Source organism: Saccopteryx bilineata, chromosome X, assembly GCF_036850765.1.
Source record: "Saccopteryx bilineata isolate mSacBil1 chromosome X, mSacBil1_pri_phased_curated, whole genome shotgun sequence".
NCBI classification, from domain to species: Eukaryota; Metazoa; Chordata; class Mammalia; order Chiroptera; family Emballonuridae; genus Saccopteryx; species Saccopteryx bilineata.
The window spans coordinates 93699684-93843862 of record NC_089502.1 but is presented as its reverse complement, the minus strand read 5'-3'; the positions used below and the strand labels follow the sequence as shown (position 1 = coordinate 93843862).

At 37.5% G+C, this 144179-nt stretch overlaps 1 pseudogene; it reads right to left on the bottom strand.

The window, feature by feature from the left end:
- Positions 1-59349: 59349 nt before the first annotated feature.
- On the bottom strand, positions 59350-143917 carry LOC136317730 (maternal embryonic leucine zipper kinase-like; annotated as a pseudogene).
- Positions 143918-144179: the final 262 nt, after the last annotated feature.

Sequence of the window (144179 nt, the reverse complement as noted above, 5' to 3'; positions counted from 1 at the left end):
ATAAATAGACACTTCTCCCAGGAAGAAATACAAATGGCCAACAGATATATGAAAAGATGCTCATCTTCTTTAGCTATTAGAGAAATGCAAATCAAAACAGCAATGAGATACCACCTCACACCTGTTCGATTAGCTGTTATTAGCAAGACAGGTAATAGCAAATGTTGGAGAGGCTGTGGAGAAAAAGGAACCCTCATACACTGTTGGTGGGAATGTAAAGTAGTACAACCATTATGGAAGAAAGTATGGTGGTTCCTCAAAAAACTGAAAATAAAACTACCTTATGACCCAGCAATCCCTCTACTGGGTATATATCCCCAAAACTCAGAAACATTGATACGTAAAGACACATGCAGCCCCATGTTTATTGCAGCATTGTTCACAGTGGCCAGGACATGGAAACAACCAAAAAGCCCATCAATAGATGACTGGATAAAGAAGATGTGGCACATATACACTATGGAATACTACTCAGCCATAAGAAATGATGACATCGGAACATTTACAGCAAAATGGTGGGATCTTGATAATATGATACGAAGCGAAATAAGTAAATCAGAAAAAACCAGGAACTGTATTATTCCATACGTAGGTGGGACATAAAAGTGAAACTAAGAGACATTGATAAGAGTGTGGTGGTTACGGGGGGGAGGGGGGAATGGGAGAGGGAAAGGGGGTGGGGAGGGGCAAAAAGAAAACAAGATAGAAGGTGACAGAGGACAATCTGACTTTGGGTGGTGGGTATGTAACATAATTGAATGACAAGATAACCTGGACTTGTTATCTTTGAATATATGTATCCTGATTTATTGATGTCACCCCATTAAAACAATAAAATTATATAAAAAAAAGTCCATTGTTTCCCTTCCCAACTGAAGGCAAATTGCTCTTGACTCTCTGCAGCTATATCAGTAGAGAAAAAAGCATTGGCCAAGTCTGCCACAAAGTGGTATGTCCCCAACTCATGGCTTAGCCGATCCATCATGTTAGCTATTGAGGGAACAGCAGCCTGCAAAGGGGGAACAACTTTATTAAATTCTCTGTAATCTACTGTCATTCTCCAGGTTCTGTCTGGTTTGTGCACCGGCCATTCTGGGGAGTTGTAAGGACTGTGTGCTGGCCAGATGGTCACCACCTTTTCTAGTTCGAGGACTGTCTCTGTGATTTCTTCATAACCACCTGGCAGGCGGTACTGCTTAGTGTTAGTCACATGCCGAGGGATGGGTAATTGCAAAGCAGAATATGATGCATGTCCACACAACACTGCCTTCACAACCCTGATCCACAGTGGAAACTCCCCAGCTGTACTTTCCAACCACAGTCCTTGCAAGACATCTATCTCCAAAATATATTCAGGAATAGGAGATACATACACCTTATATGGCTTAGGAGGCAGTCTTCCTATGCTCAGTGGAATAGTTATTGGCTTCACTGAAACAGGTTGGCCCCCATAACTGTCAATGGCCACTAGGGTCCCAGCAAACTGCTCTGGGTTCCCATAGAGGAGGGAACATTCTGCACCTGTTTCCACCAAGGCCAACACCCGTTGTATCTTGGAAGGGGACCAGTGGATAGCCAGTTCCACGTGTGGGCTCCTGTCCCCACCCATTCTCATTAGACGGGTCCCTCGGCCCTTTTCCTATTCAAACTGGTACAATGGGTCTTGGAAGTTCTCCTCTCCCTCAACCATCTCTATCATATAATTTGTAACCGAGCTGCCTGCACACCAAAGTTTTTCTTGGTAGCTGCTGGGGCCATTCATCTCAGTGGCTGGAACTTCTGTTCTGTTTTAAGCTGCCACCAAAGCTCCAAAAGAATTTTATTAGACTGGCCATCCAATTTCCCCTTATCTGCTCCAGCCACCATCAAATCTAGGCACATCTTCGGGTAACCTTTATAGGCCTGTTTCCATTGTTAGTTGAGGGGCAACATAGGCAGGAGCCCTCACTGCTTTATGATCTCGAGTGGCCTCCAGCTCTCACAAATCTGCTCCCATCTGTGTAACTGCATTGATGGGCTGCCCCACATAGGGGCCCAAGATAGCCACAGGTGACCCATAAAATGCTGATGGGGTGCTAGCAAGGACAAATTCCCTCATTTTTGCTGTAAACACTTCCTTGTCTGGCCCACGACACCCAGGGTTGAATACAGCATTCTTCATACCTAGTTCCCAAAGGACCTTTACTAACTCACCTTAGCACTGCCACTGACTCATTGCCTGTTGCAATTCTCCAGCATTCTGCCAGACCATACTGTTGGAATCTATGGGAGTCCAAAAAGACCAGAGTAACAGGCTTTATTGAAAGAAAGAAAGGAACCCTGCTGGGCACTTCCCCCGGGGGAGAAGGGCACTGATTACAGACTGTGAGGCAAATTTTATAGGGCTTGGGAGATCCTGAGGGGTACTTATTCAAAAGTTCTGGTATGTTTCCTTTTATGGTTTTAGGATTTCAGCTTTCTGAATTGCTCCTCTTTGGGCGTTTGATCAGCTTTCTGGAATTCTTCTGCCTCAGGGGCAATTGTCCAGTAAGTAAGGGTGAGGTCAGGCAGCCAGGTGGGACAACAAAAGGGCAGTTGGAAGTTCTGGTAAATTCATATATCTATTACATACAAATAGCAGCCATCACCCATTCTAATAGTGTATGGTCTCCTGGGTTGCCATGGCAGTTCTGAAAACGCTGCCTCAAGGAAGAGTGTGTGGAAATGGCGGCCAATTTCTCCATCTCTGTTACGGAGAGCATGATGCCATCCACTCCTATGTCCCATAATCATAGTAACCAGGCTACCAGGGATTCAGTAGCTTTCTGCCTAAGTTGTGCCCTCAACTCCATCAGCTCTGCCTGGGTATAGGGCTGGGCCACAGAGTGTTCCATCACCTGTGCAGGAGGCTGTGGCTGCCCCTGAGGGCTCTTTGTTGCTGGGTTTTTACCTTCTTGGCTACCACTGGTCAGGCTTTCAGTGTGCATATGGCAGCTTCAGCCTGAGCCTTCTCATTATCAGAAGAGGAGTTGCAAGTGCCTGCTCCCACTGATGCAAAGCTAGTTTATTGGCATGGATGTTTCTGCTCCTTTGTTGACCATTTAGGCTCCTGTGACTGCTGGCTTTTGGCCAGAAGCTGAGACTGCTCTTGAATTCGCAGTTGTTTCTCCAACAACTGCCAGGGCAAACATTCAGATTCCAGGGCAAACTGCAACTCGCAAACCCGTAATTCCTTCTCCAGTGCTCGCTCCAATTCCAGCATTTTCTGCCATTTTATTTGCAATTCATACTGAAGCTTTTGACCTCAGGCAGCTTCTCGCATAGAACTCCTGGTTTCCTCTTGAGTAAAAATCCTGTTGTAGCCCATGATTCCTAAAAGGACAGCCATGGGGAGCCAGAGCAGCAACCAGTCCTCTACCCCACCAGTCATTAGTGGCGGCCCCATACCGATCTCCAAATCTTGTCACAAACTATGCCAGTTTTAAGGCCAGGAACTGCCATTGTGACCATTCACATGCAGTTTTCCATTGGATTCAGGCAGACAGTAACAAAATGGCAGAGTCGGAAGATGGTAGGCCATTCTGTTTATTGATGTCTAACCAAGACAGGCAAGCCAGAAGATAAGACAAGGGCTTTTATGCTCAAAGTATGTGAGCAAACATATATATCATATTTACAAACGTATTTGACCAACACTCGCTTATAGTGTGCATTGGGTGTGGAAGATAAGCTAAGCAGGCAGGGTCCTTATAGCCTAAGGCTTAGTTTTAAGACTAAGGTTTTCCACACACCCTTGACTGTTGTATAATAGGGGGTGGTGCACTCTTATGAGGAATCCCATTTATGCCTCAGATAAGTGACTTTGTATCTGAGACTTCCTTATTTGTATATTGGACTAAAGGTTTTTATTTCTAGACTATAAAATGGGGTAGAGGAACCAATGCAGGAGAGAGCAGAGAAAGGCCACATGGAGGAGAGAAGAAGCAGCCAAGATGGTAGAGTGCTGAAGGATAAGCCAGTTAGTGCAGAGTTTGTGCAGAGAGGAGATGGGGAAGAAGGGAGAATGAGGCTGGTGAGGTAGACACCTTTGATTCTAGGAAACTCGGATAAGTCAGTAGCTTTGTGAGCACTGAATGAGTGGGTTTTGGAGCCCAGTGTATATTTTTACTTGCCCGCCGGGTGCAAGCTAGAATTAAAGATGATGGCCCACCAGTTTTTGTCTCCGTTGTTTTTTTACCAACTGTCTGAATCCAATGCAAATGTACATGGGCCAGAGGGCTGTGATGGTGGCTTTGTCTACTGGCTTTACAGTCTCTAAACCAGGAGGCAGGCCTTCACCAGACACCGGTTCTGCCAGTTTCATGATTGTACTTCCAAATTCTAAAACTGTGAGAAATAAAATTCTATTGTTAGTAAGTCAGTCAGTTTTTGGTATTTTGTTATAGCAGCCCAAACTGATGGACCACTTTGTGATCCTAATGACTTTGAATCAATAGACAGATTGATCCTGACTCTCAAGGGAAATTGGACTATTACTTCACAGTGGAGATAAGAAAGAGCATGTCTGGAGTACACAAAATCATTTAGGGCAGTGGTTTTTAACTACTGGTCTGCAGAAATTTCCTGCCCATCCACGAAAGAGTTAACCATAAAATTTCTGATGGACTGGCACTGGTCCAGAGGCCATTGTTAAAAACAACTGCCTTAGGGCATGTTTTAGCATTTTGGTGCCTTGTGGTTGAGTCAACTGAAAACTACAACCCAATCCAGTCAGGACTACTAATGGCCAAGACCCTTCATTGAATAAAGGTTTGGGTCACCCTATCAGGTAGAGAATCACAACCAGCTGGGGTGCTTGATGAAGGCAAAGGGAATATGTAATGGGTAATGGAAGAAGATAGTTATAAGTATCAGCTGTAACCATGTGATCAGTTACAGAAACAGGGACTATAATTTTCATGATTATTTCCTCTTTATTTTGTTATGAATGTTTGTGAATATATAAACATAAATTAAGCAAATACCTTAGTTTTTCTTTACTTTCTTATTCCCTTGTCATGTGACATAAGATGTATTGACTTTATATCACTTTGAAATACTGTTAATTTTACATCATAACATTTAAATTACAGGATATCAGAAGAATAAACTTTATTCAAGAACTTGACTTCCACTGCTGAGGAAGGGATTAGTGTATTTTTTAGTGTATTTTTTGTTATAAACAGGATTGTTGTATCACATTAGGCAGAATTATAACCCCACTATTGTATTTATTTTGAGATTAAATATGGTTTAAGGAGATGCATAGAGATGTTAAGGGGACAAGAAACAGGCTTGGGGTGGTTAAATTTATGTGTCAACTTGACTGGGTAAAGAGAAGCCCAGGCAGCTGGTAAAGGATGTTTTGTAGGTATGTCTTTAAGGTTGTTTCTGGAAGAGATTAGCAATTGAAATGATAAACTAAACAAAACAGATGAAACTCTCCAATGTGAGTGAGCATTGTTAAATCCACTGAAGGACTGAGTATAAACAAAAAGTAAAGAAAAGGTAAATTCTCTTTCTCTTTCTCTGCTTAGCTGACACATATATTTTCCCATGTTCTTATACATAAGCACTCTTGCTTCTCAGTCTTTTCATACTCCTATGGGGACTTAGATGATCAGGCCTTTGGATTTGGACAGAATCAAGCCACTGACTGTTCTGGTTCTCCAGCTTTCAGATGGCAGATTGTGAGACCTCTCAGCTTCCATGACCATGTGAACCAATTTCTATGTATCTACTTTGTTCTATTTCTTTTCTGGAGTATCCTGACTAATACAATACCCTTGTTTTACTTTATACATGTATATAGTTCAGGCTTCTATAACAAAATGCCATAAACTGTTTGATTTATAAGCAATAGAGATTTGTTTCTTACAGTCTTGGAGGTTCAAGTCAGAGATCAGGGGTCCAATATGGTTGAATGCTGGTAAGAGCGCTCTTCTGGCTTGTAGACTGCTGACTTTTTATTTTATTGTTACATGGTAGAGAACAGAAAAAACAAGCTCCCTTGTGACTCTTAGGAGGGCATAAATCCCGTTTATGAGTGTTTCACTCTTATGACTTCATCTAATCCTAATCACCTCCCAAAGGCTGCACTTCTTAAAGTACTGTTTCAACATATGATTTCATGTTATTAACAAATATATATTCAGTTTATAGCACCACTTATATGTATATACTTAAACATTAGTCTGTTTTGAAGATCTTTGAACTTTACATCAATGGATTCCACTGGACTTTCTTCTATAATTCCTTTCAGATGCATTTTTTATTTATACTACAGTATAGACTATATTGCATGAATATGCAATTTATCCATTCTAAAATGAAAGGCATCTTGTTTCTCCTAGTTTTTGGATATAATGAACATTCCTGTTGTAAAAATTCGTATACATGCTTTCTATTGTATATTTTCAAAAATCTCTCTAATTTTTTTTTTTTTTGTAATTTTCTTAAGTGAAAAGCAGGAAGGCAGAGAGATAGACTCTGCATATGGCTGACAGGAATCCACCCAGCAAGCCCACTAGGGGGCAATGCTCTGCCCATCTGGGGCCTTGCTCTGTTGCACCAGAGTCAATCTAGTGCTTCAGGCGAGGCAATGGTGCCATTCTCAGTGCCCAGGCCAACTTGCTCCAGTGGAGCCTTGGCTGGCTACAGGAGGGGAAGAGAGAGAGAAAGAAGGGAGAGGGGGAGGGGTGGAGAAGCAGATAGTCACTTCTCTTGTGTGCCTTGATCAGGAATTGAACCTGGGACATCCACATACCAGGCAATGCTCTACCACTGAGCCTACAGGCCAGGGCTAAGCTTTTATATAGTAGTAAAACTTCAGGGTCATGGGATTTGTGTACAGTCAATTTTACACAAGGTGCCTTTTATTTCTAGGCCCATTTTAATTTTTTTTTTTTTACTCAGTGACAGAGGCTTTGATGGAGGCCTATTGCTTTTTTTTTACAGAGACAGAAAGAGAGTCAGAGAGAGGGATAGGTAGGGACAGACAGACAGACAGGAACGAAGAAAGATGAGAAGCATCAATCATCAGTTTTTTTATTGTGACACCTTAGTTGTTCACTGAATGTTTTCTCATATGTGCCTTGACTGTGGGCCTTCAGCAGATGGAGTAACCCCTTGCTTGAGCCAGCAACCTTGGGTCCAAGCTGGTGAGCTTTTGATCAAACCAGAGGAGCCCATGCTCAAGCTGGCGACCTTGGGGTCTCGAACCTGGGTCCTCTGCATCCCAGTCTGATGCTCTATCCACTGCGCCACCACCTGGTCAGGCTCCTATTGCTCTCTAATAGACATTTTTCCCTATTCCTTTATTAGAACTCTGATTTTCACCTGGGCATATGACCATTTAGAACAGAGACTTTATTTTCAGTTCCCTTGGTAAAATGAAAGCATAAATGTTGATTAAAACTTTATGGAAGTCTACTTAAAGAAAGCCAGTTGAAGAGTAGTTGCCCTTTGTACTTTCTGCTAATTAAAATGCAAGTTAGAGAGTAGAAATCTAGCAGCCATCTTTACCATTAAGGATGAAAACCAAATGCTAGTGTATTGGAGAAAAAGAAAGGACTTCAGATTTTCTGAGAACACTGTGGATTTCCAAACCAGCTCTGGACTTCCAAATTTCAGACTTATTTATTTTCAGAAAATAAACTTTTCTGTGTAAGCCAGTATTTTTCACTCTGTGAAACTGCAGCTAAATGCAGTCTCTTGCTGAATACACTTTCAAGTTAAATTTGGTGTTCTGTTTCTGATATTTGAACATTCAAAAATTATTTTGAATTTTCAGTGTGTTGTCTTTCAAGTTTGATGTTTCATTGATACCTCTTAAATAATTTTTTTATTTCAAAATGTCAATTATTCTCCCAAGGAATAAGATATTTTTGATAGTAATATTTATAGTCCCTAAGAAACCATGCAGTGATTTTACATTGAACAGGAAGCTTCTACCTTTAACAAGTGTTTCCATGCAAAGAAGGATTGCAGAAGACAATGTGATTATTACCTGAGAAGTTGTGATTAATCTTACTGCACACTTTTTTACATCACTGTTAAGCAATATATTATTAGATATACTTGTTTTGGGGTCTATAAAATCATAGCTCATTGTATTTTTTCTTCTGGAATATGCTTTTCTTTCTCAAAATTACACATGTAAGATTCAGCTGTGATTTAACAATTCACTAAAGTCATGATTTCGGGTACAATTAGGTGTCATAATAGACAAACCCTCAAATCTCAGTATTGCAACACAACATAAGTTTATTTCTCTCATGTGTAAAGTCTGAAGTGTACATGTTTTAATAGTGGATGGCACTGATCTAAGTGTTAAATTAGGAATTTAGAATTTCTTTATCTTATTTTTACTCTGGTTTTAATATATGACTTCTTAAGTTGCCATACTTATCTTCCCCCAAGTTGCAGAGGGAGGAAAACATGGAGGATTTATGTAAGATATTTTTATGGGTCAAGTATATAAGTGGTACACATCATTTTCTTTTGTGTTCTATTTGTGAAAACTTAGACACCCGGTATGGCAGCCAAAGAAGTGTGCTTTATATTTATTTATTTTTTTTAATTTTATTTTTTTTAATGGGGTGACATCAATAAATCAGGATACATATATTCAAAGATAACAAGTCCAGGTTATCTTGTCGTTCAATTATGTTGCATACCCATCACCCAAAGTCAGATTGTCCTCTGTCACCTTCTATCTTGTTTTCTTTGTGCCCCTCCCCCTCCCCCTCCCCCTTTCCCTCTCCCATTCCCCCCTCCCCCCCGTAACCACCACACTCTTATCAATGTCTCTTAGTTTCACTTTTATGTCCCACCTACGTATGGAATAATGCAGTTCCTGGTTTTTTCTGATTTACTTATTTCGCTTCGTATCATGTTATCAAGATCCCACCATTTTGCTGTAAATGTTCCGATGTCATCATTTCTTATGGCTGAGTAGTATTCCATAGTGTATATGTGCCACATCTTCTTTATCCAGTCATCTATTGATGGGCTTTTTGGTTGTTTCCATGTCCTGGCCACTGTGAACAATGCTGCAATAAACATGGGGCTACATGTGTCTTTACGTATCAATGTTTCTGAGCTTTTGGGGTATATACCCAGTAGAGGGATTGCTGGGTCATAAGGTAGTTTTATTTTCAGTTTTTTGAGGAACCACCATACTTTCTTCCATAATGGTTGTACTACTTTACATTCCCACCAACAGTGTATGAGGGTTCCTTTTTCTCCACAGCCTCTCCAACATTTGCTATTACCTGTCTTGCTAATAATAGCTAATTGAACAGGTGTGAGGTGGTATCTCATTGCCGTTTTGATTTGCATTTCTCTAATAGCTAAAGAAGATGAGCATCTTTTTATATATCTGTTGGCTATTTGTATTTCTTCCTGGGAGAAGTGTATGTTCATATCCTCTTCCCATTTTTTTATTGGATTGTTTGTTTGTTTGTTGTTGAGTTTTATGAGTTCTTTGTATATTTTGGATATTAGACCCTTATCTGAGCTATTGTTTGAAAATATCACTTCCCATTTAGTTGGCTTTCTGTTTATTTTGCTATCAGTTTCTCTTGCTGAGCAAAAACTTCTTAGTCTGATATAGTCCCATTCATTATTTTTTGCCTTCACTTCTCTTGCCTGTGGAGTCAAATTCATAAAATGCTCTTTAAAACCCAGGTCCATGAGTTGAGTACCTATGTCTTCTTCTATGTACTTAATTGTTTCAGGTCTTATGTTTAGATCTTTGATCCATTTTGAGTTAATTTTTGTACAGGGGGAGAGATTGTAGTCCAGTTTCATTCTTTTGCATGTGGCTTTCCAGTTTTCCCAGCACCATTTATTGAAGAGGCTTTTTAGATTGACTCCAACACAGGAGCTGCTATAAGAAATGCATTGAGCTGACATCTTACTGCTGCAGCACCTTTAGAATCTATCACATCATCAGAGTTGAAGCCAAATGTTTCCCAGGCAGTACCCAGCCAATGACTGAGCTCAGCAAGTAGGCCTGGACATTTCTGTACAGTGCAGAATTTATTCATGAGTAATCTTTGTGCTGGAAGTTAACAGTGAGCTAAACAGAAATTTCTCAGAGTTGCACTGTAGTCTAAAGTTTCCTCACTTGCTCATTTTCCCATTCCATTTCTTTCACGTGGAGTAAAGCTCTCTCTACCAACTCTTACTCTCTCTGCCCTTTGTTTTTCATAGAGCTCATTCTCAATGAATCTCTTGTACTCCTAATTCCATTACTGTGTTGGCTTCTCAGAGGATCTCAACTGACACATATTATCACACATGAATATAAGAAAGGCTGATAAATGAAGTCTAGCTATATGGCTAGGAAGAAGAGGAAATAAGTGCATTGACCAACTAATCAGCCTCTGCCATAATTTAGTTCATGTATTTTTATTGATGAATTATAGACTGCTGGTTAATATGCCACAATCTATAATATTATTTTTCCTGTCAGTGGAGAATTAGGTTGTTCTGAGTTTAGATTTTTTTTTTTTTTTGGTATTTCTTACCTTCACAAACATGGTTTCTATAAAGAGTCTTACACATTTTATGGAATATAATTGTGAGTTTCTCTTAGTTGTATGTACTTACAAGTGAGATTGCTTAACCATAAGATGTGCACATGTTTAACTTTGTGAGAGTATGCCCCACTATATTGTAAAGAAGTTGTACCAATTTATACCTATGCCATCAACATATAAAAGTCTCCTTTGGTCCAAATCCTCTCTTTCACTGTTAATTTATGTCACTATTGTGAGACAGAAGATAATATTGGAATTCAGTAGTAATTTTCCTTTTTCCTCCACAAGTTGCAGGATGTGGCACAGAAGCTTTACCATCATGTGTCCTAGTGTAACCAGTTTCTCTATGAGCTCATTCATACCATTTATTTCAATCAGGTCTAACTCTGCTTATTTTCATTTAATTGCTACCATTTATTATGTTTTGCTTCCTAATCAAAAGTTTTTAGCTTTATCTTTCATTTTTAATACTATATAATTCTATTCTTAATAAAAATAAGGTTTTATCTGGCCTTTCCCCAGGCAGACACTCCACAGATGTTCTGAAGGGCCACACTCACCAAGTCCAAGTGCCACCAGTGTTACTCCATGCTTGGCAGGTTGGCCAATAACAGGTATAAAACAACTGAAAATTGAAGTTTAAGAAACAGTTACTTAAAATAAAAAAGAAACAGGCAAGATTTCAACATGGTGATGGACTAAGAAGATGTTCTAAACAACTGTGATCTCACAGGACCAACTTGAAGTTACAACTAAATTTAAGAACAGTCACCTTGAAAAGCCAACATTAGACTAAATGAATAGGAATCCATAATGAAGGAGTCACAGAAGCCATATGGAGACTGGTAGAAATGGCAGAGATATAAAAAGGGCTTCTCTCCCCCACTTCTAGGAGCAAGTGGCAGCTGAGGATACAGAGGGACTCTTAGTTTTGGGGAGGTTTTCCCTGAGAGGTATGGGCCATAATCTTTAGGCTAGAGACCCCAGTCTGGAGCAGCAGAGACTAGAAATGATGCCTACATAGCATTTGGCATGAAAAGGAGTGAGATTTCTGTCTGTGAGAAAGAGACAAGAGTTCTCAGAGACACAGGTTCCATCTTAAAAGGCCAACGCAGAAAATCTCATTCACAGATACTTACCTGGGGATTCTGTGGAGGAAGGGCTGAGAGGACTAGAGTTGCATGAAGAGAGTGTGAAGTTGGTGGCCCAGGGAGAGACACTGTGGGGGACAACCACCAGAACCCCTGTGCTGAGTCATTCTCCAATACTGCAGTTGCCATCTTTTTTTCAGTGAAGCAGTCCCCTCTGTGGGGCATCAGCTTGGGGGAAAGCAACTGTCCTACCCTCAGGAATCTCTCTTGAGCCACCCTATCAAGATTGGGCCATTCTGAAAGGTAAGGCAGAAAGGTGTGTCAGTGACTGTTTTCTGGCATTGAAGTTAGAACTATTCCCCAACCTCTCCTGAGAATATAAGTGGTGCTTCCACCTCATGAGAGATTCAGTTGAAACTACATGGACTATAGACAGAAAAAATTTCTGGTTTCAGAGGCCACACCCACTGGACTTCAAGCAGTCACAACTGACTGAGGTTTGTAAAAGAAGTCTGGACAGACTGACACTTGGGGTTGTGGGATGAGAGCCAAACATATCACCTTTTCTTTTTTTTTTTTTTTGTATTTTTCTGAAGCTGGAAATGGGGAGAGACAGTCAGACAGACTCCCGCATGCGCCCAACCGGGATCCACCCAGCACGCCCACCAGGGGCGACGCTCTGCCCACCAGGGGGCGATGCTCTGCCCCTCCGGGGCGTCGCTCTGCCGAGACCAGAGCCACTCTAGCGCCTGGGGCAGAGGCCAAGGAGCCATCCCCAGCGCCCGGGCCATCTTTGCTCCAATGGAGCCTTGGCTGCAGGAGGGGAAGAGAGAGACAGAGAGGAAGGAGGGGGGGGTGGAGAAGCAAATGGGCGCTTCTCCCATGTGCCCTGGCCGGAAATCGAACCCGGGTCCCCCGCACGCCAGGCTGACACTCTACAGCTGAGCCAACCGGCCAGGGCAATATCACCTTTTCTAATCCCTAAATTTCCCCAGGCTCTAGACTCTACCAGAGGTTTTTTAATTAGCCAAGCCCATCAAGAAGCCAGCAGACAGAGGGAGCAGGAGGCAGCTTGCAGGGAACCTTGGACCTTTTGCTCACTTGACCCCAGGCCCAATGTGGATAAAAGCCAGCGTAGGTTGTGGCTTGGTATTCCATGTGCACCTGGGGCCAGCAGAGGCAACCACAACCTCTGATATACTTGTAGATGCAAGAACATTGCTAAGGGCCAGTCACAAAAAGTGTCCTGCACTGGTCTGCACTGGGTTTTCTTCTAGGAGGCCCAGGGTTAGCTCATCCAGTGGCCAGCTGTGCAGATTATTAAAGCAGGACCCAACAACCCTTCCTGGCTGTGTGTCTGGAGAAAGGGCTTGTCAGACACTGGACCCAGCTGAGGCAAGTTTTACATTTTTTTTTTATTAAGTGAGAGGTGGGGAGGCAGAGAGATATATTCTCACATGTGTCTCAACCAGGATCCACCTGGGAAGACCCCTATGGAACAATGCTCTGCCTATCTGAGGACATTGTTTCATTTCTCAGCAACCAAGCTATTTTATTGCCTGAGGTAAGTCCATGGTAACAACTTCAGTGCCTGGGGCTAACTTGTTAGAATGAGCCATGGCTGAAGGAGGAAGAAAGCAAAAGAGAGAGAGAAAGGGAAGTAGTGGAGAAGCAGATGGTTGGTTGCTTCTTCTGTGTGCCCTGACTAAGAATTGTACCCGGGACTTACCCATATTGGGCTGACACTCTACCACTGAGCCAACTGGCTAGGTCTAACAAGTTTTGCTTTCTGTGATCAACAACTGCACAGTGGCTTGTGCACACATTGGGCAAGATAGAGCCTTACAGTTAGCTGGCCCAGGTCCTGGATATTCGGAGCCCCAATGGACTAGGTTCCACAGGAGGTAAAACAGAGGCTTGGGTCATGGATATTCAAGGCATGGGTACCCTGAGACTATTGTTGGGACCAATTGAGAAAGGTTTCACCACTTTCTGGGGGGTCACAGTCAGCCCCAGTAGATGATTTTTTCAGTCTTCATCTCTGAGACCAGGGGCTACCCAGGTTGAAGAACTTCTGAAGAGAGAACTATCTACCTCACCCAATCTGAACATGCTGCTTACTTTACTGGGGAGAAATATATTTGGAGTATCCAGCAGTGTCTGAGGAATTAGGCTTTGGAATAGGGCCTGCTTTTTTTGTACTGAGCTCCCATCCAAGTGACCTCTGAAGTAGGATGTCCCACTAATTTCATCCCAACCTCAGCTGCCCTAACCCACCAAGCTTGTAACCTGTAGAGGGGTTAGTGGGTGAAGGTTGGTCTGAACCCACACTATAGTCTTTCCACAGAAGATCAAGCAGCTGCAAGAGGAGGTGGAGCAGTGGGAAAGTACAGTCAAATTTATAGAGCGTGAGACCTTTTATGGAGCTACTGTCAGCTTGAACCAGGAGGAAGCATATTCTTATACATAGCTGAGCCCCTGCCACACACACTCAAGTACAGAAATCACAGATTCAAATAACAAAGAGAGGAGTAGCTCCAGACAGGTAATCCACGGTGGTTTACAAACAACAGCTGATAAAAACCAATATTAGAACCCTTCCCAAGAGGACCTAGAACCAACACAACAAGTAGTGTGTGGCAGACCTCACTAATGCTGGACTCAGCTAGATATACAAGTGGCATGCTCAAAGGAGAAGTTCAGCAGGTAACACATATTGCATAGAATAAATATATTTGATAAGATACACACTGCACAGTGTCTAATACATGTGATCAAGGATGACCATTTGAGCCAGCCAGCCTAAAGGGATAACTCCACTCACGAAAGGGTCAACTGTATTCAAGACTCAGATACAATAGTAGGTATAAATACAACTCTCAAAAAGCCTTCCTAGAGCAAGGAACTCAGGTAACCTGAAGGTTAGTACCACTGAAAATATCTTCCTCATAAAGATGCCACAATGAATTTGGGAATCAGAAAAGAGCAACCTAATACACAAACAAAATGGGCAGACAAAGAAATATATCCCAAATGAATAAAAAAATAGAAATCTCCAGAAGAAAAAATTAAATGAACCATAATCAAATTACCAGAAGCAGAAATTATAATAATAATTGTTAGGATGCTCAAGGATCTCGAGGAAGAATGGATGATCAGAGTGAAAACTTATTAAACATTAAAAAAGACACTTAAATTATAAAAAAGAAACAGTCAGAAGTGGCAAATACAATATCTAAAATGAAGAATGCACTAGAAGGAATCAACAGCAGACTAGATGAAACAGATGATCAAAACATTTATTTAGAGGACAAGAGAAATGTAAGCAAAGGAGCAGAGCAGCATAAAAAAGAGGCTCAAAAAAACTGAGGAAACTCTAAGAGATTTCTGTGACAACACAAAGAGAAACAATATTTGCATCATAATGATTCTTGGAAGAGAATAGAATAATAAACAAGGTATAGAGAATTTGTTTGAAGAATTCATAGCTGAAAACTTGCTTAACTTGATGAAGAAAATAGTCACACAAGATCAAGAAGCACAGAGAGTTCTATTAAAGAAGAACCCCAGTAGTCCCACACCAAGGCACATCATAATAAAAATGCCAAAGTAAAGAAACAAAGAAAGACCTGACCAGGCAGTGGCACAGTGGATAGAGCATCAGACTGGGATGTGGAGGTTCCAGGTCCTAAGGTCCTCCTTGAGCAAAGGCTCATTTGGCTTGAGTGCAGGCTTACCAGTTTGAATACAAAGGTCACTAGCTTGAAGTCCAAAGTTGTTGCCTTGAGGCCACAGTCACTGGTTTGAGCAAGGAGTCACTCACTCTGTTGTAGCCCCCCAGTCAAGGCACATATGAGAAAGCAATCAATGAACAATTAATGTACCACAATGAAGAATTGAGGCTTCTTATCTCTCTCCCTTCCTGTCTGTCTGTCCATATCTGTCCCTATCTGTCCCTCTCTCTAACTCTTTGTCTCTGTCAAAAACAAACAAACAAAAAAACAAAGAAAGAATACTAAAAGATACAAGAGAAAAAACAATTAATTATCATAAAGGAGCCACCATAAGGTTGACATCTCACTTCTCAATAGAAACACCTCTGGCCAGAAAGGATTACCAAGAAATATTCGAACTGATGCAAAAGAAGAACCAAACCTACAGCCAAGACTGTTCTATCTAGCAAAACTATTATTTAAAATTGAAGGAAAATCAAGAGGTTCCCAGATCAAAAAAAACAACAACAAAAAAACAAAAAACGCTCTAAGAGTTTATTACCACCAAACCAATACTGCAAGAAATATTAAAAAGCCTGCTACAAAAAAGAGAAAAGAAAAAAAAAGAAAGAAAATAAGAGAAAGAAGATTATAGGTTTAAAAAATAAAATGCCAATATATAAGTACATATCAATAATAACCTTAAATGTAAATGGATTAAATACTCCAATGAAAAGACATAGAGTAGCTGTACATATAAGAAAACAAAACCTGTGTACATGCTATCTATAAAAAACCCACCTAAAACAAAAAATACCCATAGACTGAAAGTGAAGGGTTGGAAAAACTCTTCAGGCAAATGGAAATGAAAAAAAAAAAAGTTGGAGTAGCAATATTTATATCTGCTAAAATAGTCTTTGAAACAAAGGCTACAGTAAGGTACAATGAAGGTCTCTACATAATGATAAAGGGAAGATATAACTGTTGTGTATATTTATGCACCAAATATAAGACCACCTATATATGTGAAGAAGATTTTGATAGACATAGAGTAAGATCTAATGGTGAGATTTAAATGATTTAACAACTGGATCTCTGCCCTAATGACCATTTTAAGTATAAGAAAAAAAGATATATCAAAAGCTAGTTTATTATTCCATGCATTTAATACTTAAATAAGAACAATAAAAAAGCCTGATCATGCAGTAGTACAGAAGATAGAGCATTAGATTGGGACACAGAAGGCCCAGGTTCAAAATCATGAGGTCACTGGCATAAGCAAAGGTTTACACAGCTTGAGCATGGGCTCACCAGCTTGAGTGCGGGGTCACTGGCTTGAGTGTGGGCCCATAATAGCTGGCTTGAACCCAAGGTCACTGGCTTGAACAAGGGGTCACTTGCTTTGTTCTAGCCCCCCCAGTCAAGGCACATATGAAAAAGCAATCCATGGACAACTAAGGTGCCACAACAAACAATTGATACTTCTCATCTTTCTCCCTTCAGTTCTATCTGTCCCTATCGATCCCTTTCTCTGTCTCTTTCTGTGTCTGTCACATACACACACACACACACACACACACACACAGAGAGAGAGAGAGAGAGAGAGAGAACAAAACTAGATTACACTATAAAGAGAAGTTTTAAAATATTAATAAAAATATTAAATACCTGATAAAAAATAATAAAACTGTTATTTAAAATATTTTCATATTCCTTCTTGGTTGGCATCCTACTTGAAAGGTTCTTTGTTTTGATTCAAGCATCATTGGCTGTGTAGTTTATCATTAACCATTTTTTCACTGTAAGAATAGGATCCAATTTCTTTAAAGGTAGGCAAATTAGACTAATAGTCATTGTGTTTGATATATTAGAAGCAGGTAACTTCTCTTCTCTGAACATAATATGTTCATCTTTGAAAAACCCTTTCCTACTTCTGCTGAATTATAGCAATTTTTCTGACAACATTATTAGCTCTTTGAACATTTTCAGGTATTACATAGTTCTGGGAGTATATAAAATATTTTTTCATGAAATCTCAATAATTATTGATATCAATTTGTTAATTAAAAATTTCATTAAATATGAGTTATTGTTCTTTAGCTGCTTTTTGTGGAACTAGTACTTTTTCAATGTTCCAGCAATCTGGATGCAAAAAATTTTGAAGTTCTAATTTATTCCTATTTTGAAATTGGCTACAACTTGCTTTTAAATGTTCACAATCCATTAGTCTATGTGTGCTTAGTATATGCTGTTGTGCAAATGAATGACAAAAAATAGTAAAGAATGTAAATTTGTGATTTTCACATAGGGAAGCTTCCCAGGCACCCACCTTAGAAAGAAGCTTGATTACAAGTGCCATTTTGTTGGGTTTGCCAAACTCAACCAAAAATTAGGTATCGATTCTGCCAAACAAGTGTGAACTGGCTGAATTTTACCACTGATAAGACTGACAGCAACACAATAATGATAGTGGATTTTAACACTCCAGTGACAGCAATGGATAGATCTTCCAAGCAGAAAATCAACAAAAACAGCAGTCTTAAATGACAAACTAGGTCAACCGGATTTAATTGATATCTTCAGAACATTTCATGCCGAAGTAGCAAAATATACATTCTTTTCAAGTGCTCACGATAGATTTTCTAGGCTACACCATATGTAGGACACAAAACAAGTCTCAATAAATATAAGAAGGTTGAAATCATATCAAGCATCTTCTCTAACCATAATGGCATAAAACTAGAAATCAACTACAATAGAAAAATAGAGAAGGGAGTCAGCAGGGGCCAATGGGAAGGACCTGCAGACTGAGCTCCCACCCTGCCTCACTGCCACCAGGACTTCTGGCCACTGCCCCCTGTGCAGATGCCTCCCGGGGTGAAGGGAGGGAGAAACGGACTGCTACGCAAACTGGACTATTTTAAACCAGAAGAAACCATCTTTTTTAAGTCGGTAGTTTCTCTCCTGGCTGCAACCCTGCTACAGACAGAACATGCTGTTGCACACCTGAGCCACGGTGACGACACGCTGTCGTACACCTGAGCCACGGCTCCAGGAAGACAAAAACTGCCTGTAGCAAACTACGTGCATGCTGTGCCTGGTGACTTCACCCCTTTTGTATTGGCCATATCATCGCGTTCATTGTGGAATATTCCCTACTTTTCATCACAGCAAACAGCAGTGTCACCCACAGGGACCCCTTTTCCTCGGGCTCCCAGTAGCATTTTCCTCACTTTTCTTTAAGGGTTACCCTCAAGGTTCACATACATGCTCTTGGAGGCCCTTCTGCCTTCTGTCTGCTGGTCAGACTGGAAGATCGTGAGATGGTGATTTTTAGGAATATAAATGTGGTCTTTGGACATTGGAATAGGGAGCAGAATTGTAATGATGCCACACATTTGGGTTTCTGTTATAGCAGCTACCCTCTTTCAATACCAAACTCTATGCCAGTTATCTATTGCCATGCATTGGTAAGAAAAGAAACAACAGGCCAAAATGGAGTCACTCTTGCTAAGCCACCTCACCAAATCAAAACTTCGCTAACCTAATTTGTAGTGTGGGCCTCTTCCAGGAGTGGGATTTTAGACCAATTAGTCTGGCATTTCCTGATCCATGTTAGTGAGATAATTAGTGTGACAAAACCCCTGCTATTCCCTTCCCCTTAGAACAGGGGTCTCAAACTCAACTCAGCATGTGGGCCGCAGAGCAAGATCACAGCCGTTAGGCGGGCCGCACTAGGTCTATAAAAGGCAACTGTTATGCAACACTTTTCTCACTGCAGTTGAAAACAAAAAAAAAAAATCAGTACAACAAGCACAATCGTACATGCAGTTTATTCAGTGTCACAAAATGACCAGAAACTGAAGTTCGCATCACAACTGCTGTTAACTAAGCTAATATCTAGCTAGGATGCTAGAGAAATGAAAAATACAAGTAGGCCCCTAGGTTTACTCAATTTTATCTAAAATATTTTGAACTTTGTGGATTAGTCTGCGGGCTGCACAAAATTGTTTGGCGGGCCGCGAGTTTGAGACCCCTGCCCTAGAAGGAAGACCTAGCCTAAAAATAGTTGTCTTTTTATTTATTCATTTATTTTTTTGCTAATGACTCCCCTGCTGCAGCCTTCTGCCTGTAGAAACCTTCCATTTCATATAACCCCTCGGAACACCCTTCCAGTTGCGAGATGGGATCCTGTCCAAGTCATGAATCACTGAGTAGAGTCACTTAGATCTTCAAATTTACTTGGGTTGAATTCTGTTCTTTAACAGTAGTAAATCACCCAAAACACATTGCTTAAAACAAGAATAATTTTATTTTGTTGCGCGTGGTCTTTGGGCTTGACAAAGCTCATTTAAGCCTGTTCTCGTTCAGAGTGTCTCGTGGAGTCGCACTTGTTTGGGCTGGGGCCAGAGTCATTTTCGAAGGTTAGTTTCAGCCACACCGCTGTAGTCCCTCCTCTGGGAATGTATACCTAGGGCACAGACAGACTAAGCTAGTCACTGAAGAGCCCAGCTGAGAGGCCAAGGGGACTTGCAGAGTCAAAATGGAGCTGAGGCTGTGATGTTGGGCCATATGCAAGGTGGTTAAACAAAGCCAGTCTTCTTATTTTTTAAGTTGATTTTATAGAGAGAGGAGGGGGGAGAGAGAGAGAGAGAGAGAGAGAGACAGGGGTACCAAGCTGCTCCTGTATGTGCCCTGACAGGGGCTCAAACAGGCAACCTCTGTGCTTTGGGATGACGCTCCAACCAACCGAGCCTCTCTGGCCAGGGCGGAAAGCAAGTCATCCTTCAGGAGAGAAAACCAAGATGTAGAGACGACAGAAAGCATAGGCACTCTGATTCCTGGTGTCTTTCTAAGCTGTACATCCTGACTGTGCTTCATGTCCAGAACACCTCTTGCATTCTCACCATAAGCTTCTATTTTTAACTGGAATTGTCCTGAAGAGATTTCTATTCTTGGCATCTGCAAGATGTCGCCCTCGCCAGAACCCTGGCAGGATCTTTGCTATTCTCAAAGAGTGGTGGGAAGAAATGAGCATGTCCTTGGGGGCCATCGACTCGGGCGTCCATTTATTTATATCCATTATTAATCCAACTAAGTCTCTGTCGAACTTCTGTTGGGAACCACTTCCTGCTGGGCACGGGGTACAAGGTTGACTGGGCACCAGATCTAGTGAGAATCACCCAGAGCCAAGTTTAACTTCCTCCTTGGCCAGTTCCTAGCTGGGTGAAGTCCCTACTTAATTGGTGCTTCCATTTTCTCGTCTGGGAAATGGGCATCACTCTGCGAAGCCGGTGCGAAGATGGAAGGGTAGATGTGGATGTGGGTAGACCACAGGACACGTGAAAAGTCCTTTAGTATTTGCATTGCTTTTTCCTCTTCTTGTCCCCTTAAATCAGAGTTGACATGGGGGCTGGATTAGTCTTTGTGTGGGGCTGTCATGTGCACTGCAGGATGTTGAGCAATATCCCTGGCCTCTACCCATAAGATGGTAGGAGCATCTTGTGTTACTTGACCCCAAGTTGTGACAACCAAAAATATTTCCACATATTGCCAATGGGCCCCACAGTGGAGACAGGGTGGCAAACATTGCTCCCTGCTGCAAACCACCGCTGGAGATATGAGGCAAAGGCATTTATACCTAAAGCTACAGATCCCAACATCTACTTCTGCATTCAACACCCCAATCTATCTGACCCCCACTTTGGCCCCCAGAGTCAATGGCATCAGGAGGAAGGCAGATACGGATACCAAGATACCGACTTCATAGTGCTGGCACTGCAGAGGGGACAATCTGTGGAGCCCCTCTCTCCTTCCTTGTCTGGGGCCGAGCCCCAGGCTGCCTGTGGAGTTGTCCCACGGATCTCCACATGAAGCGGGTCTGTGGCCACCTAGCACTGGTGTGAGAAACAGGCCTGGCCAGACCTGATGGCACAGAGAAGTTGGGGAGCCTTTCCTTGCTGCTGTTCACCCAGGCCCCAGCGGGAGGTTGAGTTACAAAATTTATTAAAAAAAAAAAAAGAAAAATAGAAACACATTCAAATACTTAGAGGCTAAATAGCATGTTATTAAATAATGAATGGGTTAACAATAAGACTAAGGAAGAAATACAAATTTTCTGAAAAAAATGAAAATGAACATACAAAACCAAAAATCTGTGGGACAAAATGAAAGCAGATCTGAGAGGAAAGTTTATAACATTACAGGCAATCCTTAAGAAGCAAGAAAACCTCAAATAAAGAATTTAAAACTGCACCAAAAAATCTTAAAATAGAACAATAAATATAGCCCAGAGAAGGTAGAAGGAAGAAAATAATAAAGATCAGAATGAAAATAAGTTATGTAGTAGTAAAAAACAATAAAGAAAGAAAGAAAGAAATAATATAGAAGACCCACAAAACTAAGAGCTGGTTCTTTGAAAGGGCAAAGAAGACTGATGAGCCTTTAACCAGACTCATCAAGAAAACAAGGGAGAAGACACAACTAAAATTAGACATGAAAGAAAAGAAGTAACAACAGACATCACAGAAATACAAAGAATTGTAAGAAAATACTTAGATCTACATGCCAAAAATTTGAACAACTTGAGCAAAATTAATAAATTTCTAAAAACATACAATTTTCTGAAATGAAATCTGGAAGAATCAGAAAACCTGGGCAGACATATAACAGCAAATGAAATTAAAACAATTATCAAAAAATTCCAGCAAACAGAAGTCCTGGACCTAATGGTTTCAAGGTCCAATTTCACTAAACATTCATGAATAATACCTATTTTTTCAAGCTATTTCAAAAATTTCAAGAGGCAGGGAGAATTCCAAAATCATTTCACAAGACAAGCATTATTCTAATTCCAAAACCAGATAAAGAAACTATAAAAAAAGAAAACTATAAGCCAATATTCTTGATGAACATGAATGCTGAAATTCTCACCATATTATTAGCAAACCATACACCAATATATAAAGAAATAAAATGCCATAATCAAGTGTGATTTATTTCAAGTATGCAAGGCTCATAAAATATTCATCAATCAAGAAACATGATTCATCAGATGAAAAAATAAAGAATAAAAATTTCATAATCATACCAATAGATGCAGGAAAGAAAAATATTCAATAAAATCCAACAGCCATTTATGATCAAAACTCTCAGCAAAATAGGAACACAGGAAACATACCTCAACATAATAAAGGCCATATATGACAAACTGACAGCCAATTTCATACTCAAAAGGGCAAAAATTTAAAGCAACCTCTTTAAGATCAGGAACAAGGCAGGGGTGTCTGCTTTCACTACTCTTATTCAACATAGTTCTGGAAGTCCTAATCACAGCAATTGGACAAACAGAAGCAATAAAAGGCACCCAAAGTGGAAAAATAAAGAAGTCAAGCTGTCATTATTTGATGATTACATACTACTATACATAAAGAACTCTAAATTTTCTGCCAAAAAACTAATAGACCAGATAAGTGAATTCAGTAAGGTGGTAGGATATAAGGTTAATATTTAGAAATCAGTGATGCCTAACCAGGTGGTGCTATAGTTGATAGAATGTCAAACTGTGACACAGAAGACCCAGGTTCAAAACCCCAAGTTCACTGGCTTGAGCGTGGGCTCATCTGGCTTGAGCATGGACTTGCCGAGCTTGAATGCGGGTTTATCAGCTTAAGCATAGGGTCACTGGATTGATTGTGGAATCATAGACATGACTCCATGGTTGCTGGATTGACCCCAAAAGTGACTGACTTGAACGTCAAAGTTGCTTGCTACCTTTAGCCCAATGTTACTGGTTTAAGCAAGAATTCACTCACTGTGCTGTAGCCCCCAGTTCAACGCATATATGAGAAAGCAATCAATGAACAACTAAGGAGCTGCAATGAAGAATTGTTGCTTCTCAATTCTCTCCCTTCCTGCCTGTACTTATCTGTCTCTGTCTCTGTCTCTCTATTTCTCTTTCTCTCTTGCACACACACACACACACACACACACACACACACAGAAATCAATGGCATTTTTATATTCTAATAATAAACTTTCAGAAAGAGAAATTAAGAAAACAATTCCCTTCACTATTGTAACAACAGAAAAATAAAGTAACTAAGGATAAATTTAATCAAGGAGGTAAAGAAACTTGTACTCAGAAAGTTATAACACATTGAAAAAAGAAATCGAGGAAAATACAAATAATAAAAGAATATAGCGTGTTCATGGATAGGAAGAATAAACATCACTTAAAACGTTCATTCTACCTAAAGCAATATATAGATTCAATGTGTTTCCTAGTAAAATACCAATGGCATAGTTTACAAATCTAGAACAAATATTCCAAAAATTTATATGAAACCAAAAAAGAATCTGAATAGCCTCAGTAATCTTGAAAATGAAGAACAAAGTGGGAGGCATCATATTTCCTGTTATAAAGTTATACCACAAGACCATTGTAATCAATAAAGTTTGGTACTGGCATAATAACAGGCAGACACATCAAAGTAACAGATCAGAGAACCCAGAAATAAACCAAGACTTCACAGTGAATTAATATTTGACAAAGAAAGCAAGAGTATACAATGGAATAAAGACAGTCTCTTTATTTTTTTTTTAGAGAGGAGAGAGAGACAGAGAGAGACAGAGAGGAGAGAGAGACAGGGGGGAGGAGCTGGAAGCATCAACTCCCATATGTGCCTTGACCAGGCAAGCCCAGGGTTTCGAACCGGCGACCTCAGCATTTCCAGGTCGACGCTTTATCCACTGTGCCACCACAGGTCATAAGACAGTCTCTTTAATAAATGGTGATGAAAAAATTGAACAGGTACATGCAAAAACTAAAACTAGACTACTAACTTACACCATTCACAAAAATAAGCTTAAAATGGATAAAAGACTTAAGTGTGAGGTATGAAATATAAAAATCCTACAAGGAAACATATGCAGTAGACTCAATATTTCTCGTAGCAATATTTTTGCAGATATTTCTCTGTGGGCAAGTGAAATACAGGACAAAATTTAAAAATGGTACTATATCAAACTAAAAAGGTTTTGCACAGAAAAATACATCATTAACAAAATAAAAAGACAACCTAGTGAGTGGGAGAACATATTTGCTGATACATCTAATAACAGGTACAACCAAAATTTATAAAGAACTTCTAAAACTCAATATCATGAAGGTAAATAATTAAATTAAAAAGTGGACAAAGTTTCTGAATAGTCACTTCTGCAAAGAAGATATAGCAGATGACAAATAGGCATATATATCTGTATAAAAAGTTCTGTCATTAATCATTAGAGAAACGCAAATTAAAGCTACAATGAGATATCACTTCACAGCTGCCAAAATGGCTCTCATTAACAAATCAACAAAATGTTGTGGAGAAAAACTTGTGGAGAAAAGGGAACTGTCTTTCACTGCTGGTGGAAATGCAAACTTGTGCAGCCACTGTGGGAAATTTTATGGTGCCTCCTTAAAAAAATTAAAAATGAAACTGCCTTATGGCTTAGCTACCCTACTTTTAGGAATATATCCTAAAAATTCCAAAACACTAATTCAAAAAAAGATGTGCAGCTTCATGTTTATTGAAGCACTGTTTACAATGGCTAATATCTGAAAACAGCCCAAGTGTTCATCTGTGGGAGAGTAGATAAAAAAGCTTGAGTACATTTACAGAAAGAAATACTGCATGACCATGAAAAAAAGAAACGTTTACATTTTACGATGGCAGGATGAACCTGGAGATTATTACGCTAAGTAAAATTAGCCAGGGAGAGAAAGACAAATATATAATCTCAGTTTTATGTGGAATCTGATGAATGCAATAAATTGAGTAACAAAATAGAAACAGAGGCAGGGTGAAAGGCAACAAATGTACAGCTGTCAGAGAAAAGGGGGATAAAGTGATGGGATCATAGAAGGTGAAGGTTTTAGCCAAATTATATATACATAATACACAGATATAGACAACATAGTAACAATTCCCAGAGAGAAAGGGGGGATGAAAGTAGGGGAGGGAGCAAAAGGGGTAAAATGGGCTTGGAAAAAGACTTTACATGTGGCATAGGGAACACAATGTGGGTGGTTGAAGGTGTCATATTGAGTGGGACACTTGAAACCATGTCAACAAAAAAAATTTCAAAAAAGTATTTCATCTGACATTTTCTAGTGATTAAGATTCATCTAAGAATACTCTTACTGAATGAAAATTAAAACCACACTAAGTAAATAGAGGAAACTGAAGAAAGGAGAGTCAAATAATGCACACCACCCAGCAAAATTTTCTGGTTTTCTGGTTCCCCCAACCAATAAAATAAATACACACATACATAAATACACATACCAGTGGATATGACATGTGTGTATGTATATATAACTAAATATATGCATATATATATACACATACATATTATATACCCAATACTACAATGTTAATAAACATATAAACATATATGAATTATTATGTGTGCATTACATATATAAACACATTATATATATTATATACATAGATAAATAGATTCATTCAAGTTACTTAACACAGCATTGACAATTTTTAAGAATACATTAGGTTAGTGTAAGTGAACAGTATTGAAATTTCTGACAGGTAAAGTTAGGTGCTAAATACCTCTTGTTCCAACTTTAGAATCTACATCTTCACTAGCTGTTGGAGGCTGTTGCCTCCCTAATGACTTGCTGAGATTTGCTATTGACTAGAATTACATACCTATACTCTTTTCTCTTTTAAGTAAAAAAAAAGACTTAAAGAAAGGGAAAGTCTCTTTTGGGCAGATTGTTATATTTATAATCATATGTATATCCTCTTCTCTATGGCTCCAAATTTTGGAGCCACTGGGGAGATTAAAGAATACAACATTGTTGAACTTCAACAGAATGTCAAGGAATCAGTTGATCATTTCTTAGGGCAGTAATATAAAGGAGATCCTTTATCAGTGTGGCCTATCAGAACTACTTTTTCTTCAAAAAGTCCAGGGCACCAGTTAAAACTAAGCTATAAAAAAAGAGTAACTCCACATGAACCACAGTATAATGACACAATGGGCATTTTCAATTCTTTTCAGTATATCATATTGTAAAGAAGATGGAATGAAAGTGGTTAAAGAAGCAAACCTTATGCTCCAAATCAATGCTCAACCCTACTATGCCCTCTCTGTAAGCTACTAGAGACACAAATTTAGCTTTCCCTCTCAGGAGAAGAGAAAGGCTTTGGATTTTATATGACATTGAGTTTGTAAAATAAAGAAAAAATGACCCATAAAACCTTGAATAAAACTGCTTTCATAATTGAAAGTGGTTGAAAAATCATGGAATTAATATATAAAACTCCTTACAAAGAAAGGCAGGACTGATAGCTCAGTTATAAACAGTAATTGAAAACCTAAGACATTGGGCAAAGATGGCAACATAAGAGGCTACTGAATTGTCCTTCTCTTATGGATACACCAAATATACAGCTACAAATAAATTCCTCTTGAAATAAACTCAGAAACTATTTGAGTGACTACTACACATCAGATGACAGAAAATACTCACATTGTAATGGCATGTATCTATTGTTAATAGTAAACTTCTCTTTTGAGATACAGTTGGATCTTGACACATATTCAATCATTGAGAACCACTAAGTACAAAGACAATGGCCTGAGCACTTCTGAAGGTTTGAAAGGCAACCAGAAACTTTTGTTAGACTGATTGACATGGTGAATAGCCCACATGAGACCAATCTGTCAATACTAGAAGAGGTGGTAGCTTTATCTTTTTCACAAAAATCACAGAGAAATAAGAAAAATGAAAAAAGAAGAAAAAACATTTCAAACAAAATAACAAAATAATTTTTAAGAACCAATTTTAATGAAACAAAGATAATTGAATTAACCAGGAAAGAGTTAAAATAAGATGACTTCAGAATAATGGCAGTGTGAGAGATACTCCTGATCTCTCCCCTTGAAATTTCAACAAATTGAACAACTATAATGCAGCAAAGAAGTCCCAACTGGGCTCACAGGTATATCTGAAAGATTCATGCATCGATTGGACTAAAGGTAAAATGGAGTGAAAAGGGGGTGGAAGATATAATGCATTCACAGTGGACTTTGGAGAGGAGAGGAGACAAACCAGGAGTGGCTGAGGTTTTTTTTTCTCTGTCAAACTACAGGAAGAAGGGAAGTTCAGGTTACCTGAATTTTGTCTAAGAGGTACTGAGAAGGAAACTCGGAGTGACTGGTTCTCCTTCTGTTGGGAGGAGCAGTGAGACAGAGGGGCAATGGGTAAGATAAACCAAAGTGGCAGAGCACAGGGTCATGGCCACTGTTTCTGTGGTAAGCCTGCAGCCTGCACTTAGCAGAGACAGAGAAAGTTAAAGTGCAGTTCTCAGCCTCCCAGATCCCACCTCCCTCACTTCATGGTATTGAGAGGGCCAGAGACAAACCACACAGCTGGCTGTTCAGAGCCATTCTCCCCTGAAGAGCAAAGGTGCTCCAAGTCTGGTCCCCAGGTAAGTTGAGACCTGGGGAGAAGTGCCTGGAAGCCTGAGATAATCATCCTAGAGCCATAAAGCCAGAAAGCCCTCTAAACAGGCGATACCCACCAGCATGATTGAAGCTCCACCTACATCATTGTGATTACAAAATTTCAGCAGACAGCCCAGGAATTTTACAGGGCTAAAAATTGTAATACAATCACACCTACTAGTAATGTAAATCACACCTACTGAAAATGAAATTTTTTTTAATTTTCCCACCTTTTTTGCTTTTTACCTTATTTATCATTATTCTTTCTCTTTGTCATTTTTTGTTTAATTTTTTAATTTTTATATTTTTATTCTTATATTTTATTTATAATTTCTCATTTTCTTTTAATGTCTTTTCAGATGGTTTTTCTTCTTGTAATAATTTTCTTGTATTTTTTTAATTTTTAATTTTTTTAATTGTTTCTGTATTAGAGTTCTTAACAATACCACTCTGAAATGCCACCAAAGAAGAAAAAGTAGAATACCATGGCTACAAAAGACAGAGATGTATTTCAAAAAGAAAATTAAAAAATCTCCAGAAAAAAACTAAATCACTAAGAAACACTGGAGTTAAATGATAGAAAATTCAAAACTGAAGTACTAAAAATACCAAATGAGATGTGAGAAGACACCAATATGCAACTTAATGAGCTCAGAAAACAATTTAATGAACAAAATGAAATCTCACCAAGGAGATTGAAACTTTAAAAACAGAGATGAAGAACTCAATATGTGAATTCAAAACTGAGTTAGTAAGTTGAGCTAATAGAACAAGCCAGATAGAGGAAAGAATAAGTGACATCAAAGACAAGCAACTAAAGATGTTACATAGAAAATAGGAGAGATATTTATAAATTTATAAAACGAACAGAGCTCTACAAGAATTTTTTTTTTGTATTTTTCTGAAGCTGGAAACGGGGAGAGACAGTCAGACAGACTCCCACATGTGCCCGACCGGGATTCACCCAGCACGCCCACCAGGGGGCGACGCTCTGCCCACCAGGGGACGATGCTCTGCCCCTCTGGGGCATCGCTCTGTTGTGACCAGAGCCACTCCAGCGCCTGGGGCAGAGGCCAAGGAGCCATCCCCAGCGCCCGGGCCATCTTTGCTCCAATGGAACCTCGCTGCGGGAGGGGAAGAGAGAGACAGAGAGGAAGGAGAGGGGGAGGGGTGGAGAAGCAGATGGGCGCTTCTTCTGTGTGCCCTGGCCGGGAATCGAAACTGGGACTTCTGCATGCCAGGCCGACGTTCTACCACTGAGCCAACCAGCCAGGGCCAAGAATTTTTTAACTGAATCAAAAAGAGTAAAATAACTATAATGGGTATATCAAAAGAAAAAGAGAGGGAGAAGGGAATGGAAATTCTATTCAAAAAAAATAACTGATGAGAATTTCTCAAACCTATGGAAAGAGTTAGAGACTTGAATCCAAGAAGCAAAAAGAATACCAAGTTACAGTAAACCAATCAGACCTACTACAAAATGCATCATAATAAAATTGTCAAATATCAGTGACTCTGCAATCCCTCTACTGGGTATATACTCCAAAAACTCAGAAATATTGATTCGTAAAGACACATGCAGCCCCATGTTCATTGCAGCATTGTTCACAGTGGCCAGGACATGGAAACAACCAAAAAGCCCGTCAATAGATGACTGGATAAAGAAGATGTGGCACATATATACTATGGAATACTACTCAGCCATAAGAAATGATGACATCAGATCATTTACAGCAAAATGGTGGGATCTTGATAACATGATATGAACCGAAATAAGTAAATCAGAAAAAAACAGGAACTGCATTATTCCATACATAGGTGGGACATAAAAGTGAAACTAAGAGACATTGATAAGAGTGTGGTGGTTATAGGGGGAAGGGGGAGAGAGAGAGGGAAAGGAGGAGGGGGAGGGGCACAAAGAAAACTAGATAGAAGGTGACAGAGGTCAATCTGACTTTGGGTGATGGGTATGCAACATAAGTGAACGACAAGATAACCTGGAGTTGTTATCTTTGAATATATGTATCCTGATTTATTAATGTCACCCCATTAAAAAAAATCAGTGACAAGAAAAAATACTTAAGGCAGTTAAGGAAAAGAAGACTATAACATATAAAAGAAAGCCTGTTAAGATATCATCAGCCTTCTCAGCAGAAATCTAAAAGCCAGAACACAGTGGACCCAAACATTCAAAGTACTGAAAGAGAGGAATTACCAGCCAAGAATATTATATCCTTTAAAGTTATCCTTCAAATATGAAGGAGAAAAAAAAAACTTTTACAGACATACAGAGGCTGTTTTAATTTATCACTAGAAAAACCCCATTGAAACATTCAAAGGGGTTATTCGACCAGACACAAAGAACAAAACAAATCAAAACTACAAGTAAAAGCTCCAACAAGGTCACAATAAAAACAAATAATCTGTGACAGCAATAACATAAAAGAGGAGAGGATAAAGATCTGCAGTAGCAAAGGAGGACGGAGTACAGAAGCACTCATATGGCAAAGGACTCTTGTATATAAAAACATTTTTTAACCTAATGGTAACCACCCACGAAAAAGTCACTACTGAAACACATAGCTTAAAAAAAAAAAAAGAAAAAAAAGGAAAGAAGTATAGAATAACACCAAACAAACACAATTAAGAGAAACAAAAAAACAGAACCAAACAAGACACAGAACTACCGGAAAACAAAACATAAAATAGCTATAAAACATCCTGAAATGTCAATAATTACCCTAAATATAAATAGACTAAACTCACCAATAAAGAAGCACAGAGTAGCAGACTGGATCAAAAAGCAAAACTCAACCATATCCTGCCTTTTAGAGACACATCTAAGCTTCAAGGACAAAAGTAGATTCAAAGTGAGAGGCTGAAAGCAATCTCCAATAAATAATATCCAAAGAAAATCAGGTTTAGCTATACTCATATCTGATAACACTGACTGCAAGACAAAAAAGGTAACCGGAGACAAAGATTGATATTTTATAATGATAAAGAGGACATTGTTTCAGTAAGACTTCTTAATATATATGCACCGAACCAGGGAGCACCAAAGTATATAAGACATCTACTTACTGATCTAAAAATAGAAGCAGACAAAACCAAAATCATACTTGTTGATTTTAACACACCATTGATGGCTTTAGATAGATCATCCGAACAAAAAATCAATAAATAAATATTGGCCTTAAATGACACTCTGGACCAAGTGGACATAACAGACATTTTTAGGACATTTTGCCTCTACAAAGCTAACATCAATAAATTCAGAAAGATTAAAGTTATACTAAGCATATTTTCTAATCATAAGTCTTGAAATTAGAATTCAACTGTAAAAATGAAGCAATGATATCCACAAAAATGTGGAAATTAAATGACATACTTCTAAAAAATGACTGGGTCAAAGAAGAAATAAAAGCAGAGATCAAGAAATATATAGAGAAATAAAAATGACAACATGACATCAAAATTTCTTGGATGCAGCAAAAGCAGTAATAAGAAGAAAGTTAATATCATCACAGATTTATATCAAGAAATAAGAAAGATCTTAAATAAATAATGTAACATTTCACCTTAAGGAACTAGAAAAAGAAGAACAAAGGCAATGCAAAGTCAGCAGAAGAAAGAAAATACTAAAAATTAGAGCAGAACTAAATGAAATAGAGAATAAATAAGTATTAAAAAATAATATAACAAAGAGCTGGTTCTTTGAAATGATCAATAAAATTACCAAAGCACTGGTTAGACTCACTAAAGAAAAAAAAAGGAAGTATTCACATAAACAAAGTCTAAAATAAAATAGGAGAAATTATCACAGACAACATAAATATACAAGGGATTATAGTAAAATATTATAAAAGATTATATACCACCAAATTCAACAACCTAAAGGAAATGAATAGGTTCTTAGAACTATGCAATCTTCTTAGACTGAATCATGAACAAGTAGAAAACCTAAATAGACACATAAGCAGGGAGAAAATAGGAGCAACTATTGAAAACTTCTCCCAAAACAAGACTACAAGACCAGATGGCTGCTCTAGTGAATTCCACCAAACATTCCAATAACATTTGGTACCAGTCCTCTTAAACATTTCCAAAAACTTGAAGAATCAATATTCCTCAACACATTTTATGAGGCCAAACTAACCCTCCTACCAAAAACTGGCAATGATAACACAAAAAAAGAAAACTACAGAACAGTGTCTCTAGTGAATACAGATGCAAACATCTTAAACAAAATCAAAAAGAACTCATTAAGAAATAATGTATCACAATCAATTGGTATTTATTCCAGGATCACAGGGATGTTTCAAAATAGGGAAATCAATCAATGTAATACACCACATCAACAAAACAAAGAACAAAACCCATATGATCCTATCAATAGATGCAGAAAAGGCATTCAATAAGATACAGCATTCTTTAATGTTTAAAACACTCAATAAAATCAGAAAAAGAAGGAAAGTACCTCAACATAATAAAGGCCATAGATGACAAATCATGAGCCAATATTATATTAAATGGTGAAAAAATGAAGAATTTTCTTCTAAAATCAGGAAAAAGACAAAGGTGCCCACTCTCTCCACTCTATTTTAACATAGTTCTGAAATATTTAGCCAGAGTTATCAGGCAAGAGAAAGAAATAAAGGCATCTGTATCAGGAAAGAAGTAAAGAAACTACTATATTTTCTTCCATAAATGTTTTACTAATTTACATTTCTACTAACAGTGAATGAGAGTTTCTTTTTCTCTGCAGCCTCTCCAACACTTATTATTACCTCTCTTGTTGATAGTAGCTAATCTAACAGGTGTGAGGTGGTATCTCATTGTACTTTTGATTTGCATTTCTATCCAATATATATCCAATATATATATATATATATATATATATATATATATATATATATATATATATATATCTCCAATATATATATATATATATATATATTGGATAAGAACTCACAAACCTCAGCAACAAAGAACCCAATAAAAAATGAGTAGAGGTCATGAACAGACACTTCTCCCAAGAAGAAATACAAATAGCCAATAGATATATGGATCGTTTTCTGTAGTTTTATTGTTGGTATGCAGAAAATCAGTACATCTTAGTATATTGATTTTGTATCCTGTGACATGATGGCATTGTTATATTGTTTCTAACAGTTTTGGTGGAGTCTTTGGTGTTTTCTATGTAGAGGATCATGTGATTTACAATTGTAACAGAAAAAATAAAGTATGTAGGAAGAAATTTAACCTGGGATGTGAAACACTTATATGCTGAAAACTACAAAACATTATTGAAAGAAATTGAAAAAAACTAATGAAATGGCAAAAAATTCCATGTTCATGGATTCAAGCATTACCATAGTTAAAATGACCATATTACTGAAAGCAATATACAGATTAAGTGCAATCCCCATCAAAACCCTCATGTCATTTTTAAAAGAAATAAAACAAAAAGTTACTCGGTTTGTATGGAACCATAAAAAACTCTAAATAGGCAAAGGAATCCTGAGGAAAAAGAATGAAGCCAAAGGTATTACACTACTTGACTTCAAATTATACTATAGAGCCATAATAATCAAAACAACATAGTATTGTCAGAAAAACAGACATGCAGACCAATGGAACAGAAATGACAGCACAGAAATAAAGCCCCATTTTTATGGTAAAATCATCTTTGACAAAGGAGCCAAAAGCACACAATGGAAAAAAGAAAGCCTCTTCAATAAAATGGTGCTAGAAAAATTGGAAAGCCTCAAGCAAAAGAATAAAACATGACTACAGTTTGTCACCCTGCATAAATATTAATTCAAAATGAATCAAAGACCTAAGTATAAGACCTGAAAATATAAATTACATAGAAGAAAACATCGTTACTAAATTTAGGGATCTTGCCTCTAGAGAACAATTTATGAATTTGACCCCAAAAACAAGGGAAATAAAGGCAAAAATAAATCAATGTGACTATGTGAAACAAAAAATCTGCAAAGCAAAAAAAAAAATAAACAAAAAAACCCCCAAAAAACAAAACTGACACAAAAAAATAAGCAGCCAACTAAATGGAAGATATTATTTTCAAATAACAGCTCCAATAAAGGGTTAATATCCAAAATATATAAAGATCTAACAAAGTTCAGCAACAAACAAGCAAACAATTCAATGAAAAATGGGGAGAGGACTTGAACAGACAATTCTCTCAAGAGGACATACAAATGGCCATCCTGGTATATAAAAAAATGCTCATCTTTAACTAGCTATTCAAGAAATGCAAACCAAAGTACATAGGCCTGGCCGGTTGGCTCAGTGGTAGAGCATCGGCCTGGCGTGCAGGAGTCCCGGGTTTGATTCCCAGCCAGGGCACACAGGAGAAGTGCCCATCTGCTTCTCCACTCCTCTCCCTCTCCTTTCTCTCTGTTTCTCTCTTCCCCTCCCGCAGCCAAGGCTCCACTGGAGCAAAGTTGGCCCGGGCGCTGAGGATGGCTCTGTGGCCTCTGCCTCAGGTGCTAGAATGGCTCTGACTGCGGCAGAGCAACACCCCAGATGGGCAGAGCATTGCCCCCTGGTGGGCATGCCGGTTGGATCCCAGTTGGGCACATGCGGGAGTCTGTCTGACTGCTTCCCCGTTTCCAGCTTTGGAAAAATACAAAAAAAAAAAAAAAAAAAAAGGAAAAAAAAGTACAATGAGATACCACTTCACACCTGTTAATTGGCTATTATCAACAAGACAGATAAAAAGAACTGTCAGAGAGGTTGTGGAGAAAAAAGAACCCTCATTCACTGCTGGGGGAATACAAATTAATACAACCATTATGAAAGAAATATGGTGTTTCCTCAAAAAATTAAAAATAGTATTATATGATGCAACAACAGCTCTCCTTGGAATCTACTCCCAAAATTTGAAAACATTGGTACATAAAGACACACGCAACCCCATGTTCATTGCAGCATTATTTACAGTGGCCAAAACATGGGAACAACTAAAGCGTCCTTCCATAGAGGATTGGATAAAGAAGATGTGGTACATATATACAATGGAATAGTACTCAGCTATAAGAAACAATGACATAATGACATTTAAGAAAATATGGATGGACCTTCAGAACAGTATGCTGAGTGATATAAGTAAATCAGAACAAGCTAAGAACTGTATAATTTCACACATAGGTGGGATATAAAGCTGAGACTTAAGGACAAAGATAAAACTGAAATTATTACCATGGTTAAGGAAACATGGGAAAAGAAAAGGGACTTGAGAGAAGGGGGAGGGGGCTGTAAGGTTATAAAGAGTGACTAATATAAGATGATGGAAAATGTTTTGACTTTGGGTGATTTGTATACAACATAGTCAACTGTTAAAATGCTACAGAAATATTTACCTGAAACCTATGTCCTTTATTGATTAATGTCATCCTGTTAAAGCTAATTTTGTAAATTAAATAAAATTTTTAAAAAAAGAGTTTAAAATAATAACCATACTGATGTTCTCTGAAGTTAGGAAAGAAATGTATGAACAATATGAGAGGTTTAACAAAAATATAGAAAACATATTTAGTATCAAATAAATCATACAGCTGAACAATATAATAACTGATCTGAAGAAAATATTAAAGAGGTTCAACCGCAAACTACAACTAAGCTGAAGACAAGACTGGGGAACTTAAAAACAGAGAAATAGATCCCATTCAATAGGAAGAGAAAAATAAATAAAAGAAGAAAGATATCTTAGAGACAACATCGAACATCCCAATATATGCATTATAAGTGTCCAAGAAGGTAAAGAAAGAAAGAAAGAGGCAGAAAGTTATACACAGAAATAATAGCTGAAAACTTTCCTATACTGGGGAAACAGACAGTCAGTTTTAAAGAGTCCCCCCCCCAAAAAAAAAAAGAATTCAAAGACTCATGTCCAGACTGATTATAATTAAACTGTCAAAAGTTAAAGACAAATAAAGAGTCATAAAAGTAGCAAGAAGAAAGCAACTTATTACATACAAGGGAACTCACATACATCTATCAGTAGGTTTTTCATCAGGAACCTTGAAGGTCAGAAGGGAATTGGATCATATATTCTAAGTGCTGAAAAAACAACTACTACCTAATATTACTACTCTACCTGGTAAAGCTGTTTCAGAGTTTTACAGACAAACAAAACCTGAAGGAACTTATCACAACACCAGCCTTACAGAAAATGTTAGAAGAAGTTTTTAGTTCTTATAGCTGAAACTCAAGGACACTAATTAGTAACATAAAAACATTAAATTCACTGGTAAAGGTAAATACATAAGTAACTTCAGAATATTCTAAAATAGAAATGGTGGTGTGTAAATCACTTATAATGCTAGTATAAATGTTGTTAAAATAACTACAATGATCTATTAATGCATTTCTTAATTACAAGGTATGTTCTGTGAAATGTATTTTTAATCAATTTTTTCATGGTGCAAACATCATAGAATATACTTAACCTAGATAATATAGCCTACAACACATCTATACTACTTGGTGTAGCCTATTACTTCTAGGCTATAAACTTGTACAGCATATTACTATACTGGACACTATAAGCAATTGTAACACAATGATAAGTATTTTTGTATCTAAACATATCTACACATAGAAAAGGTACAGTAAAAATATGGTGCAAGATATAAAAAATGGCACACCTGTATAGGGTGCTTACCATGAATGGACCCTGCAGGACTGGGAGTTGCTCTGGGTTAATGAGTGAGGGATGAGTGAATGTTAAGGCATTAAACATACTTATACATTACTGTAGACTTCATCAATGCTGTACACTTAGGATACACTAAGTTTAATATTTTAAATAATAAAATAACTTTAGCTTCCTAGGATGCTTTTACTTTATAAACTTGTTTTTTTTTTACTTTTTGACTTTTTTTATAATAAGTTAGCTTAATACACAAACATATCGTGAGCTGTACAATATACTTTATTTATATTCTTTAAATTTTTTACTATTTTTAATTTTCTTTAACTTTAAAATTTTTTATTAAAAATTAAGACATGAACACACATATTATCCTAAGCTTACACAATGTTAGGTTAGTCAATATCCCTGTCTTTCATTTCCAAATGTTTTCCAACTGGAAGGTCTTCAGGAGAAGAACAAACAATAAAGTTGTCATCTTCTATGACAACAATGACTTATCTGGAAGACCTCTTGAAGGATCTGCCCAAGACATTTTGAGGAGGTTCATTCTTTTCAGAAATATGTTCATGATGGTTTGCTTAGTTTGTTTCTTATTTTTATCATAGACTTATTTTTAAGTAGATAAAGCATCATTAATATGATATTTCTACCAATGTAAATCTTTTGGTGTTGGGGGTCTGTTTTGAATCTTGTTAAGGAGTTGTTGAGTTTTGCCAAAGCTTCTGCTAAAACATTTATAGTAATAATTTTCTTGTGAATTATTTTATGTCTCTTGTAGTTCAGTTCATCTTTTTCCTCTCCTTCAGCCATACATCCCTATTACAGTTACTACAAACTCTCACTAATCAATTTTTAGGAAGTGCCTTTAGAGCAAGTCAATATTATACTCATCTATGCACAGATTAAAGGTTTATGCCATCTCCATCACAACCTTGGTGATTTCTGCAACTTTTCCATTATGAGATTACAATAGCTACATTGTCATTAGGTATAAGAATTTTTCAGTTTAGTTATAAACTTGAGGAAGCACCATTATATACGCAATGCATTATTAACTAAATCATCATTACGAAGCACATGTGTGGTTAAAAATGTCTACACTATCTAAATAAATCTATAGTTTTAATGCAATCTTTATCGAATTCCAATGGCTTTTTCTCACAGAAATAAAAAAAATCCTAAAATTTGTATGGAACCACAAAAGAGACCAAGGAACCAGAGCAATTTTGAGAAAGAAGAATAAAACTAGAAACATCACAATATTTGATTTTAAATTACATAAAAAAGCTACAGTAATCAAAATTATATGATATTGATATAGACACACACAGATTAATGTAACAAAATTGAAAACCCTGAAATAAACCCATGCATATATAGTTAATTAATTTTCAACAAAAATGCCAAGAATATACAATGAGTAAAAATAGCCTTTTCAATAAATGATGTTAGAAAAACTAAATATTCACATTAAAAAATGAAATGGAACCCCTATTTATACCATACACAAACATCAACTCAATGTGGATTAAAGATTTGGAAGTTAAGACTTGAATCTATAGCCAACTTGTACAAGAAAACATAGTCAACTCTTCAACATTAGTCTTGGCAATTATTTTGTTGTGTTGTTTGACATCAAAAGCAAAAATAAACAAATAAAACTACATAAAATTAAAAGGCTTCTGCACATCAGGAAATCATTAACAAAATTAAAAGGTGATATACAGTATGTTTGAAAATATATGCAATATACATATCCAATAGTATGTTAGTATCCAAAATATACAAAGAACTTATACAATTCAATAGCAAAAAATAGTAAAAATAGCAACAAGTAGCACAATAATAAAAGATAAGCCAAAGGACATAAAAAATTAATTTTCCAAAGAAGACAAACAAACGAATACCTACAAATGGCCATCAGGTACATGAAAATATGTACAATTTACTAATCGTGAGAAATATGCAAATCAAAACCACAATGAGATATAATCTCATATGTGTTAGGATGTCTGTTATCAAAAAGATAAATTATAACAAGTATTTGTGAGCATGTAAAGAAAAGAGAATCCTTGTACAGTGTTGGTGAAAATATAAACTGGTACAACCACTGTGAAAAACAGTATAAAGGTTCCTCCAGTAATTAAAATAAAACTACCATATGATCCAGCAATCTATTTCTGAGCATATATCCAAAGTAAATAAAATTATTATCCCAAAGAGATATCTGTACTTTCATGTTCATCACAGCATCATTTACAATAGTCAAGATATGGAATCAACCTAAGTGTTCATTAATGAGATGAATGGATAAAAAAAAACATGCCAGATACACTCACAGTAAAATATTCTTTACCCTTAAAAAGAAATAAATTCCATCATTTGTAACAACATGGATAAACCTGGAAGGCATTATGCTATGTGAAATAAGCCAGACAGAAAAAAAGACAAATATTGCTTGTTATTACTTACATGGGGAATTGAGGGAAACAAGACATACTCTTATAGAATAGATTATAGGGGTGGTTGCCAAGAGGAGTTGAGAGATGGGATTTGGGAAATATGAAGAGACTGGTAAAAAGTTACAAATGTTCAATTATAAGATAAATAATGTTTGAGGATCTAATGTATACTTCAATGCTATAGTTAAAAATACTGTATTTTATAATTAAAACTTGTTAAGAGAGAACTTGAGTTCTCTCTAAAAAAAGAGATATGTGAGGAGATGGATGCATTAAATAATTTGATGGTGGGGATCCTTTTACAATATATATATATATATATATATATATATATATATATACACATACATATATATATAATCTTCACATTGCATACTTTAAATATTATAGTTTTGTTAATTATGCCTAAATAAATCTGAAAACATGCATAAAGAAACATGTTTTGTGTTTCTCTCTCAATGGTTTCAAGCTCTTCAGTAAGCACTGCAAATATTTGAGTGACTTTAAGATACTGGTTGCATGCTAACTTGCCAGATTAAGAAATGTAATATAGGAGGAAGACAAGATGGCAATGGAGTAGGCTGACATACCAACTTCCACCTCATAGAACCAAAGTGGATTACAAACTAATTTTAAGAACCATTATCTGGAAAAACCAACTTTGGACTAAACTAAGAGGACTCTTCAACCAAGGAACACTGAAGAAGGCACACTGAGACTGGTAGGAAAAGTGGAAATGTGGAGAGGGCTGCTCAGCTCCCCAGAGCGAACGGCAGTTAGGAGAGACTCTTGTGGTGGGAAGTGAGTTTAGCAGAAAGAGGAGAGTCCTGAGTTCCAAGAACAAAGCCCCAGCCTGCAGCCTCAGAGCCTAGAAGAGGCATATGGAGAGTATTTAGCTAGAAATAAGTCAGGATACTGTTTTTGAGAAAGAGACTGATTTCTCAGACCCAGGATTCTTCTTTAAGGGACCTCACAGAAAACCTCTCTCAAAACCACTCACCTGGCCCTGGCCGGTTGCCTCAGCGGTAGAGCGTTGGCCTGGCGTGCGGGGGACCTGGGTTCGATTCCCGGCCAGGGCACACAGGAGAAGCGCCCATCTGCTTCTCCACCCCTCCCCCTCTCCTTCCTCTCTGTCTCTCTCTTCCCCTCCCGCAGTGAGGCTCCATTGGAGCAAAGATGGCCCGGGCGCTGGGGATGGCTCCTTGGCCTCTGCCCCAGGCGCTAGAGTGGCTCTGGTCACAACAGAGCGACGCCCCGGAGAGAGGGGCAGAGCGTCGCCCCTGGTGGGCGTGCCGGGTGGATCCCGGTCGGGCGCATGCGGGAGTCTGTCTGACTGTCTCTCCCTGTTTCCAGCTTCAGGGAAAAAAACAAAAAAACAAACAAACACTCACCTGGGACCCTAGGGGATGGGGAGAGAGGAGAGGATCAGAGTAGCAGAAAGAGAGTGTAATCTAGGAGGCACAGGGAGAAACATTTTGAGAAACAGCCACCCTAACTTCTGGGATGAGTCCCTCCTGAAATCTGAAGTAAATACTTCCCCTGGAAACAGCAATACCAGCAAAGGGAAGCAGGACACTAGCCAAACAAGCTCTCCCATAGCAATCAGAGCAGAGTCGTTTAGAAGGAGGAAACTTTTGGGACTACAGTAGTGAGTATTATGGTCTGAGCTGCAGCACCCCCACCCATATGGCTGAGGGCTGCAGAAGTGTGGTTCTTTTGGCAAGGGTTGAAGCTGGTTGGCCACCACTGAGGCCCAAGTGTGAGCTCAGTCTTGCCCAGCTGGGGAGGAGGGAACATGCAAAAGTGGTCAAGCCCAGCTACGGACTGCCTGCAATCCAGCTTGCAGGGGAAGGGCAGGAGCCCCAGAAGGGGTGAAGAACTGCCCTTGAGCAAAGGAGCAGTAGCACAGCCCTTCCCTGCCTGCAGAACTGAGGCTTCTGATCTGACTTGGAAGCCTGCTTCTCCCATGGGACTGGAGCCAAAAGCCCAGAACAGGCGAAGTCCCACTATTGAGCTTGGGCACGCAGTCTTGCCCGGCCTGTGGAGCCAAGGATTGCAGTCATCCCACAAGCAGGCTCCTCCTGCAAGGGCAGGACGAAATCCCAGAATCAGGGAAAGACCCACAGCTGAGCAAAGGTGCTCAATCCTGCCCTCAAGGCCGAGCATAACGCCAACCGCGGGGGCGGGCAAAGGCCAAGGACATCGAGGCTTGTACACCTGAGCACATGATCACAGCCACTACCGTGAAGGAGAGGTGGAAACCAGGGCTACAGACCCAGTGGGCAGGTACCAGCAATGCCCATACCCAAACACCCTAGGCAGCAATAGCAGAGGGGGTGGCAGGCCTCTAGACAGAACACACCTAGGATACACAGAGGCCACACCCAGTGAACTCCAGTGGCCAAAACCTTCTTTTACATGGACAAAATGAGAATGCAGAGAAATGCAACACAAATGAATCAAGAGAAATCCCCAGAAAAGGACCTGAATGAGTCAGATATAACCAAATTACCAGATGCAGAGTTTAAAATAACGATTGTTAGAATGCTCAAAGATATTAGAATAATAGATTGTCATTATGAACACCTAAATAAAGAGATAGCAAATATAAAAAAGGACATTGAAATAATAAAAAAGAATCAGTCAGAAATGACAAATACAATATCAGAAATGAAGAACACAGTGGAAGAAATTAAAAGCAGGATGGATGAAGCTGAGAATTGAATCAGTGAGTAAGAGGACAAGATAAATAATGGCATGGAAGCAGAGCAGAAAAAAGAAAAGAGACTCAAAAAGTCTGAGGAAACTGTAAGAGAGTTCTGTGACAACATGAAGAAAAATAACATCCGCATCATAGGGGTTCCTGAAGAAGAAGAGAAAGAACAAGGGATAGAGACTTTGTTCAAACATATTATAGCTGAAAACTTCTCTGAATTAATGCAGGAAAACATCTCACAAGTTCAAGAAGCATAGACAACTCCATTAAACAGAAACCCAAAGAAATCTACACCAAGACACATCATAATTAAAATACAAAGCTAAGTGATAAAGAGAAAATATTAAAAGCTGCTAGAGAAAAAAAAAGACTATCACCTATAAAGGAGCCCCCATAAGGATGACTTCCAACTTCTCAACAGAAACACTTAAGGCCAGAAGGGAATAGCAAGTAATATTCAAAGTAATGCAAAACAAGAGCATACAACCAAGACTACTTTATTCCTCAAGGCTATCATTTAATATTGAAGGAGAAATAAAAAGCTTTCCAGCAAAAAAAACCAAAAACACCTCAAGGAATTCACTACAACCAAACCAAGGCTGCAAGAAATGTTAAGGGTCCTGTTGTAAACAGATCAAAGGAGAAAAAGAATATAGCAAAAGAGAAATACGGTTTTAAAGAATAAAATGGCAATAAACAACTACATATCAATTATAAATTTAAATCAAAATGGTTTAAATGATCCAATCAAAAGACATAGGGTAGCTGCATGGATAAGAAAACAGGACTCATACATATGCTGTCTACAAGAGACACACCTTAAAACAAAAGATGCACGTAGACTGACAATAAAAAAATGGAAAAAATAGTTCACACAAATGAAATTTTAAAAAAGCTGGGGTAGCAATACTTATATCAGACAAAATGGACTTTAAAACAAAGACTTAAGTAAGAGATAAAGAAGGTCACTACATAATGATTAAGAGAGTAATCCAACAGAAAAATATAACGGTTATAAATATCTACACACCTAATTTATGAGCACCTAAATATATAAAGCAGATTTTGATGGATTTAAAGGGTGAGATAAACAGCAATACTATAATAGTAGGGGATTTCAATACCCCACTAACATCACTAGATAAATCCTCAAAAAAGAAAATTAACAAAGAAACAGGAGACTTAAAGGACACACTAGATCAACTCAATTTAATAGATATCTTCAGAACCTTTCACCCTAAAGCAGCAGAAAATACATTCTTTTCAAGTGTTCATCGTACATGCTCTAGGATAGACCACATGTTAGGGCACAAAAGTGATCTCAGCAAATTTAAGAAGATTGAAATCATATCGAGCACTTTTTCTGTTGTGGCATGAAACTAGAAATCAACCACAACAGAAAAACTAAAAAATACTGAAACACTTGGAAACTAAATAGCATGTTATTAAATAATGAATGGGTTAACAATGAGATCAAAGGAGAAATTTAAAAATTCCTAAAAACGAACGATAATGAGTATACATCAACTCAAAATTTATGGGACACAGCAAAAGCAGTCCTGAGAGGAAAGTTCATAACATTACAGGCATACATCAAGAAGCTAGAAAAAGCTCAAATAAACAACTTGACCCTGCATGTAAAAGAACTAGAAAAAGAAAAGGAAATAAAGCCCAGAGCTAGTAGAAGGAAGAAAATAATAAAGATCATAGCAGAAATAAATGACGTAGAGGTTAAAGAAAAACTACAGAAGATCAATGAAACCAGGAGCTGGTTCTTTGAAAAGGTAAACAAGATCAATGAACCCTTAACCAGACTCAGCATGAAAAAAAGAGAAAGAACTCAAATTAATAAAATTAGAAATGAGAATGGAGAAATAACAACTGACAGAACAGAAATACAAAATATTATAAGAAAATACTATGAAGAACTGTACGCCAAAAAACTAGACAACCTAGATGAAATGGACAAATTCCTTGAAACATAATCTTCCAAAAATTAATCTAGAAGAATCAGAAAACCTAAACAGACTGATTACAACAAATGAGACAGAAACAGTTATCAAAAAACTCCCAAAAAAGAAAAGTCCTGGGCCTGATGGCTTCACAAGTGAATTCTACTAAATATTCAAAGAAGAACTAACTCCTATCCTTCTCAAGCCATTTAAAAAAATTAAAGAGGAAGGAAGACTTCCAAGCTCCTTTTAGGAGTTTAGTACAATTCTGATTCCAAAACCAGGCAAAGACAATACAAAGAAAGAAAATTATAGGCCAATATCCCTGATGAATTTAGATGCTAAATCCTCAACAAAGTATTAGCAGACTGGATTCAGAAACATATGAAAAAAATCATACACCATGATCAAGTGGGATTTATTCTTGGGAGGCAAGGCTGGTACAATATTTGCAAATCAATCAATATGATTCATCACATAAACAAAAGGAAGGAGAAAAATCACATGATAATTTCAATAGATGCAGACAAAGCATTTGATAAAAATCTAGCACCCATTTATGATCAAAACTCTCAGTAAAGTTGGAATACAGGGAAGATACCTCAACGTGATAAAGGCCATCTATGACAAACTCACATCCAACATCATACTCAATGGGCAAAAATTAAAAGCAATTCCCTTAAAGTTAGGAACAATACATGTGTGCCCCCTTTCACCACTCTTATTCAACATAGTTCTGTAAGTTCTAGCCACAGCAATCAGACAAGAAAAAGAAATAAAAGGCATCCAAATGGAAAAGAAGAAGTAAAACTATCGTTATTTGCAGATGATATGATATTTATATAGAAAATCCTAAAGTCTCGTTCAAAAAACTAGTGGATCTGATATGTGAATTCAGCAAGGTGGCAGGATATAGAATTAATACTCAGAAATCAGAGGCATTTTGATACACTAACAATGAACTGTCAGAAAGAGAAATTAAGGAAGCAATCCACTTTATCATTCCAACCAAAAAAATAAAGTACCTAGGAAAAAATTTAACCAGAGATTAAAGACTTGTACTCAGAAAATTATAAAACATTGATAAAAGAAATCAGGGAAGATACAAACAAGTGGAAACATATACCGTGCTCATGTTTAAGGAGAATAAACATCATTAAAATGTCTATATTACCTAAAGTAATTTGAAAATTCAATGCAATACCAATTAAAATATCAATGACTTACTTCAAAGATATAGAACACATATTTCAAAATTTTATATAGAATCAAAAAGAACACGAATAGCCTCAGCAATCTTGAAAAGGAAGAATAAAGTGGGAAGTATCACACTCCCAGATATCAAGTTATACTACAATACCATTGTACTCAAAATAGCCTGGTACTGGCATAATAACAGGCATATAGATCAATGGAACAGAACTGAGAACCCAGAAATAAATCCACACTTTTATGGATGACTAATATTTGACAAAAGAGGTAAGAGCATATATTGGAGTAAAGACAGCCTCTTCATAAAATGGTGTTGGGAAAATGGACAACTACCTGCAAAAAAAAATGAAACTAAACCACCAACTTATACCATTTACAAAAATAAACTCAAAATGGATAAAAGACTTAAATGTAAGCCATAAAACCATAAGCATCTTAGAGAAAACATAGGCAGTAAGCTCTTTGACATCTCTCACAGCAATATATTGGCCGATTTATCTCCATGGGCAAGTGAAATAAAAGACAGGATAAACAAATGGGACTATATCAAACTAAAAAGCTTCTGCACAGCTAAAGGCAATAAAAACAGAATAAAAAGACAAACTACACCATGGGAGAATATATTTGAAAATACGTCTGATAAGGGGTTAATAACCAAAATTTATATAGAATTTATAAAACTCAATACCAGGAAGACAAACAATCCAATCCAAAAATGGGCCATAGAAATGAATAGACACTTCTCCAAAGAGGACATACAGATGGCCAATAGGCATATGAAAAAATGCTCAACATCACTAATCATTAGAGAAATGCAAATTAAAACCACAATGAGATATCATGTCACACTGGTCAGAATGGCGCTCATCAACAAAACAACACAGAAGAAGTGCTGGCGAGTATGTGGAGAAAAGGGAACCCTCCTGCACCGCTGGTGGGAATGCACAGTGGTGCAGCCACTGTGGAAAACAGTATGGAGATTTCTCAAGAAATTAGAAATCAAACTGCCTTTTGACCCAGATATCCCACTGTTAGGAATGTACCCCAAGAACACCACAGCACTGTTTGAAAAGAAGAAATGCACCCCCTTGTTTATGGCAGCATTGTTCACAATAGTGAAGATCTGGAAACAGCCCAAGTGTCCATCAGTGGACGAGTGGATTAAAAACTTTGGTACAGGCCTGACCTGTGGTGGTGCAGTGGATAAAGCGTTGACCTGGAAATGCTGAGGTCGCCAGTTCGAAACCCTGGGCTTGCCTGGTCAAGGTACATATGGGAGTTGATGCTTCCAGCTCCTCCTCTCTCCTCTCTCTCTCCCTCTCTCTCCTCTCTAAAAATGAATAAATAAAAAAATAAACTTAAAAAAAAAAAACAAAAAACAAAAAAAAAACTTTGGTACATATATACTATGGAATACTACTCACCAATAAGAAATGATGACATCGGACTATTTACAACAGCATGGATGGACCTTGATAACATTATACTGAGCGAAATAAGTAAGTAAATCAGAAAAACCTAAGAACTATATGATTCCATACATAGGTGGGACATAAAAATGAGACTCAGAGATATGGACAAGAGTGTGGAGGTTTTGGGGTGGAGGGGAGGAGAGGGAGGGTGCTAGGGAAAGGGAGGGGCACAAAGAATACCAGTTAGAAGGTGACAGAAGACAATTGGACTTTGGATGATGGGAATGCAGCATAACCAAATGGCAAAATAACCTAGAGATGTTTTCTCTAAAGGTATGTGCCCTGATTTATCAATGTCATCCCATTAAAATAAAGAAAGACCCATCAGGATGAACCAGATAAACATTTTGATCAGCTAAATGCAGTTTGCATATCTAGTGAATAAAGATCATCTTGAGTCAAATTAAAAAAAATGTAATATATCGGTGGATTTCTTTTCTTCAACTACAAAATCAGGGTTCATTCATTTATTCAATACTTATTAACACCTTCAATATGCCAACCACTTTTATAGGCAATAGAGGTACACTATCATTGTTAGAAAATTTTAAGTAGCCTATAATTCTATTACATTTATTTATGACACATAGGTAATTTAAAAACAAGCAATTATATAAATATAATTTTGACAACTCATGAGCTTTCTTGACTGTGGAAAGGAGAGCTGAAGGTGAAGAACTGGAGATGTTTTAAAACTGATTATAACAAAGGAGCCAAGTTCTTATTTGCTAAATCTAGAGGACATTTTCTTACTAATTTTGTGAGTATTGCTCTGTGTGGCATGTGTGTTGAGACAAGATGGATAGATTGTGGATATTCAGGTGCAATTGGTAAGGTGTCACATGGTAAGCTCAAAAAAAGGATGATAAGATTTGAGGCAGTTGAGATGGAAGGGATCCGGAAAGAAGCTATGAAACTGAAATACAGTTAAAATGAGAAATGGTAATCAAACCACAACTACAATACCTAGTTCTAGAAGACTTGGAGTTTGTAAAGATTAAGAGTTAAAGATATCCACTGAAGTCCTTCCTTTCAGGTAGTCAGTGCCCTGCATTCATTTTTTCTATCCTTAAATTAGTAGATATCTGTGCATAGCACTGCCAGTTAATATAGTCAGGAAACCCAAAGGACTTACTTTGCCTGAAGAACTAAGAAATGAACAGATTTTGTTTTGTTTTAAAGCAGAATGAACTGCTTTAAATACAGTCATTTGAAGTCAATTTTTTGGTTGTTTGTTTGTTTAAAGGAAATGCGAGATGAATGTGGGCAGAGAAAATTACTCTCCTGGTGTCAGGAAATCCTAATAGAAAAATAGTGTTCTGCAGGCACCCAGCTCATATAAGGTACTTTTGTAAAACCTAGCAAAACACTGGGCTTGTTGCAGCTCAATATTAGCTCTGTTTCTGGAACCATAAAGGGGGCAGATAGTCTCAAGAGCATTTTTTAAAAAAGTTAAGCTTGACTAAGCAGTGGCACAGCGAATAGAGTTTCGGCCTGGGATGCTGAGGACTCAGCCTTGAAACCCTGAGGTTGCTGGCTTGAACATGGGTTCACCAGCTTGAGTTTGGGGTCCCTGACTTGAATGTGGGATTATAGACATGACCTCATGGTCACTAGCTTGAGCCCGAAGGTCACTTGCTTGAAGTACAAGGTCACTGACTTAAGCTTAAAGTTTCTGGCTTAAGCAAGGGTCATTCACTTTGCTGTAGCCCCCCATTCAAGGTACATATGAGAAAGCAATCAATGAACAACTAAGGTGATGCAACAAAAAACTGATGCTTCTCATCTCTCTCCCTTTTTGTCTGTCTGTCTCTCTTTCTCTCTTTCTCACTAAAACAAACGAACAAACAAACAAAAAAAAGAAACCCCAACTTTGGCTTACAATTTAACACTGAATATCATTTCATCACCTAACCTCTTCTGTTATGATGAGTTAAAGCTATAAAATCCACCACTTGAGGCTGGTGGCTCACTCAACAGGGACAATACAGAGTTCCTTCTTGTAATAAATGACACAATATTTGTGGACATGACTTAGTCTGCTCAAGCTGCCATAACAAAATACCATAGAATGGATGATTAAACTACAGAAATTTATTTTCTCACAGTTCTGGAGCAGGGGTCCCCAAACTATGGCCCATGGGCTGCATGTGGCCCCCTGAGACCATTTATGTGACCCCTGCCGCACTTCCGGAAGGGGCACCTCTTTCATTGGTGGTCAGTGAGAGGAGCACTGTGTGTGGTGTCACTCACGTACAGTACTACTTCCAGTGATGAGGGGCACACGTGTCACAGCTCCGGAAGCGTGTCATATCACTTGTTACGGCTAGCAGTGACAAATATGGAACCGGACATTGACCATCTCATTATCTAAAAGCAGACCCATAGTTCCCATTGAAATACTGGTCAGTTTGTTGATTTAAATTAACTTGTTCTTTATTTTAAATATTGCATTTGTTCCCATTTTGTTTTTTTACTTTAAAATAAGATATGTGCAGTATGCATAGGGATTTGTTCATAGTTTTTTTATAGTCCGGCCCTCCAATGGTCTGAGGGACAGTGAACTGGCCCGCTGTGTAAAAAGTTTGAGGACCCCTGTTCTGGAGGCTGGAAATCCAAGATCAGGGTACCACTATTGTCAATTTCTGGTGAGAATGCTCTTTCTAGCCTACAGATAGTGTGTGCTCACCTGGCCTTTTCTTTGCTTGTGCATATAGAGAGTTTACAAGTTCTGTTCTTGTAAGGGCCCCTATCCTATCATTCAGGCTCTGCCATTCACCTCATATGACCCTATTTATCACTGACAAGCCCCCATCTTCAAATACCATGCCATTGCAGAGGTAGGACTTTCACATATGAATTTTGGGGTAAGGGAGACATAATTCAGTTTATAGCAGGATGCTTCTTGCTTCTTGACAGCCTTACCTACATGTAAACTGACAAGGATGAGGTCCTTTTTTTGGCTGCTGCCATGGTTTTTATTAAAGGATAAAGATTACCACAAACTCCAGAAACACCTAAAAATATGCACAAGCTCTTTTTGTTTAGGGATTAGTTTCAAGAATTACCTCTTCCTCTTTCTCTTATATCTTAAAGAAGTTACAAACACCAACTTGACACCAATTTATTTTTAGGACTACTACCATAATTTGTGAGAAAGAAAAAGCAGCCTCTGACATCCAAAGCTGATTTGACATCCACAGCTAGAACTCAATATTTACAAGCTGGTCTGATGCTAGATTATTTTGCTTTTCTGATGGGCACAAATAATCTAATTTACTGCTCACAAAAATTAGGGGATGTTTCAAAATAAATATGAAGTGATAAAATATCCCCTAATTTTTGTGAGCAATGTAGAATATCATTTATCGAAAAAGTTATTCTGAAACCATATGATATAAAATAAGACAAGGTCATTTCATAATTTTGTCTAAACACAGACAAAATCAAGGTCATTGTCCCATTTACAAAACATCTAATCATGTAATTCCTCCACCATATTTCACTATCCAACCTAAAATAAACCCTTACTTTCTTAGATCCTTCTACAAATCATCCATCCAAGACCCAAATTCTGTATAAGTTCTTTTGACCACTCTCTTACATATGGTTCCCCATGGTATAGGTTCTCTCTTACTGCAAGGAGTAATCAATCCAAATTTTTCAACTATAGATGTCTTCCTGGTGGTCTTTGACTAAAGGGCTTTGGTATAAGGGTATTTCTGGCCTCAGATAAAAAGCAGAACAGAAGTCAAACGTCCATCTGACAGCAGGTTATGTATTAAGAATTGTAGTTCTTCCAATCTTTTTTCCCAGATACACTATCCACTGGCTAAATCACTGTTGGTGTGTTCAAGTACTAAGCCCTGGCTCTGTCTATACATAATAGTCTCTATTCCCTGCTTCCTACCAGCCTTAGGGTGTTTTCTCTCAACCTTGTAGAGTTATTTGACTAATATCTATGACCTGGGATTGGCACTTGAGAAGTAAGAATCTAACCTACTTCCCTGAAGTCTAGGCAATATACATGTTCCATTGGGTTCTAAAATATTTATGGTTATTCATCATCATTCTTAATAATTAAACTATTTTGTTCATTAAGAGACTACTCAGTTCTATATCATTCTTTCTGACTTGTGCCTGACCCACATCAAAAGAAACTGAAATTTATTTGTTTAGTTAGTCAAATTTGAGTTGAATGTCTAGGCTGGGTAGAGTACTATATAAGATACATTTAGAGCCAGAGTCAAAATGATGAAACAATTTTTTACCCAAGTATCTGTTTAGTAGGAAAGATACAATCATATTGTGAGGCAAAATAAAATGTTGCAATATAGGAAAATGGAAAGTGCAGATACTTTTAGTATAATTTAAAGGAAAATTGGTCCACATATTTATTTATTCCATTGTTATTTTATCTTCCTATATAAATGGAAAATTATAGTTAGTTCTAGTTGTTTTACTTACTGTTGCAATAAACTGAATATTATAGAAATTTAGAGTTAAATTGATTTCTATCATGTGTGTTAAATTTAGAGTTAAATTGATTTCCATTCATATTTTGAAGAAGCTAGGAGCTTTAAAATAAGCTTTTTAGTTTGATATATTCCTATTTGTTCATCCTGTCCTTTATTTCACTTGCCCGTGGAGATAAATCAGCAAAAATATTGCTACAAGAGGTATCAGAAAATTTACTGCCTATGTTTTCTTCATGATGTTTATGGTTTAAAGACTTACATTTAAGTCTTTTATCCATTTTGAGTTTATTTTTCTGAATGGTGGAAGTTGGTGGCCTATTTTCATTTTTTTTTGCATGTACCTGTCCAATTTTCCAAACACCATTTATTAAAGAAACAATTTTCACTTTATTGTATGCTCTTACCTCCTTTGTCAAATATCATTTGACCATAAAGGCATGGGTTTATTTATGGGTTCTCTGTTCTCTTCCATTGATCTGTATGCCTGTTTTTATGCCAGTATCAAGCTGTTTTGAGTACAATGGCCTTGTAGTATAACTTGATATCAGGCAGTGTAATACCTCTCACTTTATTTTTCATTTTCAAAATTGCTGAGGCTATTCATGGTTTTTTTTTGTTCCATATAAATTTTTGGAATATTTGTTCTGTATCTTTGAAGTATGCCTTTGATATTTTAGTAGGAATTGCATTGAATTTATAGATTGCTTTGTGTAGTGTGGATGTTTTGCTTATGTTTATTCTTCCTGTCCATAAACACCATACATGCTTCCACATGTTTGTGTCTTCCTTGATTACTTTTATCAATGTTTTATAATTTTCAGAGTTCAAGTCCTTTACCTCCTTGGTTAAATTTACTCCTAGGTACTTTATTATTTTGGTTGCAATACTGAAAGGGATTGTTTCCTTAATTTCTCTTTTAGACAGTTTATTGTTGTATAAAAATACCACTAATTTCTGAATTTTAATTTTATATCTTGCCACCTTGCTGAATTCATTTACCAGGTATAGGTGTTTTTTGATGGAGACTTTAGGGTTTTCTATGTACAGTGTCCTGTCATCAGCAAATGATGATAATTTTACTTCTTTTTTTCCAATCTGGATGCCTTTTTTTTTCTTCTTCTTGTCTGACTGTTGTGGCTAGTACTTCCAGAACTCTGTTGACTAAGAGTGGTGAAAGGGGGCACTCCTGCCTTCTTCCTGACCTTAAGGGGACTTCTTTTAATTTTTCCCCATTAAATATGATGTTGACAGTGGATTTGTCACAGATGGCCTTTATCATGTTGAATTATGTTGCCTGTATTCTCACTTTGCTGAGAGTTTTGATTATAAATAGGTGCTCAATTTTATCAAATGCTTGTTGTGCATCTATTGATGCTATCATGTAATTTTTATCTTTTCTTTTGTTTATGTAATGAATCACATTTATTGGTTTGCTAATATTGTACCAGTCTTGTCTCCCCAGAATTAAATTCACTTAATCATGATGTATAATTTTTTTCATTTATTCCTGGATTCAGTTTGGTAATATTTTGTTGAGAATTTTAACATTTAATTTCATCAGGGATATTGCCTGTAGTTTTTTTTTTTCTTGTAGTGTCTTTGCCTGGTTTTGGAATAAGAATTATGCTTGTGTCATAAAAGGAGTTTGAAAGTCTCTCCTTCACTTGAATTGTTTGAAATAGTTTGAGAAGGATAAGTGTTAGCACTTCTTTGAATATTTGGTGAAATTCTTCTGTGAAACCATCTAGTCCAGGACTTTTGTTTTCTGGGAATTTTTTGATAACTGTTTCAATTTCATTTGTGTAATCCATCTGTTTAGGTTTTCTGATACTTCCAGATTGAGTTTTGGAACACTATATATTTAAAAGAATTTATCCATTTTGCTTAGACTGTCCAATTTTTTGGCATACGGACCTTCATAGTATTTTCTTACAATCCTTTGTATTTCTGTAGTGTTCAGTTGTTACTCCTCCACCTTCATTTCTAATTTTGTTTATTTGAGTCTTATCTCCTTTTCTTTTGATGAGTCTGGTAAAAGGTTTATCAATTTTGTTTATCTTTTCAAACAACCAGCTCTTAGTTTCATTGATCTTCTGTATTTTTTTAAACCTCTACATCATTTACTTCCACTCTGACCTTTATTATTCCCTTCTTTCTTTTTCCTCTGGGCTTTATTTATTGTTCTTTTTCTAGTGCTTTAGGATGGAGGATTATGCTGTTTATTTGAGCTTTTCTTGCTTCTTTGTGTGTGTGTGTGTGTGTGTGTGTGTGCGTGTGTTTGTATTTTTCTGTAGCTGGAAATGGGGAGAGACAGTCAGACAGACTCCCGCATGTGCCCAACCGGGATCCACCTGGCACACCCACCAGGGGGCGATGCGCTGCCCCTCTGGGGCATCGCTCTGTTGCGACCAGAGCCACTCTAGTGCCTGGGGCAGAGGCCAAGGAGCCATCCCCAGCGCCTGGGCCATCTTTGCTCCAATGGAGCCTCGGCTGCCGGAGGGGAAGAGAGAGACAGAGAGGAAGGAGAGGGGGAGGGGTGGAGAAGCAGATGGGCGCTTCTCCTGTGTTCCCTGGCCAGGAATCGAACCCAGGACTTCTGCATGCCAGGCCGACGCTCTACCACTGAGCCAACTGACCAGGGCCACAGGTTTTTCCTTGCTTCTTAAGGTATGCCTGTAATGATATGAACTTCCCTCTCAGGACTACTTTTTCTGTGTCCCATAAATTTTGAGTTGTTGTATGTTATTTTCATTTGTTTCAAAGAAACTTTTTATTTCTCCCTTGATCTTTAAATCAATGATCCTCTTTTTTCTCGATTTCTTTTTCTTTTGCTCTTTTAATAGCAAGCCCCTTAACATTTCTTGAAGTACTGATTTGGTTGTAATGAATTCTTAGAGTTGTTTTTGTTTTGTTTTGTTTTTTGTCTTGGAAACCTTTTATTTCTCTTTCAATTTTAAATAATAGCCTTGTTGGATAATGTAGTCTTGGTTTTAGGTTCTTGCTTTGTCCATCACTTTGAATATTTTTTTCAATTTTTTCTGGCCTCAAGTGTTTCTGCTGAGAAGGTCACCTTCTGGGGGTTCCTCTGTAGGTAAATAACTGCTTTTTTCTTTTTTTAAAATTTATTTATTAAATTTAATGTAGTGACATTGATAGATCAGGGTACATATGTTGAGAGAAAACATCTCTAGATTATTTTGACATTTGATTGTGCTGTGTACCCCTCCCCCAACGTTAAATTGTCTTCTGTCACCTTCTATCTGGTTTTCTTTGTGCCCCTCCCCTCCCCCAACCCCTCTCTCCTTCTTCACCCCATCCCCCCTCCCCCCACCCCCACCCCCCACCCCTGTTGCCATCACATTCTTGTTCATGTCTCTGAGTCTCATTTTTATGTCCCTTCTATGTATGGATTCATATAGTTCTTAGTTTTTTTCTGATTTACTTATTTCACTCCGTATATATAATGTTATCAAGGTCCATCCATGTTATTGTAAATGATCCAATGTCATCATTTCTTATGGCTGAGTAGTACTCTATAGTATATATGTACCAAAACTTTTTAATCCACTTGTCCTCTGACGGACACTTGGGCTGTTTCCAGATCTTCGCTATTGTGAATAATGCTGCCACAAACATGGGGGTGCATTTCTCCTTTTTTTCTTGCAGTTTTTAGTATTCTTTCTTTGTCTCTTAACTTTTGCATTTTAATTATTATGTCTTTTGTTGTGGGCCTCCTTGGGTTCACCTTTAATGGGACTCTCCATGCTTTTTCAACTTATGTGACTTTTTCCTTTATCAATTTAGGGAAATTTTTAGCTATGATTTCTTCAGATAGTTTCTCTATTCCTTATTTGTTCTCTTCTCCTTCAGGAACCCTTATGATGCAAATGTTGTTTCTCTTCATGTTGTCACAGAGCTCTCTTAAAGTTTCCTCTGACTTTTTGAGCCTCTTTTCTTTTTGCTACTCTGCTTTCATGCTTTCTTTAATCTTGTTCTTTAAATTGTTGATTTGATCCTCAGCTTCATCCAGCCTACTGTTAATTCCTTCTAGTGTAGTCTTCATTTCTGATATTGTGTTTGTCATTTCTGACTAGTTCTTTTAAATGATTTCAATGTCCTTTTTAATGCTTGCTATCTCTTTATTTAAGTGTTCATTATGTCCATCCATTTGTGCTCTAAGATTTTTGAACATCCTAAAAAAATTGTTTTAAACTCTGCATCTGGTACTTTGGTTACTTCAATCTCATTTAGTTCTTTTTCTGGAGATTTCTCTTGTTGATTCATTTGGGTTGCATTTCTCTGTCTGCACATTTTGTCTGTGTATTAGGTATCATTGTCTGACTTTGATATTTTTGTGTGGTCTTTATGAAGAAGATGGACTCAGTGGTACTTTCCTCCAAGCCACTTGTTGTTTTTTGTTTTTTGTATTTTTGTTGTTGTTCTAAGTATGCTTCTTGAGGGTATTATTTTTCCTCTTAGTGTATGTGAGTATTAGATGCAGTTGGTCCTTTTGTGGGTATTGTTATCCCTTCAGGCTCACTGGCTCTAATGGTCACCCTTGATTATGTTTATTACACACTGTAGATTTTTGTCCTGTTGGTCATATTTATTCTCCAGAGTGTATAATGCCTGCTAGACTCCACCTTTGGATGTGCTGCTTGTGTAGGTAGTTGAGTCTAGGGTTGGTGCTGTCTGCCAGCCACTACTAGTAGAGTTGGCTTTCATCCTTCTTGGGTTTATGTCAGCTCTGGTTTGTAACCTGCTATAGGCTACCAGTCTGCAGCTACTGCAATTTTTGCTGTTTGTGTCTGCGTTTTCTGGGTCTGGGTTCTGTAGGAGAGGCCAACCTTTGTATAAGAATCAGCTTTCTTCTGTTTAGAGATGACAACTGCTTCATAAAAGATTCAAGTTCTGTAAAATTTGCCTCCATTTTTTAGCTGCTACTCTTCCTGTTGCAGTTGCTTGGTCTTTCCACAGAGTCTTCTGTAGTAAGACTGTAGTGTTGGCTCAGGTTGGCCTCACCCATCCAACCTCTTTATATGTTGCACACTTGGTGAGTTAGGGCAGCTTAGGTTGTGAATCCAACATTTGTGAGATCCCCTAATTCAGGAGTTTCTTTGTCAGGAGCTCAGTACAGTGAATGTGGTCCTTACTCCAGAGCTTGATCCCTCAGCCACTCCTGGATACTCAAAATTTATTTCTCTCCAACAAGATAAGCAGTAGGTTTAGACTGAGTGTGGCCATCAGTCCCCTCTGTGTATGTTCTTTCAGCCATTGAGACCCCATTCTCAGGGAGGAAGACTGAGAGAGTCTTCTTCTGGGGATGACTGTGCCCCTCCTAAAGGTGGCTAAGCCCCTTGATCAGATCCAACAGTAAACTCACAGGGACCCAAAGTTTAAATGTTCATGCTCCAAGACTCTCTCCTGTCCTCCTGTGGACTCAAACCTAGCAGAAAAGAATATCCATCACCCAGGCCAGCTGACTGTAAAGCTCCACCCTATCCAATGCACATGAGTCACTGTACTGGTGCTAATCACAGAGAGTGGAACTCACATCAGCTGAGCCCAGTGTGATGAATTTTCCTTAGGGATCCACTCTAGCAAGGGTTATTACTTCTAAAACTGATGTTTTCTGCAGCTGGCTCCTGGATGTGCCAGCCATGGGCCTCCCAAACAGGAAGTCAGCACAGATCAGTGAGAGATACTGCCAGTGACTGGCCCTCAGCAACCTTTTTGGAGCTACAAGCAATTCAGAGTTTGTGGTGGCCTCTGCTGGACCAGGTGTACATAGAAATACCAAGCTACACTCCTAGGCTGGCTTTTACCCACCTGTTCCTGGGGGAAAGTCCATGCAAATGGCCAAGTTTCCCTGAGCCTTGCCTCCTACACCCTGTCTGTTGGCTGCTTGTTGGCTCAGCCACTGGGGGGAAAAAAAACAACCTCTGCTAGAGTCTAGAGCCTATGGCACTTCAGTGATTAGGAAGTGTGGTGGGTGTGGTTCTGCCCCTTGGCTCCAGGTGTCAGTCTGTCTAGACTTTTTTCATGGACCTCAGTAGTGTGTGGCCCCAGGATTCTGGTGGGTGTGACCTCTGAGACCCAGATTTGTGGTATGCCCATTCTCCAAACCATTTCAGCTGAGTCACTTGTGAGATGGAAACACCAGTCATAGACTTGGGAGAATGTATGGGAAAGCTCCAGTCTCAACACCAGAAAACTGAGTCACTAATGTGCCCCCTGCTTCCTGGCCCCTCAGAACAACCCATCGCCATGCCAGGTAGGAGAGACTCCTGAGTGCGGAGCAGCTGCTTTTCCCCAAACTGATGCCACTCAGAGGGGATTGCTCCACCCAAGAAATATGGCACTTGCAGTACTGGAGAATGACTCAGCACAAAGGTTCTGGGGCTGTACCCCACAGTGTCTCTCCCCGGGCCTCCAACTTTAAACTTTCCTTCTGCAACTCTAGTCCTCTCAGCTCTCCCCTGCCAGAGCCCTGAGTAAGTATATGAATGAGATTTTCTGCAAGAGCCCTTTAAAATGGAGTATGCATCTGAGAGCTATGTCTCTTTTTTTGCAGACAGAAACCTGGCTCTTTTCACAGCTAAATACTGTCTGGGCCCCTCTTCTAGGCTCTGGGGCTCTAGACTGAGGCTCTGGGCCTGAGGCTGAGGACCCACCCTCTCAGGACAACCTACCCCAATGTGAGAGTCCCTCTGGACCCACAGCCACTGCTTGCTCATGGGAGCTGGGCAGCCATTTCAGTGTCTTTGCTCTTGCTATAAATCTCGGTGTGGATTCTTTGGTGATCCTTGGTTATAGACTTCTTTTAGTTTAATCAAAACTTGTTTTTTCAAGATAATTGTTCTTAAGTTATAATTAAGTTATAATCCAGTTTGGTCTTGGGAAGTGGCAGTTGGAAAGTCTGCCTACTTCATCACCATCTTTCTCCTAAGAAACCAAACTTCTTAATTCCTAGTCAGTGCTGTTGATATTAACTTTCCATATTAGCCAATGCAACACAAATTTTGATCATCATTATTTCTTTTACAAAATATTTCCAGTTCCCTGGGGCATATTGCAGAATCAATTTTTTTGAACCTTTGAAGTTAAGGTTTCTCTTTGAAGTTTGGGCTTCCTAACTATTTGAAGTTAGACTTGCTATTATGAACTGTGAGCAGAAGGAATGTGTGTCACTTCTGGGTAGAAACTTTAAGTGACAATATATGATTCTCTAAATTTTCTACTTTTACCTTCCACATGGGCAGGTATAGAGGTGGAGCTTCTCTCAGTATGAATTACTGAGTAAGAACAGCATAGAACAGAACCTCCTGCTGACCTATAGTGAACACATAATGAAAATAAAAACCTTTGTTGTTCTAAGCCATTGAGATTTGGGAACTGTTTGTTATACTGGCATAACCTAGCTTATCCTCTTTGATATATATATGCATCTGTGCTTATAGTCACATAATATACAATCTCCCCACCCACAGATATACACACACATTCAAGACTAAGAAAGTTGACTTTCACATAAATGATATCTACTCCAAATGAAATAGTGTTGTCTGAATGACACATTTTTCCTTCACACTTCTATTCCCCTTGCATAAAAAAGTTATAAGCTGCTCTAATTCAAGCATAAATTTTTTTGACAAGTGATGTTCATCCTGGAGTGGTTTCCAACATCTTAACTACTCACAAGTGCATTGTATAGCTTCCTCGGTGCCCTGGAAAATGCAATAATAGTCTTTTTGTCTACTGTGGAATAATATTCTTTCTAGTTAAAAACAAAGCTTAGAAACACCAGGCTCTTTTTTTAATAGTCATAGATAATTTTATTGCAGAAAGAAATTATACATTAAAAGAAAACATAGCCTGATCAGGCAGTGGCACAGTGGATAGAGCGTCAGACTATGATGCAGAGGACCCAGGTTCAAGACCCTAAGGTCACCAGCTTGAGCATGGGCTCATCCCGTTTGAGCAAAGCTCACCAGCTTGGGCCCAAGGTCATTGGCTTGAGCAAGGGATTACTCAGTCTGCTGAAGGCCCATGGTCAAGGCACATATGAGAAAGTAATCAATGAACAACTGAGGTGTCACAACAAAAAACTGATGATTGATGCTTCTCATCTCTCTCTGTTCCTGTCTGTCCCTATCTATCCCTCTCTCTGACTCTCTCTTTATCTCTGAAATAAAACCATACTTAAGAGCTTACATTCACATATAGAAGTAAATCTAGGAAAGTCATTAGTTATTAATATACAAAGCCACATAATTAAAAAAGAAAAAACAGATAATGACATATGAGCTGGCCTTAGATTCACCATAAAATGATATATTTTATTTAAAAACAAAATTATATGAGCCTTTAAGGAAGCTCTTTAAGAACAAGTTTGTCATTCCAATGGACTTTGAAATAAACTGATTATACCAGTCTCTGTATCACACCCATAGTCATCCAGCAGCATAAAATCCACTCATTAATTACACCTTGAAGTTAAATAGGATGTCTTCCACTGAGCTCTTGTAAACCCAGACATCACCCTTAAGTTGTTGCCTCCTGATACCCACTCCATCACGTTTTTGAAGCTGGCATACTTCTAGTTCAAAATGCATAGTCACTTTGCCAAAATCTCATGTTGTTAAACACTTCATTGTGTAGCCATTTTGTACAAAGTCCACATTAAATAATAATTCAAGAGTTCATTTGAATTCACTAATCTGGCTATAGTCACACTGTAGTGTTCTTAGCCCATCTTTGGCAGAGTACCTCCTTTTGCTCCAAGTAAGCACAGTGATAACCTTATGCAACCTCCTTTCAAGGCTGCCAAACACTTTAATTCCTTTTCTTTTTGGAGTATCATTTACATTTACTTAGTTGACATCCAGTTCCACTGAGCAACACTGCCTCTCAAGGCTAATGATACCTGTGATTAACTTCTCTGTTGATGCCAAATTTACTGGCATTTTAATTGAGGTTTCTTCAGGCTCTGGTTTCTTTTGAGGATGTAGTGTAATAATTTGGTGTAGTGAGTATTTCTTTTTTATGCTGGTTCTTATTAACTGAATGGCTCTGGAAGTATCAAGCACTCTTCATTCTTTACAGTGGACTTAGGAGTATATGTACATCCTCTTTGTTCTTTAGTTTATTAGTAAATGTTTTGCATAAAACTGGAGTTACTGATTTAGATTCCAGCCCATTTATCCAATGCTTGGCAAACTGTGGTGTTTCAGGAGTAACTGTACCTGTTGATTAATCATCTTCACACTATTCATAGTCAATTAATCAAGCGATATAATTTTCATTACTTGTGGTCACATCTTTTAGACTCAGGTTCATCAACTTGATGATTGTAAATGGAGAACCACTGACTTGTCCACAAAAAAGGAAAGAAGCCTTTAAAAAACTTGTTTTCCTTGAGCCTTCTTGGCTAGAAGCAGAATATAGGTAGCTATGAGATGGTTATATTGCCACAATGAAATTAAATCCTCCAATATTTGCCTGTTTTTTTCTATGATGTCTGAAAGTTCTGTTACAAAACTTCATCAAGATGAATAAGATAATTCTTGCTTTGTCACTCAATAGGACAATTGTAATCTTGCATTATCCAGGATGTTACAGATGGATGTTTGTGCTCTTATGATGACACTGAGATGGAAATTATGTAGTCACTGAATCAGTTTTATGTGCACTCACAAGAAGTGCTAACCCAAATTAAATGTAGAGGTTACACAGTAGAAAAAGCCTTCTATACATATATTTTCTTCAAGCAGAGCTTTATACCCTCATTCCTCTTATTAAAACTATGTGTTTAGAATAAATAACTTTTTTTCTATTTATTTGGAGTTGATCAAGAAAATCAATAGAGACATTTATTGCTTATGCAGGTATCACACAGTGGTGGTTCCCAATCCTCATTGCACATTAAAGTCACCTTAGAAATATCAAAATTGTAGATGCCTGGGCTTAATCCACAGACATTCTGATTTAATTGATCTGATGTGGGTCATTGACCTGAGAATTTTTGTTGAAGTTTTTTAGATAATGCTAATGTATAGATCCTTTGAGAAGATTGTGTGAGTTTCTCCAGAAAAGAAACTTTGACATGAAAATGTACATGCTGACAATTTACTGGGGAGTACTCTGGAGCTCAAAATTAGTTGGGCAATGAAGACATAGAATTGATCATTAATGTTCCACTAATCTCCCTGGATATCTTACCAGCATCTCCATGTATCTTTTTGCTTTGAGAACTACTCTCATTTACTTCCCCTCTTTTTGGTGGTTTCCTGCCAGGGAAGAAGTCTGTGTGTGTGTGTGTGTGTGTGTGTGTGTGTGTATGTACCACTACATACAGTATAACTAATGTATAACTACATACAGTATCTACATAACTTTATAATTACATACAGTAAAGTTCATAATTTTTTGTGATGGAGACTGAGAGAGACACAGTGAGAGGGACAGATAGAAATGGAGAAAGATGAGAAGCATCAATTCTTTGTTGCGGCTCCTTAGTTGTTCATTGATTGCTTTCTCATATGTGTCTTGACCCTAGGGCTACAGGAGAGCGAGTAACCCCTTGCTCAAGCAAGTGACTTTGGGCTCAAGTCTGCGTCCATGGGGTTATGTCTATGATCCCACACTCAAGCCAGTGACCCTGCGCTCAAGCTGGTGAACCTGCACTCAAGCCAGATAAGTCCCTCTCAAGCCAGCGAGCTTAGGGTTTCAAACCTGGGTACTCTGCATCCCAGTTTAACTATCTATCCACTGCACCACCACCTGGTCAGGCCATTAATCTTAAATGTATACACCTCAACAAAACTTTACATGTCTAGGCACCTGTATAAGCACATAACATATGAAAATATATAGCATTTTCAGATGTCCAGATAACTCTCTCATATCCTTTCCAAGTTAATATCTATTAATTTTCCTATTTTTGAATTTTTTAAAAGTGGAATTATACAGTATGTACTATTTTGTGGCTTTTTTTGTTTAATAACTTGACAGCAAGGTTTATGTTGGTACTTGTGACAGAGACTGATCTTTTTCATCATTGTGTAAATTATTGTATGAATACATAATAATTTATGTATCAGTTCTATTGTGTTGACAATTCTTTTTTCCCAGTGTTTACCTGTTTTAAATAACCCTGCAATAAACATGTGCTTTATGAACATAAGCTCTCATTTCTCTTGGATATATACTCAGTTGTAGAATGGTTCATTTAAAAAATGAAGGTTTTTTTTTAGCTTTGGTAGAAAATGCCAACCAGCTCTGTTTTTGTTTTAAACTAAATTTATATTACAATTGTCATACAATATTATATTGCTTTTTGCTGTATAAAAATAGTGATTAGACACTTTTGTCAGTTATGAAGTGATCACCCAAAAAAGTATAGTACCCATCTGATACCACACATAGTTATTATAATATTATTGACTATATTTCTTATGCTGTACTTTACATACTCATGAACTGTTTTTATAAAGTGGCAATTTGTACACTTTAAGCCATTTGCCTTTTATACTCATTACCCCAACTTTACTGCCAAATTTATTCTCTGTATCTATGGTTAGTTTCTATTTTGTTTTTTTGGATTCCATAAGACTGTGTGGTATTTGTATTTCTCTGCCAAACTGCTTTATTTTCTCATTGAATTTATGAGGTGACATATGTTTACAAAACCATACAGGTTTAAAGTGTACAACTCAACAAAACATCATCTGCACATTGTATTATGTACCCATTACTCCAAAAAAATCTCTTTCCATTCCCATTTATCCTCCTTTTGCCCATGTCCACTTACTGTAGCCCCTTTTCCTCTGGCTATCACAACACTGCCATATATGTTTTATATATATATTTGCCTAATTCCTTCACCTTCTTTCATCCAACTCCTTAACTCCCTTCCCATTTGATTGCTGTCAGTCTGTTCCATGTATTCTGCTTTCAAAGTGGCTGTACAATTTTACACTCCCAATAAAAATATATAAGATTTCTCATTACTCTACATTCTCAACAAACTTGGTATTTCCAGTCTTTTTTAAGTTTGAACATTTTAGTATGAGCATCTGGGAACGAGTTTATAATCTGTACTCTTACCTTCTCTTTGAAGTTAAAATTTACCAACCCATATTTTGATAAAATAGAAATAGCACAGTAATATATGAGTAGAGTAGCAACAGAAAACAGTAATATAGGACAAACCCACTACATATATGCAATAAGTAATAGTCATTGAACATCATTTCAAACCTGACAAAACAAATAGTAGAAACTTAAGTCAGGAAAAATGGGGCTAACAACAATATTTAATGAAATAGTATAATAAAAACCAATAGAATAAAAATACAAATACCGGCCCTGGCCAGTTGGCTCAGTGGTAGAGCGTCGGCCTGGCGTGCGGAAGTTCCAGGTTTGATTCCCAGCCAGGGCATACAGGAGAAGCGCCCATCTACTTCTCTACCCCTCCCCCTCTCCTTCCTCTCTGTCTCTCTCTTCCCCTCCCGCAGCCAAGGCTCCATTGGAGCAGAGTTGGTCCCGGGTGCTGGGGACGGCTCCATGGCCTCTGCCTCAGGTGCTAGAATGGCTCTGGTTGCAACAGAGCAATGCCCCAGATGGGCAGAGCATCGCCCCCTGGTGGGCATGCCAGGTGGATCCTGGTCAGGCGCATGCGGGAGTCTGTCTGACTGCCTCCCCATTTCCAGCTTCAGAAAAATACAAAAAAAAATACAAATAGCCAACAAAATAATTTTAAAAATAAAAAATAGACCACATAGAAAATTATGACAAATGTGGGATAATACCACAAGAAATATAAAAGAGTTGAGATCATATAAACTAGTTATATCAATGAATGTAAATGAGTTTGTCACTTTTTAATAGAAATTAATTTTCAAATTTGTTCTCAAATATTGTTTGCCTTATGCTACATATATACAAACAATAAAACAAAGTGATTCATAAAGATTAAAATAAATCTAAAAAATAGAGTATATATCTTATTTAGATATGTGGAGATGTGTGAAAGTATCAAAATCTTAAAAAGGGGAAAGCAGTTGTGTCTATGGAGGGGTCTGTGACAAAGTTCTCAACCTTGGTGCTCTTTGAAATTTGCTATTTGCTGTGGCAGATTCTCCTGCCAATATCTATCCCGGCCTCCAAATAGTGATAACTAGAAATATCTCTGGGCATTGCCTATGGTCTCCTAGGTGGCAAAATTATCAGTGGTTAAGAATCACTGGATGAGATAAAAGAACAGAATTCATATTTGTCATAAACACTTACAACTTAACTTTAAAAACTATGTACTTATATATAATATAACAAATACTAACTTTATTTTTTAAAGTATACCAAAAATAATACAAACCAGAAGAGCAAGGGTTGCATTCTTTGTATCAATGTGTTCAAGGAAAAATAAACAAAAACACAATATTTACTGATGAATTTAACACATGAATCTCAACCAAAGACAAGTGGACCAAAAGAAAAAAATTATATATATATATATATATATATATATATATATATATATATAAAATAGACCACATAGAAAATTATGACAAATGTGGGATAATACCACAAGAAATATAAAATAGTTGAGATCATATAAACTAGTTATATCAATGAATGTATCAATGAATATATATATATGTCATGAAGATATATGTCAGTAAAGATATAGAAGACCCAGGAAATATTAATAAGGTAAGTCACAGTAAGTCATGTGGACTTATTTTTAGCTTTATACCCAAATGTTATAAAATATACCTCTTTTTCAAACACATACAAAAATTCATAAAAATGAAGCATAAAATATGTTACAAAAAACCCTCAATATGTTTTCTACAGTTTCCCCCCTTTCCCCCCCTTTTCTTAACCCCCTCCATTTTCCTCTGGCTATTGCTGCCTTGCTGTCTGTATATATGTGTTATGTATATATGATTGGCTAATACCTACAACTTTTTTTATCCTGTTCCCTTTTCTTGCTTCCCTCTGACAGCTGTCCATCTGTTCCCTTTCACCCTGCTTCTGTTTCTATTTTGTTCCTCAGCTTATTATGTTCATTAGATTCCGCATCTAATGATAAGATAAGATAATAAGATAGTTGTCTTTCTCTGCCTGGTTTATTTCACTTAGTATAATAACCTTCAGGTTCATCTGATTTAAAAAGTAAGATTTCCTTCCTTTTTATAGCCACATAGTATTCCATTCTGTAAATGTACCACAACTTCTCTATCTACTCATTCACAAATGGACACTTGAGCTGACCTTCAATTTGTTTTATAAAGTAGAAATATTATCACAAAATTTTAACAGTGCAGTAATAAAATCAGACAACAAAAATAATTCTTTGAGAATTTTACAACTTTATAACTCATTCTTCTGTAGAAGGAGAAATATAAATCACAACTGTACAAAGACTTGACTTGAGGGTGTGAAAACACAATACTTTGTACAGAGATGTGTTGCAGAATTGGGCACCTGAAACCCATATACTTATGTTAGATAGTGTGACTCCAATAAGTGTAGTGAAACTAAAAAACATCAAAACTGTTGAATTTCTCAAAAATAATAGCAGACCTGTGGCAGTATCTGCAAAGGTGCCCTTCATAATGCTGTCCCCCTGAGCACTCAAGGGATAATATACTTATACCTTAGGTGGCCAGGTGTGGGTTGCCGAAGGAGTTAACTGGAGGTTCACCTCTGGCCCCTTCCTCATGGTGTATGGTCCAGGGCTAAGTCAAGGTCTCTCATTCACGCAGGATAGAAAACTATGTGGGCTATGGTTAAGGCGTGGAACTTGCCTGTGTCCTATGCAGAGGTACTTGCCTGTGAGCAATGTGCAGTATGTTCCAAGGAGCACCCTCAGAGACTACTGGTGTCACCTGGACAGATCCAGAGGGGTCATGTTCCACTGAAACGATGGCAGATAAAATCATTGGACCCTTACCAAAGTCAGAAGGGTACCAGTATGCAGCCACTTGTGTAGATACTGCCACTGGGCTGCTTGCTGCTTACCCTGCCCATAACCCTGACCAGAGGGCAGTCATACAGGCTCTGGACTGCCTGAATGCTGCATATGGGCGACTGCTGGTCCTTGGAAATAAAAATGGTACCCATTTTACTGGTTCAATGGTGAGGCAATGGGCTCAAGAGCTAGGGGTGGACTGGAAGTACCATGTTTCCTACCACCCACAGGCTGCTGGTATCATTGAGCAGTATAATGGACACTTAAAGCAGGGACTGTGACAGGAGGGGGGCACCAGCTCCCTTACTGGATGGACACGTCACTTGTGGACAATAATCCTGATTTTGAATGAGAAACCTTGCGAGGGAGCCAGCTCCAGTGGAAGCCCTCCTGCATTGTGCAGCTGCCTCCATTTAGTTAAAGATATGCACCAAGGACATTTTACTCAACCCAAGTTTTGGACAGCAGGGAAACATGCTCTTCCCTGCCCCAACAGCCCTCCTTAAAGGTCAATAAATTCAATGGACTTGGTCCTGGACCATACAGCATGGGGAAGGGGCTAGAGGTGGACCTCCAGTTAACTCCTTGGGCAACCCACACCTGGCCACCTAAGGTAGAAGTGTACTATCCCTTGAGTGCTCAGGGGGACAGCATTATGAAGGGCACCTTTGTAATTTCTTTATGGCCAATAATGAATTCTCTTATTTTATTACACATAGAATCAGCAGATCATGGTGTATTGGCCAATAAGGTTTGGTATGCCCACACAGGGTTGCCTCTGGTACCAGATACTATGCTCTCTGCAGACAAAACTCTGGCCTATATTCTGCCAGAGAAAAAAGATTAGCCTCTCTTGGTGCTGTTGACAGCTCATTTCACCCATAGCTTTTGATTTGTTAATTCTATTGCTGTATATATTTGTTGTTGTTGTTTATTTTTGTATTTTTCTGAAGTTGGAAACAGGGAGGCAGTCAGACTCCTGCATGTGCCCGACCGGGATCCACCCAGCATGCCCACCAGGGGGCGATGCTCTGCCCATCTGGGGCATTGCTTTGCTGCAACCAGAGCCATTCTAGCACCTGAGGCAGAGGCCATAGAGCCATCCTCAGCGCCCTGGCCAACTTTGCTCCAATGGAGCCTTGGCTGCAGGAGGGGAAAGGAGAGACAGAGAGGAGAGGGGGAGGGGTAGAGAAGCAGATGGGCGCTTCTCCTGTGTGCCCTGGCCGGGAATCAAACCCAGGACTCCTGTACTCCAGGCCGATGCTCTGCCACTGAGCCAACTGGCCAGGGCCTCTATTGCTGTAGTTTTTACTATTTCTGTTTATGCAATGTCCCCCACTCCTCACACAGTGACCATCATGGAAGATACCAGTGATTTAGATTGTAAAGTGAGCAAAAGGGGTAGAATGTTGGTCAAGCAAATTTGTAAATATGATATATATGTTTGCTCACTTTGCTGTGTGAGACAGGCTATAAGCTGACAAAGTCATTATAGACTAAAGCTTAGTTTTAATACTAAACCTTTCCCTTTCTTCTAATATTAAGGTCTTCTCAAAACTAAGCTTTTCCCCACACCCTTGACTGTTGCATGATAGGGGTGCTGCACTCTTATGAGAAATCTCATTTTTGCCTCAGATGAATGACTTTGTATCAGAGAGTTCCTTATTTATATAATGGCTTAAAGGCTTTAATTTTTTACACTACAAAATGAAGCAGACCAGGAGCTCTCGCTCACTTGCTCAGATTACTGCCATCAGCATTGCAGAGGAGAGGCAGCCAAGATGGTGAAGTGCTAAAAGAGAAGCCAGTTTGTGTAGAGAGAAGGATATGGGAAACAGAGGTGAATAAGGCTGGTGGGGCCTTTGATTCTAGGAATACTCAGATGAGTCAGTGGCTTTGGGAGCCATAAATGGAAAGGGAAGTGTTTTCCCACTAAGTATTTCTCACCTGCCAGGTATGAGCTAGAATTAAAAGTAATGGCCAACCAGTTCTTGGCTCTGTTGTTTCATTACCATCTGTCCAAATCAAATGCAAACCTGCACGGGCCAGGAGGCTGTGATGGTGGCCATGGCTACTGGTTTTATAATATGGAAAACAAAGTCATGGCCAGTTTTAAAAATTATAGTCTTAGCCCTGGCCAGTTGGCTCAGTGGTAGAGCATCGGCCTGACGTGCAGAAGTCCCGGGTTCAATTCCTGGCCAGGGCACACAGGAGAAGCGCCCATCTGCTTCTCCACCCCTCCCCCTCTCCTTCCTCTCTGTCTCTCTCTTCCCCTCCCGCAGCTGAGGCTCCATTGAACAAAGATGGCCTGGGCGCTGGGGATAGCTCCTTGGCCTCTGCCCCAGGTGCTAGAGTGGCTCTGGTCGCAACAGAGCGACGCCCCGGAGGGGCAGAGCATCACTCCCTGGTGGGCAGAGCATCGCCCCCTGGTGGGTGTGCCGGGTGGATCCCGGTCGGGCGCATGTGGGAGTCTGTCTGACTGTCTCTCCCCGTTTCTAGCTTCAGAAAAATACAAAAAAAAATTAAAAATTATAGTCTTAAATACTAAAACATAAAAATAAAAGAATGCCTATAAATGATCTCAAATCTATAAAACTAATAACACTATAATTCAAAAGAAAGCAGACTGAAGAAACCAATTAAGATAAAAGGAGGTATAAATGAGGTAGAAAACAGAAAAGTAGCAGAAATAATAATTCAATCAAAATGCTGTCCATGCAAAGTCAACAAAATAGATGAACCACACTAATGAATCTAGTTAAGAAAAAAGGAGAAACATCCCAAGTATGCAAAATAAAAATAAATATGTAGGAAATAAACATTGAGATAGAGAAAATTTTTAACCATGAGTCAGCTGTTTCTTATGTTACCAAATCCTGGATGTTGCAACTTAATATTTATGATCTACTAGACTTGATTGAAGTGGCTACTGTTGCCAGCATCAAAGTCACTTCTGCAGCAGAAAATCAATTTTCCTGCTACTATCTCCTTTGATACCCAGATACTTCTTCTATGACCCTTCACTGGAACATAGATCATGGAAGCTGCTTCCTAACAAATTAAACTTTAGAATGGATATGTCTAAGTGCATAAGCATGACCTAGCTGAGTGAACCTGAGAAAACGAGTTGCCTAGGTTTTAACATATAAAAATGAGATTCAAATTTTCTAGGTATATCAAAGATACTCAAAAAGTTCTGGACAACCATGTCAAATATCAACTTCAAATGTTCAATGTCATGCCTGTCTTATGCAAAATTACAAAATCACTTGTATTAGCAAATAATTAGAAATAACTCAAATACCTATCATTAGAGAAATGGCTAATTAAATTCTGGAAAATTCTTACTTTGACATATTATGTAAAAATATAAAGATTGAGAAAGTCCTGTATATATTGACAAAGAACAGTATCTAATAAGACTGCAAACAAATTTAAGATATAAAAATATATGCACCTGTATGTACATATGTGTTTGTGAACATTAGTAGCATAATGTTATTTATATTCATAAATATATGTGTAAATATATGCATATCATTTTATATAAACACAGAAAAAATACTGAACAAATATACATCTAAATGTTATGTTTGATTACATTTAGGTAAGAGAGACTATGGTGAGTGTTTGGGGCACATCAAATGGAACATTCATATTTAATTCTCTATATCTCTCACTATATAAATCTATTATCATAAGGTTATATTTGTATTTAGTTAGTGAATTAAAAATTAAAGGTATAGTGAAGAGAAAGATTTAGAATTAAAGTAAGTAATACATATGATGAAGTTTGAGCCCAAGGCTGTTAGTGGTCAAAGTAAAATTAACAACATTCTCAGGGTTTTTTGTTTGTTTGTTTTTGTGACAGAGAAAGAGAGAAAGACAAAGAGACAGAAAGACAGAAAGGGAGAGAGATAAGTAACATCAATTACTTTTTGCAGCACCTTAGTTGTTCATTGACTGCTTTCTCATATGTGCCTTGACCGGCACGTTACAGAGTAACCCCTTTCTCAAGCCAGTGACCTTTGGGCTTAAGCCAGTGACCATGGGGTCATATCTATGATCTCCCACTCAAGCCAGTGACCCTGCACTCAAGCTGGTGTGCCTGTACTCAAGCTGGTGACCTCAGGGTTTCAAATCTGAATCCTTCATATCCCTGTCTGAGTCTCTATCCACTGCACCATCAGGCAACATCCTCAGTTTTATACGTTTCCTTGTCTGTGATGAGAGGGAAGAATTTGAATCCAATTATGCTGGGCATCAACATTTTACCTGGTATAAAGGTATGGTGTATAATACAAAATAAACATTTGACCTTTATTCCTATTTCCTGACACCAAACTCCTAAAACCCTTGGAATTCCCTGAGCAATAAGAATGTCTTCTGTATGCTAATGAGATGCCTGGTAGTTGGGGCCCCTAGTTAGGTGCCTGGTAACCATAAAGTCCAAGCCATGATTAAAAGATTGAAACTTTCAGCCTTCACACCTCCTTCCTCTGGGTAAGGGAGAGTGCCAGATAAGTTTAATCAACAATGACCAATGTTTTACCTGACCTGTGGTGGTGCAGTGGTTAAAACATTGACCTGGAAAGCTGCAGTCACCAGTTCAAAACCTTGGGCTTGCCTATTCAAGGCACATATGGGAGTTGATGCTTCCTGATCCTCCCCCTTGTGTCTCCTCTCTCTCTCTCTCTCTCTCTCTCTCTCTCTCTCTCTCTCTCTCCTCTCTCAAATGAATAAACAAGGTCTTTTAAAAAAAGAGAAAAACAATGACCAATGCTTTAATTACCAGTAATCACATATATATGGTGAAATCTCCTTTAAAAACCCTATGTGGTCTGGAGAGTTTCCAGATTGTGGAAAATACATCGATATTCTGAGAAAGTATCTCACTCAGAGAGGGCATGAAAACTCTCCAGCCCTTCTCCAACATCTTGCGCCATAAATCTCTTTTATTGGGCTGCTATGAGTTGTAGTCCTTATAATAAACCAATAATAAGTAAAACACTTTTCTGAGTTCTGTGAGTCATGAATCTGAATTTGGCTATCAGGTTTAGAGCTAGTCAGTCAAAAGTATGGGTAGCAAGCTAGAATTTCTGATTGGCATCTGAATTGGGGCCAGGCAGTCTTGTGGGACTGATACTTCAATCTGTGGGTTGTATCAATTTGAGGTTGTTGGTGTCAGAATTAGATTGAATTGTCTGATATCCAGTTGCTGTTGCAGAATAAGAGAAATTATGCAGATCACAGAGTTTTCTATGCTCTAAGTCTGAAATTAGTTTTGGAGAATAAAGAGAAATTTGCTTTTCTGGGTTATGAGGTTTTTTTTTAAGATTTTATTTATTCATTATAGAGAGGAGAGAGAGAGAGAGAGAAGGAGGGAGGAGCAGGAAGCATCAACTCCCATATGTGCCTTGACCAGGCAAGCCCAGGGTTTCGAACCGGCAACCTCAGCATTTCCAGGTTGACGCTTTATCCACTGCGCCACCACAGGTCAGGCCGTTTTTTTTGTTTTTTTTTTTTGTTTTGTTTTTGTTTTTTTAGTGAGAGAGACAGAGACAGAGAGGGGGACAGATAGAGACAGACAGGAAGGAAGGGAGAGAGACAAGAAGCATCAATTCTTTGTTACAGTACCTAAGTTGTTCATTGATTGTTTTCTCATATATGCCTTGACTGGGAGGCCACAGCAGAGTGAGTGACCCTTGCTCAAAACCAGCGACCTTGAGCTCAATCCAGTGACCATGGGGTCATGTCTATGACCTCATGTTCAAGCCAGTAACCCTGTGCTCAAGCTTCTGAGCTTGCATTCAAGCTGCATGAGCCCAAGCTCAAGCGGCAACCTCAGGATTTCAAACCTGGGTCCTCAGCATCACAAGCTGATGATCTATCCACTGCTGGTCAGACAATGGGTTATGAGATCTTGAAACTCAATGAGTAATGTGTGGGTATATGACTGCTCTCTTAAGCTTGAGAAACAGTTAAGAAAAAATATATTATTATTATAAAATTTAGGTTGACTGAAGTAAGACAGGTTCAGAGAGGAAAATCAAATAAAAAGACAGTGGCTAACATTTTCAAATATTTTGTTGTAAATGTGATTAAATTATGAAATTTCACTGCCCCTTGTTATACAGATCTCTAGTATGTAGAGCCTGACACTCGCCTGTAAATGAAGAATGTATCTTCAAGGGTCAGAAGGAGTTCAGTTCACATATGGTCACAAGGTTTTAAATCAGGAGTAGTCAACCTTTCTATACCTACCGCCCACTTTTGTATCTCTGTTAGTAGTAAAATTTTCTAACTGCCCACCTGTTCCACAGTAATGGTGATTTATAAAGTAGGGAAGTAACTTCATAAAATTTATAAAGCAGAGTTACAGCAAGCAAGTTAAAGCATATAATAATAATTACTTACCAAGTACTTTATGTGGGGTTTTTGCTAAGTTTGGCAGAATAAATCTTTATAATACAACTTACTATAGTTAAGTCTATCTTTTTATTTATACTTTGGTTGTTTCGCTACCGCCCACCATGAAAGTTGAAATGCCCACTAGGGGTAGTAGGGACAAGGTTGACTACCACTGTTTTAAATTGTGACTGATTTGTATTCATCCCCTCACTTGCTTTTGATTTTGAAAACAACATCTAATTATTTTCAATATGCTTCATTCAACACACAAGTTACGTGTCTGTGTTCATGGACAGAATACCTGTTTTGAAATAAATGCCAAGTATGAACAAAATCTATTGTAATTGGTTGCTCATACCTGTTTATATGTATTTCTTTCTGGGAAGATAAGATTGCACTCAGAAATTGTGCAAACTTATTTTAAAAACCCTTATCATTTCCTGGTGTTAGTCCTTCCCTAAAATTAGCTACTATCCTGAAACAACTGTTGGGGATAATCAAAGCATATGGAAATGCTTTATTTCATCAGAATCTTAAGTTTCTTAAAGACTGGAAATTTGGATATTGTCATTATTTTCAGATCTAATAATGGTTTATTTTATTATTAGAGATAGAACTTCTTATTTTTTCTCTATCTCAGCACAATTATAAAATTAGATAAAATCTATTTTCCTCTTCAGTTATATAAAATCATCTTAATCATTAGCCATTGAAAACATTTTAATTATCAATTTATGAAGGGAGTCAAGCTTGGCAGACAGGCAGAATGTAACATCCTCTGACATTTGGTTAATATCCTTCAATGTATCGCTATAATAGAACTAATATATTTGTGAAATACAGATAATTTAATAATAAAGTTTTATCTAAATGAATAAACATAATATTTAGGTGTTGTCATTATGTAGCAGCAAAGAGTTACTGAATTTGTATCATGATTAGTGAGTGGAAAGTTGCTGTACATTTTATGTTTGGGCGTAGTAATGGGAAAACTTGTCTACTCAGTTAATTGATTAAATATGAAAGCTTTGTTGAGTACTTGTGTTTTAAAATCACTGATGACACATGGCAGTGATATAATGAGGTAAAATGGCACTTATACTTGAAAATGACAGTGACCCCTCCATTTTATTAGCCAGATAAAGTGTTCTTTATTGTACAATGCTGGAAGGTAGACACAGAATACAACTTCTAAATTATGGGGGTGCAAATTATTCTAAAGATACTTCTAATTCAAGGCTGAAGTGAGTAGAAAATTAAAGATTAAGAGAATATTTTTAATTCTGATATTGTTTTCAACAAATTGTTATGCTCTTGGTGATACTCCTGAACCCTTGAGGCTATCTGCTGTGCAAATTCATTTTAAAATAAGTATATAATGTCAAACTACTTATAATGAATAAATGGTTTTAAAATAGAGAGCAAACAACTATACTGGTATTTTAATAAAATTAATCTGAAGTGTAAACAAAAAGACTCACTTTTTTATTGGTTCAAACTCTAGGGGAAAAAAGAGCTTTTTAAAGTTTTATTTATTGATTAATTTTAGAAAGAGATAAAAAGAGGAAGGGAGAGAGGAAGAAACATCAATTTGTTGTTCCATTTATTTACACATTCATTGGTTGATTGTTGTATGTGCCTTGACCAGGGGTTGAACTGGCAACCTTGGTATATTGGATGACATTCTAACCAACTGAGACCTGGCTGAGGCTAAAAGATCTTTTAAAAAATTTTTTTATCAGTGCTCTTAAAATAAGATTTTAAGTCACAGCTTGTAACAGACAATAAGATTTTTCTAATAGTAAGCATCTCTGTTATGAACATTCTGTGAAATTCAAAGGGCATAAAAATTCATTTAATGAAAGTAAACTGCTTATGTGAGAGGGAAACTAAGAATCATTCAATGAAAATGTACAATTTTTAGATAAGAAGAAAAAGTCATAAAAATGGGGCTTGTGCTATTATCAAATAAATTTGTTTCTATATCATATATGAGGAAAGGAAGCAGAATTTTGCAAAAGCAACTAAAACCTCATATCCACTTTACCTATTCTCAAGCAACTTGGACAAGCAGAAAAGAGATGAGATCAAGACACAGTATGTGGGTAACTAGTCCCTGAGTCTTCAAGTCTCAGTTATTACTCTAATTCATTTAAAGGACTGAGTACAGATACCTAGAAAGGGCAATTAATTATTGAAAGTTCCATATCAATTCCTTTTTACCCTACCCACCCCTTTGGCAAATCCTCAAAGATTTGTGTATTTATTATCACAATCAAGACACAGAATAATTCCATAACCCTACAAAATGACCTCATGCTATGTGTATTGTTATAATCACACCTGTCTTTATCCCAACTTCTGTTATCCAGTGATCTGTCTTTCCAAAATGTCTTATAATTGAAATTATGCAGTATGTAAGCTTCACAGACCTGTTTTATTCACGTAGCATAATGCCTTTGAGATTAGTTCATGTTGCTCCATGTATCAATAGTTTGTTCTTTTTTATGGTTGAGTACTATTCCCTTGCATATCCCAGTTTTTAACACTTGGGCTGTTTCCAGTTTGTGGAAATTATGAATAGAGCTGCCATGAACTTTCATATACTGATTTTTATATGAACATAAGTTTTCATTACTCTAGGATAAATATCAAATAGTAAGATCTCTGGATTATAAGATAAGGGTATGTTTAAATTTAGTTTTTTAAAAACTGCCAAACTATTTCCAGAGTGGATGTACCATTTTTTGTTCTCACTACTAATTTATGAGGGTTTGGGCTGCTCCACATCTTTGCCAGCATTTGATAGTGTCAGTACTTTTTTACACTACTGTAATAAGTACATAGTGGTGTTGGGCAGATAAAATATATTATGCTCACTTTGTTAAAGATGGCACTGCCCATGTGGAAGCCCATCGCCCAGGTGATGGTATTGGTTGCCCTTCTTCCTTGGGATGGGCATGATTATATTAATGTGTGTTGGGGGCGGGCTGTGGGCAGGCAGGATCCTTGTAGCCTGAGGCTTGGTTTTGGGACTAAGCCTTTCTCACCCTTTTTGATGTAGGGTGGTGCAATCCCATCATGCCTCAGATAAGTGACTTTGTATTAGAGACTTCCTTATTTGTATATTGGATTAAAAGTTTTGATTTCTACACTATAAAGTGGGGGCAGACCGGGAGCTTGCTCTCTCGGTTCCTGAGATTAGCATTAGAGAGGAGAGCAGAGAAAGGCCACATGGAGGAGGCCAGGAGAAGCAGCCAAGATGATGGAGTGCCAGTTTGTGCAGAGTTTGTGCAGGTAGAAGGAAGGAGATGAGGAACAGAGGTGAATAAGTCTGGTGAGCTAGAAACCTTTGATTCTATGAAATTTGGATAAGTCAGTGGCTTTGTGAGCACTGAATGAGTAGATTTTGGAGCCCAGTGTGTGTTTTTACTTGCCCACCAGGTGCAAGGTAGATTTAAAGATGATGGCCCACCAGTTTTTGGCTCCATTGTTTCTTTATCAACTGTCCGAATCCAATGCAAACCTGCATGGGCCAGGCGGCTGTGATGGTGGCCCTGGCTACTGGCTTTGCAAGTGGTATCTCCTCATGGTTTTAATTTTCATTTCCCTATTGGCTAAAGATATTAAACATATTTTCTGGTGTTTATTTGCCATCTTCATAAACTTTTTGGTGAAGTATATGTTCTAGTACTTTACATTAAAAAAAAATTATTGAGATAATTATAAATTTACATTCTGTTTTAAAAAATAAGGTGAAGAGATCCTTCATATAATTTATTCAGTTGCTACCAATGGTGACAATTTGCAAAAGAATAGTATAATATCACAACCAGGATACTAATATTGATACAATATAATCTTATTTCTTTGCTGAGATTTTTAATTACTTTTCTGTGTTTCAAATGTATTTATAATTGTTGAAGTAATTTTATGATGGCTGCTTTAAAAATCTTTCTCAGATAATTCTAACATATCTGTAAGCTTTGCACTGAATTCTATTGATTGTCTTTTCTCATTCAGTTTGAGATCTTTCTGGTTCTTGGAATAAGTTACTTTTTTTCTACTGTAACCTGGACATTTTGCACATTATATGAATCTGGATCACATATAAACTGTTTGTTTTATGAAGTTTCCTCTGATAATTCAGAGGAGAAGGAGCACTGCCTTATTACTGCCAGTTGCAAGTAGAAGTCTAGTTTCCCCAGTTAGCCTTGGCTGACAGTTGAGGAAGATGGCCCTCATCATTATTGCTGGGCAAAAGTGGGAGTTTCAGCTTTCTGCCAGGCTTTCACTGATATCTCTCTGACTGTGATTGGTAGAAGTGCCTCAATACAGCTCCTCACATGATATCCACTGATGTCATGGAATGGGTGCCATTGGACAGTGTTATAAATTTCAACTCTCTGGTAGGGCCTCTCTGATAACACCTCAGTGGAGAGAAGAAGTGCTTTATTACTACCAGGTGCTGGAAGAAATCCAGGTACTCTGCATGGTTTCCATTGATTCTATGTTTTGGGAGAGGGCACTTATAGTGTATCATGTGCATGAAAATCCCAGTTCCCTTATTGACCTCTGACATCTCATTTGAGGGAGGATGAAGTGCTTTGTTATGGTTTGGTAAAGTTGGAAGTCTAGGCTTCCCAATTAGTCATTGTTGTCATGGGTAGAGGTCAGGCCACAATCTTTTTCCAGTGATGTTTGACTGCAGTAGAACAGTTATTTTTAAAAAGATTTCTCTCTCTCACCTGACCAGGTGGTGGCGCAGTGGATAGAGCATCGGACTGGGATGCAGAGGACCCAGATTTGAGACCCCAAGGTCGCCAGCTTGAGTGCGGGTTCATTTGGTTTGAGCAAAGCTCACCAGCTTGGATCCAAGGTCGCTGGCTCAAGCAAGGGGTTACTTGGTCTGCTAAAGGCCCACGGTCAAGGCACATATGAGAAAGCAATCAGTGAATAACTAAAGTGTCGCAATGAAAAACTAATGATTGATGCTTCTCATCTCTCTTTATTCCTGTCTATCTGTCCCTATCTATTCCTCTCTCAGACTCTCTCTCTGTCCCTGTAAAAAAAAAAATTAAAAAAAAAAGATTTCTTTCATGCTAAGCTTCCTCTTTCCTAGCTGTAGGCTAGAAAGGGTAGAATTTTTTGTTTTCTATTTTATCTGTGCCTATTTTCATTCTTTGGTTTCTGGCTTTTTCAGCACCCAGTCAGGGACATATGAGGCAAAAAGAAAATTCAGGGTACCTACCATTATGTCTCTCTTTGGGTCCTAGGTCCTTACCTAACCTGCATTTTCTCTCCACTTTTCAGAATCATATGTTTGTTATGGGTCTTTAGTTATTTTGTGAGAGAAATAGGAAAAAATATGTCAACTTCATATTCCCACATAAAGATCTTTTTTTACACCCTTTATTCTGTTTTATTGCTTTTCGTATGTATTGCTCTGCCAATGTCACAATTTTTTAATTCTTATAACTACATAGTAAACCTTAAAATATGGTAGTGAAAGTCATTCCATTTTATTCATTTTTTCCAAAATTGTATGTTATTATTTCTTTGCCCTTCTATATGAATTTTAGAAATAGTATCTGTAGCCATAAAAATAGTCTGCTAAGATTTTTATTAGAATTGTATTACATTAGCAGAACAACTTGTAGATAATTGGCATCTTTACTATGTTGAGCCTGTCAACCCATGAACATAGAATATTATTCCATTTCTTTAGGTCTCCTTTAATTTCTTTCATCAGCATTTTGTACATTCAGCACGGATTCTTACTTTTTAATATTTATTCCTAAGTATTTCAGTTTTCTTGCGACTATTATAAGTTGTATCATTGACATTTTTTCTATTCTAAATGCACATTGCTCCCGTATAAAAATATGCTTGATTTTTTTGTTTGTGCAACAGAGACAGAGAGAGGGACAGATAGGGACAGACAGGAAGGGAGAGAGATGGGAAGTATCTTTCTTTTTTGCACCATCTTAGTTGTTCATTGATTGCTTCCTCATATGTGCCTTGACAGGGGAGGAGGCTCCAGAGAGCTTGTGACACCTTTCTCAAGCCAACAACATTGGGCTCAAGCCACCGACCTTGGGCTTCAAACCAGCGACTTTGGGATCATGTCTATGATCCCACACTCAAGCTGGCGACCTCAGGTTTTCGAACATTGGTCCTCTGCATCCCAGGCTGATGCTCTATCCACTGTGCTACGGCCTGGTCAGGCTGATTGATTTTTTTTGTTTGTTAGCCTCCTAAACTCACTTATTAGTTCTAGTAGGATAATTTGTGAATCCTCAGGATTCGATAAGTAGACAATCATGTTGTCTATGAATAGAGACAATTTAATTTTTTCCTTTTCTTTTTACCATTGTACACTGGCTAAGAACTCTGGTACGATGTTGAATAGTAATAGAGGAAATAAGTGCCCTGTGTTGATCTTAGGTGTAAAATGCTGTCTTTTATGGTTAAGTATGTGGTTAATTGCATGATTTTTTTAAATATGCCCTTAATCAGGTTGTAAAAATTCCTTCTTATTATTAGTTTGCTGTGAATTTTAATCATGAATGAATTTGGAACATTTTCTCAATGATCTTCTGAATCATTTGATATGATTGTGTGATTTTCCAACTTAAATTGTATATATGGTGAGTTGCATTGATTTATTTTAAATATTTTTTATTATAAATTTTTATTAATTTTAATGGAATGACATCAATAAATCAGGGTACATATGTTCAAAGAAAACATCTCCAGGATATCTTGTCATTCAATTATGTTGCATACCCATCATCCAAAGTCAGATTGTCCTATGTCACCTTCCATCTGGTTTTCTTTGTGCCCCTCCTCCTTCCCCTCTCCCTCCCTCTCCTTCCCCTCCACCCCCCCCAAGTAACCACCACACTCTTGTCTATGATTCTTAGTCTTGTTTTTATGTCCCACCTATGTATGGAATCATGCTGTTCTTAGTTTTTTCTGATTTACTTATTTCATTCGGTATAATGTTATCAAGATCAATCTATTTGGTTGTAAATAGTCCAATGTCATCATTTCCTATGGCTGAGTAGTATTCCATAGTGGTGTATGTGTGCTATATCTTCTTTATCCAGTCGTTTACTAAAGGGCTTTTTGGTTGTTTCCATGTCTTGGCCACTGTGAACAATGCTGCAGTGAACATGGGGTTACATGTGTCTTTATGTATTAATGTCACTGAGTTTTGGGGGTATGTACCCAGTAGAGGGATTGCTGGGTCATAAGGTAGTTCTATTTTCAGTTTTTAAGAACAACCATACTTTCTTCCATAATGGTTGTACTACATTACATTCCCACAAACAGTGGATTAGGGTTTCTTTTTCTCCACAGCCTCTCCAACACTTGTTATTACCTCTCTTGTTGATAATAGCTAATCTAACATGTGTGAGGTGATATCTCATTGTAATTTTGATTTGCATTTCTCTAATAGCTAGTGAAGATGAGAGTATTTTCATATATCTGTTGGTTAATTGTATTTCTTCCTGGGAGAAGTGTCTGTTCAAGTCCTCTTCCCATTTTTTTTTTTTATTGGATTGTTTGTTGTTGAGTTTTATGAGTTCTTTATATATTTTGGATATTAGGCCCTTATCTGAGCTATTGTTTGAAATTATCATCTCTCATTTAGTTGGCTGTCTGTTTATTTTGTTGTCAGTTTCTCTTCCTGTGCAAAAACTTCTTAGTCTGATGTGGTCTCATTCATTTATCTTTGCCTTCACTTCTCTTGCCTTTGGAGTCAAATTCATAAAATGCTCTTTAAAATCAAGAACCATGAGTTTAATACCTTTGATTTCTTCTATGTATTTTATTGTTTCAGGTCTTATATATAGGTATTTGATCCATTTTGAATTAATTTTAGTACAAGGGGAGAAACTGTAGTCGAGTTCCATTCTTTTGCATGTGCCTTTCCAGTTTTTCCAACACCATTTGTTGAAGAGGTTTTCTTTCTCTATTGTGTGTTGTTGGCCCCTTTATCAAAAATTATTTGACCATACATATGTGGTTTTATTTCTGGACTTTCTATTCTGTTTTTTTGGTCTGAGTGTCTATTTTTCTGCCAATATCATGCTGTTTTGATTGTCATGGCTCTATAAGATAATTTGAAGTCAAGTAGTGTAATGCCCCCAGGTTTGTTCTTTTTTTATTAGAATTGCTTTGGCTATTCAGGGATTTTTATAATTTCATATAAATCTGATAATATTTTGTTCCATTTTTTTAAAAATGTCATTGGAATTTTGATGGGAATTGCATTAAATTTGTATATTGCTTTGGGTAATATGGTCATTTTGATTATATTTATTCTTCCTATCCAAGAACCAGAAATATTTTTCCATTTCATTGTATATTTTTTGATTTCCCTTAAAAATGCTTTGTAGTTTTTGTTATATAGGTCCTTTACATTCTTTTTTATGTTTATTCCAAGGTATTTTATTTTTTTATTTGCAACCGTGAAGGGGATTATTTTTTTGGATTCATTGTCTAATGTTTTGTCGTTGGCATATAGAAAGGCTATGTAATTTTGCATAAATATAATAATTTTGTATCCTGCAACTTTACTGTATTGGTTTATTGTTTCTAGTGATCTTTTTGTGGAGTCTTTGGGGTTTTTGACATATAGAATCATATCATCTGCAAAAAAGTGAAACCTTCACTTCTTCTTTTCCAATATGGATGCCTTTTATTTGTTTATCTTGTCTGAATGCTTGGGCTAGAACTTCTAGCACCAAGTTAAATAAGAGTGGAGAGAGTGAACAACCCTATCTTGTTCCTGATTTAAGGAAGAAAGTCCTCAGTTTTATGCCATTTAATATGATGTTAGCTAATGGTTTAACATAAGTGGCCTATATCATGTAGAGATATTTTTCTTCTATACCCATTTTGTTGAGTGTTTAAACATAAAATTGTGTTGTATTTTATCGAATGCCTTTTCTGCATCTATTGCTAAGGTCATGTGGGTTTTGTTCTTTGTTTTGTTGATATGGTGTATTATGTTAACCGTTTTACATATATTTAACCATCCTTGAGATTCTGGGATAAATCCCACTTGATCATGATGTATTATTTTTTTAATATTTTGTTGTATTTGATTTGCTAGTATTTTGTTTAGTATTTTAGCATCTGTATTCATTAGAGATATTGGTCTGTAGTTTTCTTTTTTTTTTTTTGCTGTCCTTGTCAGGTTTCAGTATGAGGGTTATGTTTGCCTCATAAAATGTGTTTGGAAGTATTGCTTCTTCTTCCATTTTTTGGAAGACCTTGAGTAGAATTGAAACCAAATCTTTATTGAATGTTTAATGTAATTCACTAGTATAACTGCCTGGGCCTGGACTTTTATTTTTGGGGATGTTTTTCATAGTTTTTTTTTCTATTTCCTCTCTGCTAATTGGTCTGTTTAGGCTTTCTGCTTCTTCATGACTCAGTCTAGTAAGGTTTTACTATTCTAAGAATTTACCCATTTCTTCTAGATTGTTGAATTTCTTGGCATATAGTTTTTCATAGTATTCTACAATACTTCTTTGTATATTTATGATGTCTGTGGTGATTTCTCCTCTTTCATTTTGAATTTTGTTTATATGAGTCCTTTCTCTTTTTTCGTGGTGAGTCTTGCCAAGGGTTTGTCAATTTTGTTGATCTTTTCAAAGAACCAGCTCCTTGTTTTATTAATTTTTTCTATGATTTTTTTTGTTCTCTATTTCATTTATTTCTGCTCTGATTTTTATGATTTCCATTCTTCGGCTGGTTTTGGGTTGTCTTTGTTCTTCTTTTTCTAGTTCCTTAAGGTGTAAATTTAAGTGGTTTACTTGGGCTCTATCTTGTTTGTTCTTATACGCCTGAAGTGATATGAAATTTTCTCTTATTACTGCTTTTGTTGCATCCCAAAGATTCTGATATGTTGTATTGTCATTTTCATTTATCTGTATTTATTTTCTGATCTCTGCGCTTATTTCTTCTTTGACCCACTCATTTTTAAAAAGTATGCTTTTTAGTTTCCACATTTTTTTTTGTATTTTTCTGAAGCTGGAAACGGGGAGAGACAGTCAGACAGACTCCCGCATGCGCCTGACCAGGATCCACCCGGCACTCCCACCAGGGGCGATGCTCCACCCACCAGGGGGCGATGCTCTGCCCCTTCGGGGCGTCGCTTTGCCACGACCAGAGCCACTCTAGCGCCTGGGGCAGAGGCCAAGGAGCCATCCCCAGCGCCTGGGCCATCTTTTCTCCAATGGAGCCTTGGCTGCGGGAGGAGAAGAGAGAGACAGAGAGGAAGGAGGGGGTGGGGGTGGAGAAGTAAATGGGCACTTCTCCTATGTGCCCTGGCCGGGAATTGAACCCAGGTCCCCCACATGCCAGGCCGACGCTCTACCGCTGAGCCAACCGGCCAGGGCCTAATTTCCACATTTTTGTGGGATTTTTTCCCTCTTTTTTGCAGTTGAATTCTAGTTTCAAGGCCTTATAATTAGAAAATATGCTTGGTCCAATTTCAATTTTTCTGAATTTGCTGATGTTATTATTGTGGCCCTGCATATGGCCAATTCTTGAGAATGTTCCATGTACATTAATGAAAAATGTATACTCTGCCACTTTGGGATGAAATGTCTTGTAGATGTCTATCATATCCAGTTGCTCTAGTGTTTTGTTTAAGGCCACTATATCTTTACTGATTTTCTGTTTGGATGAATGATCTAGAGCCATCAGCAGTGCATTGAGGTTTCCAAGTATGATTGTATTTTTGTCAGTTTTTGTTTTTAGGTCAATCAGTAATTGTCTTATATATTTTGGTGTTCCTTGGTTTGGTGTGTATATATTAAGAAATGTTGTCTTTTTGATTCAGTGTCCCCTTAATCATTATGAAATGACCATTTTCATCTCTGATTACTTTTGCTATCTTGTATTCAGTATTATTAAATATGAGTATTGCTACACCTGCTTTTTTTGGATGTTATTTGCTCAGAGTATTTTTTTCTAGACTTTCACTTTGAATTTTTTTATCCTTGTTCCTTAGATGTGTTTCTTGTAGTCAGCATACAGTTGGATTTTCTTTTTAATCCATTCTGTTACTCTGTGTTTTTTTATTGGTGAGTTTAATCCATTTACATTTAGTGTAATTATTGACACTTGTGGGTTCCCTATTGCCATGTTATAAATTGCTTTCTGTTAGTTTTGTATCTTTTTGATTCTTCCCTTTTGTTTTTCTATCATTTGTTTTTGTTTGTTTGTAATCCATAGTTCTTTCCTCCGTTACTACCTTTTTTTAAGTCATGTGCTTTTGTTGTGGTTACCTTTAGGTAATAAAAAGGGTACCTACCGTGTTCATTTTAGTCCACTATCTTATGATTGCTTCTGCACTCCATTGTCCTTTGCTACTGTGAATCTCTGTGCTTCCCTTTTTTCTTTTTGTTTTTGTTGTTACAGTTTAAGTTTGATTTTATTGTGTTCTTGATGGAGCTCTTAATTGTGGTTTTGTTTTGTTCTTTGTATTCAATATCTGGTTGGAAAACTTCCTTTAGTATTTCCTGGAGTGGGAGTTTTCTGAGCTTTGATGGATATAGTATTATTGTCTGGAAGTTCCTCTCTTTCAGAACTTTAAATATTGGGGTCCACTCTCTTCTAGCTTGTAAAGTTTCTACTGAGAAATTCAATGATAATCTAATAGGCCTTCCTTTATATGTGGTATTCTTTTTTTCCCTGTCTGCCTTGAGAATTTTTTCTTTGTCGTTGGTTTGTGCCAATTTCATTATGATGTGCCTTGGAGTAGGTTTGCTGTGTTTAAGATAACTCAGTGTTCTGTTTTTTTCTTGAATTCAAGGCTTTATTTTTTTCCACAGGCTTGGGAAGTTCTCGCCTACTATTTGTTTGAATATATTCCCCATTTCATTTTCTCTGTCTTTTTCTTCTGATATACCTATTATTCTTATGTTACTCTCTTTGATTGAGTCAGACAATTCCTGTAGTGCTTTCTCATTTTTTAAAATTCTTCAGTCTCTCTCTTCTTTTCTCTGCTGTGCCTCAAGTTGCCTGTATTCTACGTCTCTAATCCTCTCTTCTATCTGGCCTGTTCTATTACCTAAGCTTCTTACCTTGTTTTTAAGTTCACGAACTGAGTTTTTCATCTTTGTTTGATTTGTTTTCATAGTTTCAATTTTCTTGTTAATATATTCTTGGTGTTTGTTGAGTTGTTTTTTGAGCTCCCTAAATTGCCTTTCTGTATTTTTTTTAAATCTCTGAGTATTTTTAGGATTTCTATTTTAAATTCTCTGTTATTTAACTTCAAGGTTTAAAATCTATTAAATTTTTTCTCCATAGAATTTTTATCATCTATCTGTATTACATCTCTGCCTTTTGTATCCATGATATTCAATTTTCTTTTTTTTAATGGTGTCTGATGGTGGTTTTGTTAATAGCACTAATGAAAATTAATAAAGAATAAAAAGTAAAAAAAAAGTAAAAAAAAATTATTACTTTTTTCCCTCTTTCCCTTCCTCCTTGAGAAAATACTGTAAAAAACTGTGAATTATTTTGTGTTAAATGGAACAAAAACTACTTATAACGAAGGGTTTCACTTGGGGAGAAGTGTAAAAGGGGCAAAAAATGCAAAAAAGTAAAAATTTGGATCAAGAATAAAATGATTTTTTTATAAATGATCGTCAACTGAAAGATATAATAAAAGGGATAAGCAGGTAACAGGAAAAAGAAAAAATGCTATTTTATTAAGTGGAACAAAAACTAGATAGAATGGAGAGCTGGGCTTACAGGGGAATGCTTATGAGTTAGAAAGTGAATTAAAATGTACCCAAAATGACACAAAGAAAAAATTGAGTCCCAAATAAAATAATTTGTTCATGAGTGAGGATCGAATAAGAGGAAAAGTAATGGAGAAAAAAAGAAACTAAGAGAGAGATAGAAAAAAAGAAAAGAAAAGAAAAGAAAAAAAGAAAAGAAAAGAAGAGAGAGTTAAGGGTTTTGGAGTGTAACCCTCATAGAAAGAAAGAAAGAAGAAAAGAAAAAAATAGGAAATGTAACACTGTGGGTAATGTAATTCAAGATGAACAGAAAAGAATAAGATAGGAAGAGAATAAAAGAACCAAGGTGGAAGAAAAAAATAATAATAAAGACAAGAAGATGAAAGAAACAAATAAAAGTGGAAAAAGTTAAAAAGTCTGGATTTTTCTTGATTTTGAGAAGTTATCTTCTTTTTTTTTTTTCTTTTCTCTCCCTCTTCCTGGTTGGTGACTCTGTACCCCAGGGTTTGCCTCTGTGGCACACTTAGGTTGACAATTGTAGTTGATGAGTCTCTATGGCGTTGTCATATACTAGGCATCAGTCTCATTGGTAGTTGAGGCTTGTTAGGATTTGCAGGCTCCAACAATGGAAGAGTCCATTTTCCTGGAGCCTCTCTCCTAGTTTCTCCTTCCTGAATTAGCAGTCTGATGATCCAGCTATGAGGTTGCTGCTGCCTCTGCCTGGAGAGTGAGAGGCTCAAAGAGCTTGCAAATCCCCACTCTATCCCCACTCAGCACAGGGCTCTAGGTAAGGCTCTGTCAGTCAGAGCCGCCAGCATAATCCGGCAGGCCTGGGAGCCAGGGCTCTCAAGTTGCCTTTCTATGAGCCTCCAGGCATGTTCAGTATGCCTCAGCACTCTGTAGGACCACTTCTCAGGTTTTTTTGCACTTTGTAACCAGTTTTGGCTGGGAAGAAGATGCCCTAGCACTTGCCTGCAGAACAGGAGGTCTTAAAAGCTGCCAAGTCCCTCATTTTAACATACATCTTTGAGTATGAAGGCTCTGCCAATCAGAGCCACCAGCTTAAGCAGGTAGGGGGGGTGTGTTGAGTTCTGTTCAGTTCCCCAGGTATATTTAGTTAAATTTGCCTTAGTGTCCCATAAAATTATTTCCTGAATGCTTCTTCCTTATTAAAAGCCTACAGCCTATCCTGTCTAACTTCTGCAGTGTTATCTGAGGTTTGTTCTGTAGGAATGTGTTTTTCACCTTGTATTGGCTGACAGGAAGTTGTCCCTGCCCCTACATGCATAGCAAGAGCACTAAAAAATATCACGTCTCTTGTCTTAGATTGCTGATCTGAGAGAGACCTTGTCAATTAGAGCCACATAAGACAGTTGAGCAGTGAGCATACTGTGGATTAAGCTAATTTGAGTGATTGGATTGCAGATCTGCTCCAGAGATAGACTGCAATCTGCTTGCATATCCCTCCTCCTAGCGCTTCTGTATTTAGTCTTCCCCAGGATGTTATCCTGAATAGCTGGGTGAGGTTCCCTGCCCGCCCAGAGAAGTTTGGGCATAGGGAAATTCACGTTTTCACACTCCCCGCATGCTGCTGGGGGTGCAGGAACCACACTGAGACTCTAGTCATAGCACATGAAGAGGCTTCTGACCCTGCCCCTCTGTCCAGGGACACGGGAGACCACTCCTGGGGTGCTAGGAGGAACCTCTCAAACACTATCCACACTCGCCGACCAGGATGTCAGAGATAATGGCGGCTGCCGCTTGCCTGCCTTTGCCTGGATCCAGTGTGGGCATTAGCTCATGTGGGCACAGTCACCACAGGCACACTCTTTCCTTGGCTTAAATGTCTGTGCCACAGCCAGGTTTCCTCTGTGCTCCCAGCCCCCAGTTTCTCTCAGTTCCAAGTGAAAGCAGCCCTTGCTCAGGTTAGTGAGGAAGGCGAAATGTTCCATTCTCTGTCTTTTTTCTTACAGGGGTGATTATATATTTAATCAATTTTTTGCTTGATCATACCTTCGTGTTCAGTATGTGGGACTTCCAGACTCTGCAAGGATAGATTTTTCTGTCACTAGTTGAAGAATTTGTTGAAATTTTGGGGAGAGGTATAGGGAGCGCTCCTCACAGTGCCATTTCTCTGACATCACTTGTATTTTTAAATATTTAATTAGCCATTCATTTTGAAATTGAATCCAATTTACCCATGGTATATTATTTTTTATATAATATTAAATTCAATTTGCAAATTTTTGAGAATTTTTATATCTATATTTATGACAAATATTGTTATATAGTTTTCTTTTTACTTTTTTTTCTTTGTTTTGGTTTTACAGTAATTAAGTATAAAATTTATTGGAGAATGTTTTGTCCTTTTTTGAATAGATTTGGTAAAATTGATGTTATTTCTTATTTAATGATCTACAGTATTCATCAATGAAAGAGAACACATATACGTGACATTTATACTTTTGGAAGACTTTTCTTAGGGATTAAATCTCTTTAAGAGTTAAAAAACAAAGACCTGAGGATGACAGTGGAGTAGGCAGTCTCAAAGACTCCCAAATCATGCCACCAAACTGGACTACAAATTAATTTAGAAACAATCAGCATGAAAAACCAACTCTGAAGTACAAGATCAGCTCTCAAAAACAAAAGAGCAAAGAAGAAGCCAAAACAAACCTGGTAGAGAGCACCTGAATCTCCCCTGCTTATAGGAACAGAGGGGGGTGAAGCTGAGAGCCCAACAGGGCTCACACTCCAAGAAAAAGAGCAGAAAATACTGCTCACAGCCACTCGCCTGGCGAACAAGGAATGAGGTGTGTTGAAAGAGCTGGCTTGTCTTCCAAAGAGAAAGGGGGAGAGAGAGAGACAGATGGTGAGGGGTAGAGGAATGCATGGGATGACCTGAGAAGCTGATTCATCTAGTGCTGGTGGCAACCATAGCTGGGTGAGAGGCTGATTCTTCCACAAAACAAAAGACTAAAGTTCTTCTGGGTCACAGATATCTAAACCTCTCTCCAGCTCCAAACAGCACAACAAGACACAGATGAAAACAAGAAGTGGGGAGGAGAGGCAGTAAAACAGGTCTCCATGGAAATCTGAGATACACCTCCCCCTAGTAAAGTTGAGAAAACACTCTGCTCCCAGACAGAGTAACTGGCAGAAGAGGCCTTCAGAGTTTCAGATTACACCCACCATATTACTGGATACAGTTTCAAAAAAAAAAAAACCCTGCTGAGATCAGTAAACAAGACTATCACATGTTAAAAAAAACAAACAAAACAAGACTTCAAAGCAGCCCAAATCCAAAAGTGGATTACAAATAATAGCTGATGTCACCTCAAGAAGACCTAGAAACAATACAATTGAAAACTGCAGGTGGAGAAAACCAAGCCTCGAATCAACCGGCTCCACAAACAATACACCAAACACACAGACATAATGAGAAGACAGAGAAGTGCAATCCAAATAAAACCAAAAGAGAAACCTCCAGGAAATGACCTGAGTGATATGGAAATAAACTTCCAGATGCAAAGTTCAAAATAATGATTGTAAGGATGCTTAGGGATCTTAGAACAACTAGGGATGGTCCTTATAAACACCTAAATAAAGAAATAGCAAGTATAAAAAAGACTATTAAAATATTTTTAAAAAACCGTCAGAGATGACAAATACAAATCAGAAATGAAGACCAAAATGGAAGGAATTTAAAATAGGATGGATAGAGCTGAGGATCAAATCAGCTAGTTGGAGGACAAGTGGAATGAATGCATAAAAGCAGAGAAGAAAAAAGAGACTAAAAAGTCTGAGGAAACTGTTAGAGAGCTCTGTGACAACAAGAAGAAAAATAACACCCGCATCATAGGGGTTCCTGAAGAAGAAGAGAAAGAACAAGTGATAGAGACTTTGTTCAATCATATCATAGCTGAAAACTTCCCTAAATTAATGCAGGATAAATTCTTACAAATTCAAGAAGCACAGAGAACTCCATTAAAGAGAAACCAGAGAAAGATACACCAAGACACATCATAATTACAATACCAAAGCTAAGTGATAAAGAGAAAATATTAAAAGTTGCTAGAGAAAAAAAAGACTATTAACTACAAAGGAACCCTCATAAGGATGATATTAGACTTCTCAACAGAAACACTTGAGACCAGAAGGGAATGGCAAGAAATGTTCAAAGTAATGTAGAACAAGAACCTACAACCAAGACTACTTTATCCAGCAAGGTTACCATTTAAAATTAAAGGAGAAATAAAAAGCTTCCCTGACACAGAAAAACTCAAGGAATTCATTAAAACCAAACCAATGCTGCAGGAAATGTTAAGGGGTCTGTTGTGAACAGATCAAAGTGGGAAAAGAATATAGCAAAAAAGGAATACAGCTTTAAAGAATAAAATGAAAATAAACAACTACATATCAATAATAACCTTAAATGTAAATGAATTAAATGATTTGATCAAAAGACATAGGATAGCTTCATGGATAAGAAAACAAAACAGAACCCATACATATGCTGTCTACAAGAGACACACCTTAAAACAAAAGATGCACATAGACTGAAGGTAAAAGGATGGAAAAAAACCATTTCATGCAATGGGAATGAAAAAAAAAAAGCTGGGGTAGCAATACTTATATCAGACAAAATGGACTTTAAAACAAAGGCTATAGTAAGAGATAAAGAAGGCCACTACATAATGATAAAGGGAGTAATCCAACAGGAAGATATAACTATTATAAATATTTACACACCTAATATAAGAGCACCTAAATACATAAAGCAGACTTTGATGAAAACAAAAGGGCAAGATCAACAGCAATACTATAGTAGAGAATTTTAATACCCCATTATCATCACTAGATAGATCCTCAAGAAAGAAAATTAACAAAGAAAGAGCAGACTTAAAGGACACACTAGATCAACTGAATTTAATAGATATCTTCAGAACCTTTCACTCTAAAGCAGCAGAATATACATTCCTTTCAAATGTTCATGGTACATTCTCTAGGAAAGTCCACATGTTAGGGTACAAAAGTGGTCTCAACAAATTTAAGAAGATTAAAATCATATCAAGCACTTTCTCTGATCATAATGGCATGAAACAAGAAATCAACCACAACAGAAAAACTCAAAAATTCTCAAGCACATGGAAACTAAATAGCAGGTTGTGAAATAATGAATAGGTTAAGAATGAGATCAAAGAAAAAATAAAAAAAATTTCTAGAAACAAATGATAATGAGCAAACAACAACTCTAAATTTATGGGACACAAAAAAATCAGTACTGAGAGGGAAGTTCATAGCACTATAGGCACAGTTTAAGAAACTAGAAAAGATCAAATAAACAACTTAACCATGCATCTAAAAGAACTAGAGAAAGAATAGCAAGTAAAGCCCAAAAATAGTAGAAGGAAGGAAATAATATAGATCAGAGAAGAAATAAATGGCAAAGAGACTAAAGAAACAATACAGAGGATCAATGAAACTAGGAGCTGATTCTTTGAAAAGGTAAACAAGATTGATGAACCTTTAACTAGACTCACCAAGAAAAAAACAGAGAGGACTCAAATAAATAAAATTAGAAATGAGAGTGGAAAAATAACAACTGAAACAACAGAAATACAAAATATGGTAAGAAAATACTATGAAGAACTGAATGCTGAAAAACTGGACAACCTAGATGAAATGAACAAATTTCTTGAAACATACAATCTTCCAAACATCAATCTGGAAGAATCAGAAAACCTAAACGGACTGATTACACCAAAGAAATCGAAAGAGTTATCAAAAAACTCGCAACAAAGAAAAGTCCTGGGCCTGATGGCTTCACAAATGAATTCTACCAAATATTCAAAGAAGAACTAACTCCTATCTTTCTCAAGCTATTTCAAAAAATTCACGAGGAAGGAAGACTTCCAAGCTCCTTTTATGAAGTGAGAATAATTCTGATTCCAAAAACCAGTCAAAGACAACACAAAGGAAGAAAATTATAGGCCTATGTCCCTGATGCTAAAATACTCAATAAAATATTAGCAAACCAGATACAATATATGGAAAAACTCCACCATAATTAAGTGGTATTTATTCTGGGGAGGCAAGGCTGGTACAATATTCACAAATCAATTAATGTGAATCATCACATAAAAAAAAGAAAGAAGAAAAACCACATGATAATTTCAAATGCAGAAAAAGCATTTGATAAAATCCAGCACTCATTCACGATCAAAACTCTCAGCAAAGTGGTAATACAAGGAACATATTTCAACATGATAAAGACCATCTATGACAAACCCACAGCCAACATCATACTCAATGGGCAAAAATTAAAAGCAATCTCCTTAAATCAGGAAAAAGGCTGGGGTGCCCCCTTTCACCACTTTTATTCAACATAGTCCTGGAAGTCCTAGCCACAGCAATCAGACAAGAAGGATAAATAGAATGCATTCAAGTTGGAAAAGAAGAAGTAAAACTATCATTATTTGCAGATTGATATGATATAGTATATACAAAAACCCTAAAGTCTCATTCAAAAAACTAGTGGACCTGATAAATGAATTCAGCAAAGTGGCAGGATATAAAATTAATACTCAAAAATCAGAAGCATTTTTATACACCAACAATGAACAGTCAGAAAGGAAAATTTAAAAATCAATCCCCTTCACTATTAAAACCAAAAAAATAAAGTACCTGGGAGTAAATTTAACCAAGGAGACTAAAGGCTTGTACTCGGAAAATTGTAAAACATTGATAAAAAAAAAATCAAGGAAGATACAAACAAGTGGAAGCATATACCGTGCTCATGGTTAGGAAGATTAAACATCATTAAAATATTTATATTACCCGGCCCTGGCAGGTTGGCTCAGTGGTAGAGCGTCGGCCTAGTGTGTGGGGGACCTGGGTTCAATTCCCGGCCAGGGCACATAGGAGAAGCACCCATTTGCTACTCCACCCCCCCTCCTTCCTCTCTGTCTCTCTCTTCCCCTCCTGCAGCCGAGGCTCCATTGGAGCAGAGATGGCCCGGGCGCTGGGGATGGGTCCTTGGCCTCTGCCCCAGGTGCTAGAGTGGCTCTGGTCGCGGCAGAGCGATGCCCCGGAGGGGCAGAGCATCGCCCCCTGGTGGGCAGAGCATCGCCCCTGGTGGGCGTGCCGGGTGGATCCCAGTCGGGCGCATGCGGGAGTCTGTCTGACTGTCTCTCCCCGTTTCCAGCTTCGGATAAATACCAAAAAAAAATGTTTATATTACCCAAAGCAATTTATAAATTTAATGCAATACCAATTAAAATACCGATGACATACTTCAGAGATATAGATCATGTATTCCAAAAATTTATATGAAACCAGAAAAGAGCATGAATAGCCTCAGTAATTTAATAAAAAGAAAAGAATAAAGTGGGAGGTATCACACTTCCTGATATCAAGTTATACTACAAGGCCATTGTACTCAAAACAGCCTGTTACTGGCATAAGAACAGGCATAAAGATCAATGGATCAGAACAGAGAACCCAGAAATAAACCCACAGCTCTATGGACAACTGATATTTGACATAGGAGGTAAGGGCATAAAATGGAGTAAAGATAGCCTCTTTAATAAATGGCGTTGGGACATTGGACAGCTACCTGCAAAAAAATGAAACTAGACCACCAGCTTACACCATTCACAAAAATAAACTCAAAATGGATAAAAGACTTAAATGTAAGTCATGAAACCATAAGCATTTTAGAAGAAAACGTAGGCAGTAAACTCTCCAACATCTCTCGCAGCAATATATTTGCCAATTTATCTCCACTGGCAAGTGAAATAAAGGACAGAATAAACGAATGGGACTATATCAAACTAAAAAGCTTTTGCACAGGTAAAGACAATAAGAACAGAATAAAAAGACAAACTACACAATGGGAGAACATATTTGACAATACATCTGATAAGGGGTTAATAACCAAAATTTATAAAGAACTTGTAAATCTCAACACCAGGAAGACAAACAATCCAATCAAAAGTGGGAAAAAGAAATGAATTTACACTTCTCCAAAGAGGACATACAGATGGCCAATAGGCATATGAAAAAATGCTCAACATCACTAATCATTAGAGAAATGGAAATTAAAACCACAATGAGATATCAGCTCACACTAGTCAGAATGGCATTCATCAACAAAACAACACAGAAGTTCTGGCAAGGATGTGGAGGAAAGGAAACCCTCCTGCACTGCTGGTGGGAATGCAGACTGGTGCATCCACTGTGGAAAACAGTATAGAGAGTCTTCAAAACATTAAAAATTGAACTGTCTTTTGACCCAGCTATCCCACTTTAGGAATATATCCTAGGAACACCATAGTACTGTTCCAAAAGGAGAAATGCATACCCATGTTTATGGCAGCATTGTTCACAATAGCGAAGATACAAAAACAGCCCAGGTGTCCATCAGTGGATGAGTGGATTAAAAAGCTTTGGTACATATATACTATGGAATACTACTCAGCCATAAGAAATGATGATATCGGATCATTTATCATAACATGGATGGACCTTGATAACATTATGCAGAGTGAAATAAGCAAATCAGAAAAAAACTAAGAAGTATATGAATCCATACATAGATGGGACATAAAAATGATACTCAGAGACATGGACAGGAATGTGATGGTAACTGGGGTGGGTGGGTGGGGGAGGGGGTGAGGAAGGAGAGAGAGTGGGTGGGGGAGGGGAGGGGAACAAAGAAAACCAGATAGAAAGTGACAAAAGACAATTTGACTTTGGATGAGGGGTATGCAACATAATCAAATGTCAAAATAATGTGGAGATGTTTTCTCTGAACATATGTACTCTGATTTTTCAATGTCACCGCATTAAAATTAATTTAAAAAGTTAAAATACCATTCAGAGTATATATTTAATCTTGGTTGAGTTTAAGTAGTTTGTGGTTTTCAAAAATTGATCTATTTGTTTTAAAAATCTTAAATTTATATAAATTGAATTTATTATTATATTCTCTTATTATTCTTTAAATATTTGTATTATCTTCTGTTATATACCTTTTTTGCATTTTTGATATTGGCCTTTTTGTGCTTTTTCCCTTTTTTTAGTCTTACTGGAAGTTTATCAATTTTATTGATATATTCAAGAAACAATTCTGTGTCCTATTGTTTTTCTGTTTCAAATTTTTTTACTATTTCTCTTATCTTAATTCTTTCCTTCTCTTTTGGCGATATTTTCCTCTTCTTTTCATAGTTTATTGAAGTAGAAACTTACATTATTGATTTGAGACACTTTTATTTTTAATGTAAGCATTTTGTGATATATAATTCCTTCTAAGTTCCACCCTAGCTGCATGCTACAAATTTTGATATATCTGCATTTAAAATATGTTATACTTTTATTGAGGTTTTCTGTTTGACCCATGAATTATTGCGAAAGTTTGTTGTTGTTGTTTAATTTTCAGGTGTTTAACAAGTTTCCTGTTATCTTTTTCTTATTAATTTCCAGTGTCTTTTTTTTCTTTTTTAATTTCAATTTTTTAATTATTGTAGACATTTAACTTTTTATTAGTTTACAGTGTAGTACATAATGATTAGACATTTATAAACCTTTTGATGTGATCTCCCTGATAAGTCTAGTATCCACTTCACACCAAGAATATTTATTGCAATATTATTGACTATATACCCTATGCTGTAATTTATATCTGACAATATAATTTTAAGCTTGTTAAAGTTTGTTTTTATACCTATGATCTGGTCTATCTTTAAGAATATTTTAACTTTACTTTCTTTCTATGAGAATATTAAAGAAATACATAATTAAGCATGTGTGAGGAAGTAATCAAATCATACTCTAGACCTATATGAATAAAATTTATTTAAAAAATTTTCAGCTGATATTATTATACTTATTTGACTGCTTTAATAAAATTATGCTTAAAGACCAAGGAAGAGACCATTTCTAGCTAAATGATAGAGCCAAGAGAGTGAGCTCCTGGGTTTCTGTATAGAACATGTCTGTAGCCTGTACTTACAACCAGGACCCATGACCATGAAATATCACTATCACCTAGATAAAATATTGTTTAAAGTCATATGTAGAAAATAAATATGATTGTGAACATCACTATTATGCACCTTTTGAATATCACTTTTTGGAAGTAATTTAATTTTCTATAATATATATTTGTTTTAAAATTAAAAAGGGTAGAGGGTATTGAAAACTTTTATGGTATCCAATATATACATCATAAAACTATATATTAGCAAGAGGAATTATTATCATGTTATTATTGGTAGTTGTATCAGTAAATTGTAAAACATTAAGTAGTAAATTGTTAGTAAGCAATTAATAAACAATTGTTAGTAAACAATTTTTAGTAAATTTTAGTATAACATTTTGTAATTGCCCTCGGCAAAGCAAGATAAGTGACTTTTCTGTTCATTTTAAGAGCTAAAAGACTTCATGTGTCATTTTACACTGAATGATCACTTTAAAACATGCAAGCTGACTTGGTTTCTATGTTTTGAAAAAGAACAGTGTTCTTTTTCACACTGTGTGTTTCTAATTATACCACATTGATTCCTGTCCAAAAGGCTATGTGTATGTTGTCTCCTTATATTCATATCTTGTTATATTGGCTATCAGAAAATGCTTTCTTCATGACAGAAGGCAGCAACAGCCATAGTCTATCTTGAAGACAACTAATGTTAAGAAGAGGAAGAGGAGGAAAAAACAAAAGATGTTATAGAGACTTTGAGAAGCCTGATTTTAGGTAAATGCCTGTTATGGGTTGAATTCTGTTCCCCCATAACAGGAACTCAATTTGTTTATTGAAGTCTTAACCTCTAGTAAATGTAAATAAGGTCATATTTACAGAACTAATCATTTAAAATAATGTCATTACAGTGGGCCCCAATCCAATATGACTGGTATCCCTATAAAAAGAAAACATTTAGACATGGAGGCAGACACATACAGATGGAAGATGATGTCAATACACCTGGAGAATACAGACATCTACAAGCCAAGGAGAGAGGCCTAGAATAGGTTCTTCCATCATAGCCCTCAGAAGAAACCAACCTGATCTATACTTGAATTTAGACTTTTAGCTTCCAGAACTCTGAGAGAATACATTACTATTGTTCAAATTTTGTTCCAGCAGCCCTAACAAAGTAACACAGTGCTCAAAAACATAAAATCCACATTAGTATGTTTCCAGCCAAATACCATTATAGGAGTGTAGTTCAGCATATTTTGTTTCTTTGTGGTCACTTGAGGGGGGAATAAAACAACAGAGAAACTGTTGGAAAGAGGGAAAGAGTTTTCTATTGTTTTGGGGTTTTTTTTTCTGAGTTGGATGAGACTGTGAACTGAATAACTATTTACCCATCTAATATAGTATGTCTTGAAACCTTTTTCCAATAACAACTGAGAGTTCCTTTTATAAGATAACTTCTAGATTTTTTCTTATTCTATGCTTTTATAGGTATTCAATAAATTAATCAGTTAAAGTTCAAAGATTTCTTTACTTAAAGACCCCCAACCTATAGAAAAGCAATAAGGTCAAGTAATTTTTCTGAGGCTTGACAAGCAAACTTTATGTTTCACAGGAATGCCTGTTTCCTTAAACAATGAAGATAGAAGGAAGAAACTGATGCAATGAAGATCTTTATATCACTTATCTCTTAGTGAAAATTGACTTAACTTGCATGTGGACTGGTGTAACTCTATGCTCAACTCTAGGAATGCTTAGCTAAGACAAGTATAAAATGTGCTAGTTAATGATTTATAATGTTCTATTTAAAGTTTAAAATTTCCATGGAGGCATCATGTACTATCTTGCTTATATTGATTAGGAATCTATAGATTGATTATTTGTACCTGGTTTTAATGCTTACATTTTCTGGTTATAATTTTAACCAGAGGAATATTAAAGACCCCTCAGTAAACTTGCTTCTCAACTTCCTTGAAACCAAAATCCCTTAAACATTTTAGTGGTCCATAATCTAAATACAAAACACATCCTTGTAACAAGAAAGAACTCTGAGAGGTGGTCCTGGACATATCAAACCCCTCAATGTTTAATGGTACTTTCTATCTCCAGCTGTACTTACCTTAATTAAAGCCTTATGTTTGAAATGTTGTAAATTCTTTCCATTGCCTGGCCTTGTGTACTTGCTACACCCTCAAGCCCCACTTTCAAGGTTGCAATATTCAACCCATTCTAAAATTTACCACAGATTGGAAAGAAAGTAGCAAAGCAGTAGGGACCCTAAATTTTATGGGTCTTAAAGAAGACTCAAAGTCTGGAAAAGAGGCCATTAAAATGTCTGTGGAGCCCTGGCTGGTTGGCTCAGCGGTAGAGCGTCAGCCTAGCGTGCAGAGGACCTGGGTTCGATTCCCGGCCAGGGCACACAGGAGAAGCGCCCATTTGCTTCTCCACCCCTCCACCGTACTTTCCTCTCTGTCTCTCTCTTCCCCTCCCACAGCCAAGGCTCCATTGGAGCAAAGATGGCCCGGGCGCTGGGGATGACTCTGTGGCCTCTGCCTCAGGTGCTAGAGTGGCTCTGGTCGCAACATGGTGACGTCTAGGATGGGCAGAGCATCGCCCCCTGGTGAGCAGAGCGTTGCCCCATGGTGGGCGTGCCGGGTGGATCCCGGTCGGGTGCATGCGGGAGTCTGTCTGACTGTCTCTCCCTGTTTCCAGCTTCAGAAAAATGAAAAAAAAAATTTCTGTGGAATCCTGAATCTTAGTTCCAGGTATAAGTGAAGGACACTTGGTGAGTAGCATAGGCATAAAATAGACACTTTTGGGCCATAAAATTCCAGTCTCCACACCTCTCTCAGGAATATAACTTTCAGTGAGAGGAGGGGTTTGAGCCTGCTGATGAAAATAAAATGGGGTCTAACAGTTATTTCTGCTGGTTCACATGATTTCTTGTGTTCTACAGACTGTCTCTATGGCCAAAAGAATTACAAGATATAAGAGAATAAAAACTACATCACAAGTAAATCAAGCAATTATGTACACTAGAGAGGCTCTAAATAAGATGTCTCCTGTAAAGCATATGTGAATAGAGAAGTTAGTTACAAAGTACAAGAGAACAGCAGAAACATTTACACACAGAAAATATCTTGTAATCTTAATCAGGTTAAAGTAAGGAATAAGCATTAAGAGCATACCTAACATTAGAGAAATAAAGTTTAATAAAGTATGATACATCAAAATGATGGACTAGTATGCAAACATTAAAATAATAATTAAGACTATGTACAAACACAAACAAGAAATTTGATATATAAGTAAAAAAACCCATAAACTAGCATATAAAATATGAGTGCATATAATTATATATAAATTGAATTAAATATATAAAACAATGCAATATTATAATTGAGAGGGGACTATTGATTTGTTTTTAATTAAAATAAACTGTTGTATAGACTTTGGTACATATCCATATATATATATATATATATATATATATATATATATATAATCTATGTGTATATATACATATAAGTCATTTAGTAGTGGGCACATTATTCTGGACTTTTTGAAGATGTGTTCTTACCATTTAGAGCAACACTTTCCAATAGAACTTGCTGCAAGGATGAAAATGTTGTCTTGATTTTTTCCAATTTCATTAATATTTTTTCTATGATTAATTAGAACATTTTAAAGTACTCTATCATTCACTTCTCCCTTTGGATCAAGGTATTATGCAAAAAGTATACCCTATTGAGCCACAAAGTATAATAGACCTCCACTTCCTCTTCACGTAACTGTAGTTTTGGCACATCAAAAGTTTTTACTGTAATCACAAATATACCAAAGTCCTTAAGTTACTCAAACAAGCTGTCCCCTTCTGGCTCAAAAACATAAAAGACCAGAAAACCACCATGCCCTAGGTGCTCTGGCTTACCCTGTCTTGAAGGTACATGAACAAAGGACTCTTACACACCCGACAATCAATATAAATGGGGGAAAAAGATTATTAATTATCCCACTTGAAATAATTTGAAAGCTCTATATAACTGTTTATCTTTGGAATCTTATTCCCATGTGGCCCTAGTAAGCAGTGCTCACCTCATTTAAGCAGATCTCATCCTGACTTCTGCATTGACACACCACCTTCTTTTATATTTTTGTGTAACCACCCTCTTGACCACATTTCTACACTCTTATTTCCCACCTTTACCTTGGAATGCCATTTTCATCTCCAATGGAATTATTGAGTTGGATCTTGATCAACAGAAGAATTTGGATTATTGATGAATAAAGAAAAATATTTCAAACCTTGTATAAGGTAATCCCCAAAATCCTTCATAGAAGTAATGATTATTATTGATAATATGTTTTGTGACCATTTTGATAGACCTAAACAAAATATTTTTTAATAATACTGTTGAAAATTGGTCAGAGTAATGGTGCCATGAAAGATATTCCTGATATCTCCCCTTGAAATTTCAACAAATTGAACAACTATAATGCAGTGAAGGAATCCCAGCTGGGCTTGCAAGCATAGCTTAAAGGTGGGACAGGTTGAAAAGGAGGACAGAAAATAAAACCCAGAGTGACTAGGTTTTATTTTTTTCTTTCTGTTGGACTTTGGGGAACAGGGAATTTTAGGTTGTTTGAATTTTGTCTGAGAGGTACAGAGAGAGAAACTGGAGTGACTGAGTCTCCTCCTGCCAGGAGGGGTGGTGAGATAGAGGAATAGAGGAGGAGATAAACCAAAACTGACAGTGCAGGGTCATGGTCACTGTTCCCACAGTTTGCCTGCAACTTACACTTGTTAGAGACAGAGGAAACTAAAGTGCAACCCCCAGCCTCAACAGATCTTGCCTCCCTTAACCCACAGAATGGAGAGTGGCAGAGACAAATCCCACAGCTAGCTCTCCAGAGCCACACTCTCAACTTAAAAACAGAAGTGCTCCATGTCTGGTCCCCAGATCTGTGGAGATGTGGAAAGGAGCTCCTGGAAGCCTGAGATTGCAATTGCTAGAGCTGTAAAGCCATAAAGCCAAATCCATAAAGCCCTCAAAACATGTCTCACCCATCAACACAACTAGGGCCCTTGCCACATCATTACAGCAGCAACATCTCAGGGGAGGACGGCCCAAGAACTTCACAGAGCTAAAACTTGTAATATAGCGATACCTACAGAAAGAAAGTTTTCAAAACCAGAAATTATTTTTCTTCTTTTTTTCTTTCTTTTTTCTTGTTCTTTTTTTCTCATTTAAATTTCATTTTTTTATTTTAATAGTTTTTATTCCTATTTTATGGGTGTTTTGTTTTTTGTTTGTTTTTTATTTTTTTCTGTTGTTTTTCTTCTTGTCCAAAACTTTTTCATATTTTTATTGGATTTTTAATTTTTTTAGTTTTAGCTGTTTTCTTTTTGTTAGAGCTCTTAACAATACCACTCTCAAATGTCATAAAGAAAGAAAAATTAAATACCATGTTTAGACAGATACATAGTTCAAGAAAAAAAATGAAAATCTCCATATAAAAATCTCAATCACATGGAAACCTTAAAGTTAAATGATAAAAAATTCAAAATTGAAGTTTTTAAAATACTCTTTGAGATGTGAGGAAACACCAATAAGCAACATAATTAGCTCAGAAAACAAAATTAATTAACAAAACAAATACCTCACCATGGAGATTGAAACCTTAAAAACAGAAATGAAGAACTCAATAAATGAACTGAAAACTGAAGTAGCAAGTTTAACTAATAGAACCAGCCAGATAGAGGAAAGAATTGATGACATTGAAGACAGGCAACTAGAGATGCTACAGTGAGAAGAGAAGAGAGAGACTCACCAATTATACAATTTTCTGAACCCATAAAATATACACCGATAATGAACACTAGTGTAAACTATAGACTTGGCTGATTATAAGTTCATTAATTGTAACAAATGTACCTTGGAGAATATTGACAATGGCAAATACTAAGCACGTATGAGGCAGGAGATACGTGGGAAATCTCTGTATTTTCCCTGCAGTTTTTCTGTGAACATCAAACTTTTCTAAAAACATTTTAATTTAAAATTTTATTTAATTAAAAAAGTAGATATGTTCTTTCTGATTTTATCACAGTGTAGAATATGCTATTAAGAATTTACAGTACTTGATTTCATTTTCCTACAAAATTGTCTAAGTATCTGGGATTTTCCTATACTCATCTTATGGGTCAGAAAAGTGAGCATTACTGATAAAAAGCATTGAAATATGTAAGTATAAATATAGACTTTCTGCTAAATTGAATTATAATAATTAATATTCTTCTGATTTCTTTTTGTTTTTATGAACTCCAGCTAATGTTTTAAAATATGTAAGCAGCAAAATTACTCTACTTCCATTATGTAAGTAAGACTTCATTGTTCTGTACTTTTCTGAGAAGTTATTTTAAAAAATCAACAGTGATTATACAGATATTTAATTAATTTACAACTCATTAAGGATCTTGCAATTACAATTTAAGTTTTTCTATAAATTTTATATTGATATAATTAATTAATAATCTGAAGTTACCTAGAAAATTTTTAAAGATTTTAAAGTGAATAGAGATAAAAAGAAAAAAATAATTAGTCATCAAATAATAGTTTTAATTTATATATTCTCAAATAGATATAAACAGGTTTGTCAATATAAAAAAGTACTTACTTATATGTCTATAAAGATTAAAAGCTAAACTTTAAATTTTCAAATAATGTTATACTCTTTTATTTTTAAAATGATTATATTTATTATGACATTTTATGTTTAAGTGAGAGGAAATACTGTTATCTCTGGAGACAAAATATAATGTCATTAAAGTACTGTCTGTTCTGAATGTGAGACAATAAAAAGTCATTTGCTTTCAGCATATACTTTTTAGATGACAAATAATTTTTGCTTCATCCAACCTGACTATGCATTCTAAAAATAATATGTTAATTTTTATGTTATTTTATGCTTTGAGGATTTTCTTAACTATAGACAAGTGTAAATAACTGAAATAAAGGAGTAAAACTCCTAGTGTTTTTAATGAAATTATTTTGTTATTGTTGTTATATGATATTGGTAGTTTTTGGACCTTCCTTATCTTCAAACAATCATACTCTTATCGAAAACTATTATAGTGTTGCTTTCCTCTAAGTTCAGATATCATATTTAGAATAACACAGCTGAAAAGATGGCTTTTTTGCACACATACCATGTTCATTGCTTCCAAGACAGCTGCTATATTTTACCAAAGGAGTTTTCCTCATTTTAGAACCCAGAAAGTGGCACTTGTCAGCAAGAAGAAATAGGAGAAATAATTATATTTGCTTAATATGTTCATTATTTCTTAAATTGACTCAATAGAATGCTACTTTACATAAATACAATTAAACAAATTTGGGGCTCAGCATACTAGGACCCATGGGCCAAATATAGCTCATTTATGTATGGTTTAAAAAAAAACACATTTATTTCTATTTAAATGGCTGGGGAAAAAAACAAAGAAAAAAGTACTTCATGACACATGAAAAATTATATAAAATTTAAAACTAAAGAATTGTGGCATGCACCATATGGCACATAAAACCTAAACTATTTACTGTCTGGCCCCTGACAGTAAACATTTATTAAACTTAGTAGTAGATAATGTGACTCAGGTTTCTTACTGTTGGAGAAAGAAAGTATAAATCAGCAAAAAAGGAAGATGAGCATGAACCTTGTGGTGTTGCATTAGTCAGAAACATCAGTATGAATTTATGTTTACATAGATATATATAGAAAAGTAGATATGTGTGTATATGTGAGTTAGTATATCTATATATATTTTCTAACACTGTCCATTGAGGTAGCTGCATTGTATTAAATGAACCTATTTCTTTCAACTGTCTGTATTAAAAGTAAAATGTGTTTGGCTAAGAAAAAAAGTTAGTGAACAAACAGCACAAAAATACAATTTATACAGACCTTTTTCTATCAAGAGCAGATCTTTAAAGATTGTTTAAGTCAAAGCAAGATCTGGACATTAAAAATTGAACCAAACATGGTCAACGAATGGATATTTTTACATAATATATTTCAAAAATTTGAAGAATAATATGCATTTCTTATAAAATGTCTGGTCAATTTTCTGATAGACCTAAATAAGATTTATACCTGTTGGGAAGTTCTTTACTCTTCTACCTCAGTTCATCAATCAAGTGGGTAAATAAATCAACCAGATGTTATTTATCATTTGTTTACTTATTCTTTCTTGTATCTTATTGAATAGAAATTACCTCATCCCAGCTGGTTCTCCTTTAAATGTCTTTAAGAAAACTCTTTGAGCCCTGGCTGGTTGGCTCAGCAGTAGATCATTGGCCCAGCGTGTGGAAGTCCTGGGTTTGATTCCCGGCCAGGACACACAGAAGAAGCACTTATCTGCTTCTCTACCCTCCCTCTTCTCTTTTATCTCTATTTCTCTCTTCCCCTTCTGCAGCCAAGGCTCCGTTGGAGCAAAGTTGAACCAAACACTGAGGATGGCTTCATGGCATCTGTCTCAGGCACTAGAATGGCTCTAATTGCAATGGAGCAACACCCCAGATGGGCAGAGTATCGCCCCTTAGTAGGCATGCTGGGTGGATCTTGGTCCGGCACATGCAGGAGTCTGTCTCTCTCCCTCCCTGATTCTCACTGCAAGGAAATACATACATATATATATATATATATATATATATATATATATATATGTATATATACACACACACACACACACACACACACACACACACACAAACACACACACACACACCAAAAAAAAAACAACAACCCTCTTTGAATTGGTTTGCATAAAATCTTGGAAGAAAAATGACATATAACTTTTATACATTCTTATAAAAGTTTATACATTCTTATAAACTACATAATATTTCAAACAATGGGGATTTGTAAAAGAGACAGTCAAGGAAAAATATATGTACAGAGGAATTCAAAACCTTCTACATGTTCACATATCTATAGCCACCCCTCTCCATTGGCCTCATGCACTTACCCTCAAGCAGAAAAACTTTTCCTTCCCCAACTCTCTCTAGTTTAATTTTTTCATGTACAAAGATTGTCCCTCTTTTGACTATGTGGGCCTGCTGGAAGGCAAATTAATTCTTGTCACATATTCACAAAAAGGCAAAATGATATTAATTTGCTGAATTAATGCACTTTGTATAAATAGAGATATTATATTTATGTATGGCTCATCACAGAAGAAACATAGAACTATCACATTTACTAAGATTATACCTCTCCTCCTTAATATATGATTTACACATATATTTTTTATTTAAAGAGAGGTGAAGGCCTGGAATGCTGTTTTAAGCAGTCAAATCTCTTTGTAGGATTTTTCTGGCTAATCAGAATTTCAAAGAACATCTACAATGCTTCTGCTCTTTACTAGCTCTCCTGAGGTATTTTACCTACTTATTTTCATCCTCCATCCCCCAAATAACTCTTAGATCAGGGGTCCCCAAACTACAGCCCATGGGCCACATGCGGCCCCCTGAGGCCATTTATCTGACCCCCGTTGCACTTCCAGAAGGGGCACCTCTTTCATTGATGGTCAATGAGAGGAGCATAGTTCCCATTGAAATACTGGTCAGTTTGTTCATTTAAATTTACTTGTTCTTTATTTTAAATATTGTATTTGCTCCCATATTGTTTTTTTACTTTAAAATAAGATTTGTGCAGTGTGAATAGGGATTTGTTCATAGTTTTTTTTTATAGTCCGGCCCTCCAATGGTCTGAGGGACAGTGAACTGGCCCCCTGTGTAAAAAGTTTGGGGACACTGTCTTAGATAATGTTAAAAGGTGGGAGATAATTTTAGACAAATTTTCTTTTAGTTTTACTTCTAGAAATAGAAAGGGAAAAAAAAACAAAAATCTTAGTGGTAGCTAGTAGAGGTAGCAGAAAATTTATAATGGAATTATTTAATAATTTCATTAATTTAGTCATTCATCAATATGTGTTGAATAATTCTTTGTTGCAGCTGTTATTGGAATCAACTATCAAAATTAACCCATTCCATGACCTTAAAATATCTATGACCTGTAGAGAGGAAAAAGATTTTCTAAAGCCTCTTAGTGTCCATGGCTGGTTCTGAATAGTAAATTGGAAAAGACAGACTAACAAGAGAAAAAGCACACAAATTTATTTAATATAACTTTTGCATAACAGGAGAGTCTTCATAAGGAAGAAATAGTTTTACCTGTGGCCTGATCAAGTGGTGGTACAGTAGATAAAGCATTGGCCTGGGATGCTGAGGGCCCAGGTTTAAGACCCTGAGGTGTCTGGCTTGAGTGTGGGTTCATCTGTCTTGAGCATTTGCTCACCAGCTTGAGCACAAGGTCGCTGGCCTGAGTATGTGATCATAAACATGACCCCATAGTCACTGGCTTGATCCCAAAAGTCACTGGCTTGAAGCTCAAGGATGCTGGATTGAGATCAAGGTCACTGGCTTGAGCAAGGGGTCACTGGCTCAGCTGGAGAAGACACACATGAGAAAGCAACCAGTGAACAACTGAGGTATGGCAAGAACAAGTTGATGCTTCTCATCTCTCTCCCTTCCTGTCTGTCTGTCTGTCTGTCTCTATCTATCTCTTTCTCTCTTGCTTGCAAAAAAGAGAAAAAAATAGTTATACCTGTGTATTTTTATACGAGGTTTCATGAAGAGTAGACAGTCATGAAGAAATGTAATAGGGAGTGTGAGGTAAGAATAGTAAGCGAGGAAAATTTAAGAAGCCCAATTTTTTCAGATTATTCTTGGCACCCATATGTCTTCAGAAATAAAAGTGTTACTTTTCTGCAGAAGTACAGAAGGCACCTCTCACATGAAGATTTTATGACTTGTCAAGTGAGAAGTATGAGGGCAAGGTCAGAGTGAGATTCCTGCTTCTGCTGTTTTATCAAACTCTTTCAGCTTAAATTATTAATATATTAATACTTTAATATTCAATATTAAATTATGCTAAGGTGCTATATTTTAGAATAGCACGTCATGAACCCCATCAAAACCATTTCCACAATTGTAAATTGGAAAGTACATATAACACTAATGTGAAATATTTCATTTCAATAAATTTTATCAGCATGAGAATAAATTGAACTCTTTCTTTGACCCAAATGTACAAATTCTTTATTACCATTAACAAACAGATAATTAGCCAAATATCTAGCCATTCTCCTACCCCACCCCAAATAGTAGAAAGGGGAAAATTTTTCTAAATTATACTTTATCCAGAAATGTTGTCAGAAGTAATCACCATAATAAAACAGAGAATTCCAGGGCCTGAGTATAAACTGGGCTCAGGTAATATACCAGTTCAGGTATTTAGACTAATTCTCCCACTACAAACAACTTAAAAATCTAAACAAAGTTAAAAATTCTTAGAGGTATTAAAGAACTGTCAAGAAGTAATTGTCAAGGCAAATCTAAGTGAAACAGAAAACCAGGATAGCACTTAAGTTACCATTACTATGAGGTCATTACCCAAACCTGGGAGAGGAAATAAATCCCAGGATTTTCCCAAATGTGAAAGCATAATAAGGCCTCTACTCCATAAACTAGTAGTCTTAAAAAGCTATACCAACACACATTTAATAAAAGCTAAATGAGAAGGAAATCTGTCTCAGTCCCTTGACACTAGAGAACTAAAACTGAAAGTAAAACATCCCTGAAAAGTTGTAACCACAAGTGAGGCCTTTTATGACTGCAACCTACATCATCTAGATCAGTGGTAGCCAACCTGGTCCCTACTGCCCACTAGTGGGCGTTCCAGCTTTCATGGTGGGCGGTAGTGGAGCAACCAAAGTATAAATAAAACAATAGATTTAACTATAGTAAGTTGTTTTATAAAAATTTATTCTGACAAACAGCAAAAATCCGACATAAAGTACTTGGTAATTATTATTATATGTTTTAACTTGCTGTAACTCTGCTTTATAAATTTTATAAAGTAAAGTTACTTCCCTACTTTATAAATTAACATTACTGTGGAACCGGTGGGTAGTTAGAAAATTTTACTACTAACAGAGATACAAAAGTGGATGGTAGGTATAAAAAGGTTGACTACCCCTGATCTAGATGGTCAAAATGTTTTCAGCCAATAATTTAGATTAAAGTTGTTGTTGAAGACTGATAATGTTCCCAGGTATTGAGTAGAAGTAGATGCAAGTTCTTTCTGTGTGAATAATATTTATGTTAACCCAAAGAAGTCTTGCAAATAAATTCCCCAAAAGTGAGTAGCTTCCACTAAATAAATGAATAAATAGATAATAACTAAGTGCGCGAGTGCGTGCGCGCGCACACACACACACGTTACAATGAGTAAGAAAAAGTAGAAAAAAATTACAGAAATTTATTGCCCCCACCAGGACTTCAGATAATAGATATATCAAAAAGAAATTTAAAAATACTATATCACCTTGACCAGGTAGTGGCACAGTGGATAGAGCACTGGACTGGGATGCAAAGGACCCAGGTTTGAAACCTCATTTGATGGCGTGAACGTGAGCTCATATAACTTGAGTATGTGCTCACCAGCTTGAGTACAGGGTCGCTGGCTTAAGCCCAAAGGTTGCTGGCTTGAGCAAGGGGTCACTTGCTTTGCTATAGCCCCTGGATCAAAGCACATAAGAGAAAGCAATCAACGAACAACTAAGGAGCCACAATGAAGAATTGATGCTTCTAATCTCTCTCCCTCCTGTCTGTCTGTCCCTATCTGTCCCTCTCTCTGACTTTCTCATTGTCTCTGCCAAAAAATATATTGTGCCAAAAATGTTTAATTAAAGACAAACTTGAAATAATTTTCAGGGTACAGAAACCTGTAAGTGGCCAAACATATTAAATTAAATTATACTAATAAAATTTAAAACTAAATAGAAAGATTCATTAGCCAATTAAGTATAAGTAAAAATAGAATTAGTGAAATGGTGACTACATCAAAACACATATTTCAGAAGTAAAAACAAAAAAAAACACAAATGAAAAATAAAAGATATTAGTGACATAAAAGATAAAATAACAAGATGTTTTTCATTTTATTTTTTAATTAAATCTATTGGAGTATTATTGTTTAATAAAATTATACATTTTAAGTGTATAATTCTAGAGTACATAATTTGAATACTGTATGTGTATTCATCACCTCAAGTCAAGTCTCCTCCCATCACCATTTATCTTCCCTTTGCCCTTTTCTACCTCCCTCACCTTTCTTTCCCTCTGGTATATATCATACTATTTTCTGTGTCTATGGTCTCTGTCTATGATTTTTTTTCCTTTTTGTTTATTCATTGCTTTCAGTTTTATGCACCAAAAATGAGTAAAATTATACAGTTCTTAACTTTCTCTGTCTGAATTATTTCACTTAGCATGGTATTATCAAGATCTATCCATGTTGTTGCAAATAATAGTATTTCATCTTTTATTATGGCTGAATAGTATTCCATTGTATACAGCACGAGGCAAAAATAATTTACACATTTTTGAATCTTATATTATTATTTACTATTTATTGTATTATTTTATATACAAACAACTGTAGACCTACTTTCGCCATTCCATGTATGAATAAATGACCACATCTTCTCTAGCCAGTCCATTTATAGAGGAACTGGATTGTTTCTATGTCTTGGTTACCATGAATAATGCTGCAATTAACATAGGGGTACATATGTCTTTGTGAATGAACATTTTCAAAATTTTTGGTAGATACCCAGAAAAGGAGTTGCTGAGTTGTGTGGATCTACTTGTAGCACTTTAGCTATTCATTGATTGCTTCTCATAAGTGCCTTAACTTGGGGGTTGAAAAGCTCCAGTTGAGCCAGTGACCCCTTGCACAAGCCAGCAACCTTAGGCTCAAGCCAACAACCTTGGGCTTCATGCCAGTGACCTTGGGTTTCAAGACAGTGACCTTTGGGCTGAAGCCAGCAACCATGGGATAATGTCTCTGAACCCATGCTTAATCCAGAGACCCTGCACTCAAGCTGGATGAGCTCGTGTTTAAGCCAGTTATCTCGGAGCTTGAACAGTGTCCCAGGTCAGCACCTTATCCACTGTACCATTACTGTTCAGGCTGTTTCAGGTCTTATATTTAGGTATTTGATCCATTTTGAATTAATTTTTGTATGAAGGGACAAATTGTAGTTATTTGCCCATATACATGTGGGTTTATTCTGGGCTTTGATTTCTGTCCCATTGGTCTGTGTGTCTTTTCCTGCCAATACCATGATGCTTTTGTTATTGTGGCTTTGTAATATAATCTGAAGTCAGAGAGCATGATTCCTCCAGCTTTGTTCTTTTTTTTCTGAGGATTGGTTTGTCTAATTGGGGTCTACTGTGGTCCATACAAATCAGAAGATTTTTTGTTCTATTTCTTTAAAAAATACAGTTGAGATTTTTGATGGGGGTTGCATTAAAAGTGTATATTGATTTTGGTAATATGGACATTTTTAACTATGTTGATTCTTCTAATCAAAATTCAGACTGAATATTGGCCTGGAAACTCAAGTATTAGCCTGGTAACAGCACAAACTCTGAGGTGTTACTTACTGAAGATCAGACTAGGGTTAGAACCTAGGCTAAAGTTACAACCTTGCTTACTTTCTTACCATTCCCAGCATGTTTCCTCCTCTTCTGCTAGGCTCCCCTGGGAACTTTTCCTTCATACAACACTTACATAAGAATTCTCAAGCAGGATCTGTTCTTGGATAACTGATGGAGATAGTCAACAGGTAAGACAATGTCTTAGAATGTTGGTACCTCTATCCAAGAAGAAACTTTAAGTAAACAGGTTGTCTTCTTTAAAATTCCTCCATCCAAAAGGATAAAATAAATTTATTTAAGAAGAAAGTTAGTTGGATACTGAAATAACCAAGTTACAAGTCAACTCATTGCATGTGTTTAGAGTCACAGATAATCATATTCCATAACTAGGTTAGTAGAAGAAATAAAATAAAAATGATATTTCATGCCTTTCCATTAATAAATATATATATATACACTAGTAACTGTTTGAAAAATTCAACTTTTAATCAGGTTCAAATTGGCTGCTGCTAAGAAGGCACAGATTGTTCTTTTTCAGGTTGAATTATAAGAAGGAGAGGAATAAAGCTTTCCACCTAACCAGGCAGTGGTGCAATGGATTGCTTGTTGGACTGGGATGCAGAGAACCCAGGTTTAAAACTCTGAGGTCAACGGCTTGAGCAAGGGGTCACTCAGTCTGCTGTACCCCCCCCCGGTCAAGGAACATATAAGAAAGAAATAAATGATTAACTAAAGTGCCACAACAAAGAATTGATGCTTCTCATATCTCTCCCTTCCTGTCTGTCTGTCCCTATCTTTCCTTTTCTCTGTCTCTCTCTCTGTCTCTGTCACAAAGATAAAATAAAGTAAAGTAAAATAAAATAAAATAAACTTCCCTTAACTTCAAGTTTTCTTTTTCCTTTTGGAGTTGGCTTAAAAGATAAAATACTATTTTGCTAAATAAATTCATAGATGTACTGGTAAGATTTATTTTATTATGTTTCAAACTCTGAAACAACATATGATATAAATTAACTTCAAGTTTCACTTTACAGAGAGACTTTTTTGGTTAATTTTGAATTAATGCTATTCTGTAGCATGCATTGTTGCCATTGATAAATAAGGTCAAGAAATCAAAATGGCAACATTAATCAATTTTGAAGTTTTTTTCAAATCTCATGTTTTGGAAACTTTATAAATTTGGAACATTTTCTGAATTTGAAAATGTAAACAAATTCCTTCACCAATTCTTTTGTACATATGCCAGTTTGGCATTAAGACTGTACAAAAGACTATAGAATTTACATTCTGAGAAATATTTTTATAGTAGGCACTTTGAAGATGTATCCCCATTTCAGTAAGCAAACAATGCTTCCCTTTTCTATGTGAACTGTTTCTTCTTAATGGCAACATTGATGTTTGTATGCTATTACTCTATACCCTAGAAATAGTTGAAAGGCCTGGATTATCCAGTCAGAATCTGCACCATGACAATTTGGAATCGGAGCTAAGAGAATCTAATGTTAGTCTATGCTGATCTCTTAAAGAGAAGAGATGGAAAAACTTGAGAGCAGAGTTATTGATTAGTGTATCGGTTGCCATAACAAAGTACCAAAAAAGCAGATAGTTTAAAACAACATAATTTTTATCATATTCTGGAGGCCAGGAGTCTGAAATCAAGACCATGTTCTCTTTTAATGACTCTAGAAACAAATTCTTCTTTGTCTCTTCTAGCTTCTAATGTTTGCTGCCATTCTTGTCGTTCCTTGATGTGTAGATGCGCCACTTCAGTTACATGGTCCTTTTCTCCCTGTGTGTCTTTCTCTCATGGATAACTCTTTTTGGTCAAATAAGTTTATAAAATATAATTTTTATGTTTGCTTGCTTATAGCTTTTATTGGAGGACAAAAGAGAAGAAGGAGAAGAAGCAGAAAGAAGCCATATTGGCAGGGAAAGAGAAGGTGTGCAGATGGGGAACCAAAGCTGAGGGACTTTGAGAGCTCTGTTAAGACTGGTGGGGCCTTTGATTCTTTGATTCTAGGAGAAATCAGAGAAAATTCTTCTGATTGTGGAAAGGGAGAATTTTTTACTGGCTTTGGGAGCCCTGAGTGGAAGGGAAGTGTTTTCCCTGCCTGTTTGCTCATCAGCCAGTGTAAACTTTAATAAAGGAATGGCCTACCATTTCTTGGCTCCACTTTTTTTTTTTTTACCATCTGTCCAAATTCAATGAGAACGTGTATGGGAATCGCCATTGCAGCAGTGGCCCCTTGCCTTACATTTCTCTATGTTGAAATTTTCTCTTTTTATAAAGACATTAGTCATATTGAATTAGGGTCCACCATAATGACCTCATATTAACTAATTACATTGGTAATGACATTCCCAATATGTATTTAGGGCAACAAAATTCAATCCATAACAGTTGGAGTCTTCTAAGTAGACTTTTAGATGAGGATACATCTATAAACAAACCATGAAGAAAAATCATAAGAAAAATTCATAAAGGACTGATGGAAATAGGGTAGAAAAAGGGAGGAAGAAAAAATCCCATAGAGCAGGGGTCAGGAACCTATGGCTCACGAGCCAGAAGTGGCTCTTTTTATGGCTGCATCTGGCTCGCAGACAAATCTTTAATAAAAAAATAACATTAAAAATATAAAACATTCTCATGTATTACAATCCATTCATTTTCTACCGCTCATGTTTATTGTTACGGATGGCTGGAGCCAATCACAGCTCTCCTCCGGGAAAACAACAACAAATTTTTATTGGATAATGCGTAATGTACATGAGTTGTTGTATGGCTCTCATGGAATTACATTTTAAAATATGTGGCATTCATGGCTCTTTCAGCCAAAAAGGTTCCTGACCCCTGCCATAGAAGGTAGGGTGAAATCTGTCTTATCTTGCAGCAGAACCCTACAATATAAGTTATGCTTTGTAGTTTTACTGATTAGAATTAAGAAAGCAGGATATTCAAATACTTTTAGCCACTATCATTGGCTAAGGGCTACCCTGGCTGGGGTAGGATGTAAATTTTCAGGCACTTTCATTTATCTGTGCTACATTCAACAAGCAGTATTTTATGTTCCCTTTGTCAGCTCTCTAAATAGAGTTGCAGGTACTAACTCAAAAGCTCCACAAAAGGGGGAAAAAACAGGATTGGAGAAGATATGGGAAGAACACAGACATCTGCTGCAGGTGACACGGTCATCTCCCAGCATGTGACCTGACTAACAGAAAAGGCTGGTCTTCAGCTAAAGAATAAGGAAGCCAACCCAAGAAAAAAGACCTTGAGATAGTCCTTCCTGGACACCTGATAGCTTTCCTCCAAATCTATAATCTGTTTCTGTGGCTCTGCTTCATTCTTCCCAATTAATACTACACTATTTCTTTGTATTACAAAAATAAATTTCTGTACCCTCCTTCTTCTACTCCCCAAGGAAGTTACACTTGTTTCTATGAATTGCAGCCATTCAACCAAACCACCAAATATGCCACTTAAAATTCTTTTAATGCAATCTTGATTATAGGATTTTTGGGTTTTACAAGAGATCTTTTTGGATAAACATCCACTCTTTCAGATTCCTTATAAGAATAATTACCCAAATGTTCCAAGCTCAGCTCCTCTCTCCTTAAGTTTTTCTTCATTCTATGAATGGCACCACCATTCACTTAGTTATCCAAGTTTACAGCTTTGAGTTATCTCCACTCCCCACACCCTGTAAAATTCCAAGTCCTGTGGAACTATCTCTGTAACATTTCAGAATCTTATGTGCCATCTATTTTCAGTGCTGTCCCAATTCAAAACCTCATTACTTATTTTTCTGTGTGTTATTATTCTAGTGGGTTCCAGAGTCTTTCTGCATCCCTTATGTTCTAATTTATTTTGCACACCACTATTGTTCATGTTTATGTATGTGTTCACCTCATTCCTTAACTATTTACTGAACACCTTATATTACAGAAAGAAATAGGAAATATAAATATGAATTTGATATTGATAACAATGGCATTTATCATTGTATTTTGTCCTGCTTAAGTATTTTGCATTTCTTAGCTCCTTAATTCTCTTTTAAAAATATGAATAAGGTACAATTTTTACTCACACTTTAGAAATAAAAATTAAAATAAAAACATTCATAGAAAGGGTAAATGTTGTTTTAGCCTGCATCCACTTTCATAAGGATTCAGTGAGAGAATTAAGCCCTAGGGTAAAGAAAATAATTTGAGCAACTATTTTCTCAGTTCTTCCAAGGAGGGCACACAGCTGCCACCATTCTAGGTATATATGAAAGAAATGAATGCATTGAATTCAATGACTGGTTTGAGGCATTAAATTTTAACTCTTTGATGGTACTCCCATTAAGAAGAAAATTCAGGCCACCAGGCTGACAAATGTGGATACAATATTTTATCTTATTCTGTTGACATTAGTGGCTATGTTCTCATACACTATGGATCGCTAAGGCATGCTGTAGTGGAATATTTCATGGTTATCCAGCATCCAATCTCTTCTTATTTTTTCCTCCACCTTTCTAGGTTCTTGGCTAGAACAATCCACACACCCTCTCTCTCTCTTTTTTTCTCTCTCTTTCTCTTTCTCTCTCTCTCTCTCCCTCTCTCTTACATACACACACACACATACACACACACACACACACACTAAAATACAGATTAACAGGAGGGAAAAAAAGGGGAAATTTGATAACAAGTATGCTACCTTGTTTTAAGGTACCAAAAAGCTGAAAAATTAATATTGATATTCCAAGAAGAAAGGTCAGGCTTTCCTGTCCCATCCTTCCTTTGGAGAAGGGAGGGAGAAGAATGCAGAAGTTTCTAGCTTGCAAGAACAATGGGTCATTTAGTTTTAAATCTAAAATAAAGGTTAACTGAGAAACTTCTCTTTCAATGGGAGACAGAATTTACATACCACCTTGCATTGATTGTAGTTTCTCCCCCTTCCTGGAATCTTGAGATTAAAATACCTCTAGGCTAGTGAGGGAAGATGAACCCTAAAAGATTTGTAAACATCTTTGATTGTGTTACCTTGAAAGTCTTAATGTTTCTGTATTTCCCCTAAACAAATGTTGTCAGCTTGTGCAATGATGTCATGCTCTCCCCCGCCCATGTGTGATGAAGGGTATTATATAAACAGCCCCTGAAATATTTGGGGTCTTGCACACAATTTGGGTCTGCTGCCCTGTGTAAGCTATATGTGGCCGGCATGTTTAATAAATCTCCTCCTTTATTTTTTTTTTATTTTTTTTTCATTTTTCTGAAGCTGGAAACAGGGAGAGACAGTCAGACAGACTCCTGCATGCACCCGACCGGGATCCACCTGGCACGCCCACCATGGGGCGACGCTCTGCCCACCAGGGGGCGATGCTCTGCCCATCCTGGGCGTCGCCATGTTGCGACCAGAGCCACTCTAGCGCCTGAGGCAGAGGCCACAGAGCCATCCCCAGCGCCCGGGCCATCTTTGCTCCAATGGAGCCTTGGCTGCGGGAGGGGAAGAGAGAGACAGAGAGGAAAGCACGGCGGAGGGGTGGAGAAGCAAATGTGTGCTTCTCCTGTGTGCCCTGGCCGGGAATCGAACCCGGGTCCTCCGCACGCTAGGCCGACGCTCTAATAAATCTCCTCCTTTAATAAAATTCTTCAAAATTCATCTGGACTTGGTGTCTCTACATAAACCCGTGGAATTGAGGCATGGGAACTTTACAACATTTAACACCCAGTGCGGGGCTATGGTGTTTTGTGTCACCTGATAGAGGCACACCAAATTGAACGGACTCTCTGGGGAGCTGCCCAACCTGCTTTAATCTCAAGGAGAGGCACCACCTGAGACATTCCTGGGCTCCCAGTTTTCCTGTGGGTCCCAATAGTTCTCTGGTAGACACTTCCTGGTTTCCAAATTCAACAATCTGGAAAATTTGGCAGAGAAATCAAGGAGGTAGGTGAAGCAACTCTTTTTGCTTTACTGAATTCTGGCTTTCCTTTGAATTCTTGCTTTCACTTTCCTGTTTGGGACTGGAACTGGTCAAAATTGTTTGGGACTAGGATGTAGGTAAGGTAGATTTGAGTGCTTTGCTGAGTTGTGGCTCTGGGGATGTGGAACCCTGGTTTGTAGGTAGGGCCTTCAGAACTACTTTGCTGTTTGTAACTAGTCTATCTGGATCTGGGACTCTCCAAAGACTGAGACGTTGATATGAAGTCTATTGGTCCTGCCTTAGGGTTCTCTGGGATGCATCTGGTTGTATTCTGGAAAGTGGGTTTCTGGAGATGTCCATTTGTGTTTGCACATTTAGTCCTACTCTAGAAAGACAATTAGTGGGGACTTAGTTATTCAGTTCCACCTTGGGCTTTCAGAGACATCTATTTTTGTTTGCACACTTGTACATTTCTCTAGGAAGACAATTAAGGGGACTGAGTAGAGAACCCAAACTTCCAGAGCCATCTAGCTGTGCTCTTAGAGAAACCTGAGTGGGGACATTTGGTGGTGCCAAATTTGGTGGTGTTCTCAAGAAGAAACCTGAGTAGGGACTGAGTTGATACTGAGCTGATCAGTCCTGTTTCAGGACTTCCAGGGACACCTTTGTATTGTCGAGATCTCAGTCTTTGTTTTAATGTGTCTGTCTAGAAACTCCTCATTTAAAGGAATCTCTGGTGTCACAGCCTGAGTGCACCTGAGAGGCCAAGAGGGAAAACCCTTCCATTCATCTATAAAGCATTGTCTTTATTTGTCAAAATATCCGGTATTATTTTAATTGAAATAAAGTGTGCTAATGATTTGTTTGTGTATGTGAAGTCCTTTGTTTAATGTCCTTTGTTTTAAGGCCTGGCTTGACTTTTGTGTCAAAATTGGAAGTTTCTGACTAGAAAGTAATCTTAAATAGTGATTTGTGTACACTTCAGATTTTTTTTGTTCCTTTGAGAAATCTCTCATAACATTTCATGGTATGGATCCCTATCCTGTGATCCACTACATATCTTTTCTTGGATTCAAGATCTCTGGCTTCAAGGGGCTCTGCTAGATTTCTCCACTGAAAAAATTATTCTCTTCTGTTGGCTTTGCCTTTTCTGGTGTAATAAGTCAAACAGCCTTTTATTCTGGGTGTTAGTTAATTATCTGTCTTATCTTCCTTGCTTTTATTAGTGCATTAATTTCTGGATTTTCCTGAAGTAGTTTTAATTTTGTAATTGGTAGCCTTAGCTATTAAATATGGGAAGAGGAGCCAGTTCACAGAAGACCCCTTTAGGTTGTCTCTTAAAGCATTTTTAAGAAGCTTATGGAGACAGCTGTGAATATGGAATTAAATGGTCCAAGAAAAGTCTTTGTTTTCTCTGTGAATCAGATTGGCCTACTTTTGGGATAGGATGGCCATTGGCTAGAACTTTTAATCTCCAGCTAGTAAGGGCAGTCTGGAATATCATAACTGAGGATCCAGACCACCCTGATCAGTTTTCATACATTGATCAATAGCTAAATTTAACAATAAATCCACCACAGCAGCTTAAAAGCTTGCTTGATACAGAGTGGGTGTCATATCTTCTTAGTCAAGCCAAAATTGAGTTGGAAACAGAAAAAAGAATAGCTAAAGTAGTATTAGCAATGCTCCAAGAGACAAACTCTTTTAAGAATAAGGGGCCTCCAAGGGAGAAAAATAAAGAAGAGGAAGAAGGAAGCAATTTTAGAGTGACTAGAGCTCTGCTAGGAAAAGTTCAATGTGCATATTACAATAGGAAATACACCCAGGAAAGTGTTTCTTCAGCCTCTAGGGGAAAGGGCTGGCAAGTAAACAGTTTGAGTGAGAAAAAGGCAAGGCTGGGACGTGCTGTGGGTGGAGCAGCAGGGGAAAGGTGCTAGAGAAAGGGTAAGGTAACTGGAGGAAATATAGAATAAAAACTAGTTTCAAATAATCAGATGTTCACCTACTGACCAGAAAAGGTTTTGCCCATTTGACAATACAAGGTAAAAATAATATTAAAAATTAGAACTTCACTTTAGAAAAATCTTAAAGAAAAGAAAAAGAATTTAGAAATGAACAAACCATGGGTATGGACCTTGCTAGTTATCAGTCACTTGAAATAAATTGCAACTACAGAAGGAGTGATAGAAGCATGAGCAATAGGACTATAGGGAATAAAAGAACTAGAAAAAGAACAGCAAGTAAAGCCCAGAGCTAGTAGAAAGAAGGAAATAATAAAGATCAAAGAAGAAATAAATGACACAGAGGCTAAAGAAACAATACAGAGGATCAATAAAAACAGGAGCTGGTTCTTTGAAAAGGTAAACAAGATCGATGAACCTTTAACGAGAGTCACCAAGAAAAAAAGAGAGAGGACTCAAATAAATAAAATTAGAAACAAGAGTGGAGAAATAACAACTGACACAACAGAAATACAAAATACTGTAAAAAAATACTATGAAGAACTGTACGCCAAAAAACTAGACAATCTAGATGAAATGGACAAATTCCCTGAATCATATAATCTTCTAAAAATCAATCTGGAAGAATCAGAAAACCTAAACAGACCAATTACAACAAATGAGATTCAAACAGCTATCAAAAAACTCCCAAAAAAGAAAAGTCCTGGGCCTGATGGCTTCAAAAGTGAATTCTACCAAATATTCAAAGAAGAACTAACTCCTATCCTTCTCAAGCTATTTCAAAAAATTCAAGAAGAAGGAAGACTTCCAAACTCCTTTTATGAGGCAAGCATAATTCTGATTCCAAAACCAGGCAAAGACAACACAAAAAAAGAAAATTATAGGCCAATATCCCTGATGAACTTAGATGCAAAAATCCTCAACAAAATATTAGCAAACCAGATCCAGCAATATATGAAAAAAAATCATACACCATGATCAAGTGGGATTTATTCTTGGGAGGCAAGGCTGGTACAATATTTGCAAATCAATCAATGTGATTCATCACATAAACAAAAGAAAGGAGAAAAACCATATGATAATTTCAATAGATGCAGAAAAAGCATTTGATAAAGTCCAGAACAAATTCATGATCAAAACTCTCAGCAAAGTGGGAATACAGGGAACATACCTCAACATGATAAAGGCCATCTATGACAAACCCACAGCCAACATTATACTCAATGGTCAAAAGTTAAAAGCAATACCCTTAAGATCAGGAACAAGGCAGGGGTGCCCCTTTCACCACTCTTATTCAACATAGTTCTGGAAGTCCTAGCCACAGCAATCAGACAAGAAAAAGAAATAAAAGGTATCCGAGTTGGAAAAGAAGAAGTAAAACTATCATTATTCACAGATGATATGATATTGTATATAGAAAACCCTAAAGTCTCAGTCAAAAAACTACTAGACCTGATAAATAAATTCGGCAAGGTGGTAGGATATAAAATCAATACTCAGAAATCAGAGGCATTTTTATACACTAATAATGAACTGTCAGAAAGAGAAATCAAGGAATCAATCCCCTTTACCATTGCAACCAAAAAAAATAAAGTACCTAGGAATAAATCTAACCAAGGAGATTAAAGACTTGTACTCGGAAAATTATAAAACATTGATAAAAGAAATCAGGGAAGATACGAATAAGTGGAGGCATATACCGTGCTCATGGTTAGGAAGAATAAACATCATTAAACTGTCTATATTACACAAAGCAATTTATAAATTCAATGCAATACCGATTAAAATACCGATGACTTACTTCAAAGATATAGAACACATATTCCAAAAATTTATATGGAACCAAAAGAGAACACAAATAGCCTCAGCAATCTTGAAAAGGAAGAATAAAGCAGGAGGTATCACACTTCCGGATATCAAGTTATATTATAAGGCCATTGTCCTCAAAAGAGCATAGTACTGGCATAAGAATAGGCACATAGATCAATGGAACAGAACAGAGAACTCAGAAATAAACCCACAGCTCTATGGACAACTGATATTTGACAAAGGAAATAAGGAAATACAATGGAGTAAAGATAGCCTCTTCAACAAATGGTGTTGGGAAAATTGGACAGCTACCTGCAAAAAAATGAAACTAGATCACCAACTTACACCACTCACAAAAATAAACTCAAAATGGATAAAAGACTTAAATGTAAGCCGTGAAACCATAAGCATCTTAGAAGAAAACATAGGCAGTAAACTCTCTGACATCTCTCACAGCAATATATTTGCTGATTTGTCTCCACAGGCAAGTGAAATAAAAGACAGGATAAACAAATGGGACTTTATCAAACTAAAAAGCTTCTGAACAGCTAAAGACAATAAGAACAGAATAAAAAGACAAACTACACAATGGGAGAATATATTTGACATTGCATCTGATAAGGGGTTAATAACCAAAATTTATAAAGAACTTGTAAAACTTAATACCAGGAAGACAAACAATCCAATCCAAAAATGGGCAAAAGAAATGAATAGACACTTCTCCAAAGAGGACACACAGATGGCCAATAGGCATATGAAAAAATGTTCAACATCACTAATGATTAGAGAAATGCAAATTAAAACCACAATTAGATATCACCTCACACCAGTCAGAATGGAGTTCATCAATAAAACAACAGAGAATAAGTGCTGGCAAGGATGTGGAGAAAAGGGAACCCTCCTGCACTGCTGGTGGGAATGCAGACTGGGGCAGCCACTGTGGAAAACAGTATGGAGACTCCTCAAGAAATTAAAAATCAAACTGCCTTTTGACCCAGCTATACCACTGTTAGGAATATACCCCAAGAACACCATAGCATCGTTTGAAAAGAAGAAATGCACCCCCATGTTTATGGCAGCATTGTTCACAATAGCAAAGATCTGGAAACAGCCCAAGTGTCCATCAGAGGACGAGTGGATTAAAAAGCTTTGGTATATATATACTATGGAATACTACTCAGCCATAAGAAATGATGACATAGGATCTTTTACAACAACATGGATGGGCCTTGAAAACATTATACTGAGCGAAAGAAGTAAATCAGAAAAAAGTAAGAACTATATGATTCCATACATCGGGGGGACATAAAGATGAGACTCAGAGACATGGACAACAGTTTTGGGGGTACAGGGTGCGGGGAGGAGAGGGAGGGGTTGGGGGAGGGGAGGGGCACAAAGAGCACAGCTTTTCAGCATCTGCCATATTTCCCCTTTAATCTATAGACAGACAGCAAATATTTACTTATGGTGTCTCCACTATAAAGACTGCTGTCTTAGGGACAAATGCTGATGAACTATTTCAGCAGTTCCTCCTTCGTCAAAGACTTATATGTCAACATAGAGATCCATATTTCATAGAACATACTCAAGCTCACTCCATGCTCCCTGGAGCTTTAACACAAGGGAATGCCCTTTTTTTTCTTTCCTCTTTTTTTTTTCTTCTTTTTTTTGTTGTTGTTGTTGTATTTATTTATTTATTTATTTTTTTGTATTTTTCTGAGGATGGAAATGGGTAGGCAGTCAGACAGACTCCTGCATGCACCTGACCGGGATCCACCTGGCATGCCTACCAGGGGGGAATGCTCTGCCCATCTGGGGTGTTGCTCTGTTACAACCAGAGCCATTCTGGTGACTGGGGCGGAGGCCATGGGGCCATCCTTAGTGCCCGAGGTGGCTTTGCTCCGGTGGAGCATTGGCTGCGGGAGGGGAGGGGAGAGGAGGGAGAGGAGGGAGAGGGGGAGGGGTGGAGAGGTAGATGGGCGCTTCTCCTGTGTGCTCTGGCCAGGAATCGAACCCGGGAATCCTGCACACCAGGCCAATGACTCCTACGGGTCTCCCATATCATGCTTTTTACTTAAAAAAATTTACATTTCTTTAGAAGGCTGATGAACAGGAGACACCAAATCTTTTTCACCTGCAAACTACTACCTTCTTTATTAGATCCAGCTAATAACACTGTTTTGTCTTTTTCCAAATAGCTCCAGATATATGGAAAAGATTTATATAGGCGGATGGGGATCCTCAAACCCCTCAGCGAGATCTTCTGAGCATGGCTTTTAAGATATCTAGAGTCAGAAAAAGCCCAATAGAGATCAGGGGAACTACCAGCTTTTAGGATACACCCTTAAAGCCTCCAACACCCCAAAGGAGTCTCATAGGATGTCATCTGGGTCCTGCTTCAATAGTGGAAAGGAAGTTCATTGAGCTAAATAAAGCCTGCCAGGCTTACATGCCTCTGCTGTGAGGAAACAGGGACACTGGAAGGTAGGCTTCCCCCTCGCTCCTCTAAGGGAGGGTTCAGTCTCTTCCAGCCCTGCTCCAGCCACCTATGACCTAACCTTGCCCAGAAAGCTGGGGTTTGCCACTGAAGGCTGAAGGTGCCCAGGGCCGTCAGCCCCATCTATGACACTGTGGACAAGCCTAGGGTATTTCTTCCAAGAAGCAGGTAAACTGATCTCATTTGCACAAGGGCCACTTAACTATGTTTTGCCTGAATAGTCAGGTTTTTTATTCTTCCCTCAAAAATCTCTGTTGTGGGTGTTGATAGTCCTATTTTCTGCTGCTTTGCTTAATATATAGTGTTTCCTTTATCCCTCCTACCTCAATGTCCCACTCATATTTCAGGCTGGGACCTACTCCTAATTTATAGCTCTCTTTCCCCCTTTTGCCAACTTGTATTATGAATTTACCTCTGCCACCCAGCTTAGTGTATCCCAAGGTTCTCTTTACCATGCCACAGTCACAGAGCTCCAGGGAAAAGCAACCTGGTCTCAACTCTCCAGGCAGAGGAGAACAGAAGCTCCATATCCACACATGCTGCAAATGGCTCTTCCAGTCTACCTAAATCATTACCAGCTAGAAACAGCGGTCATTGGGACTTAGACATGAGCTGCAAAGTATAGAATGGTGACAACAATTCCAGTGCCAGGTGGACTTTTCCTGTGTGGACTTTTCCTGGACTCCTGCTCCCTGTGACAGCTCCTAATAGACTGAACTGGGGTTGGGTTGCATTTTTCAGGGATTTGGCATGGTGATGGGGCCAACTTGGACTTGGAGAACATGTTAAGGACACTACTCTTTTATGGATTCTTGCTGTATTGGCCAAAAGTTTGCTTAAAGGCTTTAAATCACTGTAAATAAAAAATAGGGGACTGGATAAAGAAGATGGAGTACATATACACCATGGTATACTATTCAGCTAGAAGAAATGATGACATTGGATCACTTACAGCAAAATGGTGGAATCTTGATAACATTATGCAGAGTGAAATAGGCGAATCAGAAAAAGATAAGAACTGCAGGATTCCATACATTGGTGGGACATGGAAGCGAGACTAAGAGACATGGACAGGAGTGTGGTGGTTACAGGGGGTGGGGGGAGGAAAGGAGGGAGAGGAGGAAGGGGAGGGAGAGAGGTACAGAGAAAACTGGATAGGGGGTGATGGAGGGCGATCTCTCTTTGGGGGATGGGTATGCAACAGAACTAAATGACAAGATAACCTGGAGATGTTTTCTTTGAATATGTGTACCCTGATTTGTTGATGTCACCCCATTAAAATAAAAATTTATTTATTAAAAAAAAAAGAATTCTTAGTTTCTTCATATATTTGCCATACATAGACCAAACAGCTTCCTGTTTGTGGTTAATGCCTTCTATTTTGGCAGTAGTGGGAGTTGTCAGGATCATGTTGTATGGACCCATTCACATGAGAGTCAGTCCTTTGGTGATGTACTGCATCTGCTGGAAGCACCTTTGGACAGTCTTTTGAACGGCTTGCTGAATAACCTGTAAATCCTGCAAGTACTTAGGAAAGAGTGGTTACGTTTTCTTATTATTATGTAATTTACTTGCCCTAAACCTTTAGGTACCTGTGGGTACAATGTAACTTTAAATTAGCTTCTAATTAATATTGAATTCCTTTTCTACTAGCTTTGAGACTGTGGACACGAATGCAGGTCCAATACTAGAACAGGCAAGCTAAACCTGGAAAGAACCATATGTAGCAATTTTCTCTAACAATTGTCAATTAATTTATTAAAGTTTATTTCTAAATGTTTACCTGAGAAAATTACTTTCTTCCCTGTTTCTTAATCTTTTCTGATTGGTTTTGAATAAAACTTTGGCAATAAGGGGCCTGTAAGGCCAGCAGGCACGGCCACCATCATAGCCACCTGGCCCATGCAGGTTTGAATTGGATTTGGACAGTCAGTAAAGAAACAAGGAAGCCAAAAAACGGGTGAGCCATAGTCTTTTAATCCTAGCTCACACCTGGTAGGCAAGTAAAAACACACACTGGGCTCCAAAACCCACTCATTCAGTGCTCACAAAGCTACTGACTTATCCGAGTTTCCCAGAATCAAAGGTTTCTAGCTCACCAGACTTATTCACTCTGATCCCCATCTCCTTCCTTCTTCCTGTACAAACTCTGCACAAACTGGCTTCTCACTCAGCACTCCACCATTTTGGCTGCTTCTTCTGGCCTCCTCCACATGGCCTTTCTCTGCTCTTCTCTCTAATGTTAATCTCAGAAACTGAGAGAGCAAGCTCCTGGTCTACCCCACTTTATAGTGCAGATATCAAAACCTTTAATTGAATATATGAAATAGGAAAGTCTCTAATACAAAGCCACTTATCTGAGGCATGATGGGATTGCACCACCCCACATCAAAAAGGGTGGGAAAGGCTTAATCTTAAAACAAGGCCCCAGGCTACAAGAATCCTGCTTGCTCACAGCCTGTCCCCAGCACACATTAATAAAACCTGAACTGTGGGCTTCCACATGGGCAGTGCCATCTTTAACAAAGTGAGCATAATATATTTTATCTGCCCAACAGGGCCCAAAATTTCACTGATTCTGGGTGGTATCTATTCATTTGAATTACTATATTCTGATTTTGAGGCATACTGGAAGAATATATAATTAATAATAAAATTCAAATAGCTAATGTTAAGCATTTTAATACAATAGAATGACTGAAGTCATAGTGACATCCGAGAAATGGTGCCATAAGGAGTAATACCAATAAATCTCCCCAAAAATTCAACAAGATCTTCAACCAGAGACAGAAAAATCTATCCTTGGAGCCTCCAGAAGTTCCACACTAAATGCAAAGGTATGATAAAACGAAAAATTGACTAAATATATAATCAACCCTGAACGAAATAAGGAGGAAGAAACACTCCACCTTCTTCAATAAGCTAAATAAGGGCTGCTTTTACTGGAAACTGAGAGTATAGGAACTAAGGCAGGCATAGGGGGTGAATAGAACCAGACTGTGGCAAAAACATCCAAACCAGGCTGTGGCACGGACATCCAAGCCGAGGAAGAATTGTGCTTGTGGCAACCCAATCAACACAAGCTAATGCTCGTGCCACATCCAGACAAAGAAAGGCACTTGGGACAGCCATCCGCCCTGATCTCCTGGTTGGCACGCGCAGATAGTCGGTGAGAGATTTCTCCTAGAGCCCCGGGAGTTGGTGCCCATGTTATCGGAGAGAGGGGCAGAGTCAGAGGCCTTTGTGTGGGCAGAAACTAGAATCTCGGGGTTGCCCCTGCACCTCAAAAAGCAGCACGCAAGGAGTAGGAGCAAAATTTCCTACGCCCGAACTTTTCCATGTGGGCGGGGTGCCTCACCGGGAGTGAGAGGCAGCTGGCCGGATATCCAGGCTGGAGAGCGCAGATAGTGGGCGAGAGATTCCCCTGGGAGTGGGCACCTGTGTTCCCAGACAGAGTGGCAGAGTCAGAGGCCTTTCTGTGGGCTGAAACCAAAGTCTTGTGGTTACCCCTGCACCCGAAAAAGCAGTGCGCATGGGGAGTGAGTGGGAGCGAAATTTCCTATGTTCGAACTTTTCCATGCAGGCGGGGCGCCTCACCCGGAGAAGTGGCTGGCCGGATATCCAGTTTGGTGAGCACAGAAAGTGGGTGAGAGATTCCCCTGGGAGTGGGACCCATGTTCCCGGACAGAGGGGCAGAGTCAGGGGTCTTTCTGTGGGCTGAAGCCCCGCCTGATTATGCTAGGGGCTCTGACTGATTGAGCCTTACCCAGAGTCCTGTGCTGAGTGGGAATAAAGGGGGGATTTGCCAGCTCTTTGAGCCTCTTACTCTCCAGGGATCGGCAGCAGCAACCCCATAGCTGGATCATCAGGCTACTAATACAGGAAGGAGAGACTAGGAGAGAGGCTCTGGGAACATGGACTCTCTCATTGGCGGAGCCTGCAAATGCTAATGAGCCTCGACTGCCAACAAGACTGAAGCCCAATACATGACATCTCCATAGAGACTTATCAACTACAAACCTCTACCTAAGCATGCTACAGGGGCAGAACCTGGGGTACAGAGTCACTAACCAGGAAGAGGGAGAGAAAAGAAAAAGCAAGAAGATAACCTCTCAAAATCAAGAATAATCCACAGACGTTATAACCTAACCCATTTTATTGTATTTGTTCATTTGTTTCTCTTATCTTCTTGTCTTGATAATTTTCTCCCTCTTCCAATTTGGTCATTTAATTCTCTGCCGGTCTTACACTCTCCTCTCCTTGAACTATACACTACCCATAAGTGTTACATCTCCCATTATCTTTTCTTTCTTTTTTCTTTCTATAAGGGTTGCACTCCAAAGCACTTAACTCTCTCTGTCTCTCTCTCTTTATTCCTTTTTCTTCTTTTTGTGTTTTCCTTTCTTTTATTTCTTGCTCTATATTAGTTAATCACAAAGAAATTAATTTATCTGGGACTCATATTTTTTTTGTGGTTCTTTAGGGGATTTTTACTTTGCTTTTTTAACTCACTAGCAGTGCTCCCAACCCTGGCTTTCCATTTTATCTAGTTCTTGCTCCACTAAATACAATAGTAATTTTTAAATTTTTTCCCCTTTTTCCTGTTTCCCTCTTATTCGTCTCATCATATCTCTTAGTCAACCATCACCTAAAAAAAAATCATTTTATTCTTGACCAAAATTTTTTCCTTTTTTTCATTTTGTGGGTCCATACCCCATTTTTTTGTCCCTTTATCACTTCTCCCCAACTTAGGCCCACCATTATAGGTAGTTTTTGTTCTATTTAGCACAATATAATTTACAGTTAACCACAAGATTTTCACAAGAAGGAGGAGAGAAGAGAGGAGAGGGGAAAAAAAAGAAGGGGATAATAATTTTTTTATTCTTTTTTATTTTTATTTTTTTAACTTTTTATTTTTTATTAATTCTTATTAATACTATCAACAAAACAACCCTCAGATGCCATTAAGGAAAAGGAAATTTAATATAATGGATACAAAAGACAGAGACGTAGCACAGATAGATGAGAAAAAAATCTATGGAGAAAAAATTTAATTTATTGGAAACCTTGAAGCTAAATGACAGAGAATTTAAAATAGAAATCCTAAAAATACTCAGAGATATACAAGAAAACACAGAAAGGCAATTTAGGAAACTCAGAAAACAACTCAATGAACGCAAAGAATATATTACCAAGGAAATTGAAACTATAAAAACAAATCAAACCGAGATAAAAAACTCAATTCACAAGCTGAAAAACAAAATAACAAGCTTAGCTAATAGAACAGGCCAGATAGGAGAGAGGATTAGTAAAATAGAAGACAAGCAACTTGAGGCACAACAGAGCATAGAAGAAACAGACTCAAAAATTAAAAAAAAAGAGAAAGCCCTACAAGAATTTTCTGACTCCATCAAAAATAATAACATAAGAATAATAGGTATATCAGAGGGAGAAGAGAGAGAAAATGGAATGGAGAACATATTCAAACAAATAATAGATGAGAACTTCCCAAGCCTGTGGAAAGAACTAAAGCCTCAATTCAAGAAGCATACAGAACTCTGAGATTTTTAACTCCAACAAACCTACTCCAAGGCACATTATAATGAAATTGGCACAAACCAATTACAAAGAAAAAATTCTCAAGGCAGCCAGGGAAAAGAAGAATACAACATATAAAGGAAGGCCCATTAGATTATCATCAGATTTTTCAACAAAAACTCTACAAGACAGAAGACAGTGGACCCCAATATTTAAAGTCCTGAAAGAGAGAAACTTCCAGTCATGAATACTATACCCATCAAAGCTACCCTTCAGATATGAAGGAGAAATGAAAACATTCACAGATACAGAAAAGATGAGGAAATTTATCATCAGAAAACTCCCACTCCAGGAAATACTAAAGGGGGTTTTCCAACCAGATAAAAAGAAGAAAACAAAACAAAACAACAAGTAAAAGCTCCAACAAGAACACAATGAAACCAAATTTAAACTGTGATGACAACAAAAAAAGGGGGGGGAAGAGGACAGAGATTAACAGTAGCAAAGGACGATGGAGTGCAAAAGTACTCACAAGATAGTGCACTACAATGAACAGGGTAGGAACCCTTTTCATTACTTAATGGTAACCACCATTGAAAAAACCACCACAGAAACACATGATTTAAAAAAGATAGCAACAGAGGAAAGATGTATGGAATACAACCAAATAAAAACAAAAGATAGAAAAACAAATGAGGAATCAAACAAGACACAAAAATAACAGAAAGTAATGTATACAATGGCAATAGGGAACTCCCAAATGTCAATAACTACACTAAATGTAAATGGTTTCAACTAACCATTAAAAAGGCCCAAGTAGCAGAATGGATTAAAAAAGAAAATCCAACTGTATGCTTCCTACAAGAAACTCATCTAAGAAACAAGGATAAAAGAAATTCAAAGTGAAAGGCTGGAAAACAATACTCCAAGCAAATAACATCCAAAAAAAAAAAAAAAAAAGCGGGCATAGCAATACTCATATCTGATAATGCTGACAACAAGACAGCAAAAGTACTCAGAGACAAAAATGGCCATTTCATAATGGCTAAGGGGACACTGAATCAAGAAGACGTAACAATTCTTAATATATATGCACCAAACCAAGGAGCACTAAAATATATAAGACAGCTACTTATTGACCTTAAAACAAAAACTGACAAAAATACAATCATACTTGGAGACCTCAATACACCGCTGATGGCTCTAGATAGGATATCTAAACAGTGAATCAATAAAGATATATTGGCCTTTAACATAATACTAGAGCATCTGGATATGATAGACATCTACAGGACATTTCATCCCAAAGTGACAGACTATAAATTTTTCTCCAGTGTACATGATCATTCTCAAGAATTGATCATATATTGGGCCACAAAAACAACATCAGCAAATTCAGAAAAATTGAAGTTGTACCAAGCATAATTTCTGATAATAAAGCCTTGAGATTAGAATTCTGCTGCAAAAAAAAAAAAAAAAAAAAAAAAAAAGAAAAAAAAAAAAAGAAAAAAAAACCCCACAAAAATGTGGAAACTAAACAACATACTTTTAAAAAAGGAATAGGTCAAAGAAGAAATAAGCACAGAGATCAAAAGATATATACAGGCAAATGAAAATGACAATACAACATGTCAGAATCAATGGGATGCAGCAAAAGCAGTGATAAGAGGGAAGTTCATATCACTTCAGGCATACATGAACAAACAAGAGAGAGCCCAAGTGAACCACTTAACTTCACACCTTAAGGAACAGGAAAAAGAAGAACAAAGACAACCCAAAACCAGCCGAAGAAAGGAGATAATAAAAATCAGAGCAGAAATAAATGAAATAGAGAACAGAGAAGCTATAGAAAAAATTAATAAAACAAGGAACTGGTTCTTTGAAAAGATCAACAAAATTGACAAACCCTTGGCAAGACTTACCAAGGAAAAAAGAGAAAGAACTCATATAAACAAAATCCAAAATGAAAGAGGAGAAATCTCCACAGACATCGTAGATATACAAAGAATTATTGTAGAATACTATGAAAAACTTTATGCCACTAAATTCAGCAACCTAGAAGAAATGGATAAATTCCTAGAAAAATACAACCTTCCTAGACTGAGTCAAAAAGAAGCAGAAAGCCTAAACAGACATATTAGTAGAGAAGAAATAGAAAAAAACATTAAAAAACCTCCCCAAAAATAAAAATCCAGGCCCAGACGGCTATACCAGCAAATTTTATCAAACATTCAAAGAAGACTTGGTTCCTATTCTACTCAAAGTCTTCCAAAAAATTGAAGAAGAAGCAATACTTCCATACACATTTTATGAGGCCAACATAAACCTATACCAAAACCAGGCAAGGATGGTACAAAAAAAGAAAATTACAGACCAATATCTCTAATAAATACCCATGCTAAAATACTAAACAAAGTACTAGCAAATTGAATACAACAACATATTAAAAAAATAATACATCATGATCAAGTGGGATTCAGCCAAGAATCTCAAGGATGGTTCAACATACGTAAAACGGTTAACGTAATACACCATATCAACAAAACAAAGAACAAGAAAAACCACATGATCTTATCAATAGATGCAGAAAATGCATTCGATAAAATACAACACAATTTTATGTTTAAGACTCTCAACAAAATGGGTATAGAAGGAAAATATCTCAACATGATAAAGGCCATATATGTTAAAACATCAGCTAACACCATATTAAGTGGCACAAAACTGAAGGCTTTCTCCCTTAAATCAGGAAGAAGACAGAGTTGTCCACTCTCTCCACTCTTTTTTTTTTTAACAAGATTTTTTTTATTATTAAATTTAATGCAGTAACATTGATAAATCAGGGTACATATGTTGAGAGAAAATATCTCTAGATTATTTTGACATTTGATTGTGCTGTATACCCCTCCCCCAAAGTTAAATTGTCTTCTGTCACCTTCTATCTGGTTTTCTTTGTGCCCCTCCCCTCCCCTAACCCCTCTCTCCTTCTTCACCCCATCCCCCCTCCCCCAACCCCCCGCCCCTATTGCCATCACATTCTTGTTCATGTCTCTGAGTCTCATTTTTATGTCCCTTCTATGTATGGATTCATCTTAGTTTTTTTTCTGATTTACGTATTTCACTCCGTATAATGTTGTCAAGGTCCATCCATGTTATTGTAAATGATCCAATATCATCATTTCTTATGGCTGAGTAGTATTCCATAGTATATATGTACCAAAGCTTTTAATCCACTCATCCTCTGACGGACACTTGAGTTGTTTCCAGATCTTCGCTATTGTGAACAATGCTGCCACAAACATGCGGGTGCATTTCTCCTTTTCGAGCCGTTCTATGGTGTCCTTGGGGTATATTCCTAAAAGTGGGATAGCTGGGTCAAAAGGCAGTTCGATTTTCAGATTTTTGAGTAATCTCCATACTGTTTTCCACAGTGGCTGCACCAGTCTGCATTCCCACCAGCAGTGCAGGAGGGTTCCCTTTTCTCCACATCCCCACAAGCACTTGTTCTGTGTTGTTTTGTTGATAAGCGCCATTCTGACTGGTGTGAGGTGATATCTCATTGGGGTTTTAATTTGCATTTCTCTAATGATTAGTGATGTTGAGCATTTTTTCATATGCCTATAGGCCATCTGTATGTCCTCTTTGGAGAAGTGTCTATTCATCTCTTTTGCCCATTTTTGGATTGGGTTGTTTGTCTTCCTGGTGTTGAGTTTTACAAGTTCTTTATAAATTTTGGTTATTAACCCCTTATCAGACGTATTGTCAAATATGTTCTCCCATTGTGTAGTTTGTCTTTTTATTCTGTTCTTGTTGTCTTTAGCTGTGCAAAAGCTTTTTAGTTTGATATAGTCCCATTTGTTTATCCTGTCTTTTATTTCACTTCCCCGTGGAGATAAATCAGCAACTATATTGCTCCGAGAGATGTCCGAGAGCTTACTGCCTATGTTTTCTTCTAAGATGCTTCTGGTTTCATGGCCTACATTTAAGTCTTTTATCCATTTTGAGTTTATTTTTATGAGTGGTGTAAGCTGGTGATCTAGTTTCATTTTTTTGCAGGTAGCTGTCCAATTTTCCCAACACCATTTATTAAAGAGGCTGTCTTTACTCCATTGTATTTCTTTACCTCCTTTGTCAAATATCAGTTGTCCATAGAACTGTGGCTTTATTTCTGGGTTCTCTGTTCTGTTCCATTGATCTATATGCCTGTTCTTATGCCAGTACCAGGCCATTTTGAGTACAACGGCCTTGTAGTATAACTTGATATCAGGAAGTGTGATACCTCCCACTTTATTCTTCTTTTTTAAGATTGCTGAGGCTATTCGTGTCCTCTTTTGGTTCCATATAAATTTTTGGAGTATGTGTTCTATATCTTTGAAGTATGTCATTGGTATTTTAATTGGTATTGCATTGAATTTATAGATTGCTTTGGGTAATATAGACATTTTAATGATGTTTATTCTTCCTAACCATGAGCACGGTATATGCTTCCACTTGTTTGTATCTTTCTTTATTTCTTTTATCAATGTTTTGTAATTTTCCGAGTACAAGTCTTTAGTCTCCTTGGTTAAGTTTACTCCTAGGTACTTTATTTTTTTGGTTGTAATTGTGAAGGGGATTGTTTCCTTAATTTCTCTTTCTGACTGTTCATTGTTGGTGTATAAAAATGCTTCTGATTTCTGAGTATTTATTTTATATCCTGCCACTTTGCTGAACTTATTTATCAGGTCCAGTAGTTTTTTGACTGAGACTTTAGGGTTTTCTATATACAATATCATATCATCTGTGAATAATGATAGTTTTACTTCTTCTTTTCCAACTCGGATACCTTTTATTTCTTTTTCTTGTCTGATTGCTGTGGCTAGGACTTCCAGAACTATGTTGAATAAGAGTGGTGAAAGGGGCACCCCTGCCTTGTTCCTGATCTTAAGGGTATTGCTTTTAACTTTTGACCATTGAGTATAATGTTGGCTGTGGGTTTGTCATAGATGGCCTTTATCATGTTGAGGTATGTTCCCTGTATTCCCACTTTGCTGAGAGTTTTGATCATGAATTTGTTCTGGACTTTATCAAATGCTTTTTCTGCATCTATTGAAATTATCATATGGTTTTTCTCCTTTCTTTTGTTTATGTGATGAATCACATTGATTGATTTGCAAATATTGTACCAGCCTTGCCTCCCAAGAATAAATCCCACTTGATCATGGTGTATGATTTTTTTTTATATATTGCTGGATCCGGTTTGCTAATATTTTGTTGAGGATTTTTGCATCTAAGTTCATCAGGGATATTGGCCTATAATTTTCTTTTTTTGTGTTGTCTTTGCCTGGTTTTGGAATCAGAATTATGCTTGCCTCATAAAAGGAGTTTGGAAGTCTTCCTTCTTCTTGAATTTTTTGAAATAGCTTGAGAAGGTTAGGAGTTAGTTCTTCTTTGAATATTTGGTAGAATTCCGTTGTGAAGCCATCGGGCCCCGGACTTTTCTTTGTTGGGAGTTTTTTGATAGCTGTTTGAATCTCATTTGTTGTAATCGGTCTGTTTAGGTTTTCTGATTCTTTCAGATTGATTTTTGGAAGATTGTATATTTCAAGGAATTTGTCCATTTCATCTAGGTTGTCTAGTTTTTTGGCATACAGTTCTTCATAGTATTTTCTTACAATATTTTGTATTTCTCTTGTGTCAGTTGTTATTTCTCCTTTCTCCTTTCTAATTTTATTTGAGTCCTCTCTCTCTTTTTCTTGGTGAGTCTACTTAAAGGTTCATCCATCTTGTTTACCTTTTCAAAGAACCAGCTTCTAGTTTCATTGATCCTCTGTATTGTTTCTTTAGCCTCTATGTCATTTATTTCTGCTCTGATCTTTACTATTTCCTTCCTTCTGGTACATTTGGGCTTTACTTGCTGTTCTTTTTCTAATTCTTTTAGATGCAGGGTTAAGTTGTTTATTTGAGCTTTTTCTAGCTTCTGAAAGTGTGCCTGTAGTGCTATGAACTTCCCTCTCAGCACTGCTTTCGCTGTGTCACATAAATTTTGAGTTGTTGTATGCTCATTGTCATTCGTTTCTAGGAATTTTTTTATTTCTTCTTTGATCTCATTCTTAATCCATTCATTATTTAACACCCTGCTATTTAGTTTCCATGTGTTTGAGAATTTTTGAGCTTTTCTGCTGTGATTCATTTCTAGTTTCATGCCGCTGTGATCGGAGAAAGTGCTTGATATGATTTCAGTCTTCTTAAATTTGTTGAGAGCACTTTTGTGCCCTAACATGTGGTCTATCTTAGAGAATGTACCATGAGCACTTGAAAAGAATGTATATTCTCCTGCTTTAGGGTGAAAGGTTCAGAAGATATCTATTAAATTGAGTTGATCTAGTGTTTCCAATAAGTCTGCTGTTTCTTTGTTAATTTTCTTTTTTGAGGATCTATCTAGTGATGTTATTGGGGTATTGAAATCCCCTACTATTATAGTATTGCTGTTGATCTCACCCTTTAAATTCATCAAAGTCTGTTTTATATATTTGGGTGCTCCTATATTAGGTGCATAGATATTTATAATAGTTATATCTTCCTGTTGGATTACTCCCTTTATCATTATGTAGTGGCCTTCTTTATCTCTTACTATATCCTTTGTTTTAAAGTCCAATTTGTCTGATATAAGTATTGCTACCCCAGCTTTTTTTTATTTCCATTTGCATGAAATGTTTTTTTTCATCCTTTTACCTTCAATCTATGTGTGTCTTTTGTTCTAAGGTGTGTCTCTTATAGACAACATATATATGGGTCCTGTTTTCTTATCCATGCAGCTATCCTGTGTCTTTTGATTAGATCATTTAATCCATTTACATTTAAGCTTATTATTGATATGTAGTTGTTTATTGCCATTTTCTTCTTTAAAGGTGTATTCCTTTCTTTGCTATATTCTTTTCCCACTTTGATCTGTTTACAAGAGGCCCCTTAACATTTCTTGCAGCATTGGTTTGGTTGTAATGAATTCCTTGAGTTGTTTTTTGTCTGGGAAGCTTTTTATTTCTCCTTTGATTTTAAACGATAGCCTTGCTGGATAAAGTAGTCTTGGTTGTAGGTTCTTCTTCTGCATTACTTTGAATATTTCTTGCCATTCCCTTCTGGCCTCAAGTGTTTCTGTTGAGAAGTCAGATGTCATCCTTATGGGGGCTCCTTTGTAGGTGATAACTTTTTTTTCTCTTGCAGCTTTTAATATTTTCTCTTTATCACTTAGCTTTGGTATTTTAATTATGATGTGTCTTGGTGTAGGTTTCTTTGGGTTTCTGTTTAATGGAGTCCTCTGTGCTTCTTGGACTTGTGAGAGTTTCTCTTGCATTAATTTAGGGAAATTTTCAGCTATGATATAATTGAACAACATCTCTATTCCTTGTTCCTTTTCTTCTTCTTCAGGAACCCCTATGATGCGGATGTATTTCTCTTCATGTTGTCACAGAGCTCTCTAAGAGTTTCCTCTGACTTTTTGAGTCTCTTTTCTCTTTTCTTCTCTGCTTTCATGCCTTCATTCTAGTTGTCCTCTAACTCGCTGATTCGATCCTCTGCTCTATCTATCCTGTTTTTAATTCCTTCCATTGTGGTCTTTATTTCTGATGTTGTATTTGTCATCTCCGACTGGTTCTTTTTTATACTTGCTATTTCTTTATTTAGGTTTTCAAACTGCCCCTCCATTGTTGTTCTAAGATCCATAAGCATCCTAACAATCATTATTTTGAACTCCGCGTCTGGAAGTTTGATTATTTCCATATCACTCAGCTCATCTCTCAAAGGTGTCTCTTGTGGTTTCATTTGGGTTGCACTCCTTTTTCTTCTCATCATGGTGTTTTAGTCTGCCTCCAGTTTTCAGTTGTGTTATTTCTAGGTCTTCTTGGGTTGGTATGAGCTATTATTTGTAATCCACTTTCGATTTGGGCAGCTTTGAAGTCTTGATTTGTTTGTTTTCTTAACAGGTGATAGTCTTGTTAACTGATCTCAGCAGGGGGTTTCCTTGAAAGTGTAACCAGGACTGCTGTGGGTGTAACCTGAGACGCTGAAGGTCTCTTCCACCAACTAATCTCACTGGGGGCAGGGTTTTTTCTCAGCTTCAGTAGGGGGAGGTGTATCTCAGATCTCCATGGAGACCTGAGTTACTGCCCCTCCTCTCCACTTCTTGTTTTCAGCTGTGTCTTGTTGTGCTGAATGGAGCTGGATAGATGTCCAGAGATCTCTGATCCGGAAGCACTTCAGCTCTGTTTTGTAAAAGGTTCAGTCCCTCCCCCAGCTATGGCGGCCTCCAGCACAAATGAGTCAGCTTTTTTATTTCGTTTCTTGCATACCTTAGCCCCTCACAGTCTGTCCCTCTCCCTGTCCTTTCCACTTGGGAGATAAGTTGGTCTTTTCAACCCACCTTGCTCCCTGGTCACCAGGTAAGTAGCTGTGAGCAGTAATTTCTGCGCTTTTTCCTCTGTGAAATCCTCTCTGTGCTCTCAGTTTCACCCCCCCCTTCCGTTCCTGTAAGCAGAGGAGATTCAGGCACTCCTTACCAGGATTATTGTGTCTTCCTCTTTGCTCCTTGGTTTTTGGGAGCTGTTCTTGCAGTTCAGTGTTGGTTTTGCATGCTGATTTTTCTTAAATTGATTTGTATTCCAGTTTGGTGTTGAGAGCTGGGCGTCTGAGCGTCTGCTTACTCCGCTGCCATCTTTTGTCTCTCCACTCTTATTTAATGTGGTGCTAGAGGTTCTTGCCAGAGCAATCAGACAAAAGGAAGAAATTAAAGACATCTATATTGAAAAAGAAGAAGTAAAGGTATCACTTTTTGCAGATGATATGATCCTATACATCAAAAACCCCAAAGAGTCTACAAAAAGACTACTAGAAACAATAAGCCAATACAGTAAGGTCGCAGGATACAAAATTAACATACAAAAGTTCATAGACTTTCTGTATGCCAACGATGAAACATTTGAGAACTCAAAAAAATAATCTTCTTCACAATTGCAACAAATAAAAATACCTAGGAATGAACATAACAAAGAATGTAAAGGACTATATAATGAAAACTACAAACCATTGTTAAGGGAAATCAAAAAAGATACAATGAGATGGAAGAATATTCTTTGCTCTTGGATAAGAAGAATAAATATAATCAAGATGGCTATATTACCCAAAACAATATACAAATTTAATGCAATTCCCATCAAAATTCCAATGACATTTTTTAAAGAAATGGAGCAAAAAATCATCAGATTTATATGGAACTATAAAAAACCCTGAATAGCCAAAGCAATTTTTTTAAAAAAAACAAAGCTGGGGGCATTACAATACCTGACTTCAAACTATATTATAGAGCCACTACAATCAAAATAGCATGGTATTGGCAGAAAAAATAGATATTCAGTCCAATGGAACAGAATAGAAAGTCCAGAAATAAAACCACATACATATGGTCAAATAATTTTTGATAAAGGAGCCAACAACACACAATGGAAAAAAGACAGCCTCTTCAACAAATGGTGCTGGGAAAACTGGAAAGCCACATGCAAAAGAATGAAACCGGACTACAGTTTTTCCCCTTTTACTAAAATTAACTCAAAATGGATCAAATATCTAAACATAAGACCTGAAACAATAAAGTACATAGAAGAAGACATAGGTACTCAACTCATGGACCTGGGTTTTCAAGAGCATTTTATAAATTTGACTCCAATGGCAAGGGAAGTGAAGGCAAAAATAAATGAATAGGACTACATCAGATTAAGAAGTTTTTGCTCAGCAAAAGAAACTGACAACAAAATAAACAGACAGCCAACTAAATGGAAAATAATATTTTCAAACAACAGCTCCTATAAGGGCCTAATATCCAAAATATACAAAGAACTCATAGAACTCAACAACAAAGAAACAAATAATCCAAGGAAAAAATGGGAAGAGGACATGAAAAGACACTTGTCTCAGGAAGAAATACAAATGGCCAACAGATATATGAAAAGATGCTCATCTTCATTAGTTATTAGAGAAATGCAAATCAAAACTGCAATGAGATACCACCTCACACGTGTTAGATTAGCTATTATTAAGACAGGTAATAGCAAATGTTGGAGAGGTTGTGGAGAAAAAGAAACCCTCATTCACTGTTGGTGGGAATGTAAAGTAGTACAACCATTATGGAAGAAAGTATGGTGGTTCCTCAAAAAACTGAAAATAGAACTACCTTATGACCCAACAATCTCTCTACTGGGTATATACCACCAAAACTAGAAACATTGATACATAAAGACACATGCAGCCCCATGTTCATTGCAGCATTGTTCACAGTGGCCAAGACATGGAAACAACCAAAAAGCCCTTCAAAAGAAGACTGGATAAAGAAGATGTGGCACATATACACTATGGAATACTACTCAGCCCTAATGATGACATCGGATCATTTACAACAAATTGGTAGGATCTTGATAACATTATACTAAGTGAAATAAGTAAATCAGAAAAAAACAAGAACTGCATTATTCCATACATAAGTGGGACATAAAAATGAGACTAAGATATATTGATAAGAGTGTGGTGGTTATGGGGGGGTTATTGAAAGGGGGAAGAGGAGGGGCACAAAGAAAACTAGATAGATGGTGATGGAGGACAATCTGACTTTGGGTGATGGGTATGCAACATAATTGATTGACAAGATAACCTGGGCATGTTTTTTTTGAACATATGTACCCTGATTTATTGATGTCACCCTAGTAAAATTAATAGAAAAAAATTAAAAAAGTAAAAAAGAAAAGAGAAAAGAAAAAAAGAAAAAAAGAATGACTAAAATCTACTAGATTATTAAACAAAAATATAATTCTAACTAATATAACAGGATTTAAAATAAAATTCTTACAGTCATAAATGCCCTTAACATGTTTAATGTAATTTCACTAAATCTATGTTGACACTATTGCAGCTTTTTATTCACAAATGTGACCTGGTTTATATTTCAATTTGAGAAATGTCTAAAGAGCAGGAGTTATACACATTCAGGAAAAGTGTATAAGGCACTGGAACCATGGTCATATATCTACAGTTTGCAGCTAGGGTTTAAAGCCCTCATGATTATTGCTTTTAATTAGAATTAGGATCAGGTCCCAGCCTACAATAGGCATGGGGCATTGAGACAAGTGGAATAAAGGAGACACTATACATTAAATAAAGCAACAAAAATCAGACTTTCATTACCCTCAGTAAAGATCTTTGAGGGATAAATAAAACTTAAATATTCAGACAAGGCATAGCAAAAGGCCCTTGTATTTAGAAGAAATGAGATCAGTTTTACCTGCTTCTTGGAGGCAATTTCCTGAGGCTTGTAAATGGCCTTCAGTGGCAGGTCCCAACAGGCTGGGCAAGGTCAGGTCACAGGTAGCTGGAAAGGGCTGGAAGAGACTGAACCCTCCCTCCATGGAGCAAGGGGACAGCTTACTTTCTCATATTATTTTTTACCGCAGCAAAGGCATGTCACCCAGTGGGGCCAAAAACCTGGCAGGCCTCAGCTGAATGACCTTTCTTTCCACTCTTGAAGCAAGTCCCAGTGTGTTTATAGCCTAGTAAGTCCCTTTGGGGTTTTGAAGCCTTTTAATGGTATATGCCAAATGCTAATATTTTTCTGATCTCTTTTGGGCCTTATTTGCCTTTTCTGTTTCTATCTTGGTCATTATAGACCAGGGGTCTCAAACTCGTGGCCCGCAGGCTGCATGCGGCCCGCCGAACAATTTTGTGTGGCCTGCAGACTAATCCATGAAGTTCAAAATATTTTGGATAAAATTAAGTAAGCCTAGGGGCCTACTTGTATTTTTCATTTCTCTAGCATCCTAGCTAGATATTAGCTTAGTTAACAGCAGTTGTGATGCGAACTACAGTTTCTGGTCGTTTTGTGACACTGAGTAAACTGCATGTACAATTGTGCTTGTTGTACTGATTTTTTTTTGTTTTCAACTGCAGTGAGAAAAGTGTTGCGTAACAGTTGCCTTTTGTAGACCTAGTGCGGCCCGCCGAACAGCTGTGATCTTGCTCTGTGGCCCACGTGCTGAGTTGAGTTTGAGACCCCTGTTATAGACCTTAAAAGCCATGCTCAGAATATCTCGCTGAGGGACTTGAAAGCCTTTTTCTGTCTATATAAACTCTTAGTAAAAGATAAAAGCAATGTTATTAGCTGAATCAAATTAGGACAAATGTTTTTTGTGTTTTTTTTTTACAGTGACAGAGTTAGAGAGAGGGATAGATAGGGACAGACAGACAGAAATGGAGAGAGAGATGAGAAGCGTCAATCATCAGTTTTTCGTTGCGACCCATGAACAACTGTTCATTGATTGTTTTCTCATATGTGCCTTGACTGCAGGCCTTCAGCAGACTGAGTAACCCCTTGTTCAAGCCAGCGACCTTGGGTCTAAGCTGATGAACTTTTTGCTCATGCCAGATGAGCCAGCGCTTAAGCCAGTGACCTTGGGGTCTCAAACCTGGGTCTTCCGCATCTGAGTCCGATTCTCTATTCACTGCACCACTGCCTGGTCAGGCACAAATGGATTTTTGTTTCCTCCTTTAGAATTCCAGTCTCTTCACTTCTGAATAACTCAGTACATTACTATTCAAAATAAATTTCAACAAAAGCATGACAAAATACATTTGCAAGAGTTCCAGGATATGACTTCTTTCTTTATATTACATAATATTGTTTCAGAATAATAATAAACTAAACATTACATAAAAAGACATTATTAAAAGTTTCTAATATTTAAACTAAGATTCTAATATTATAGGGTAGTGGTCAAATAAATTTTAAAAATGATATATGTTTGCTCACTTAGAGTTTGCATTACATGTGAAGACAGGCTGTAAGCAGGCAGTGTGTTTAAAGCCTAAGGCTTAGTTTTAAGACTAAGCTTTTCCCCATACACTTGACTGATTGCATGATGTGGGGTGTTACACTCTCATTAAAATGCCATTATGCCTCAGATAAATGACTTTGTATCAGAGACTTCCTTGTTTGTATATTGGATTAAAGGTTTTGATTTCTACAGTATAAAATGGGGCAGACCAGGAGCTTGCTCTCTTTCTCGGTTCCTGAGATTAGCATTAGAGAGGAGAGCAAAGAAAGGCCATGTGGAGGAGGCCAGGAGAAGCAGCCAAGATGGTGGAGTTCTGAGGAAGAAGCTAGTTTGTGCAGAGAGAAGGAGATGGAAAACAGGTGAATAAGGCTGGTGATCTTTGATTCTAGAAAACTTGGATCAGTCAGTGGCTTTGGGAGCCCTAAATAGAAAGGGAAGTGTTTTCCCACTTTATGTATTTCTTGCCTCCAGATGCAAGCTATGATTGAAGCTAATGGCCCACCAGTTCTTGGCTCTATTATTTCATTACTGTCTGTCTGAATCTAATACGAACCTGTATGGGCCAGGTGGCTGTGATGGTAGCAGTACCTACTGGCTTTACATGGGACTATAAAACGGTAAATAAAGAATTAACAAAAGGCCTTTAAAATAACACATAAATTTTAACCTGGAAAATATGTTTTTTTACACAGTAGTGGGGGAAGACAAGAAATCACTACTCCTAACCCAGTGGTTGGAAAACCTATAAGTTAATAGAGACAATTACTATTAGTACAATAACTGAATATTCTTTAAGAACCAAATTTTAAATTTAAACTATATATGTAGCATCTTCCCTATTGAGGCAGCACCTACACTTGGCACTCTGTTAGAGAGCTATACTGTAAAGCCAGTAGCCAGGGCTGCCAACACAGCAGCCTGGCCCATGCAGGTTCGCATTGGATTCGGACAGTTGGTAAAGAACCAAAGGAGCCAAAAACTGATGGGCCATCTTCTTTAATCCTAGCTTGCACCCAGCAGGCAAGTAAAAACACACACTGGGCTCCAAAACCCACTCACATTCAGTGCTCACAAAGCTACTGACTTATCAGAGTTTCCTAGAATCAAAGGTTTGTACCTCACCAGCCTTATTCACCTCTGTTCCTCATCTCCTTCCTTCTCCCTGCACAAACTCTGCACAAATTGGCCTCTCACTCAACAATCCACCATCTTGGTGTTTCTCCTAGCCACCTCCACATGGCCTTTCTCTGCTCTGCTCTCTAATGCTAATCCCAGGAACCGAGAGAGAGCAAGCTCCCGTTCTGCCCCTATTTTAAAGTGTAGAAATCCAAACCTTTAATCCAATATACAAAATAGGGAAGTCTCTAATACAAAGTTACTTATCTGGGGCATGATGGGATTGTACCACCCCACATCAAAAAGGGTGGGAAAGGCTTAATCCCAAAACCAAGCCCCAGGCTACAAGGATTCTGCCTGCCCACAGCCCGCCCCCAACACACATTAATATCACCTGGGTGACGGCTTCTATATGGGCAGCACCATCTTTAAGAAAGTGAGCATAATATATTTTATCTGCCCAACAATCCACCCCTATGCTCACTTTACTTACTACCCACAGTCTATACCACCAGCATTCCTGTGTAAGGAAATTAGGCACATTACACAAATTACAACAGCACAAATCATACAGTTTCAATAATCACAAAGGTACACTTCACCAGTCTCTCAGCATTTAGCCCAAAGCACAAAATGTCCTCGGCCTTCTTTCTAGCCATGGGAAAAGCTTCCCAGGGCAGGGGAGTGCTTCCAGCAAAGCCACCCCCACCCCCATCAGGGTATTTCACATTGTCCAAAATCCGTAAGTCCATCCAACAAAGGAGCCAATGCGCACTCCAGACATAGTCCAGGAAATCAGTCCATGCACATGAGACCTCAGCCACCCCCCTCATCCCTGCCGTCCTGGCAGGTCTTACACTGTCCCAAAGAAGAGCACATGGCAATGGCACTCAGCATTTCCATCTTGTCTCTGGAGAGCATGATGGTGCCCAGCCCTATATCCCAAAATCGCAGACCTACCAGGGCCGTAGTAGGTGCTCCTTCCAGCTGGGCTCCCATCTTATGGAGACTGCAGATTGCAACTTGTTGGGCAGATAAAATATATTATGCTCACTTTGTTAAAGATGGCGCTGCCCACGTGGAGGCCATTGCCCAGGTGATATTAATGTGTGTTGGGGGCGGGCTGTGGGCAGGCAGAATCCTTGTAGCCTGGGGCTTGGTTTTGGGATTAAGCCTTTCCCACCCTTTTTGATGTGGGGTGGTACAATCCCATCTTGACTCAGATAAGTGACTTTGTATTAGAGACTTCCCTATTTTGTATATTGGATTAAAGGTTTGAATTTCTACACTATAAAATAGGGGCAGAATGAGAGCTTGCTCTCTTGGTTCCTGAGATTATCATTAGAGGAGAGAGCAGAGAGCAGAGCAGAGAGAGGCCACGTGGAGTAGGTCAGGAGAAGCAGCCAAGATGGCGGAGTGTTGAATGAGAAGCCAGTTTGAGCAGAGTTTGTGCAGGGAGAAGGAAGGAGATGGGTGTAAAGCCAAAAGCCACGGCCAGGGCCACTATCACAGCAGCCGCCTGGCCCATGCAGGTTCGCATTGGATTCAGACAGTCGGTAAAGAAACCATGGAGCCAAGAACTGGTGGGCCATAGCCTTTAATCCTACCTTGCACCCGGCGGGCAAGTAAAAATACACACTGGGCTCCAAAACCCCAGTCACATTCAGTGCTCACAAAGCTACTGATTTATCCGAGTTTCCTAGAATCAAAGGTTTCTAGCTCACCAGACTTATTCTCCTCAGTTCCCCATCTCCTTCCTTATCCCAGATACAAACTCTGTACAAACTGGCATCTCACTCAGCACTCCGCCATCTTGGCTGCTTTTCCTGGCCTTCTCCATGTGGCCTCCTCCCGCTGCTGGCTCTATTCTCTCTGCTCTCTCATGATAACCTCAGGAACCAAGAGTGCAAACTCCCGCTTCGTTCCCATTTTATAGTGTAGAAATCCAAACCCTTAATCCAATATACATAATAGGGAAGTCTCTAATACAAAGTCACTTCTCTGAGGCATGATAGGATTGTACCACCTTACACCAAAAAGGGTGGGACAGGCTTAATCCCAAAACCAAGCCTCAGGCTACAACAATTCTCAACACACATTAATATCACCTGGGCAACGGCCTCTTTAACAAAATGAGCATAATACATTTTATCTGCCCAACAATGGGGAACAGAGGTGAATAAGTGTGGTGAGCTAGGAACCTTTGATTCTAGGAAACTCGGATAAGTCAGTAGCTTTGTGAGCACTAAATGCAAGTGGGTTTTGGAGCCCAGTGTGTGTTTTTACTTTCCTGCTGGGTGCAAGCTAGGATTAAAGACAATGGCCCACCAGCTTTTGGCTCTGTTGTTTCTTTACCGACTGTCTGAATCCAATGCGAACCTGCATGGGCCAGGCAGCTGTGATAGTGGCCCAGGCTACTGGCTTTACACAACTCCAGCCCGATTCTCCTCATCCTCCAAAGAGAAACTGAAAACACCAGCTCCTGCTGCCAGGCTCAAGCCCCGGGCTGCCGCAGGCTTCTGCTTTGCAGACCTTGCAGCTCCAGACCCGATCTCAGCTTTAGCCTCAGCCTCAGCCCGGGCCTTCTGCTGCTGCTGGCTCTCCACAATATCCAGGGAAATCTGCAACTCACGGACCTGTGAATCCTCCAGCAGCTGCTCCATTTCCAGGCAAATCTTGCAAACCTGGTCAGCCTCCTCCTCCAGGCCCAGGGTCAGCATCTATTTCTCCCACATTTGCTCCAGCTTCTTCTACTCAGTTTGCAGGTCCTGAGCAGCCTCTTCCACAGAGCTCTCCTCTCAGTTTCTTCACACATGGCTGTAAAAGTCAGCCAGCCTATGGCCCCCAAAAGGACAGCCATGGGGAACCATAAGAGCAGGCAGTCCTCTACTCCACCACTCAAAGGTGGTGGTGATGCCATACCGA